This window comes from Oxyura jamaicensis, chromosome 2, assembly GCF_011077185.1.
Source record: "Oxyura jamaicensis isolate SHBP4307 breed ruddy duck chromosome 2, BPBGC_Ojam_1.0, whole genome shotgun sequence".
NCBI lineage: Eukaryota > Metazoa > Chordata > Aves > Anseriformes > Anatidae > Oxyura > Oxyura jamaicensis.
Window position 1 is genome coordinate 10991959 of NC_048894.1, and position 122996 is coordinate 11114954.

General features: G+C 43.0%; 1 protein-coding gene across 4 annotated transcripts; it reads right to left on the bottom strand.

Moving 5' to 3' along the window:
• Positions 1-49242: 49242 nt before the first annotated feature.
• LARP4B (La ribonucleoprotein 4B) lies at positions 49243-105922 on the bottom strand. 4 transcript variants are annotated; one of them, XM_035317147.1, is made up of 17 exons: positions 105900-105922; positions 87973-88107; positions 74104-74251; positions 73717-73878; positions 70919-71000; positions 69918-70054; positions 69239-69342; positions 67459-67569; positions 66826-66879; positions 66263-66472; positions 63110-63216; positions 62339-62593; positions 61283-61328; positions 57884-58048; positions 54756-54880; positions 53631-53742; positions 49243-53123 (listed from the first exon to the last, which is right to left on the bottom strand). In XM_035317147.1, exons 2-17 carry the CDS (start codon positions 88051-88053, stop codon positions 52842-52844), a joined length of 2181 nt encoding a protein of 726 aa, XP_035173038.1. In that variant the 5' UTR covers positions 88054-88107; positions 105900-105922; the 3' UTR covers positions 49243-52841. The 4 variants fall into 4 exon arrangements, with proteins under 4 accessions (XP_035173038.1, XP_035173037.1, XP_035173036.1 ...); XM_035317146.1 differs by lacking the exon at positions 105900-105922 and adding an exon at positions 105471-105547; XM_035317145.1 differs by lacking the exons at positions 87973-88107; positions 105900-105922 and adding an exon at positions 76120-79532 and having other exon boundaries at positions 62339-62476.
• Positions 105923-122996: the final 17074 nt, after the last annotated feature.

The window sequence follows — 122996 nt, forward strand, 5'->3', positions numbered from 1 at the left end:
GGAAAGGAAAGGAAAGGAAAGGAAAGGAAAGGAAAGGAAAGGAAAGGGAAAAAAGAAATTTCTATGCATTAAAATGCCTCCAGTAGTTCCTTGTATTTTCAAGAAGAATGTCCTTGAGATTTACACAATTGCCCTTTCAGCATAATTAAGAGAGAAAAAAATCACTTTCTGAGATTTAAACCTTAGCTTTCAGAGGGAGCAGGAGAGCCTTGTGTTCTCCAAGCAGTACTGCACCCCAATACTTGGTTATTTTTTTTCAATCACACGCTTTGGCCTTGCTTCGTTCTGTTTTCCTGCTGCTTTCTACCATTTCTTGGTCTGTTTTTTAGCTGATCTGTTTATTGGTCTTTGAAAACCTCTCCGCATATTCTGCAGTATCGTGAGAAGAGCACTTCAGGATAGCGCTTGCCTTGACTTGCCAAGTTATCAGATGTATGCGGAGTGCCAAACCATGAAGATTAACGGGGGTTTGCCTGTATGATAACGAGAGGTGAAATAACTAGTCTGGCTGAAATTCAGCTCGCTGGATATTTTTGGTGCAGGTCTGCATATGAACACCTTTATGTTGACAAGATGTCTCCAGGTCCTGCTGGAGTAACTAGAAGATTGCTTCTAAGCGGTTTGAGTCAAAACCTATCTAAACCACTTTTATTTCAAATTAAACTGCAGTTATATCAGTTAGGAACAGATCTAAAATGAGATGGAGTAAAAATACCCTTAATCCAAAATAAGAACAGTTACAGCAGTTTAATTACATCAGTGGCTGTCTGTAATAGAGAAGACTTATCATCATGCGCTCTTGAAATTGTATTATTCAGATGAAATTCTGCCCGGGGGCAAGGTTTGAAATAATTTATTCATTTCCCCCAACCTTCTTTGCACAGACAGTTTGTTAAATGACCTGAAGCTTTGTTATTTGTTGTGTTATTGGTAAGAAAATTCTCCTCCTACTGGAATTAAATTCTGTCCTCAGGTTTCTCAAAAAAAAAAAAAAAAGTTTGTCTTGCAGGAAAGAATTTGATTCACAGATTTTACAAGGTTTCATCTCTCACAGCTGCGATGTGGATTCAGGTCAGATGAGGTACCTCAAGACTAACGTTTTCTGGGATTCCATCTGAAAAATTTCCCAATGTGATAATTTTATACCTATAAGGGAAGAGGATAATATAGGTCTTTAGCCAGAATAGTCAGTCAATATCTTGCCTGAGTGCATTTGCAGGATGAAAATGCATAGGATACATTTGACATATTCTTCGTGAAATGCTTCTGTTTAACAAATAGCTGCATAAAGACTCTCACTTTCTGAACACACTGGAGACAAATTGCAGGTGTTTAGGGTCTCCCAAATCCCCACCTTCATTTTCCAATCACTTCTTTAGCCTGATGCCTTCCTCTTCAAGGATCCAGCGCCCGTGTGAGGCCCAGAGCACAGCACCCAGTGCCCGCAGGTGACAGCCACCCTCACCCATGCCAGCCCCTCCTGCTCCTTGCTGATGGCTGGCTTGGACAGGAAATCCTAGGCAAGGAGCAGAAGAGGGATGCAGGATTTTCATGGATCTTCCTACAATATCTGGGAGGCCTGCCCTTCCTCTGGAGGCAGGAGAAGGCCCTAGGGCTGGTGGCTTGGTGGGGCAGGGCTGGCACCGAGCTGCTGGTCGCTGGGGAGCCCTGCCCGGGGCTGGGGCTCTCAGGCTTGGACGAGGCAGAGGCTGGAAAATGCTTCTGCTCCTCAGCACTCCCATTACCCACCTTCACGGATGATGCTGATGGCAAGATCTTGTGGCATCTGTTGACACTTTGCTTATGACAGCTGAATGGCTTGCTACCTGCCTGGTTATCTGAGCTGTCACTTTCCAGCCCTGTGAAAGCACAGACCAAACTTTTATCCCTTCAGGCTCATTTTTGTTATGTGGGAGTAAAAAGACTTGTCTGTGTTGTCTTGTTTTTAATTACCGCAGGACAAGAGTGCTTTTTATGTAGCTTGAAAGCATAAAATAGATGTTGCAAAACAAATCATTGTTATTGTATGTAATGGATACTCTCCAGTGAAATAGCTTTTTTTTTTTTTTTTGGTACTTCACAGTGTGTTCACTCATGGACAGCTTTTATTTTTTATTTTTATTGGAAACTACTTCAGAAATGGTGTAATTTAGGGAAAGACACAGTATCTGGGACACAAATACCACGGACAATTCATGGAAATGCATACATTAGAAAAAAAAAAAAGGTCTGTGCATTGCAGATATGATTAATTATTACAAGGATATCCCACAAAGGGTAAATTACCAATTGAACAAAGTGGCATTTAAAAACTCTTGAATTATTCTGCTCTCAGTTCTATGATCAACTCAGAATTTCATATGTTTTCAGGATCATGTCTTGTTACATGGCTGTATCACGGAAATGACATATGGAGTTTCACCTTTCCTTCAAAAATCTAGATCGTTATTGTTAATAGGAGTGAGATTCTACAATGGTTTTGTTAATACAGACTTAAATGATGCTAGTAAACAAGGTGCTTATTTCGCTAGCATGTCAATAAACCTTTTAAACAATCCATACAAAAAGCTGACTGTAACTAGTAGTATATTAAGGGCCTGAGTTTTTCTCAGGGAGACAGAATAAATACTTACTGTTTTCAATTGGGCTTATATGTATTGTGGGAAGATGAACTAGATGACTACAGGGATTTTTGGTTTGCTTGGATTTATGTCCTTTTTCTTTCAATATAAGACAAAAATGCACAATGTTTTTCCCCTGGTTGTTGTTCATATGGTAAATATATATCAGAATTGTTATATTTGGCTTTCCCTGCTGGAGGGCTTGAGAGGTGATGCAGAGACAATTTTTCATGTCTTTCCTACCGTTGTAAAGGAGTGGGAGCTTCAAGTCTTTAACAAACCCTCAAGTTTCCTGAGTGTCCAGTCCCCATTGCAGGGGGAGGCTGGGGGAGCCAGGGCTCTCGGTAACCTTAGCATGCTCCCTAGCTGCTCTCTGTGTAATCTGGGCACTCACTTGGGTCCCTTCCCTCTCTATGCACTACCTATTTCCACGAAGTCTGCAAGACTCTAGTGTCTTCTGTTTTGTTCAGTCAATATTCTGCAGAGAAAAGGAAAAAAAAAAAGGGGGGGGGGGGGGCAGAAAAAAAGGGCAAAAAAGATATTTTTTTCCATTTTTCTGAGTCACGGTTAAAAAGCTAAAAGACTATATCCAATGCCAAAATGGTTGACACATGAATAAGTGCTATTGGTTTGTGGAAAAATCATCATCTCATCAGTTTAAATGCTCCCAAACTGCAGCCATCAAGTAGGCTTTCTAAATACACTGAATATTCAAACACATTGTAGTTAAGTCACATTTTAAAAGGCCACAGTGAAGAATATTTGATACTGCCCTTGTATCAGGTAGGTAAGTGCATTAATCAAGACTTACATTGAGTCAAAATGCCTTCAGAGAGAAAGAGCAAATGTAGGTCTTACAGCAGAACTATCCTTGAGATGTGCAATGAGATGGTTCCTGTCCTTAGTGACCGTGAATGAAATCAGCCCCAGTGCAGCTCATACTGGGAGGCAGCACGGGAGGTGCAGGGCTGGGAAATGGAGGTGAGATACCCGCAGCAATGAGAGCGTGAAATGGAGCTCATCACAAACCTCAGACAGAGATTAATATGTAGATTACCTTGGTACTCGTCCATGTCTCTTACAGAGGAGGTAGAATACTTAATTACTTAATATGGCTTTTGTCATATAAATTCAAGCCATGCCCAGCAGCATGCACAAAGTCAGGGAAGAAGTCCTGCAACCTGAGCATGCTTTGGCAGCTGGGGATGCCAGCACTGCAGGGCATTGCCAAACCCCCAGGGGCATCCAGCTAGGAAATTACGCATCCCTCTTTGGAGAACAACAATCGTTAGATCATCCAGTGAAAAGGTAAAGACAGCTGATGAGGCACCCAGTACTGCATTTGTGAGCTAACAGCCCTGGTATCAGTGCACCCTGGCTGTGATTATCCTGTCAGATAAGGCTTATGTGGCATCAGCTAGCTCCTGTCTCCATTGTTCTTGTGCCCTAATCACTTCACATAAGATGTGACTCATTCAGTGCAGACAGGGTAGGATTGCTTTTGGAAGATTGTCTCCTCTCACTGATAGGAAGATGCTGACTCAACATCTTAAGTAATTAGAAGAAAACAACCTTGAACAGATTTAAAGTCAATAGATTCAAGCAAGCTATTTTCCAGAAGTGCTGAGCTTTTCTGGATCCCATTAAATCCCGAGAAAGATGCTGTATTCAGCACCACTAGAGATCAAAGCAACCTTTAGAGACCTTTGGGGATCCGTGTCTCAAACACACAACTGAGCTACCAAGCAGCAGAGCCAGGCTCTCTGTTCTTTCACGAGGGTGTATGTCTTAACCTACCCGTGCTCTGATTCTGGTAGATATGTCTATGCTGTCTGTATGAAATCAGGATTCCAATTTATGTTCTCGATACATAGAATGACATCAACTTCTAAACACATTGTGATATGTGCCTAACAGGGTACATAGCTTCATGAACATCTGAAACAGTTCTCCAGCTTGCTTTCAGCAAGCAAGCTATATTTGCATCGGTACCATCTTGCATTAATCCTACCCACACAGCAGGAAGTTTCTGAGCATTATCAGTAAAACTGCACATAATTAACATGCAACGCCCACTGAAATCAGCACTGTGTTTCCTGGGCAGCGGGAAAACATCTCAACAACTATTATACTCCATCAGATTTCTTTCAAGCACTTCAAGCAATTAGCTCTGAGGACACTGGAACTACACTCAGATGACATGCATCTTTCCTTCTTGCTCCTGGCTACATGGATTATTTTTATATGGGATTCCTGAAGATTAAAGCAACTTTTCCACAGTCCTGTGTCTCTCTGGCATTCTGGGAGGTATACAAGAACCATAAATCCTTGTTTTCCCTTGTTATCCTCAATAGGGTCAATAATTAAGGAAAGCAGCCATTTGAGGACAGTGACCTTTGTAATTGTAGTTTCAACCTAACACAGGTGGAGAAAATAAATATCTGGGCAGAAAAAGGATGAAAAAAAAGAACTCAGGAAAAGCTCTGGAAGGAGGCTTGTGAATTTGTTTCCATATAAGGCTGGGGAAGATATTGTAACGGAGCCATTTATTTACTTAATTTGGCTTCCAGCACTCACTTCCCTGAGGTCAAGGCTTGGTACTTCTATCTGCCCCTAGAACAATATGAGATGCTGAGAAAGTGCTGTGAGTGCTAACTGTTAGAGATCAAACCACACAACTTGTGTTTTAAACCCAGTCTAGAATTTATACATAATGATAGAAGATTTATTAAAGTGTGTTAGAATTATGGTTCAGGTGTCTCTGTGGACTTAACCATAGTGGTGCTTGAGCTGTATGTCCAGCAGCATGCTCCAGCGGATGGCATGCCTTACTCATCAGTTACACTGACAATGTTTACCCATGAAGCAGGTCTGTCTGCACTACCAGTGTAAGCGCTTACCTCAGCACCTGAGTGCCAGTTTTGCTGTCTGACCATCAGATCTGGAAGTGCTCTCTCTGGTGGTGACTTTGTGCTCATGAGGGAGCCCTCAATAGTGATGTTCTTGCAGGCTGATAAAATCTGTTTGGTAGGGGTCAGTTCTTCACGAAATGAGGTCCCAGGCATGCTTAGCTCTTTTTCTTCTACTGGAATTTCACCTCTGTGAGAGGGTCAGCTCTATTCTCCTGGGCCAAGCTGACAGCAGAAGTGACCTCTATATGCATACCTGAGAGATCCCCAGCAAGAGATAAATGACTGTTATATATAAATATAGCCAGTCTATAGTAAGACCCATTTTAGTTCCCTTTTCTCCTGTCTAATTATGAACACTCTTCCACAGTCTCTCTGTCTCCTTCTCTATTGCTTTTCACTTCTCCATCTCTGCCCACTTTTCAATTACCTCTTCTGGAAAGGGACTCACCGCTGCTTTCTATCAGCAGTGGAAAATTTCAAGGTGATATTTTAGAAGGGAGTAACTAAACTGAGTATACAAGCCATTAATATCAATTATGGGTGTCAGATCAATACCAACAGCAGAGATGGTTTTTAGGAGCTTGAATTAATACTATTATGCTGCCCGGTCAACTATGGGCATTTTCAGAGACAATTCCCTATTCTCATTTGATTATAATATATGTTTTCTGAAAATTCCCATCATGGTGAGGACATGAGGGGACTAATACTGATGGCATAAGGCCGTCATTCTGAGAGGTGATAGCACTGGTCTGACAGGAGCACCTTTGGGATGTGGAGTGTCCTCAGGAAGGATCTGTCTCTTTGTCTCCCTCCTGCCAGGCTCACCACGTCCCTTCGTGCCCAGCCTCCTCCTCGCCCAGCTCCAGGTTCTCCTCACCGGTTTCCATTGCGGAGCGGAGAGTGTCAAGCACCAGGGTGGAGAAAAGGAATATGAGAAGAGCATTTGGGCTTGAAAATATATAAGTTACAAAAACGGTTATATAAGAAATAATAACTAACACTCCTTGCTTCCCTTTTTCTTTCCAGACTGTGTGTGGGCTGAGATGTCTGGGGACTTCAGCCTCACCGGGTCCCTTTCAGCGGTCAGAAGGGTTGGTGCTCCATCAGCCAGGTGCCCACAGGCCAATGTTAAACAGCCACGTCGCTCTGCATAGTTCTCATGGGCTTCCTATTCTCAGACCTGCCAGAATTAAGAAAAGAAAGACTCTCGGGAGTCTTTTCCCAACAAAAAAAGGAAAATATTATTGCTACGTACACAGTACAGCAGTGAGTCTTCTTAGGGAACACTGCGAAGTGAGGCCAGTGCCGAGGAGACTCGCAGAGCTTGTTTAGTCTGGCAAGAAGGCTGAGGGGGATATGATTACCATTAAATACAATGTGGAGTTAACATCAAGAAAGGAGAAGAGCTATTTACACTAAAGAGTGATACTGGCACACAGTCAAATGGGTATAAACTGGTCGTGAATACATTTGGCATTTGGTTTTAGGAGAAAGTGACTGCTTCCCTGGAGCAGTGAAGCCTTTAATCAGAATAGTGGGGGGCAAAAAATATAGCTAGATTTTAGAAAGAGTACTGTATATTTATGGGGGGTATTTTATGCTGCAGTGCTGCCATGGCAGGGGAGTGAATTCAGTGACCTAGAAGGACCGCTCAGTCCCATTTCCATGTTCCTCACAGTCTTTGTCAGAAAAGTAAATTGATAACAGCATTGACACTAAAATCACCCTTCAGAGACAATATTCTGAGTCCGCAGCCTACTGAGATGAAAGGTGGGAGACAGGGAGGGAGTTCATCTTTCATACTGCCATTGATTTAATATCTCGGCTCATAGCAGAGAATAGCACCAGTTTGCACTCAGCTCACACTTGAAAGGTGTTTTTTTGTTGTTGTTTGTTTTTTGTTCTTTCAAACACAGAGTCTAGAAATGATTTTGTTTAAAAATCAAAGCTCAGATTCCGCAGATGTTCAAGAATCTTTGATGGGAATAGGGGAGGGACTCCTGATTCATCAGTGATTGAACTAAAGTGTATTTGAGTAGGATATTATTTGGTCATTATAAAAGATAGTAGAAGCAGGAACACCAACAGTAGCTTTTCTCCTTCATTTCATAGTACTCAGAAAGCAATGATGTGTCCCATTCAGATGTTGGATTTGTCAAGTAGCGGTATCAGCTTTGCATAAAGTCTTTTTCTGAACCACTTTTGACGAGAATTGGTTATATAATTTTAGAGAGCCAGTCTAAGAGATTATTGTGTATCACACTTCATGCAATTTCTGGTTGGGAAATTGAGAAGATTGTTTTCCTGGCAGCCCAATTTTTCCTTTCCTCCTCCTATTTTTTTTTTCCTAAACTCTTTCATGCTTTAAGAATCAATTTAGGATAATAGAGTCTTTTCCTTTTTATTTTCTCCTTTCATGCTACTTTAAGGGAATCTGTCATTCAGTATTAAAAGGAAAATATTCTAGTAAAACTTGAGATTGCAGCTCCTTGATAATTATATTCAATGCGCAGAAATGTTGAAGTCTTTCATGGGATCTTCCCTATCAATTTGTTCCTTTTAATGTAACATCCCATGAGTCAAGCCTTTATGTAACCCTATTTACCAATGGCTGCAGAATCATTTATACAAAGAGGAATGTAGTAAGTACTTTCATTTGTCATCAAAGTATTGAATTCCACATGTGGCTAGTGTGGGAGCCTACACGGTTGAACTGAAGACACCTTTTGCAGTTGCACCATCACATACCAATTATTTCTTTTCCAATTTTCAAATAGAAGGCTAGATAAAATAATTTGTGTTGTGTTGTAATTCAAGGCAGATGATTATGAATTAGCTCACACGAGAAAGGCTGATTTTTCATTGAAGGAAAAGAGTATTGTTTGCCTCATCAGCTCATTTTTTGGAGACATTAATTATTAAATTTTGTGGGTCCTATTCATAATAGAACATCTGAATCTTCCCTCATACAGTTGCAAATGATGAGTTAGAAAAAACAGCTTTACTCCAGATCTGCTCATCTGGCTGAGCATTGGTAACTGTGCTGGCTAATTAGATATAAATGGCAATCAATTGATTGAAGTTACAGCAAAACCACGAATTCTTGTTTAGACAAATCCTGGTCAGCCTTGTTTGCTTCATACATCATGCAAATCCTCTCATCCCTGCAAAGGGATGTAAGACTCTCTGCACAGGTGAAATGCTTATAAAAGAGGTGAATGTGAGGAACGGGGCCCATGGCTAACCTGCTGTGGTCACAGCATCAGCTCATAGGAATGTGCATGTCTGCATCACAGCTGATAAAATATCATCCATGGGCCCTGTTTTTCCTCCCCGCAGGCGGCTGTCATGGGAATTTCTCCCTCCTTTCTCTGCTGCTGCTTGGTGGCGGCCTGCTCTCACTTGTGGCAGGGAAAGGTGTGGGGATACAACCTCGGGGACCTGCACGCTGCCGGGGTGTTACTCATGGACCCACGCAGATGATGTTTCTTGCAGAGTAACAGCCATTTGTGACAGGTTATTTAAATTAGGAAATGGGTAACGATACCATTGAATGTTGGCAAGATTTATGAGGCGAGGCACAATACGTGGGAAGGAGGTAAAGCCAGCGGCCATGGACAGTTTGCAAGGAGCACGCAGAATTCACTCTCAGAGCACATTCACTGGATCGAAGAAAACTGACAAATTATGAAATTAGTGGGACGTTTCCACAGTTACAGAAAGGAATTTAATATCACCTATATCCTGGGTAAATGCTCCATTCAGTGCATTACTGGCTATAATGAGAACTGCCTCCTCTTTGGGGAAAGAAAAACCTATTTAACAATCTTTTTTTTTTTTTTTTTTTTTCAGTGTTTAGTCCTCACTTTTTTCCTGGAGGGGACTCAGAACTAGAAAGCACAAAAATCTGAAGAAGGTACAAAAAAAAAAACCTTAAATTACACCTTTATCTCACCTTAGTGCTCATACCTCCTGCCGTAGGTAGCTGGGTGTCACCCAGCTCCCACCTGCAGGTAGGAAACATCTCCAGTCTGTTAGCTGGTAGAAGCCAGGCACAGCTGCAATCAGTATGATCACACCTCCTTTTTTAGATATAGACCTCAGATATTGTTGTGGTGAACACAAGAAGACTAATGAGGAAATTTCCTATCTAATAATCTTTGTCCTTAGAGCAGAATATAAACTCTTTGCAGTACATAACACATAGGACCGTTCTTGCAATGCAGATAATGAATCATGAAATTGCTGCATGCTATGTGAATGAGCTCCTCAGCAAGTCATCAGGACAAGTCTATCAGCTACTTGACCTGATAGGAATATCTCGTGATATCTAATGGGCCTTGGAACAAATATGTGCTCGTACTGCATCAGGTCTATGCAGACAAAGACCCTGCCATACAGATCATAGGTACAGGTTTGGCTCCCTCTTAGAGGCAATAAGTTCTTTAATGGACTTTGCAATGCCCCTGACAAGCAATTATGTCCAGGTCCATGACATTAAATGCAAAGACATGGCAGCACAGATCTTGGAGGCTGTCACAAACTGACACTAAATAAATTGTCCAGGACCCTGGGTTGGTACAGCAGTTGATTTCTTTGGAAATATCATGAAGTTTTTTTTCTGCTGCAGACTTGATTGGAACAGCAATGCAATTACTTCCTGTTAGGAGGATTAATTGACCCACACTGTTACTTTGAGCCAGTAAAACTTAAATGGAAACATAAAACCTGAGCACTAGTCAGTTATTTAGAGCCTAACCAAGGACTCTTTGTTTTTACCGCATCTCATTCTCTGTGTGACCCTGCTGGCAAAATGTAGCAGTACTTAAAATGACAACATGCGATTATGTGCTATGTATACAAACTACATTGAAATAAAGTCATTCAAGATTCCCAAAGATAGAAAAGATAGGAAGCAGCAGACGTGAAAGTTTAAATGCATTAAGGTTAAAGTCTGATCACTTTCTAGCTTAGTTGCTGGACCATTTTTTTTTTCATATAATAATAAATTGGAAGGGGACATACATGCTGGTACAACACTTAAATCTCATGGCTAGCAAAATGTGCCATGGAAAGAAGTACCATATTTTCAATGATTGAAACAAACCTTTAAAGAGGTTTTAATTTAGTTTCTTGTGACCTTAAAATCACAACAAGAAGCTCAGAGCTACAAGCTGTACCCCTCTTGGAAATTTCTTGAGGTCGTAAACTAAGATCAATATTAAACAGAGTGTTACCGACTTGTTTCTCAACACTATGGGTCCGTACACATCTCCTGTACTCCAAAAAAATAGATTTCTGTAGTCATTGTTTCGCTGTGCACAATGTCAGCCTTTCTTAGTCACAGCTATTTTCTTGCCTGGCTGTGAAGGAGAGATACTTATACAGTGTGCTGGAGGTGGATAGACAGCTCTACTTGGGTCACTGAATTCACTTCAGTTCCCTGCTCATATGGGTAGCATATCACATCTCTGAAACTTACCAAACACCACTTTAAATCCAGACATACATTTTTTCTTTTAATCTACAATGATGCTTCGTAGCTTCTTAAATCTCCAAAAACATCTTGAATGAGTTAGAACAATAATATTCATTATAAGCAATGTCTCTTCAAATGGCTAAAACCTACCGTACTCCTAAGGAAACGCCAGCCAAGTTAGTGACTGTTTCCCAAAGATGCAGTTACCCCTGTGTAAGCAGGAGCAGCTTCTAGAAAATGAAGGGGAAATGAGACTGATGCAGCTGGAATTAAAGACAGATAGACAGATGGATAGATACACAGATAGACAGTTATCTGAGAGATGGAAAAGCACATGAGAACAGCATGCTGGAAAAATAATTCCCATAGAAAAATCTCATTTAAATCAAGGACAGACTAATGTTTGCAGAAATGATAAGAAACACTACACTGGGAATTAGTCTTTCCTGAAACAAACAGGTTGCTTTTATGAAGCTGAAAGTTAGCCATAATTACTTTGCCCATTTTTAACCTTACAGTTATTCTAAGCTTCCCCACTTTCAGAATGCCCTAAGAAAATATTGTGTCCTTTCTTCAAACTAGAGTCAAGCTGCATAAATTGCACTTTGCATGGCACTTGAAAATGATAAGTGGCTATGGTTAAATCTATCTGGAAGCACAAATTTGGCCCAACAGCTCAACACATTCCCTTTTCCCAATGTCTGCAGCAGCAAGAGAGGATTATATCCTGGTGCTGAGCTCCTTGCCTGTGTTTCTACATGCCTCCAGCCTGTCTCAGGGAGAATCACTGGTAAGCGTGACTTTCTGGAAGTCCTCAGAGAAAACAAGGAAAGGGTAAAACCAAAATTAGAGCTAAATCTGCCTACTAATAACATGATTTAGAGGTCAAGCTCTTTTATTCATTCAGTGGACATAGAAGGACTCTCATAGCATGAGGAAACTTATTTGTATGAGTAAATGCTCATCTCTATGAGTAAAGCTCTCAAAACATCACAGGGCATTTTAATACATAATGACTTAGTGACTTAGCAATGACACAGTGGGAAGAGCGAAGCCTCCTGAATCTCACAGTTGAGGTAGACGTACCATGGCACACCCAGCAAGCACTCCTGTCAGCCACTCAGAAATTCAAACTTTAAAAATACGGGATATTAAAACTAGGGAGAAAATTAAGTGCTAAACCCACCTGGGATAATGTGCAGTGAGAGAAGAGTTGTAAGCTGTGGTGAAAAGAAACCCCTCCAGCAGCATGTGCCTGGGAAGTTCAGGGGAGTAGAAGTGCTTCCACACCTTCTGGGAAGCCATTGGGTACTGATGAGGTTGGATCTAATTTAGATAACACAGAAATGTCACCACATCCAGCCTTGAGGCAGGCCCAGGAGATGAAGAAGGCAGCCAAGCTGTGCTTCAGAGGCTATTTGACATTAAAAAAAAAAAAAAAAAAAAAAAAAAAAAAAACAATGCCTGTGGTTATAAAATTAAAACAAGCATCTTCTGCTTGTGCTGGCCAGAAAAATGAGGTGGTCTTCCCCATGCCTCAGGCAACCCCATAACCCATAACCAGCAACCGAGGTGCTCCATTATAAATTCCCATATGCCCTAGCCCCACAGGTTAGATTTGGCCCCTGGACGAGGGCAGAAATGCCCCTCAGTTGGTTTTGGAGGTGGAGCACTATCAGCCACAGGACCAGGGTGGGCATGAACGCATGCTCTGGGTTTCCAGCCCGGGTCTACACATTGCCCTGCAGTGGTCAGTGCAGGGCATTGTTGCAAAAGAGAAAAACACCACCTGGATTAGTTGTGTTGGGCAGGGATTTCTTTTACCTGTTGTAAGCAGCCCTGTAGCCCTGGAGAGGCTGTAGCACAAGCCACCCAGCCTCATGCTGAGGAAAGAAAGCTGGTGAAGAAACAGTGCAGAAAGATGTATCACAAGCCTTTTTTAAACAAATATGGTTTATTTTCAGCTTGTGGCTTTGCTAAGTCTGTCAGGGTACCTGTAATATTTTAGCATCTGCTTCACTGAAAACTAGTTTTTTTATATCACAGTTGTATCTTTTTTGGGTTGGAAACCTTCTAATTCCAACCCCCTGCCATGGGCAGGGACCCCTCCCAGCAGCCCAGGCTGCCCCCAGCCCCATCCAGCCTGGCCTTGGACACTGCCAGGGATGGGGCAGCCACAGCTCCTTCTCCTCAGGGCTGCTCTGTATCTGTGCTTGGGATTACCTCTGCCCAGATGCAGGACCCTGCACTTGGCCTTGTTGAACCTCCTGAGGTTCACACAGGGCCACCTCTCAAGCCTGTCAAGTCCCTCTGGATGGTGTCCCTTCCCTCCAGTGTGTCAGCCGCACCACATTTGTGACCAAACTGCCTAACATTCACTTGGTTGTGAAAAGGCAGTAACATAAAACATATGAGGGAGTTCAGCAGTGCCTCTGCTGCTGCTCTAGCATGGAGATGTATGCACATGTCCACAGAATCAAACACAGATAGCTGAAAGCTACTTCTTCCTGAGGCCTGAGTCAGCTGACATGGCGCTCAGGGCCCTACAGCTGTCCCAGCGGGAGCCATGTCACCGTGGGTCAGTCCTCCGTCTTGTTATGGTGTGAGCAGACGTTAGATCCTTACCTTAGGGTTGAGTCCCTGGTCCCATTGGGATGACCTGCCCAAAACCTGAACCAGCTTGTCACCAGCAATGGTAACTGTAAAGCTCTGTGCCTGGACCCAGCACATTTGCACCAGCCTTCTAACACGTTTGTCACAGGGGAGAAGCCATGGCCAGCACCTCACCCACGGGAGGCACAGCAGCTCCAGGAGTGTTCAATAAATTAAAGGGCTGAACCTCTTTTGCTGGCAAGCATCCCAGTCGCTTCAGCGAGCTTGTGGTGAGCTCCATGAGACACCCCTACCACCACAGAGATCTTCACAGCACAAAACAAGATGGATTTATTTATTTACTTATTTATTTATTTTTGAAAAGGGGGTCACTGAGCTGCTCGGTTTGCAAGGTGGTTGCGTGGGGGCTGCGAGCGATCTCAAGGCATCGTGCCGCATTTCACTTCCTTTCCTGGCTGCGTCACAAATCCCTCGCAGTAAATACAGGATTTTGTGGTGCACCAGGTGTCCTGAGGCATGCAGAAAACAAAAACACTGGATGAACAAGGCTTTCCAAGCATCAGGAAGGTTTCATTCAGAGTTCAGGCTAAGGGGAAGATGATCTTGTACCTAAAGTATTCTGAAAGATTCAGGCAAGCCCTGGCTGCTTCGCAGGGAGCGGCAGGGATGCATTTGTAATCTTGTGGGAGGCAGTGCTGAAGGCCATATATGTAGATAAAGAGAGGCTCAAGAGAGAAGATTTTTTTTTTTGATTTATCCCTACTGGCTTAGGCATACATCTTAACCCTTCTGGTGTAACCCTTGCCAGCACAGCGCCGTCTCTTTGCCCGAGCACCACAGCCCTGTGCTTCTTTCATCAGTTGTGCTTCCCTGCTGTTTACACAAATCGCAAAGCCAACGGCAGCACAAATCTGTGCAAACAAACAGAGGCTGCGTAAACGCATCCTGGGATGAAACAAAATCCCCAAGGCTTGCTGCTGTTTCCTGGAGAAAGCTGGGACAAAACACAGGGCTGCGGTTCCTGGAGGATGTTAGCTTTAATGGCAGGGAGGTTTCTGCTGCTCCAGGGGGTCGTTTGGGTGCTGCCCTGCCCTGGCTGCCAACTGTGTGCAGGAGGGCTCTAGTTGCTGATGTGATGCCTGTGTGGGCAGGGCTCATCAGGTCCTGCCGTGCAAGGAGAGGTTGGGGCTGGATACACATCAGGAGGAGGCAGCTCCTCAACTCAGCTGAGAAAAGCCTTTCTGCTGCCTCTGTGAGCTGGGAGCACAGGGTGGGTGCAAGTGATAGAAACAATAAGCTTCTTCTGTCCCCTCCAAAAATTGCAGGCGGGGGAACAGTGCCTATAGTTGCAGAAGGGAGAGCCAGGCTTTGTTGGCCCTACTCTCCTTGTCCTTGGCTGGAGGCTGCAGGCACCTTGACTGTGACAGGACCCCTGGGTTTGGAAACAAGCAAGAAAAGAACCAGAGTACTTCATTTCTGCTGAAGCTGCTCGGTCTCTTCCACCATTGGGTTTCTTCCCCAGTGAGGTCACAGCAGCTCTCAGCAGCTTCACAGCAGATCCTGGCCCCAAAAAGGCCTCAGTGAGGACACGCAGCACACCACAAAAGCCGCTATCCACAGGATTTTTGGCCCAGCTAGACCTTACAACAGCTTCCCAGAAACCCTTGTTTCATTTACCATTCAAGCCACCCAAAGGGGCCAGTTGCCTCCAGGTATGGACTGCAACTAGCTGAAGCACCTTCTTCTTCACCAGCGCCAACTTCCACCTCTGCTTCTCTGTGTGAACAGCTGCAGAGGTGTAAAATTAATGCACCATTACTTTTCCCGGAAAACAGGAAAAAACATCACTTTCCAGAAATGCAGAAAGCCTTCTGCATAAGGAAGGGTCCCCAGAATCACAGGGGTGGAGTAGAGGAAAGGTTGGCCAGCAGGAAGACCTTGTCCCAGTGCCATAATCTTTTAACTCATCTTTCAGTGAAGAAAATGAATGCAAATAAAATCCTGGACTGGCAAGTAATCAGGGAATAGAAAATACAGAAGGATGTTCCTATATTGCTCTAGTCATCCTTACACATGAATTAGGTCATAAGCATTTTTTTCCTTCTAAATACAGGAAAAATTAAAAGCGACAGCCTGATGCTCCATAAAATATAGGCATTATAGACAAAATCTGTGTATAAAAATCATCTTAATTTAAATAATAGTTGCACAAAATCATTCCACCATGTGTCAGTTTCCTGTGCTCTGTAGCTCTGTTTTGGGAATCTGGATTTGATTTCATCTCCACTGCCACTTTTTTTTTTTTTTTCCTGTGATGTTGAATAGATTCCCTAATTTCTCCATGCCTCAGTTTCCCATTCACAAATAACTGTATTTCCCTTCCAGCAGTTTTCTTTTTTTTTTCTTTTTGCTTTGTCTTATAAATTATGTTCAAAAAAAGATACACAGGGTACAAAAATGTGTATTACAAAGTTAGGAAATTAATGCTGCATTAAAATTGTCTCGATTCTGCCTCTTGAACTTCCATTTTGGACTCTCCTTGAGGCATGAATGGTTCGACAATTAAATTCTGTAACTTAATGCAGATAGGGGACAGAATTAAGGTTGCACACTAATCATGCCTTCCCTTCATCTCAAATGCTTGACTTTGAAGCCTAAATAGAATTCTCCCAATGTATCGCTAAATGTCACTTTCTGTATAATTTTAAATAAAGAAGTAAAAACTCAATCATTTTATGTCTAACTATAATGTCCTTTTTTGTGTGTGTGTGCATTCATTATGCCATATTACTTGAAAGAGCATGCTGGCTACTGAGCTCCACTACCACCTGTACTAACATCTAGCCAAACCACCTGGTGCTTGCGCATAGCTGTTGGGTAGGGTACGGCTGGCAGGGTGAGGGGACACCAGGGGGCAGAAGAAAAGGGGAGGACTGAAGAACCTCAGTCTTTATTTCCATTTCCACAGCACCCGATCTATCCAGAGCTGATTGTCAGACCAGTAAGGGCCTCATGTAGCAGCTAAGGTCACTCCATCTGCCTTTAGTATGCTCACTTGGAGGTGTCCTGGATGGAGCACTATGTCCATCATGGTAGGTCTGGAGCCATCCCCCAGTGCCCCCAGCCCTGCTGCGTAGATGAAGGCATGCTTTGGGGCAAAGGAGCAGTCATGACCAATCAGTTTGAGAGTCCACTAGTAAATTCTTCCAGGAGAAGCCTATAAGGATAGAAGAGAAACTTGTTTTCAAAGTTTGTAACAAAATCTGCATGACTTGTTATGGAAAAAGAAAACACATTTCCATAGCTCCAAGGGTTCCTTCTGCAACTTCTCAAAGGCCTGCTGTGAACACCAGCAATACTGAGCTTCTCAACAGCAGAAAGTATTAGATAATCAAAATAAATGGGCTATGATTGGCAGTTGTGGTAATATTACGGCCCTACACCAACCCCTTTGGATGTCTATAATCAATGCCCCAGCTAGCACCAGGCTGCTGTGGTTCATCGTGCTTTTGTGCCTTTATGTGCATGGTTCATTGCCTGCCCATGTGCTGGCATGTGTCCCCTGTGCAGGTCTAATGCCTCTCTCTAGGGAGTGCTGGCAGCTCTTGATGCAACGGGGAAGAAAATATTGATGACTCTACACAGGTCAGTGTAGGATTACATGGGTTGTTTCTTTTTTGTGTATGTGTGATTTGTTTTGTTTCCATTTGGTATTAAACAACGGTGTAAGGAAACCCTTGTACGGCAGATGCATACCCTGCCTGTGATGTTGGATTGCCTGGCAACAGGCAGAGAGGACATAGTGGTATCAGGAAGCGAGATGAGCAAGAGGACTGAAAAACCTGCTGGTGACTCTGACTGGTGAAGAGCACCACAGCCTGCCTGGCCTGCCCATGAGATGGCAGGAGTCATGCAGTGACCAAATTCCTGGCACTAAGAGAGCAACCACGTTGCTCTCTCGCTGCTGCATTTTGTAGAACCACAGAATCATTAGGTTGGAAAAGGCCTTCAAGATCATTAAGCCCAACTGTCAACCTGACCTACCAAGTCCCATCACTAAACCATGTCCCTTAAGTGCCACATCCACACATCTCTTAAATACCTCCAGGGATGGGGACTCCAACACTCCAACACTTCCCTGGGCAGCCTACTCCAGTGCTTGACCACCCTCTCCATGAAGAAATTCTTCACACTGTCCAATCTAAACCTCCCCAGCACAACTTGAGGCCATTCCCTCGCTTCCTATCCCTTGTCATCTGAGAAAAGAGGCTAACACCCTCCTCTCTGCAGCCTCCTTCAGGTAGCTGTAGAGAAATATAGTTTTGAGACAAACTGGCAAACAAAAACAGGTTTTAGAGTAGATGGTCAGAGTAAGAGTTAGTTAATTTGTGTACCAGGGGCCGAGATCTGAGAGTGCCTGGCTGCTGTTGATGGAGCAGCCAACAATAAGGGTACCAGTAACAGGACACACACCATGACGGACAGAACACACAGTGGAAAAAGGATCAGACAGACCCAGTCCAGGAAAGTCAATGGTCTGAGTAGGAACCTACAAGGAGGGTGGAGTGAGGATGGCTTTTGATTGTTCAAAATTAAAATGGAAGTGATAACTGTTTCTAAAGAGCTGATTACAGATAGGAAAGCAAGTAAAGAAATAAACAGAATGAGCAGAATGGGCCATTTAGCCTCCTTCAGATCCCAGGTTCAGGAAATGCAGAACTGTTTTCCATATTACACTAGTCAGCTCCAACAAACCCAAGCAATACAGGCATTTTTTGAGGCACCAATGCTCCTAATTCTTTTTTTTTTTTTTTTTTTTTTCCCAGATGTTTTCTGAAGATACCTGAAAATAAGGCATTTCAAGATTATTTTATTCCCTGATGTAACTTCTAGGATGACACTCATGTAAAAATGTGGCCTTCCATGTTTCACTGAGCTAGTAATATCCAAATTCCTGAGTCTATCAGTCCTCTGCTGATAAATGCCTCGTGAATACCTCAGATCCATTGGTGGTAAGAGATAGATAAATGGTGGCTGAGGCTCGGTGGTGGCCAGAGCTGGCTGCAGCTTGCCAGCAGGGCAGAAGGCAGAGCAGCCCCAAGGTTGGTGTGACTGATGCCTACAAGGGGTATAGGATGTTCTCCTTGTTCCTGTGCTCAGGCCAGTGATGGAGGTTTAGTTGTGACTGTAAAAACAATATGTATCAATCCCAAATCCCAAAAGGAGCATTTTTACACCAATATGCACCTAAGAGAGAAATAATAGAGTGCTTATTGGATTTCAGCTGGGGTAATCATTGCTCTGACTGGCAAGTTAAGAAGATGACCCTCTTAGCAGGGGTCTTCAGTCAAAACATGCCATACAAAAGATGCCGTACAGGAAGGGGAGAAATGGGGAGCAGGATCATTTGGGGAATCTCCTGTCTTCCCAGTTCTTCCAGTAAAGGCTCAGCGCCCCATCTTCCCCGCCTATCTAGGCAGGCTTCCTGTTTGGATCACACCTCACGCCATGGGGACACTGGCCTTGTGGCTGTGTCACGGGGAGCTGCCAGCCACATGGCAGGGCAGAGCACAAAGCCTGCCATACTTGAAACCACTACTAAGGAGTCCACGAGTTAGACAGAAGTCTGTTGCAGCAGTAAACACAGCAAATTCTGCACCAGGAATGGCCACTTCTATTTACCACCTGCCTCACCGTTCCCCAGGGTGAAGCACAGTCCAGGTACCCTGGAGGATGTTATGGTGTGCTGGAGGGAGCACAGATTGGTGGCTGATGGCTCAGGTCTGAAAGACCTGATCGTGTGAGAGGTGAAGGAGAAAAAAAGAAGGCAATCAAACTTCTTGATTTGGGAGCACATATATGCAGAGCTCTTTGCCAGCTGTCTCATTCCAGCAGCACGTGGAAACCTCCCCCCGTGCTGCACTTCTGAGCCCTGTCTCAGCTCGCCGTGCGGTGAGAGAGAAGGGGAGCTTGTCACAATTATCATGGACACCACACTTGCCTCCTTCAGAGCAGGATCTTGCTAGGGGTGAACGTGGCTGCAGTATTTTAGCTGTGCATTACTCAGGCTGAGTGCAACCACCACCAGTGCAAAGCCTCTGGCCACATGGGCACGTAGGGCTTGCACAGTAGGTGCCCTGGTCCCTGGCCATAGCAGGGCTGTGCATTGTGACAGCGCTGTGAAAACCAGCCCAGGATTAACCACAAACCTGCCAACGAGTTCCAGGTGAGTTGTGCTTCCCTTGACTCATGTGCCACACCGCAGATCCTGAACCCCACCAAAAAAGGCCTTGAAAGCTGGAGAAAAAGCCGCAAGGTCAGAGCAAGCTTTTCTCCCTGCCCCCTGAGTGAAGACACGACAAATTGTTGAAAAAAAAGAAATAGTTCGTGAAACTTTGTTTGTGTTTCACCAGTGAGTTCACTAGGACCCAGATCGACTCCAGTTATTCCTTCGTCAGGAAAGGTGAGCACACATCCATAATACCAGTGGATAAACACACTGCACCCAGGAATTTGTCCACCGTGGCCATAGCAAAAGATGTAGTGAACTCAGATATTGGATTATTTGCAAATTGCAGCGGTGAAGCTCATCTAACCTTTCAGCAGCTCTTTTAAGTGATATTATTATTAGCCCTTGTTCAGAGGATGGCAGGCAGGCAGCCAGTAAAGCACTTAGAGTTTACCATCATCCATCTGCTCCTCTATAGATTTGAAGACTGTAGAAATTTTCCTTTTTAGGACTTACTTTGAATATGATTAGTGGGCCACTTGCCATGTTGCTGTACAAGCATGTCTGTGTGCTTTAGTCTAGGTATGTGACAGGTATTTTATCAATGAGGATCCAATTGAACAGTGTTTCCATTCATCCCTCCACTTGTTTATTTGTGTAGTAAATCTGCCCCTGCTCTTCTCAAACACACATCCGGATAACAAACATCTTGCACTGCAGTGAGGGTGGTATACATATACACATAGCCTTCCAGCTGCAAAGGAAATTAAAGTTAAAATTAAAAGGCCTTATTGTTAAATATCTGAATGGCGTGTTTTTTCTTTTTTCTTCTTCTTCCTTTTTTTTTTTTTAATTATTTTTTATAATTCTAATTACTAAAACACTCAGTGGAGCAGTGCCTGGGGTCATGGGTAGACACTAGGCATCACAGCACTGGGGGTGCCGAGGCAGAACAAAGAGCTAGCCCCCAAGCAAAACCCACGTCATCTCAGGTGCCATTTGGTGCTGTTTTTCCTGATTCTTCAGAACGTAGCAGGGCCAGCTCCAACCGGGCAGGGCCCATCCCAGGGCTGAGGCACTAAACCCTGGGACAGGGAGCACTGAAGGCAAGCTCAGTCCTTCTGCCGAGGTGCTGGCGACTCCAAAAGGTGATTTACGACAGACCTCAGCCTCTGGAGAGGGTTCAGTAGAAAGTCAATTCTTCCTTGAATTCTCCCAGAGCTCCGCATTTGGTATTGAATAAATCTGGACAAGATCAAAGGCGTAATCACCTTAAATGATGCTAATGTGCCTGTACCAGGCAGGGCTGCAGCAGATAGACGCAGGGACCGCAGCTCCCGAGGAAGCCCTGCCTGTGTGGCGAAGGAGACCCAGCCGCCACTCCAAGGCAGGGGCTGCTGGCTGCTGTCGGCACGTCTGAGACTCCATCTGTGCCCGCTGCCCAAACAGCAGCTGAATCTCTTCAGAAAACCCAGTGCCGGGGACGGAGGTGCCCAGGGAGGGATGGTGGTGCAGGCACGGTGCCCAGGAGCCCCGAACTGATTTGCTTTCACCTACAAGCCCCTGCAATGCTCCTGTCCCTTATCTATGCAGCTCCCCAAAGACACGTTTCCAGAAGCTGTCATTTTTCATTTGCTCTCTGATAAGCTCAGGAAGGTCTCTGAGCCCAGTGTTCCCCTGTAAGCCCCTGGTGCTCCTAGTGATGGTTCTGAAATGCTCTCCATGCTAGAAAGCCAGAGCTGTGCCTTCCTGGGTACAGCCTGCACCCTGAGGAGGCGAGCATGGTAAATATGTCTCTTTCAAAGCAGCCCAGTTCTCCCATATCGGGCTCTGGCTGCTGTAGCACCTTTTGTGCTTCTTGCTTTCTAAACGCAACTGCTCTTGTCAGGGCAGTGGTCTCAACTAAGAGGCAAATTCTGCTCCAAACAGATACGCAGCTTTCTAACCTGGACTAGGGTTTATCCACCACATCCTCTGTCAAAGAGACCAAGCGGATGATTTCCAGGAAACCCAAATCACTAGGCTGTAGCTAAGCCGTTTCTACCATGAAATGAATAAATGGGATGGGGGGGAGAGAACAGTGCTGTTCTCAAAAATAAGCTGCTGCTTATTTCTGCCACGGACATGGGAACCATCTCACCGTGTGCCCTCATGTGAAGGGAAGGCAGGGGCAGCTGGCAAGGTCGGCGTTTGCACAGGGGACTCAGTCCCAGCACCCTTCTGCCTGCTTCTCCCAGGCTGGGACCTTGCCCAAACACATCGTGAGTGGGTGCCTGGTGACAAAATGCCCTGCCAGCCTTTGAAGACCTGTTCTGTGTGCGTTTCACAGGCCAAGCGCCTTGCACGGTGTTTCCTTGTGACCTCTTGTGAGGTTTGAGTTGGCACAGGGCACAGACAAGCAGGGAACGACAAGCTGACTTGTTGGTGCTGCTATGGTACACACAGCCTGCGAGGAACACAGGAACTGAAGTAAATAAATAAATAAATAAATGAAAGACTATGGCTTTGAAAGCACTGAAGCATGTGTTTAACTCCTATGGACTTCAATGGCTGTAAGAACCTACTGAATAGGGCTTCTGATGAGAGTAAATACTTAGATTAGACTTGGACAGAGAAATAATGAGCTCTTTCAGGTTCAAAAGCACATCTCGTGGCTCATTAAAAGCGCTTTTCCACGAGGCTCCTCTGAGCATCTGCAGTCTGCACTGTCCCTTTCTCCCACACAAACTCAACAAAGTCTGGCAGAAGAGTTTCCTCGACCATAAACGTGTGCTTATCTGAGAAGAAGGCTGCTCAGCCACTGAGGCTGCTCCTGGCACCCAACCTCACACTCCCGTGGTCCCAGCGAGCAGACCCTAACCCTGCTGCCAGTCTGAACAGCCTCCCACCTCCCTGAAGGATCCCAAAATCAGGCATCCCATCACTGATTCCCACAGGCCAGGCACCATTAGCACAGGCACATTGGGAGTTTGTGAGTATTCAAAGCAGCACTCATATATGTTTTTTAAATTTGTATCCTTTGTGTTTGGAGAAGACATAAGGAAAAGGGATAACAGCTTTCAGAAACACCACTGGTGATAAGTAGCTCACCTGAATTGCTCTAACAGAGGCATGTCTTCTGTTTTTTGATTTTTTTAAATTTATTTTTTTAGAAAATACCAAACAATCCGGTTTTAAATCAGGTTCCTCTGAAGACTTCTCAAATTGTCTGCCCATACGTACCAATCGGTTTTTGAGGATGGAGGATGTGAAGCTCAGCAGCCTGTTCCTTCTCTATATAGAACTGGAAGAACATGAGGAATAGGGAAAAAAAAAAAAAAAAAAAAAAAACTATTTTGCATAGAAAAATGGCAACTAGCAACTATGCTTAAGAAAATTGCAGAATATAACAAGAAATGCATACCCTATTTACGAAGAAAAGCACTTCCACCGTACCTGCTAAGACATCCAAATTGCTGCAGAGGCAATTAACAAAGACAAGGTTATTACAATGGCTGTAATTCTGTCTTTAATACTGGATAGATTTGGCATTATTAATGAATAGTGACTGAAGGTCAACAGATATGAACTCTGAAAACATGTGGGACTCAGACTACTTTAAGAAATCATTATTTTCAGACATTTTTATTTTCAAGAGGGCTTTGGGTGAGCCACGTCAGATACAGAAAGGGAGCACTGAACATATAAAGACTTTCTTTACTAAATAATTTAGTGCTCGTGAAAGGTGCCAGATGGAGAGCCTTGGGGACTCAAGTCTTCTTTTTATCTGCAAAACTGCAATGGAATAAAACCCAGCAAATTTACCAACCTCCTTCTCTGGGGGCTCCCCTGGCTGCCTGAGCTGTGACACGGAGCTGTTGTCCCCAGGGGGACAGGATGGCTTCCCCACCTCGCCCGTGCAGCCCTGGCTGTTCCTGGTGCCACGCACGATGAGGGCGATATGTGGTGTGGGTGGCAGGGGACACGCAGCTCTCCTACGGCAGCAGGGCTGATGTTTGCTCGTCCTTGTGTTCTGCCACCAGCTGGCTTATAGAATCGATGGTGGGTCACCATGGGGTTTGGGCCGGTTCAGCAAGGTGAAGTGGCCTGTGATGAGCACAAAAAGAGATAGCCCGCTGCCAGGGGCTGGGCTGGGTGATTTAGGAGGCTATTTATTGCCTATCTCCCGGCTTTAACGATCCCGTACGTAATGAACCATCTGAAGCCTGCTGAAACACTTTAGATTTATAAGGCCCAGTCAGTGTACATGGTGCTTTGCAAACAAATAAGCTGATAAAACTCTCTCCATATGGTCGAAGCCAAACCTAGAATAAGAAGTGATACAATAAACAAGAGAAGGGCTGAGGAGAGCCATGGCTACCATATGCCAAGATACAAAGAGGTAAAAATATGTGTTTTCCTTATACATTTTGTTTTACACAGGACCAAGGCAGAAAGCAAACTTGTTCCATTTGAGGTGAATTCCTCAACAAAGCCAAAAAGAAGGGCTTTTGTGTTGATGGCACTCACACTTCAATACCGCTGCTGAATTCAGCGATGCAAGTCACCTCCTGAAATCTCAAAGGCGACCTGGGCCCATCTAAAAAACCTTTGCTCTGTTCAGCCTGGAGTAGGATTGCACCTCCTGTGAAACAACTGACTGTGCACCTAGGAGAAGCAAGGACAAAAGGTAGAAGTGCTGACAAAGCTCTCATCATAGCCTCTGAGCGCATGAAAGGAATAAGAGATAAGGAACCTCCAGCCCACAAGAGGTGTGTCCATGACGGATATATGGAATTATGCCCCAAGGACTTGAGATGAACGTTTCCTTCTCCAGCAGAAGAAACCTAATTGCAGAAACAAACTTCAGGTCCTGAGAAGAGCCTGGTAGGAAACCATGTCAGCTGTCCAACAAGGTCTGACTGTAGACCTGTCAGATGGAGATAAAAGAATTGCCAGTTGCTCCAAGCCCACAAAAGAGGAGGAGAGCTGTGTGTGCCAGCAGGCCCCGTGCCAGGCTACAAGCAATAAAAAGAGTTTCTGCAGTCCCAGGAGATGGAATGTGTACAGGATCTGGCTCTGATGCTGTCCAGACCTTGTCTGTGCTCTTCCAGGAGGAGTGTCAGGACACCTGCAAAGGCGTTTTGCTCGACTGCAAATCCAGACCCCTCCTCTGGAGGCTAGTGTACTTCGGGCTGGCTTTTAACGCTGAATCAGTGCCAGAGCATGGGATGGATGTGACCAGATCCGTCCTTAAAAAAAAAAAAAAAAAAAAAAAAAAAGGCAGGGGAGAGTCAAGAGAACCAGATGTAAAGAAGTAGGAGGCAAGAGAGGTGGTAGGAGAGAGGGGAGCCATCTCCTAGGTGCCTGCATGCCTGATCTTGTGGAAACACCAGCCAGCTCTGAGGAGGCAAACCCCAGAGGGGTCTTTTCTCACATCAGCTCTGAATCAACAATCCCAAAGAGAGCTAGGCAGCTGAATACATTGTTTTGTGGATCCAAGCCATGGTATCCTACAGAACCAAATTACGGTCTAAGGCCTGGGAATTAAAAATGTCTCTCTGTCTTGGTAACTTTCCGCTCGTGTGCCAGTGTCTTGTGCTGGGAAGCTCCTCACTGGACACTGGTGCAGTCTCATAATTCCTCCACTCAGGACTTGTCAGAGCCACTTCCCTCGACCTGCTGGCTGCGCTCCCAGTAACACAACTCAACGTGCAATTCCTGCTGGGCTCTGGGTTCCCTAACTCTATCCCTACAGGCTTCAGCGGTGTTCCTGTATTCCTGCTGGGCAGCCTGTCCCTGTTCCCACCTTCTTTGCATTCCCTTTCTACTTTGGAGCTCCGTCTGGTTCTGTCTGAAGCAGAAGCCCCTCCTTCCATACAGCTGATGTAGTGTGGGGAGTGCCAGGAGTAGCACTAATTCATTACAGGGCAGGCGAGAAATAAAGTCTGTTCATTTACAGAAGAATTATATTTATAGCTACAGTAATACTGTGTTTTCTGAGGAGTGCCTAGAGTCAGAAAACCCCGGCATCCCTTAGAGATGAAGCTGTGCCAATCTGCACTGCAGCCTGAGAGGTTCCCGTCTCTGCCATGTGACGGCTTGTCTTGACCAATCTTGCCAGCAGAACTTCTGTACAAGGAACAAAAAGAGAAAGTCCAACCGAACCAGGATCACAAAGAGGTTTGGTGGTGTTGCATTTTTTATAAGAATGCTGCAGAAACGCAGACGCTGTTTTAGGAGTCTGGGAAGGTTTTCTCATGGGGAGCTAGAAGGCGTAAGAGCAAAAGCACCTCCAGTGTAGAAACAACCCAGTTCCAGCTCTCGCAGCCCAACGGTGCGGGCAGGCAATCTCATGTCACAGCGAGAGGCATGCTGCACGAGCACAGCTTTGGTGGAATATCAACATTTTCAGCACGAAGATTCCTAGCAAATACAATGAGATGGGGTAAGTAATCTCCTATCATAGCAACATCTAAGATTTGAATTAACCTCCCTAGGCCTTAAATTACATTGCTTCACATGGGGCTAGTGTGTCTCAGGTTAATTGTGTGGACCTATGGTAATTGGCCCAAATATAGCACAAGGGGATTTTCATGCTAAGCCAACATCAATACCGTGCATCAAAGGCTGCCCTGAATTCTCCCCCTCTGTTGCTCAGTCATCTTTGATCTAAAAAATGAAAGGAGTAAGGGATTTTGTTGTTATTTTTATTCCTTCTTCCCCACCTCAAGATTGAGGTTACTGAAAATACAAACAGAGGAAAGGTGGCAAAACAGAGAAAAAAAAAAAAAAAGATGTAAAGAGAAGCAGGGAGATGATGGAGTGAAGTAAACAGAAAGGAGTAGGCTTGGAAAAGGAAAAAGAGTTGCTGATGGGAGATAGAGAAACGCTGTAGGCATGGGATATGCCAGAGAATAGGGCGGTGAAGAAAAGCCTGGGGTTGGTGTTGTGAACGAGGGAGATCAGTTCGTGACTTTTGCAGGGTATAAGAATCAGGTCTGCTTCAGAAACCACTAAGACCACAGTAAACATGCAAAAAGGCCTTATACATTTGAGCCTCATCAGCAGTCACGGTTATATGGGAAACAAATGTTACTGTGTGACCCTTGTACCACTCACATAAAAAGCAAAGGGGGTCCATGCCACCCCCTGTTGCTGGCTGCGGAGGAGGGAAGGAGCTGCCCCATCCACTCCGAGCTTGAGAAAGGAAAAACAAGGTTCTCGGGGGCAAAAGAAGGAACCCACTGAAAGACACCTGGTTAAATGGAGCTCTGAGCGTGTTGAGCCAGGGAGAGGAACACAGAGGGAGATGGGAAGCAGAAAAGAGAAGACACATGGAATTCAGGGAATTTGGAGATTTGGGAATTGAGGGTTCAGCATCTTTGTTCTGACATTGCATCAGGTCTCCCAGCAGACCCGAGTGCTTCCTTTTGGCAGCCCCACAGAATGAACAACTTGCTCTTAGAGACACCAAGACTGAGGAGAGCTGAGCCCCAGGGCTATAAAAGTTTGGCTCCAGAGGAGGATGTTCACAAGCTTCCCATTCACACATGAGCGCCAGGCCCATTAATTACAGAAGGACAGATCCCCGGTGTGGAAATCTGGATGAACTCACAAAATGCAGGAGGACACTCAGACCTTAATCCTCCAGCCTGGCCTCGCTCCTAATTTACAGCCCCAGGCAATCTGTTCCCAAACTGTCCTGCCTTATCCTGCGCTGTTATCAGCTCTCCTCCCTGCACTCGCTCATTCACCTCCACAGAGGGCAGCTCGGGGGAATGAAGCCCAGCAAAGTGCTCCAGAGAACTAAAAGAGTCAGGAGAGGTGGATTCATGACCTTGCCAAGGGAAATGTTTCTTCATGTTTGATGTTGAGCTGATTTCTTAAAGGGGTTAAAAATTAGCTCCCAATGAAATATTTGGGTTCATCTCAGCTCCAAATGCATCTGGTTCTCAGTCCCTTAGTTTTTCAGCTTGACTACTAAAGTGCTGTTTGCACAGCTCTGATTGTGAAACATTTGGATGCATGGCTAAAAAATGATATACACATATATATATACACACACACATAAAAGAACAAAGAAAAAGAAGGAAAAAAAAAAAAAAAAAACCAAACACAACAAAACACAGGAACAAGCAATAACCAACCAGAGAGAGAGAAAGAGAGAGAGAGAGAATTAATTTCTGGAGCTGTCTGAGCTCGTTTGATAAAAATGTCTCCAGATTTTTTTTCTGTATTCAAATAAGACCTTATTAATATATATATATTTTTTTCTGTTTGGTAACCAAATCAAATACTGATCAAAAATACAACATTTCAAAAACCTGCCTATGTGAATCATGAGCAAAAAAAGGCCGTGTGGTTTTGTTAAAAATTAAAGTTATACAACAAAAGGACAAAATGGTGCTAGGAGTGAAAATGTATTTGTTCAGGATCTGACGTGAGAGTGCATCAGGCAGCTTCACCAAGGTAAACAGATGAAATTTTGAAGCCCCCTTATACACCCCTGCCGGAAAAGCCGTGGGTATGCTTGACATGCTAAAAATGCACCTACCGCTATGCTGACTTTTAATTGGAATCATTAGAAAAAATGGGCTTAGCAAACATGGCTTTACCTCCCCGCCTTTTGCTGATACATTTCCATCGGTGTGCTCCTGCACAGCTGCCTGGCTGTCGAGCCTTGCCCTGCTGCGTGTTCGGGCTCTCACCAGCGTGCCATCTGGAGCAGCACAGAAACCACCAGCAATCCCCCCGCAAAGGCAGCTAATGGCATTCACTTTCCCTTCTTCCCATTACAGCCTCCTAAGGGCCAAATCCTCCCTCTTGCAATCCAGAAAGCCCCTTCCACCCGCTGATGTTACACTAATGCAACTGAAGGCTATATTTGGCCCTGAGTTATTTGTGCAGTCGGAGATTAACTTAATGTAGGCTCGGTTCCTCCATGCTCCAACGTACATCAACTTACTGGAAGTGACAGTATCCTCCCTAGCCTCCTGTACCACAGATACACATTCTTGGACAGGGGCAGAGCTGTCGTTTTGCCACTTACAGCTGTGGTGGCAGTAGGATTAGGCTGCCTTGCACTCCCATCCATTACTGTGTTGCAAATTTTGTTGGGGGTGGGGGGGATATTTCATGTGATGGGTTTCTTTTGGGTTATTTGGAAATCAGGCCTTTGTAATTTAAGGTTCCTTGTCCTGGTTGAACTGCTCCCTTCCCGGTGGAGCTGCTTTGCATGCCGGTTGGGAACAGAGTGAAAACTCGGTGAGGTCCACGAGTCTGCTGCAGAGCTTTCTGGTGATGTATGGCCAAAGTCCCCTTTATTCCCAGCCCATTGTTGCCCTCAGCATCTGCTCAGCTGATTAGTTTTAATGAGCGGTAGCTCCACTGGTGCATGAGGGAATTCACAGCTCAGTAGGTAAGGGAAAAGAAGGCTAGCAGTGGAGAAGGGCTGTGTGCAGGTGGCTGTCTCCAGGATATGCACCTCTATAGGCGCATCAGGAACACCCCAGGAGAAAACATCCTGCTTGTACAGGGCAGCCGGTGAGAGACTGTCCTGCACTGAGTAGCACTTCTCACTGAGAGCAGCTCCTTGGGATCCAAAAACACAGACAGCAACTAAGGATACCCAGGGAAAAGTGAAATTACGACTTGGCACTGCTGTGCCTCTAAGTACCTCCAAGCTATGACTGATGATTTCCCTAAAAATGCCGTGGTTGCCTCATACATGATCGGATGAGGAAGTCTCCATCCCTGGGTTTTGACTTCTGCAATTCCTGCCGCCTTGCACGTTCATCCTGTGTTTTCCACTGGGACCAGGCTTCGAGCACACGAACATTTGAGCCAGAGCCACAGAACGGCACAATGCTGCCATGCCGTAACAGCACCCCGTGGCCAGAGTGCTTCCCTTCTAGCCAGGCTCGTGTCTTCCCTGTTACAGCAACCATTCATCAGCCTGCTTCATCCCAGTGTCTGCTCTGTTTTTCACACCTGGGACATGCGAAACACTCAAAGCATTGGGTGCCCAGCTGTAACAGGGCTCAGCAGCGCCTTTCCACAGAGCCACCGTCTGTCTGTCTAGCTGAGGTGCTGAAATGCCAAGGGAAAGCCAAGGCCAGACAGAAGCAAAGCTTCCCACTCCTGGCCTGGTGTCTGCCATCCCCCAGAAGAGTCTTCCATCCCTCCAGAAATCATTTCAGCAGAAGACTGCAGATGACAAAGGCTGTTGAAAAAAATGTCATGGAAATGATAACAATCAGTAGTCAGGTGGGAATAGTTTATCTTCTGTAACCAGACGGTAGTAGTGGTATCAGCCCTGCAACTAGAGCCACTTCAGCAAAAACACATGGAACGGATGGGGTTTTCTTTTCATTTCTGGATTTCCAGGCTGGGATGAGTTACTCAGCAATCCCCAAATGCTTGCCTCCCCACAGAGGAAGCCCTGCACATCCATCACATGGGGACAGAGTGGTTTGGGGTAAGAATCCCCCAAAATGGGTGAGGAAGGGGCTGTGACTGATGAAGTGACTGTGATCATATGTTAGGGTCCCATTCCCACCCATCATCCCCATACATCCCTTGGCTTTGGCTGTCCTTCCTCCTGGAGGAAGAAGAAGGTGGCCATGCTGTCATGTCACACTGGAGGCTATGGTGGCCTTAGGCATCGGGACCTGCTTCAGCATCCTCCCCTGCATCCATCCCAGCTGCTGTGGGAGGCCAACCATCCCTGTTTTCCCTTCCTGTGCACATCTCTCTGGACTGGTGAGAACAACTTGCAGCAACGGGTCAGATTTGTAAGTTGCAGTTGATAAATAAAGGGGTGTTTGTTGTTCTGACCTGCCTGAGAAGCCACCCAATGCACTCATGGTCAAGGCTGGTGGAGGAGTAAGCCCATCACTGGGACAACCACTTCCCATAGGCCTACTGCTGCCTGAAAAAAGGCTGAGAGGAAAGATCCAGGGTATGTATGGTCACACCGCACTGCGTACAGCCCATATGGAGTCTATCTTTAGCCTTCAAAAAAAAATAAACAAGAAAAAAAGAAAAAAATAAAATAAAAAGAAACAGTGATGGTTGCTCAGAGATACAGATTTTCCTCCCCTCGCAGTCTTGCACAGAAGGAGCCCCCGGCACCGAGTTACGTCTCGTGAAGGAAGGAGCCTGTTGGGCCAACCAGCACCCAGCTGCCCCACCAGCACCGGTCTCTGAAACACAAAGGTGATGAAGAAAGAAAGATTTCTTAGCATTTCTTAGCATTTCCTCATGCCCGTGTCTGTCTGCCCAGTGCCCAGATGTCTGTCCAGCATCTCCTCTCTGGGGAGCACCACTGCCAGGACTGCTGGCACGGCAGGTCCCCAGCTTCCCTTTTTCCCCAGCAAACATGCACTGTTCATCCAGGTTGCATTTCTGCAGCTGCCTGGAGCACTCTGTGGTACAACAAACCACGGTGATGCCTTTCCTGTGCTAGAGATGCTGCAGCGAGTTAGACCTAACCCTATGCCGGTGTGTTGGGCTGGACAAAACCCGGGTTAGTCTGGGCTAAGTTCATCCTGTGGCATGGCCCCACTGAAACATTTACACTATACTGCAAGGGGATTTGGGAAGCTACAGTTCTGTAGGAAGTACAAATCAAAGCAGCCTATGACATCCTCCTTCATGTTTTCACCTTATCAGAAGTCCCTTGAGTGGAAGATAAAAGAGCAGAAAGAATAAAGTCCTGTCCTAAAGAGCTCCCAGTTGAAGCAAAAAGATATGATGGAAAGGTGCAAAACATTCCATGGAGCAGTTTATGGTATTAACCAACCAAGTGTTGGTTAATTCTGACAGTCAGAAGACCTGGTGATTCCTGGGCTCCAGAAATGCTGGGAAGGGTGTGCGCTTGCTCCCGAGAGTGAGCTCAGGACAGGGTCACCCTACTAGTCGTTTCCCTGCAGTGCTGGCAGGTAGTAAAAAAATCCAAATTTCCCTAAAGGTGTGTGTTATTTACTGAATAACCCCTTTTATTTACTGAACAACAGGTAGATTTCAGCCTAGGGGTTATTTGGTCACCTGAAGATTCCTATATGAGTGTGTGGCAATGGTTAACCACTTCCTGAGGTTTTCTTTCAGAAAGACAGCAGTCTTTGCTACTTCACTGCAGAAGTGTTGTCTGTCCATGCGTAAAGAAGGCTCCAGGTGCAACAAACACCCCTCCCTTGCTGCTGTCCTCCCTTTTATCTCCCCTAGGGCCAAGACAGCATTGCACTGCTGCTAAATTAACCTCAGGATGCAAATATCAGCACACTGACATCAAATTACAGAATTCCTGGGAATCTAGGAATCACAGTGAGACATGTATGGGATGGCCGGTTCAGCCCCAGTCTGCTCTGCATTTGGTGCTCCTGCAGTGAGACATTCTCAGGGGGTTGACAGGCTTTTTCTCCAGTCAGGAAAGACTGAAGCATTTTGTTTGTTGTTGGAAAATAGGGTGCTTTTATTGAAAAGCTACATATAACAGCTGTAGAGAACAAACCCAGTCTCAGCTACTCCACAAAATGTGTCCTGTCCAGTATAACATTTTACTTGCACTTTTGGTGTCCTTTTTACTGTCAGTATATGAAAGATCTATTTTCCTCGATGGAAAATGGAGTAACATTTGTAATCTCAAAGTGTGCCAGACTGTGAAAACTCTTTTCAGTGCAGTTTCATCTGAATTTAAGTTATTCAGTTTCTCTCCACTACACACAACTGGCAGGCCAGCTCAGCCTAGTGGGGGGACACTGCAAAGGCGAACTGAATGACAAATACGAAGGAAGAATACTTTTAGGCTTTTTTGCCAATTAGTTGACTGCTTATGTATGTTAATTACAGACATTGCAAAGATCAGAAGAAAAATGAAACAGTCTAATTCAATAGAAGTGTAAAACAGTAAGCTGCTGTTCTGCAGCCATCCGTCCTTGGCCCAGCTCGGTGGGCTTCTTCCTCTCCTCGGCCCAGGACACGGCCGGCGTTGAAGCCTCAGCAGCTGTCCCTTGGTCACACCTCCTTATCTGCAGAAGGCAGCAAAGGTCCCTGCAGTGTCAGGGCTCCTGACCGAGCACGCGGTGCCGGCTCACATGCTCTTTTCTCCTTCCAACAAAGGCAGGTGGGGAGCTGGGAGATGGTGGCACGAGGCTTAATCCTCTGCGCTGCAGCCTGGGAGGTTCTTGGACAGTGTATGCTCTGGCACAGACGAGCAGCATGTGATGAGGTGTCCGGCTGAGTGCACCACAAAATGCCCAGATCGGCACTGATTTAAATGAGGGATCCCTCGAGCCTGTTACAAGCTGGTATTTCCTGACTCTTGACCTGGCTCTGCCACTGATGTGCCCCCCGCTTATGTCCCCCGTGCCATGGGGCTGCAAACCACCCATCTCACCTTGCAGACAGTCACCGTGAGAGAAAACCCATTTTCCATCACACAGGGCTGTTTCCCACTCTGCAGAAGCCACTGATGCCCACTTTACGCTCAGAGCAAACAGCGGTGCTGCATCGGCGCTGAAGATGAGCACGTAGAGTCGCTTTGTACTGTACTACCTCTGAAATGCAACATTTAACTATTAAACTTTAATAGTGCTAAAGAGGCTGGGACATGAAGCCCTTGAAACACGTCCGTAATGGGCAGAGGGAGAAGCCTTTCAAGCCAGATTTATTTCTGCACCCTCAGATAGCGGCTGAGAAGAGCCAGGCCTCGGCTGGGAGCTTCTGAGCTCCTTTCTTCTGCCCTCTAGTGCCAGGTAGAAACATTGAATGAAAAAGAAGGAGACCGCAATTACCAACACACAAGGCACTAAATAAAAAGAAGGGGAGGCAAAAAAAATCATTATTTGTGCCTGCATTCTTCTATACCAGTTGAAGGAAAACACGCCAGGAAACAAATATAACTGCCGCAAGGCCACTATCAGGCAGGGGCTGTGGTGCAATTTGGGTATCAGCTGTGCCAGCCCTTTTGGGGAAAAGGGCCGAGGGCACCCAGGAAGGTTGGATCCAAGCATGCCTGGAAGATGAGATGGCAGCGGTGGGGCTGGCGCTGGCAGGGGCCCAGGAGGTGAGGGATGAGCACCAGCTGAGCCAGAGCGTGGCTGCAAGCTGTGCTGGGGACAGGAGGGGACCTGTGGAGCTCCTGTGGTTGAACTAGACCCAAACCTGCTGAAAATGATTGAGATTCCCAAGCAAAGCAGGTACTTATACCTTTTCATACCATGGGATGGGACAGGTGTGTGCCTGGTCTGGTCTCACTGTTTTGTGTAGATTAAAACCATCACAAAGTTTGGTGCCAAAATATTTACGCTTGGGAAGTGCCTGCTGTTTAACACATCGAACCTCATTTAATTCACACTTTTTCCTTAATCTCTGCTTCTGAACACCACCTCGTCAGTCTGAGTCAGATCTGTTACTCTGGCTGCTGTCTTCCAAAAATGTGGTGGAAAAGGTCACTGCTCTGGGGAGGGCTGCTCTCGTCACCAGGTTTTGCTTTTTGTGTTCAGACAAGATTTTTTTTTTTGCTCAGAAAAGGTGTAAGGAAAAAAAAACACACAGTTATAATTACAGCAGCTACTGAAAAAAAAAAAAAAAAAAAAAAAAAAGACCTCTCATACAAGTTCTGCTGCCAAAAGTGGATGAGAGCTCCAGGATGTCCCAGGTGCAAATGTCAACAGGAAAAGCTGCAAAAGGGGGACTGGCTTAGTCTGAACAACACGGTTCAACTGATACAGCCCAAGGACCAGGCTGAAAACTTGTTAAATGCGTGCATGGGACTGGAAACCCATTGCCCTGAAGTGACCAATGCTAAACAGGCCTAATGAGAATGAAGGTGGATGAGCAGGGCTGTCCACCAAATGGACCAGTGGCTCTCATGGGACAGGAGTGTGCCCTGAGCTGTGAGGCAGGGTCTTGCTGGCCTTGGCTCCCTGCAGCCTGCTGTTTGGGAGATCTAACAACCCTGTGATGCATAAAGCTTGTACTGGGTTTACATGGTGAGGTTTTGGTAGCAGGGGGCTGCAGGGGTGGTGGCCTCTGTGAGAAGAGTCCAGCAGCTGCCATATGTCAGATAAAGGCCAGTTTCAGCCAGCTCCAAACGGGACCCACCACTGGTCAGAGCTGAGCCAGTAAGTGATGCTGCTTGGGCCTCTGGGAGAGCAGGTTTAAGGGAAAAAAATCTGCTTCACAACAGCAGCTGGGAGAGGAGTGAGAGCCAGCCCTGCAGCCCCCAAGGTCAGTGCAGCAGGAGGGCAGGAGGTGCTCCAGGCACCCAGCAGCAGTTCCCCTGCAGCCTGTGGAGAGGCCCCTGGTGGAGCAGGCTGTCCCCCTGCACCCATGGGTCCCACATGGAGCAGATCTCCACGCTGCAGCCCGTGGAGGAGCCCCTGGTGGAACAGGTGGATGTGGCCTGGAGGAGGCTGCGGCCCATGGAGAGCCCCCACAGGAGCAGGCCCCGGGCAGGAGCTGCAGCCCATGGAGAGGATTTCCCTTTCCTTTTGAGGGATGGGAGGGAAGTGAGACAGTGGCTGTGCTGGAGTTCAGCTGCCCAGCTGAGTACAACCACCACAAAGCTATGCTCTGGGAGGTTCCTGACCACCACTCGTCCCTCTGAAAGGGTGCTGGCCCAGGATGTGGCAACTCTCCTTTCTTGCATTTCTTCCACCCACCACCACTGTTTTTCTCCTGCTTTCCTCTCCTGCTGCTTTTCCTTGCACCTGGCCGGTGAGGTGAGCCTGTGACCCATCCCAGGAGGAGACAGATGTGAGACCCCAGTGCCTGTGGGATGCTGTGGTTGTCCAACCAGCCTAGGCTCTGCCCATCACCAGTGGCTTCCCTAGAGCTGCCGTGGGCACCAGCAACATCCCAAAAGTGCTGTGCCCTCAGCCACTTCCCATCCTCGCCCTTTTCCTCTGCACACCTCAAATAGTCACAGAGGAAGCAATTAGGAGTGACCAGAACAAAGCTTTCCCTCCTGTCTTCTTCACTTGACAAAACAAAAGCTTGAAGCCACATCCTCCCTTTGAAAAGCCAACTGAATTGTGATTACATTTTGCATAACTGCTCAATTTCAATTTCAAAATGCTTATTCTTGGTTTTGATCTATTTCTCCTGTGTATCCTCATCAGGATGTTTTGAAGTCTTGGTGTGAATTTGCTGGTGTGTTACTATGGGACTATTTAGGACAAAGTCTCTCAGCTCCCAGACACACAAGGCAATGAGCTGCTCAGCCTCACACGGTGCCAAGTTCAGATTTAGATTCCTGCTTCTTTCGGTCTGCTTGTTCCTTCAATTAATGCATCATACCCTCCAACAAGCAGGACACATACTGTACCAGGGGGAGATCTCCAGTGGTCATTGCCCATGGCCTTGCTAAAACAGGGTCCCCAGTCCTGTCCCACGCTACTGACCTTGCTATGGGTGTGTGATGTGGACACCGTAGCAAGTGCTCAGTAACTTCAGATGGGCCATGAAGCCAGGAGAGAGCACAACTTGTCAGACATGTAGGCTTGCTGTGCAGGGGCAATGGATTTAAATTGAAAGATGGCAGATGGGCACTGACACAGATTGCCCAGTCAAGCTGGATGACCCATCTCTGGAGGTGTTCAAGACCAGGCTGGATGGGGCTTTGAGCAACCTGGTCTGGTGGGAGGTGTCCCTGCCCATGGCAGGGGCGTTAGACCAGATGGTCTTCAAAGGTCCCTTCCATCCACAGAACCATCCTCTGGTTCTGTGGTTAACATTCTGATATCCCCCTGGGATCAAGAGTGGTATGCAGCTGAGGGGTGCAGCAGAGGACGCAGCAGTGCAGCTCCAGGTAAGATGCCAGCAGCTGGCCATGATGTTGCTACCAGGACTAAACCCCCATCTGCTTTAGTCAGAGGCCTGCAGATGCTTTTCCTCCAACACTGAGACTGAGGTTTTGGAAGGATGCTCTTTTTCTGTCCTTTTTCTTCTGCTCCCTACTGCTCTCAGTATATCACACAATCTGATGTACTCTCTGTGGGAGGAAACTATGAAATAAAGAAACTTCCTGTGGCAGCTGCTTCTGCAGACTGGTACAGAAGGACATTTCAGTCGAGTGATGCCTTCAAATACTAGCCGCACAAGCCATGTTGTAAGCCTAGCAAATGATAATTGCTTTTTCCAGCTAGTAGCAAGAAACCACAACCTTCTCTCATGGTATCAGATTTTGGAAATAGTCACAATTTCACTGCAAGATGCCGAGGCCTAAAGACATGGCACAAGAACCTTCCAGATGCAGTTTGGGTGACTTGCAGCTGCCTTCATCAGAAACAGTGCCAGTCACAGGAACCTAATGGGTGATGCTGAGAGGTAAGTCAGCATCCACGTAGATAATTAAGGAAGAGAGGTTCATTTCTCCTGCATCTGTCACTCATAACGCCAAAGGTAATGTGCTCCTTTATTGCATGTTAGCTGACTTGCGACATCCATCTCACCTGACACTGGTCACTAAGGGGAGGGCCCAGGGTCTTCAAAGCCAAAGAAACAACACCAGAAACAATCTGCCAAAATATACACATTTTTTTGAGTGCCAGCAGGTCAGATGCCAGCAGGAACTGGGGAGGGATGATGGAGCAGGACCACACAACCACACATTGGCTGGGGTGAGAGGGGCCTCTGGAGATCATCCAGTCCAACCCTTGGCTTAAGCAAGGTCACCTACAGCAGGTTGCTCAGGGCTGTGTACTCTTGGGTTTTGGATATCTCCAAGGACGGAGACTCCACAACATGTCTGGGCAACCTGCTCCAGTACTTGGCCATCATTCCCATAAATAAAGCTTTTAATTACAAAAAGATATGTTTAAGTGGAATTTCCTGCATTTCAGTTTGTGCCTATTGCCCCTTGTCTGCTCTCTGGATCACCTGAGAAGAGCCTGGCTCCATCTTCTTTCTGACCCCAGCAGGTATTCAGACACACAACTAAGATCTCCCTGGAGCTTCTCATCTTCAGGCTAAACAGACCCAGCTCAGGATAGGAGGAAAACTGGAAAACTGCTGAAACACAAGGAAAGCAAAGGAGATGATGGCATGTGTGTTTTTCTAACAGTGACATTGTCCTCCTGGGTTTTATTTTCTGTTTTGTCCTCTTTAACTTCTCATGTTTGTGTTTGCAGAAGCCAGACTGCCTCTATTGATTTCAGCAAGTTATTTGGCTCTCCGCTCCCTGAGCGTGCAATTTCTCAGGAAACAATAAAGGCACTGGAACTTCAAAGTGAAATTACAAATGAATAAATGTGTAGAATGACAATTCCTTAAAACAAATTACTTTTCAGCTAATTGGTACAGCCGAAGCAGCTGACCCTGACCTCCCTGTCCCCAGCCAGGGGTGTGCTTCCAGCTTGGCAGTCCCAGGCAGACAAACCAGCAGAGCTGTGCATCCAGCCCTGGCACCCGCACCCGGCATGGATTTGCTGACCTGTGCCAGATGTGTTGCACAACACCTTGTGGCTCACTGCCACCGGTGCCTGTTTGGGATCAGGCCCAATCCCTGCTGGCTTGGCACCCAGAGGAGCTGCTTGGCGTGGGCGCCCTAATCCCTGAAACTCCTGATGACAGCCCAACGACTCCCCGGTGTCCCCCGCCATGCGGAAACATCCGATTCCCCACAGCCTGGTTCCCGGTGACTCAGATGCTTCAGAGGCAGCATCAGCTGCTGCAGAGCAGCTCTGACAGACATGCCGCAGAGAGGAACAGCCGAGAAGAGCCGAGCCACAGCCAGCGGCTCCCAACGTGAGACAGCATTTATTTTTAGAGCAACGTAGCACGAAGGAGATGGCATGAGCCACGTTCCTCTCGTCATTCTGACGCCATCACCCACCGCCCCCGTGCCCCACTAAGTGGGTTATCACAGCCCATCAGGCTTCCAGGGAGAGGGGAAGAAAGTAGAAAGGTCATTTCTCCCCTCACGCCAATAAACAGCAGAATACTTTTAGTGCTGTGGTATTTATTAATGGACTCTGGTTTAAAGTGCTGATGGTGCCTTATGCAAGACATCATCTCCCCTGCTGCTCGGAGCCCTGGATCTGGCTGTAAGTCATCATCCTCCCAAGTCTGTGACAAACCCCAGTGCTGCAGCACTTAGGGCTTTCCTCTGTCTCAGCTGATAAAAAGCCTTTCTGCATCCTTGTTTTAACCCTGACCTGTTGGTATTCTTTTCTCTCTGCTAGACATCGCTAAAATCACTGTGATCCCAGCCACCATCCCTCTTCTCAGCTGCCTTCTCTGTCATTTCAATTTTCCCACCTGACGTAACAAAATTCACACTTGTCTGCAATGTTTACATGTCCTTTGTGCCACGGTATTTAAAAGGACTCCCAAGTGATGGTTTTATCCTCAGCTAACATATGGACGCGGTACCAACTCCCCGCCACCCACGTCAGTGAGGGATCAGCAACGTGCCCAGCATGGCAGGGACCGGCCCAGTCCTTCACACCTCAGGTCACACTTTCCCTTTCCTTTTTTTTCTTTGGTTAGAGTCAATTTACTGCTCTGCAGCCCTTGCTCCCACCCCGGTCACCATCCTGCACGTCCTTCCAGCACAGAGCTCCTTGCTGGGAAGTTTCAGCCTGTTCTGCTGCACTTTTCCTGCACATTTTCCTTCCTTCAACTCGAGTTTTGAAATTTCTGGCACCAGCAAGGCGCTCACTGAAGTAGCACATCACAGCTCTTCATCTGCCTAGCCATCTGCTTGAGAGAGTGCAGGGCAGGGGGTGTTTCTGCAGAGATTTGTAGACTGAAGGCCAGAAGGAACCAGCGGGATCTAGATCAGCTGCATAATAAATACCATAGCTGACCAGGCAGCAGTTCCCACAGCGAGTCCTTCATCACTCATTGCATTATCCCTAACCAGTGAAGACTGAGCTTTCTGGCTTTTATTTATTTATTTATTTATTTATTTATTTATTTATTTATTTATTTATTTTTCCAGTGGCACTTATTAAAATTGTACTGTGAAAATACGTACAGAGAGGAAACAGCGAAGGTTTGGAAATCTTAATGATCAGATTTGGGGAGACTGTAAAACCTCAGGATTCATTATTGAGGTACAAGTACACATAGGCATAGAATTCCAAACTTGCAGAGTTTAATTAGAAGATTATTTTATCGAACATGACATGTGGGAAGTCCTAAATGTTTCATTCCCACAAGTACTGGTGCCCACCATCTCAGGGAGAGCCACAATGGCCAGGAGCTGGAGCTTTGCTGAAGCTCAGCCCTTGCATAAACCCAAGCTGGTGTACCAGGAACTCATTTGTACGCCCACCCAAATGCTGTAGTGGGAAGCCCAAACAATTTCTGTTCCTAGAAGAATGCCACCTTGCAATCCAACCCCAGGTTAACAAGCCCTCAATGCCCATGGCTAAGCCTGCCCCAGACTGCTCTTAGCTATATGTGCTTAAGCACAGAGCCAGGCCTACCCCAGCCACCAAAATGCCATCATTTCACCTCACCTCACCTAACCTGGAAACACAATTGCCATCCCTCAGCCTTAGGAGGCTGATGAACCCCCCAGACCCTAACCTAGATGGAAACCTGCTGTGCTCTATTCCCAGGCAGGTGGCACACTACAACACAGGGACATTTGCCCGATCCTAGCTGTCCTAGGTGTCCTGCATTTAAGTCCTGCCCTCCAGTAACACCACCCTGACACAGGGAAGACCAATGTCCCCTCACTCTGCAGCCATAGTCACAGACTTATTTTGTGGCAGCACTAGCTCAGCCTGGGAGCTCCTTCGAGGAGCTCAGATCTTGCTGAGGAGGGGGAGTGAGAGCAGCTGGGTGGGCACGTGGCAGCCAGCCAAGACCAACCCACCACATCTCCTTCGGAGTAAAGGGCATGAGATGTGACTCACTAAAAACACATCACAGAATGCCTGAGTTTGGAAGGGACCTCTGGAGATCATCTGGTCCAACCCCCCTGCCAAGCGGGGTCACCCAGAGCACAGTGCACAGGATCATATCCATCAGGGCTTGAATATCTCCAGAGAAGGAGACTCCACAACCTCTCTGGGCAACCTGTTCCAGTGCTCTGTCATCCTTATAGTAAAGAAATATTTTCTCAACACAGCTCATGCAAGCATTAATTTTCTTTGTATTTGTGCAAACAATCTTTTGTAAAGAATGATTCTTCTTAAAATATGGTTAAAGCCTTGGCAACACAGACTCGGTCTCTTCCACAATAGGCGAGGTGGAACACGGTGTACATTAAGATATCTGCGCGTGAGAACATACCGCAGGTTTCTCTCTAAAGTGCCTTTAAATGACTTTTTGCATTGTGAACTACAAATGGCTTTGGCATCTCTCTGAGTGGAAGCTGACATCTTGTGGATAGTTCACTTCAGGCCTCCCGCGGTGAAGTACACTGAGAAGCAACACTGGGAGCGGGTGGGAGCTGGCGGGGTTGCCAGGCTGCCACAAGATTTATGTCCAAGAAAATCTGTGTAATTGGAAATCTCTTAAATATTGTAACAGATAAAAAAGAATGCTATGAATATTTTTCTATAGATCTCTCGCTGAGGAAAAAACAGACTGCTCATGGTCAGAATCGACAGTGACAATTTAATATTTAATCAGTATGCTCCAAAGAGCAGGAAAATTTGCCAGCTCTGGCCAGTCCAACTTATTTTATTTTATTTTTAAATGGATGGACTTCAAAGTGGAGTGGTTGAGAGGCAGTTAATTTAGCAACACTGGTGGCTATTTCTTTTGAGAGACACTCTCCTAAAAGAGTGATGCTTTCTCTCCAGATCTCCGGGCTTAGAGTTGCCACCAGGGACGAGGCAAGGCGCAGTAATTGACCCCATGCGCGCTCTTTGTCTCTGTCAACGAGGAGCTCACCCCAGTTAGCTCAGCCCTCCTTCGTGCAGTCCCAGACCACTGCTGAGAGCAAGAAGCAGCCGAGGCGTCCAGATGATTTCCTTTGAACAGCACCTGAGCCACATCCAAATGACTAAGTTCAGATAAATTGAGTCATCAGATGCCCACTTAAGACAAATTAGTTTAGAATGGCTAAGCTGCATTTGTCAATGGTTTAATGCACTGGAAGTGTATTTATACGACAGGGCTAATTTTCTAGTCCTTGAAGAAGAACACTTCAAGAAAGCAACTTCATCTAGCAAAATATTCTCAGATGCAGTCAAAAAGGCATTAGTAGCATTAGTTTACTATGATACATCCTTGGCTAAAAGTCACTCCTAAGGCTGAAGAGATACGGTCTTTGGTTTCTACAATACACACTGCTGAAATAAGTGTCAAAACACTGAAGACATCATAAGTCATGTTGCACAAGCTCTGTTTCTTCTCTTCTACTGGATTAAATAGCAGTTGAAATGGAAACCATCAGTATTTCCATGTTATTTTTTATAAACCAGATTTTAAAGTTCCAGCAGGGAATGACACTCTTTCCTCCACGTCAGAGAAGCATCTCACAGCAGCCAGCTCTGGCTGGGATGGACGTTCACCGAAATGCACCCCCTTCTGCCAAGGGCAGGGCCAGCAGGTCAGCATGAGCAGCCAGCCCATCCGACCACCCTCTGCTGCTGGCCGCGCTCACTGCCAACACACAGGGGTGTACAGTGCCTCAAAGCCCTCGTAGAGAAAAAAAAGAAAAAAAAAAAAAAAGAAAAAAAAAAGAAAAAAAAAAGGCTAATTCTTCAGGACTTCCTTCAGCTTTTCACTGTCTGTCCTTCACTAGATTGCTTGGGAAGGTAGTTTCCATCACAGAAACAAACATCCTAAATATCCTGTTTGGTGTCGATGGAGCAAGAACAAGGCAATAGACCAGTCATTTCCTGAAGTTCCTTCTAAACTTGTTGTTTTCCTATGACACTGAGATGGCAATTCATGCTTTCAGATGTTTAAGCCACCAGGCACAAGAAAATCAATAAGCCCTCATCAGCTGTGCAAAGAGGTGAGCAGGGCTGTAAGCAGTCACCACGCCTCACTCGTGACACTGTACACCATTACATGATCTCTCAAAAAGAGTGGGCCTAAAGACTTTAAATCTGCAGTTATGCAAAGACAAAGGACATCTAGAATCACCGTCCGCATGGAAAAGGGCTTTGCATGGAAAGTAGACTGCAACAAGAGTACTGGCTCCAGGTTTGGGCCCCCAGTGAACGAAAAACATCTACCAATGAACCAGTTCAGAAGAGGTCGATGAGGAGGTTGGGGCTGGAGCGCTTGCTTTGTGTGGAGATCGGTGGACTTGGTACAGCAGTGCTGAGGGTGGATGAGAGGGAACAGGCACAAGGAATTTTTTCCTAAACTCTTTCCCCACGAGGGCAATCAAATACTGGAGCGGGATGCCCAAAGAGTTTGTGCAGTCTCTATCCTCAGATGGTTTTCAAGAGCCAACTGGTTAAAACCATGAGAAACCTCATCCAATCCTGCTTTGAGCAAGGTGTTGGACCAAAGACCTCACGAGATCCCTTGAGACCAGAATTATTCTATGATTCTAGAGCTTTTACTTAATCTGAACCTGGGAAGAGATTTCACAGCAAATAAAAAAGCACATTATGATTTGCAGCCACTTCCAAACAAAGACTGTCAATTAACTGTCATTCAGGCCAACAAAAAGTTTGCCGTGTATTTTAATATTAATAAAGTATATCAGCTGCTTTTGTGCATGCAATTGAATTCATGGATGAAGATGTCCAGACACAGGTGTCTATACAAGCTCTGTATCAGAGTCTTCATGTTTCAGTGGAGCCTGAAGATCTACTCGGGCTGTTCAAGATGCAGGATCAAACTTCAGCTGATCAAGATGCAGATCTCTCCAGTCTGCATTGCCTATTGATCCAATCTCCACGGACTAAGTAGACAATTAAATTTATGGACATCTGCAATCTGAGTCCCAACCATTGCCTAGTAGTTTATAACCTAATTTCTGCATATTATATGCACATTCCTTGCCCTTTTATGCTGTATTAGCAGACAACAGCCTAACACACTCTCCCATTTAACTGCTTACAAGGCAAATCTAGTGTCATTTGCTTGGGAGTTTTTCCCATGCTGAGCCAAGGCCAACTTGGCAGCTGTGTATAAGGGATGGAAGGCCACTAATGAGCAGAGGAAACCAACAGAACTATTCACACATCTCACAGAGAAATGCTGCAGCCACACGTGTCCACAGAGCATGTGACTCACCTTGATAAGCTTGCCATTCCCTTCCTGGTGCAAAACTCATGATTTCTCCTACACTCTTTGTTTCTGTTTATTAGACAATACTTTGAATTTATCTTTGAACCATTGTTTTGGCTATAGCAGCTGTCACTGGATGCAGCTGGACAAAACAAAGTTTCAGGTACCAGCCAGGTTCGGTTCTGACCTCCCCATCCTCACTTTGAGCCTTTGGCCACTCCAGCCCTCAGTACCTGGGTTTCCCATGCACAACACCGCTACCCAGGAGCATGAGGGCAGCAAAAAGGCTCACGGTGCACTTCATTGCCATGGAGCAAGGTCCTGACACGCTATGAGAAAAGCGGAAGCCCAGGTGCCACGGCAATGGTGATGGGCAAGCAGCAGAATGGACCTGCAAGATGCCTGCACCTTCTCCCAGAGCAAAGGGACACTGATGTATTATTATTAGTTATTTTGAATTTAAACTGCTTGTACAGTTTCTCATACTATCAATCTATCCAATCTCCTTCAAGAAGAGTTCTTACAGTTATGGGATAATGTCAGAAAACATTGAGATATCCCTGGCAATGCTGCCAAGCAGCGGAAAGTGGCTTCACACCAGTGCGTAGCTCAGCACGGCACACCCACAGTCTTGCTCCTCGTCCTTGGAAGGGCAGGGGGTAGAAACAATGAAAAAACCTCATGGGTTAGGTAAGGACAGGGGTTAGGTAAACACACACCTGTTATCGTCACATGGAAAACAGACTCAGAATAAAGGAGAGCAACGTAATGTATTGCCTATCACTAGCAGACCAGAGTAGTGAGAATTAAAAGCAAAATACATCTGCCCCCAACCCCTCACCCCCACCCTCTTCTCTCTCCTCCCCCTGAGCAGTACAGGGGACTGGGGGCTGTGGTCAGTCCCTGACACTTCCTCCCCGCTGCTCCCTCACGGTCCCTCTCTGCCCCTGCTCCACGCGGGGTCCCTCCCACGGGATGCCATCCTTCTGAACTGAGCCCACGGGGGCTGCCCACAGGCAGCAGCTCTTCAAGAACTGCTCCCACATGGCTCCGTCCCACGGGGTCCATCCCCCAGGAGCAAACTGCTCCAGCACGGGTCCCCCACGGGCAGCAGCTCCCCCCAGACCCCTGCTCCTGCGTGGGCTCCTCTCCACGGGCTGCAGCTCTGGCCCGGGGCCTGCTCCTGTGGGGGCTCTCCATGGGCCGCAGCCTCCTCCAGGCCACATCCACCTGCTCCACCGGGGGCTCCTCCACGGGCTGCAGCATGGAGATCTGCTCCGTGTGGAATCCATGAAATGCAGGGGGACAGCCTGCTCCACCAGGGGCCTCTCCACAGGCCGCAGGGGAACTGCTGCTGGGTGCCTGGAGCACCTCCTGCCCTCCTGCTGCACTGACCTTGGGGGCTGCAGGGCTGGCTCTCACTCCTCTCTCCCAGCTGCTGTGGTACAGTTGTTTTTTGTTTGTTTGTTTTTTCTTAATTCTGCTTTCATAGAGATACAAACAAGATTCATTATTGTCTCAGCTCCAGCCAGCAGCAGGTCACTTTGGAGCTGTTTGGAGCTGGCTCTGATCTGACATGGGGCAGCTGCTCACAGAGGCTGCCCCTGCAGCCTCCTGCCACCAAGGCTTTTCCACTTAAACAAGAGCTAATTCAAACAAAAAGTAAAATACAAGAGTTTATTTGAAACAAGATTTGCTGCCAAGGAGGCAGCTGATTGCCAGTCCAAGCAATCAGATCACTTGAGCAAACTGGTCACTTCAGTGCCTACTCTCTGTCTCAACAAGTAACCCCAGTACTTCTCCCTTGCCATAGCTTCACGGAAGGAAGCTGCTCAGCACCACCATGAGTCACATTAGACAGGATGAAGCAAGTGTTTACCAATATATAGGAAGTAAGGGTTCTGGCAGAAATGAAAAACTTAGATACAAGACAAGCACCATAAAACCAGAAACAGGTATAAATATTCAAGGACCGAGCATACTTTTTTGTATTTATTATATACATTAGTCTGGGAATTTAGAGCCTAAGAACTGAAACATATCAAGGTAATCCTCTTCTGAGTGGATTTGCTTTAACACAAGGGGGGAAAAAAATCCAGCTAACTTACATGTTTCAAGATGCTGAACCTACTGCATTTTTGAATATAGGTTTAATTCTTAGGAGTAGGGATCAACAGTTGTCTTCTTCCACAAGTGATGCAACTCTCAAGAGTGACAACACTGACTCTCTAGAAAGGAGAATATACTAAGAGGGTGGGAAATGACTAAAAACCCTACACATCCTGTTTCTAAAGGGAAACGATGGAAATCACATTCCAGAGGTGTCAGAGGCTGTGTAGGCAAGGCTAGCCACAGCCAAGGCAGACCCCCAAGAAGCACCATTTTGGAAACAGGCCTTCCCCACAGACCATTCATCGGCCATCTCCAACCCCGTTCCCAGCACCCGGCGAGTCCCGCTGCCTTCCCGGCTCTCCCATCCCGGCACAGCCCGCAGCTCCCTCCCGTACTGAGGCTGGCTGGTGGGGGCTGCGAGCCTCTGCAGGGCACTGAGCCCACTCTGCACTTGAGCCACGTGCTCACGGTTTAAGGAATTGAAGTCAGAATCAAAAAGCAATTACAAGAACAGTTTCTCATGTGTGCTACACACCTGCAGTTACTGGAAAATACTCCCAGCCTTGGGAGCGATATGAGAAGGTAAGCTAGGCCTGGGGAACCTGATGCACCCGTTGTGCCTGGGCTGACATCTCACTGCATGCAGCTCCAGTTTTGGAAGACATCTGGGAGACATTTTATTAGGTACCTGTAATTCTGCCTTGGGATGGGGATTTCAGAGGTCTTTCCAGCTTCAGCGTATTTTACAACATTAAATTCAGCCATGCATCCCTCCTTCCTCAGAGCACCCTTAGCCAGGGTAGATTTACTGCTCTGCAGACAAGCACCTGCCTACAGCTAGCGGGATGTAAAGCTATCAAACTGCAGAATGGCTTCCACACTGTACGTGCCTAACACAAGCACACAAAACAATTTGCTCTTCAAACTGATGAGAATTTACGAGGGATTAGGGGGGTGATTTTGTCTGAGCCTCTCTTGCCCCAGCACACACCCCGCTGTTTTGTGCAAAGTGAACTTCTCCCAGCTGTTATGGCAAGACAACACAGACTTCTGATAAGGCTGCCACCATGAAACAGATTTAAGATTTGACACATTTACAGTGTATATATAAGAATAGCCATTAAGGCTAAGGCAAGAACTAGACCCTTTCGTCTCTCTTCTCCCCATTGTGAAAACAAGGCTCAAAAATGATCAAACTAACAAGTCGAGCCACATTCACCTAAGGTAAGGTGACAAACAAGTAAGGCTATGTTTATGCCAAAGCCTTTATGCTTGTCATAAGCTAATTGTACTAATTTCCAGTTTGTTTCAGCTGATGTAAGACACCAACACGGCCAGAAACACCACACCTTTCTCACCAGGGTGCTGACTGCGCCCCCCTGCCCCTTCCTCCATTCTGCCGACTGCATGACAACCTGACATGTTCTGGAAAAGTTTTCTCTGGTACTTTTCAGACAGGCCAGCGTGCTGATGACACGAAGGGAGCCAACAAGAGGAGGACATTGCTAGGCACAGGTAAGCCAGCCTTTCGACAGCAGTAGCATTTCTTGTGCTTATTTAGCATAATAGTTTGGTATTAGCATTCTACCCAGAATCGCTGTTTGATCAACTTACACTGATCAGTGACTTACGTGAAAGATGTATAGCCATGCTTTAAGTTTTATGATGCAACAAGTCAGCCGACGTGGCCGGCTGGCATCAGGGCTCTACCCCACTGTACAGCTCCTTCTTCCAAACACAGAGGTAAGCGGGTAACATTATTTCCACCAGCTAACTTTTGGTTGAAATCGCTTCCCTGACTCAAGCCATTACACCCAGAAAGCCAGGCCATAAAAGCAGGCAGAACAGGAGGTTTCCAGGATTTCGTGAAGTACATTAGAAAGTGTAGAAAAAACATTTTATGACATTTTAAAGCCGTCCCAGGTTCAAAATGCAGCAAGTTTCTGTGATAGTAAATACTGTCTGGATACTCGATTGCATTTAATCTTCCCCATTTGCTATCTCTCCTCATGCCCAGTAGGAAAATAAACAGTTTCTTCAGTGTGAACATTGGGGCAGCCATCATCTGTCACTTCATAATGGGGAAAACTTGCACAAAGGGGACACTGCCCAATTCTGTAGTGTGAGCACATCGACCCCTCATTTTGCCCAAGCAGGGGTGGCCCTGAGGAGCTACATCAGTATCGTGGCCACAACGCCGGTGAGTTTCCGTGCATTTCTGTGTGTTAGGTAATAGGGACTAAGTTCCAATGGTAGAAAAGCACACCCTATTCTGACGTTAAAATTGGTTGACTTCAACTACCTGTAGTCCTCATGAGGACCAAATCTAATGTTTAACTGACATGCCAAGGTTTTCTGTCATGCAGAAGCCTGCAGTGCCCAGTATGCCAGGGATGGGCATAATGACAGGTGTATGACAGTTTGGCACTGCCCCACTCTGTTGGGCATACACCTGGGGGAGAACAAAAGCATCACGCAGCCTCGTCTGTACAAAAGCTTACAGAAAATAATGTAAAATAATACTGCAATACTTCCCGAGATGAACACTCAGACATGGAAGTCTTAAGAATTATGTCCATCATTAAGCCTGGTCAAATACAGATGAATGTTACACAAACCTAGAAAAGAAAAACTGTTACAAGCATTTCCAGAATAGATCTGCTTAGAGGGGGAAGCCCTTCTTTCCTAAAGAAGGCACAACCAATGTAGCCTAAAAATAATGCCAGAGACACCCCCAGATTCAGGTAACCTGAGATTCAAGTAACCAAAAGTTTAAAATGGACGTTTTGAATAAAGTTCTGACTTGATCATGGACTGAGGAAAGCACTAATAAAGACAATAACCCCTTGTCAACAAAGCATTGTATCAGCTCTTACCCCCCCCCCCCCCCTTTTTATTCCCACCCTCAAGTCAATCATAGTTAACTAAAAGAGATGTTGCTGCCTCCACCAGTGATGTTATTTGCTCCTGCTGCTACACTGCCCTAGGTGATGGTTACAACAGCTGTGCTGCTGAACAGGAAAGATTTTTTTTCCCAAAATTAGAAATAAAGAATTTCCAAAAATGGGAGCAAAAGACAAAAGGTAATAAAATACTGCTGAAGAAAGGTTTAATTAAAAAAATCAGGAATTCAACAGTGCCTAAATCTTTATTTTTCATAACCTACATATTTTTTTTTTCAAATTAGACAGTTTTACATTTTATGACACAAAAGGAAACTTAAATTACTGATAGTTTACATGTAAGCTTGATTCCAGTCTTAATGGAAGAAGAACAAAAACAAAAACCCTCAAGAAGGCTTCCATATTACACTTCTATTTCATGAATTGGCAGCTGTTAGGTCTCCTTAGAAATCTTCGATTGTCTGCTGCTATTAGTGTAATAGGTTACAAAGCACATAAAAATCCCTAACTGTAGCTAGCTGAAGGAGATACAGAGATAGGTATGCACCATTACAGTCAGCTGTTGCTTGTGATACACTGCACCACGCTCAAACAAGGGCCTTTCTGTGCCAACTGCTGAAGTCTTTAAGAGGATAAAGCAGCAACCAAAGAAAATTGCCACCGTTCATAGGTTTCCACGTGGCAAGTGACAAATGTCGTGGTGGGGGACTGATCCGAAACAAGATTACACTAAGTTTTAAAAGCAACCCTTGTTTTTTTGTTTGTTTTTTTAAATTCCTGGAAGAAGAGTCTCAGATCCCGTTTTAGCTTGTTTGCAAAATGAAGAGCATCACCACACAATCCCACGAGGTAAAATGCCAATTTTAATTACTGTATCCCTGAACCTTGAACTCAGCTACTGCTTTGGGGAGGTTTTCCATTTTAAAAGCCACATTTTATTATCTCTATGTATCGTAGCAACAGTCTGCATGCAACTTCACAACTCTACTCCGAAAACTCCATTTTGTCATCGAGTGGAAAAAAAATCTCCGAGTAAAATGCAGTAAGGATAAGTTGTACATTACACAGCTATTTGGCGTGTCACCTTTTTTTTTTTTCTCTTTAAAAAAAAGCTATAAAAACCACATCAGAGGAAGATTTAAACTTTCGATGCAACAGACTGTTGCTGGGTAAGCAGTAATTACAGTGTATTGACCTAGCACAAATGGCAGCAGAATACATTAGAACAGCACAACACATCCTGCTGGTCTCAATATATTACCTTATGTACCAGTTGAGTATTATGACTAGCTGTACACAGTCGCTGTAAGTAACCACTTGTGATTGTTTGCAGCTGGTAAGCCTTTCACTTTCAGCAGACAAACAAAATGAACCATACAGCTGGCCTAAACCATACACAAATCTAGCTACCACTTTCACTGCCACCGGGGAAAGGATAAGCATGTTAAAATCCAATGACAGAACTAGTTGAGCGGTTTGGGTGATGTTGTCAGAGTCCTATCTCCTCCCACAGCATTCACAAAGTGCGCTTTTTAAACGAGAAAAATCAACGGATTCCAGCATGCCCTATTTTAACCAATTCTGCAGCACACAACAGGCTGGATTTAGAAGGTCAACTAGTTACTGATTTATGCTTTTAATAGGAAATTTATCAGGAGTTAACTTCTACAGTTACTTTACAGTTCTACGAATCATACTTAGGAAAGCACTGATATTCTTGAAAGCAGACAAATAAGCTTCAGCAGTCTGAAGTTTCTTAGCAGTCTGAAGATTTTTCCAATTAAATTTGATTTTATTAATGACTTAAAATTACAGTTTGACTGCTAAAATTCAGTATTTACATTGCAAAAAACTTTGGAATTGGTTAAATCACTTGTTTTTAGAGGGATTTCAGAAAACATTTGAGGGCTTTCAAATAAGACTTTCGTTCCATTTCCCTTTTGCAGTGAAGAGGCAGAGTCAGTTCAGCACACCAGAATAAAATAAGAAAAAGAAAAAACAACAAATTAAAGTAATATTCAAACCACAACATTTAGTTTATCTACATCCAGCTCAACAGCAACATTTATAATATCAATAATTTTTATCAGATTTTTTTCTTTAGGGTACCTTTTTATATGTTCTGATTATTTACAACTGTACAAGCAAAGCACACACTTCCAAGTGCACATATTTAATACAGTATTGACTATTTGCATTTACAGATTTTTCAACAATCTGAAAAAGATCAACTGTTTAAGATCTTTAAGGTATATTACAAAAACTGCTGCTAGTTCCTGTACTACAGTATGTTTACCCAGTAAGACCAGTGACAATAGATACATACTGTAACTGAGTAATTCTGTATTCCACTCTTGCTAACCCTCAACGGGGTCAGACCTCATTAACTCTAAGCTGTCTTGTACAAAAGTTAAGGCAAAGTCATTTTCAAGTTTAAATAAAATTCAAGTCTTTAAATATTGGATGGAAATAATTCTTTAAAAAAATCAGTTGTTTAAATAAACATTTTTGTGGAATAAACTGTACTGTCATAGTCAGCAGGAATGAGTTTAGTCTGAACTTCCTGCAGTTTAAACACTTAAAGAAAAGCTTTAGGCATTTTAAAACAAAAATAATTTATATTCAACTTTATTAGAAACTTGCTAATTTAGTGCATCCTTGTCCTTCAGAAAGCGCATCACTTCTAAAGTAAGTGTGAGAAACCTCATCCCAGAGGTAAGTATTAGGGATCTCTTCCTCCACCACACAAAACAAACACCATTATCTCACGTCTCGAAAAATTTAAATCCGTATGCCAATGCTTGTAGTTACAGGAAGACGTCAACACAAGGCTGACTAAGATATGAACTCTTTCAAAGAGCACTTGGGGTAGAGTTTAAAAAAAAGTCTAAACAGAGCACAGGGGTAACCAGAACATACAGCGCTGACTCAGTTAACTCCCTTACAAGCACAGGGAAGCTAAGGTTATCACAAGAAGGCTACAGTGCTTTCTCCTGATAACATCCACTAATAAGCTTCACCACCATAGAAGCTCACAGACTTAATTCTTTCTATTCACAATGTGCTTTGTATTTGCAAATTATAATATCAGTTTTATTCTGGAGTGAGAAGATGGTTACTTGCTTGCAGTAAGTCAAAAAAGGAAACGTTTTAGAAAGACTGCTATGGTGCTCCGTAGGATTCATTCTCTGTGTGCAAAACATCAAAAAAAGATTCGATTTTTAAAAACGCTAGAAACAACTACTCGTTTAACCTAAAAGTGCAAGTTCGTTTGCTGACATTTAGTACAGCAGCCCAATAAAAAAATCTTCAAGGTCACATACTAACTCGTAAAATATATCTACTTCCTTGCACTCTACACACTAGCTGCCGTTATCAGTCTTTTGGACACTTTAGATATGTACTTGCAGACCAGTTTATTAAAAATATTGCAGCAGCACATTTCTGCTTAACAGTTTAGAAAAAAACTCACTATACAGAGCTTGCACTCACACAGCCACAGAGAGGCTTAATAAAAAGTTGATTTTTTTAAGACAAATATTTTACATCTTGAAAAAAATAATCACACTAAGCTTCACCTCCAATTAAGCACCAACCTAAAGGTAAGGTTTAGAACAACTATCCAGAAATATCCAGAAAAAATAGAATGTTTGTTCAAGAGGGGAAAAAGTATTTCACAGAAAAATAACTTGCAGGCATTGTTATATGCCTAGTATCACTGCAAGCTCCTAACCAGCAACTCATTCTCAGGTATCTTAGTGGGAACATGGGTTTAATTTGTGGGAAGCAGACCTCTTTTTGAATCCCTCCCAGTTGTTAGTTTCATCACTGAGGAGATTTGGGAGGGGTGTTCTGTTCTTTATTTAAGCGTTTGCCAACAGCTGGAGGGGACGATCTGCGTCCTGACTGTCTCCTCTGGTCTTTGGGTTGCCCAGGATGTGACTTCGCAGGAGGAGGTTCTCTGTTTTTCTCTATTGTTTCTGTGGGCTTTCTTTCTTCTTTCCCACATGCTACAGTGTTTGGCTTCTGTTCTTTCTGGGGTTGCAATGTAGGAGGATCCTTAGTTGTTCTCTGGCAAATTTCTGCATAACTAGGTTTTCGCAGTTCCTGTGAAACCAACAGCAAACAGGACAGCAGAGTTAAAGCATCCTCAGCAAAAATCATTTACTTTAATGAACAAAAAAGGTAAAACCTTTTGTGACAAGAGACTTCCATGCTTAAATATGCATATAAGAGTTTGAATATGAAGTTTACAGAAGTGGCACAGAAAACAAGGTGCAAGACAAGGTAAAATACAGAACACTATTCCAGAACAATGGAATACTGTGACAGAGAAAATACTTCTAATTCTGGTAAACACTAAAACAGCTGAAAGAGCACAAATACTGTGGTTTAGGTATCAACATACAGATTAATACTTCTACCTCAAGGCAACCACCAAGGAAGACAACAATTCAGGTAGTGCTATCATTCACTGGAAGTTATCTTGAACGTTTTTGAACTGTTAATTGCGTATCTTATGACCAAGCAGCAAAGGAGAGCAACAGAAGCAATGTTCTGTTAAATACACCACAGTAAATCATTAAGAGCAAGTGAAGTAGTGAGGTCACTTACTGTGGCAGCCCCGTTGACTTGTACCGATTTACATGCAGTACTGAGTGTGGAAGAAGAAAGCCTTTCTGTACTCTGTGTCTCTCTCTGCTGTTTATCCACAACCTTGGAGTCCCTGTAAAGCATCCAGCAAGAAAAAAGTCTCAGGAAAACTGAAACATCAGGATAAGTGATTGATCTAATAATGGCTCTGAAACTGTGTTTGAGTATGACTGTGAAGTTATAGCTATAATTTGCCTGGCACACTATGACTAGCGTTGCATTTAAAAAACACTATCAAACAAATATTAGTGTGGAATTTGACATGACCCTCTATTTGTGACATTCAGATAGCATTTGGTAGTCAGTTATCTTACTCCTGTTACTTGAACACCTCTATGTGATTTGCAGGCTCCAAATGGTCTTACTGAAAGCTTTCTTTCTCCTACAGTGGCAAACTGAGGGAGTTCGGGTTGTTCAGGGAGACCTTACAGCTGCCTTCCACTACCCAAAGTGGCATACAGGAAAGCTGGGGAGGGACTCATTTTCAGAGGGTATAGTGACAAGATATGGGATAATGGCTTTAAACTAAAAGGGGAGATTTAAATTAGATATTGGTAAGAAATTCTTCACTCAGAGGGTGGTGAGGCACTGGCACATGCTGCCCAGAGAAGCTGTGGATGCCCCATCCCTGGAGGTGTTCAAGGCCAGGCTGGAGGGCGCTCTGGGCAGCCTGGTCTAGCAGTAGGAGTCCCTGCCCTTGACAGGGGGGTTGGAATTAGATGATGTTTAAGGTCACTTCCAACCCAAACTGTTCAATGATTCTTTATTGTATGGACAATGATACTGCCCACAGGATCATGAATTTACTCCCTGTGCTTCAAAGCTATCTAAATACAAGACAGTACAGTACTCAGGATTTTTTTTTAATCCTTTCTAAGGCTAAAATACAACACTAAACTTTTGTCTGTTGAATGACCGTCCGGGTCACTATTATGATACCGTTCAGCAATTAAGTCTTATTGCCTTTACTACAAGTACAATCATCAATGTTTTAAACGCTATTTACAGTGCTCCATCTTGCATTCTGATGACAGCAAATGCAAACATGACAGTAGAATAATTACAGATGTGTAATTAAGTACTTACTCAGCAGACTGGGTTGGCGAAGGAGACCTTTCAAACGTCCTGGGCAATGTAGAAGAGACTGGCAACAATGGCTCTCGGGGAATTCCAGATGGAATAGTGTTTGTACTTGCATCCACATTAAGGTTCTGAAGGAGAAAAAAGGCACAGAAGGGCAATCATAGTATCCAATTAAGGTGGTTTGCCTGAAAATTAATGCAATCAGGAAACAGCTTATATGTTGATTTTAAATTGTGAATTAGCTACAGGAAGCTACAGAATTAGCTACATATGTTGGAAGGGTCCGATATATGGATTGGAACAAGTTTTTTCCTTTTCATTTACTTAGAATCACTGACAAATAAATCACACCGAGGCTCTTTTGCAAGGAGTCTGAAGCTTTTTTCCCCGTGGGATATATCTGGATGACAAAATCACTTCTTTCGACCTCAGAATTTTGGTGGTGACATCCAGTGGTGACAAAGGCAGCTTGGTGTCTCCCTATATACCCATAGTTAGCTTATTAAGACAAGTCTCCCACAGTTATACACTAAGAATTAGCTTCTGCAAAGCTCTAGCTTCTAACTCAGCACCATCCTGATAGCTGGTGATAAAACCAAAACAACTCTAAAAAATGAAGTTTTTCCAAACTAGGTTATGACCATCAAAGTCCCTTTTCTATGCTTACAGTGTGATTTGCTTTTTTTGAGAGGCTTTTTCTGTAGCCCTGACATTATTCTAATGTTAAGTGACATTGTGCTTCCAGATAAAGGCCAGATAGATTCAAGATGCACACATGAATTTAAGTTGTCACAAAATAAGAAGGAAAGTGAAACAAGACTTTCCCTAATTTTAAAAATGTATTTGTAGTATTTTTGCCATTTCACGTGTTTTAAAAAGGTGTTCTTTTTCATACTTCTTCTGACCTGACTGATTCTAGAACCAGAACTGGAAAGAAAGGAGAGCAATGGTGGAACCCCAGCACAGAAGGAACAAAATAGCCTTCCTTTTACCCCTAAGGCCAGCAGTCATTCAAGGGTCATAAAACACAAGACTCCTGTGGTCACTACTAAAAAAGAAAATGGTATTTGATGACACGTAATCAGGCAGCATAGGTTACTATGCTGGATTTAAGCCTAGTTTTATTTGAAATAAAAGTAGAACCATAGGAGGCGAATGTTTAAAAATAAAGGAACAGATTTTACAGTCGTACTCACTGTAGCAGCACATGCCTAGTCTTGAAATTGCAAGTTGCTGAGCATTCTGGTCCAAGTTCATTGAAATTTGTAGGTACATGGTTAATTGAGATTAACTTCAAGTGAAGCAGACATGCAAGTGCTGTTGCTAGGCCAAAACTCTCAGCCTCTCATCTGACAGAGCTGCAGCTTCCCAGTTAGAAAACAAAATGACTAGCTCCTGCCATTCCCCAGAGCTACATCTAAAGAGCAGAAAGATATGATGCCTCCGTAACAATTGCTGGAAATCATAAAACCTAAGTCCACTTAGCTTCTTTACACAGGTCTTGCTGATCTATAAAACAAGAGCAGCACTGCATAAATCTAGTTCAGCACTGCGTAACTATGTCATGCAACAAAAATTGCTGAGATTACAATGAAAAGTAGCCTGTATAAACTGGCAAGATCCCAATGTTAACCTTACTAGTAGAACACACTTGCTCTTCGAAGCCAGTTACTGCTATCTTATTCATTATTCACGCCAACATGGAAAGAGTGCAATTCCTCTCTTGCACACAGTGGTACAGACATTAACTCATGGAACCCAGAAAAATAAAAATAGGAAATCAAAGGAAACTTAAATGTGACAGTGCATTGTACCTGCAAGGTATCACAAACCTTCAGTGCCCCTACAGGGGAGGAGTGCAGATTCATTACGTTAGGTACAGCGCAAAGCAAGTACTGAATTTGTAACAGGAGGAGCAACGTGTTTTAAACTGTAGCAGTGATAGTGACTGCTGAAATTACATTTAAAACATGAAATACGATAGCTAAAACCACTCTAGAAATAATACAGGTAAAATACAAATACACGGATTGTCAAGAACAGATCACCATCTAGACTACTGGCACACATTAAATTGACGACTGCTCTTATCATGGCACTATTCTCCACGTTCCTCCTAAACACAGCCCTGGAACACAGCTGTCTCGTCTCACATGCAGGAGACAAAATAAACACCGTGTCTGCGTAATTTATCTTGGACAGGGACTGCCCTGCTACTACTTCTTTCCTTTACCAACCTATATCATAACAACCTCTGATACCTGGGCAACAAGAGAACACACCTGCAACAGTCCAGGTTCTAGAGGAAAATTCCAAAGGCCTTGGTGTTCATTGGGTTGCTTTGTACTGCTATATTCCGCAGTTAGCTTCTTCATTTAGAAGTCTGCCCCTGGATATAGCAGTGCAAAGCTAGAAAGACACAAATTAACATTAGAGCTAGCAAAATAAATGATATAAACTCCTATAGCCTGGACTGTTCAACAGGGTTTTATCACTCTTGATAGAAAACATACTGTCACTCACACATGGCACAGCAAACATTTCTAAGGATAAAATCTATGAACAGCTACTGAACATCAATTCTCACCTGTATCTCTACTGTATCTAGAGAGCAAACTTTGGTTGCCACATCATAGTTATATTTTATCTTTGTGCAATATGACAACTCTTGGATCCATCTGGTTTTGATAGCATTTCTTGTTCCGGCTGTGATGCTTTGTGTATTAAGATTACATAGGCAGCTTCTTTATGTTTCAGCACTTAAAGGTTTGTCACTTGAAAGTGTTTTATATACAGTTCAGAAGTCTTGACTTTCAAATAGGACGAAAATTAATCATTTTTCACATGGGTCCATCAAAAACACTGAGGCAATCAGGAACAGTAAAAAGTACATTTTCTAATCTCTGATAATCTACTTGTGCGGGTGAACATATTCCAAAGCATTTCAAAGAGAATACCCAACAAATTCTAAGATATAAATGCGGAAGGCATTCGCACAACACCTGACAGCTGTTTTTTTTAAAAAGCATTTCTCACAACCCATGTCTTTTCTACATATAAGACACCAAATCTGAAAACAAGAGAGATGCAATTCTTTGTTTTCCCAATGAAAACAAACACTGACTACTCACTCTTTCTTTTGACGTTCCTATTACCACACTGGACAGTCTGTTTTCAAAAAGGTCTTCGGTCTTTAAATTGCCAGCAGCCCCAGGTAATGGAGGAAAGCTAGATAAACCCAATTCAAAGCTAGGAGATGGAGGTTTTGGGGGTGGTGGAGACTGTGTTTGGCCTCTCTGGAACAGAAATAACATGCCAAGGTTACCAGACTGGATGACAGAAAGGAAAGTCATGTCTCTAAATGATATTTTGCATTTGATTTATACTTGCAAAGCCTTAGAGGCCTCCCCCACCTCACTTCCCAAGAAAATCACAGTGCCCAGAAATTAATTTCCATTGGTGCCCTTAAAATATTTAATTATAATTTAAATGGGATGGCATAAATATCTTTAAAAACATCACGCGCATAAGCTTTAGCGCTATTAGTATAGTTAAGTCTTCTCCCTGACCCCTCTTTCAGGATGTACAATACATTGACACGGAAAAGAAAAAGACCATTTTAGATATCACGATATAGTGAAAATTCAGATATAAAGCCCATTTTTGCACTGATGTTAACATTTTATGTGAAAGACGAGAGTTAACAAGGATCTTATATCATTCAAGTTCAGATATGTTAAAAATTGGCAAGACAGCATGCCTTGCGTGTAATGCAGACGATGGCAATTTTCATCCAATTTACTAAGTGACCATATGAATTCTCATTAAAAATGCAAGTAATCAAAGTTATTATTGAAACATGAAGAATTTTTCTAAGTCTAAGAAAAGCAAAGTTCCAGGCAAAAACATTATTGGGTTAAAATCTGTACCATGTACAGCACATCAAGAATTAAATGAGTACTTCAGGCAAAGATTACTCATGAAGACTGCTTGTAAGCATTTGTAAAACTCATTTTGTAAAACTGTTCTATTTCCATTGAAAAAATACCATTCCTTTTGTTATGCACTAACTTAAGTTACCCATTAACTTTGTCTACATCACGTAAACAAAGATGTAACTGTCTCATGACTGTGCTAATATGATCTCTGCTTCAAAATAGTAAATGCAAAGTTGTCTTTGAGATTATTCCTATTTTTGACAAGGGAAACAGTTACTGGTATATCGCTAAGATGGTCTGAATGTGAGAATGATGCTTATGGACAGACAATAGGAAAAGTGTTGCATTACTTACTGTTTTATCCCCTTCTTTTTCATGAAGGGCAATAGACATACAAAAACTACCCGTGAGGGTAGACACAGAAGAATAGACAGAGAAGCAAGAACAACTCCAACCCTCAGGACTGCTACTCAATCAGCATTATGCCCCTCCAAAGACAGAATTGAAGAGTGTTACAGCAATGAACGGTGCAAACCTCCCAAAACAAAAGCTCGATGACCCATCAAAGGGTTGTGGAAAGAAACTACACTTATCCAGCTCAAACTGTAAGAGGAACAACCTTTTCCTTTTTAAGACAGTATTTCAAATCACAGAACTTTGTTTTCTTAAACAGGACTAAAGTCCTGTATTAGGTACTGCTTTAGATATTCCTAAAAAATAGAACCCCCTAAAAATATGTAAGAGAGGAGTAGCGTGGGTATATTAACGTTCTGAATTAGAGGGACTAGGAAAGACTTAAACATAACTTAAGTTGCCAACTGCATAAAATTTGTCAAGTCAACTTAATACAAGTTCAGTAATTGGCTTATGCCCCTATATAGCCTCAGATATAAACTCATCAATTTCAGGTTTCGTTTGCCTTCTCAAGCGAAGATGCATTCTTCCTACAAGTGCTCCTTTTAAAAATTAAAATAAGTTATCACTCCTCTCAAATACAGCCGGCTGTACTGATGTCCTACATACAATATACAACCACTGCACATGAAATAGGATCCTGGATTCTACAGTCTGAAGGTGTCAAACGTCAATCTTTCACTTCAGGATATGTTACTCAGTGTACGCACTGAGGGTGTGCAGCTGCTCCCACCTTTGTTGAAGCTGCAGTATGGGACAGTAGAGACTACAGATTCATGGGCCAGAAGAGACTGTAAGGAACCCGACTACACAGGTTGCAGTTAAAGCCTGCTGCTGAGAAAAGGGAACTGGTAGACCTGACTTCCAAAGAAGTCAGATTTACCAGTTTTACATTTAAAGTTAAAACAACCTTTAAAGTCAGCCAAGTCTGAAGAGCCTCTTTGTTCAGAGAGAGTGCCCCAGGTAATCCTTGCTCTTGCCACTCATTTATACATCATGCCTAACCTGTACCACTTCCTTGTTCTTTCAAAGGAAGGAAAAAAAAATCATTGATGGAAAAAAACATCAAGCAGCTCTTAAAGAGCAGAAGAAATAAGTACTGAGAACCCTACATGTAATCTGATCTGAGTTTTGAGAAGTTTGACAAGAACCAAAAGGAACCACTTGCCCTGTTATACTTCCTAAAGCCTTGACGTTCTTTTTTATCCACGTCCCATTAAACTACTCAACAGCAGGAGGCACCAGTATGCAAATGCAATTATTTCAGACTTCTGAGAATGTGTTACGGCTCAAGCAGTGGCATTTCTCTGCAACTGTAATGTGAATCGTGAAATACAATGTGAATCATGAAATAATCCAGTGAGACTTCATGAACTTGCCATGTGAAGCAGAAATGAATTGCAGAGAAGTGTCTGGTTTTAGCAAACCAAACTCTAAGTACTATAAAAATATAGCTAGTGGGTAGAAGAAAGAAGTAAGACCAGCCTTTTCAAGTATTTGTTTGGGTATCCACCTTGAATTTAAGTTCACAAAAGTCACAGTATTTCAAGTGTTAGTATATCCACTCTTATCAAGTGGTCCTGAACACCTCAGTGCCTCTTGCATAAGCAGAATCTCTCATACACTCCCTATAAATGAAGAATGACATGGTTCCTGAAAAAACAGCTTTGTCCTTCTTCCAAGGAGAACTAGAACTGTTTGTGTTGTTGTTTTTTTTAAACTCTCCTGAGAATTGGAAGTAGAAAGGGAGAAACAGGGAGAGGTATTAGATTTAAGAAATATAACTTATCTCTTCATAACTAACATTCTAGCTATACATTATGTGACACATTGATCTATAAAATACTCAATGTCTACATGAATGATAATCAAATCTCAAGCTAAGCTAAAGTTGGCCCTCCATGAATGCGAACAGTCAATCATACTGACAAAATAACACTAAGGTAGAAGTCATTTGCCATGATAAAAGAGTAATTTTAACTTTTTGCTGACTTTTGAATTAATGGACAATCTTCTCTGATACCCAAATGCAGTAAATTCAAGTGAATTTAATCAGCTATCTTCAGTCAAACAACTTCTTATGCAATAGCTCATCTCACTGGCTATTACATATAATACCAATACTATTGCCTTACTACCCCACTTTAATTATAATTGAATACGATCATGAAAACTCACCGTAAACTTGTCCTCCCTCTTCTTTCGGTAGCCGTACGAGTTTTTCCTAAGGGAAAGAAAACAGTTATCAGAACCTTGCCTCTACATGAATACAGAAATTAGTTTGAATCACTGTTTCATTCATCTTCAGCTTTTAATAACCTGCCTAGAATGTTTTAGGGAAAGGTTAGCAAACTCATTAAAATAAAGGTACAGACTTTATACAAGTCAGCATAACACTATTTGCAAGTAATTCCTGAATTTTAGAAGTTCATCTCAGTGCCAAATGTGTATAATGTTTAAACAAAACCTTTGAATAGCCAGGGGAAAAAAATTGTTTTGTTTTTTAAACACACAAATTTAATTCAGGATCATCTGCAAAAGACTCAAGTTATCTTCCAATTTTGTAAGCAACTCAAAATTATTTAATTGGAGACAAAAGCACAACCATCATTAAATAAACTACTTTTATAAAGCACTTGTTTGAACTGCACTGTACTTCAAAAATTCCAAGATAAACCTGCTAAATTCTCAAATTAAAATTGTTGCCATCAGTTTTCAGCCTCCCCCCCTCAGACTGCACAACAACAGGTTTTCTCAGTTGCACGTAATCCTTCTTCTTCCCTCCATACAAAGCCATCATCTTGGACATTGTAAACATCTAATATGGGTAGAATTCTGGTCTTTTGACTGGACGTATTAACAATAAGCTCTGCTGGTATACAGATTCAGGAGCACAATCTACGCTGTGACAATGGAATGGCAGAACTGCTTCATTAAAGCCAAACATGCAAAAAGCTCTCCTACAACACCTAAAGAAAGCATAGAGGATTAGATCTATATAAATTGTTCATCAGGTGCCATTAATGGCTTTCATTTGGTAGCAAAGTATGTAATTCCACTTTATGTTATTTATCTCTATTTAGGACTTCCTCTGAAGTACTTTCCAAGATTTTAGGTTTGAGGAGAGTCTCAGATTAAAATAGTAATGAGAACAGTACTTACAGCATTCCTTTTACAAAAAGCAGCAGCACTGACATTGTATTCTTCAGCAGACACCTACAGAAGCACACTCACCTTCCTCTACCTAATCCAGGAGATGAGTCCACGCTGGTCTGTTCCATTCGTCCAGTTCCTACTTCCCTCTTGGTGTAACTCGTAGTAGCATTCTGCATCCGTGTCCTGTTTTGTCCCGGCTGCCGCGTCTGTGGACTCCTGACGCCATTGATTAAACGATCAGCAGAAAAGTTGAATATTGTAGGACTGTCTAGAAGCCCAGGTCCCCTTTCTGCACTGGGTATTGTATGTCGTATATGAGACTTGCTAGGATTCCTACAAATTCAAAAGTCATTTCAACATATGTACTATGATAGATCTTCTGAGGCCTAAGTCTATACACAGAATTCAGAAGAAACAAAATCTTTGGTCCTCTATTGCGTGTTTCATTTACAGGAATGTTAAGTATTCATTTGAACAGGCCATGTGAACTATCAAGTTAAGCTTTCCATTGTATTTTCAACTCTGTCTTAACTAAAAACTACTTGAAACTGAAAATGCTAGGTCAATAATCCTGCTGGTCACTTGCCATCATTCAGAATATTTTATCTGAACGTATTAAATCATGGAACAGACAAGTTCTCAGCTTTCAGACAGTCCATTTGCAATTAGAAGCAGCATGTTCACTAACAATAGCAACACCATCTGGCCTTTGGTGTCACTTAACCTTGCACCAAGTTCAGTTTCACAAGTATCTTCAAGTTCGGTGGTGTTTCTAAGATGAGTAGATTCAAACCCCACATACCGGGTAACACAGTAGTGTGTATATGGCTAAAAGATAGTTGAACTTGCCTGTTCCTGGGAGGGTATTGTCTGAGTGTAGTCAGTGGAGAAGCAGCAGGCTTGAAGGTTGGAGATGTGAACCCATTGATAAATCCAGTATTTGGAAATGGTGTTACCTAAAATATATATACATATATATATATATATATATAATTGCATGCTCATAATTTTAAGCAAACTGCGTACTATTTTCTCTTAGCCTTTTATTTTACATCCTTCTACACAGGTCAGTGCTTAAAAGAATGCCTCAAACAGAAATAGAGCATTTGCCCAGTGCCTTGTAACCACCTTACAAAATGCTGTGTTGTTTTTCTTTTTTTGAGAACACAGCCACTATACACATATATTCAAGCTCTGACTTGTTGAAAGTATTGAGAAATATTGAGCCAAAATTCTCAACTGTAAGCAACACTCCTCCTATTTCAGACCACACTATGAAGCATCTCTAACCCTGAAGCCACACATTGTTAGTCTCCAATGTACACAACATGTAAATGTTCCTTATTTATATGCAAATCACTCCTTAAAATAAACCTTCTCCATTAGTTCCTCATTCTAGTTAGTTATCTTCCACATGACACCTATATAAAGCCAAGAGAGCTAGATGTTAAACAGCTCTGATTCTTTTTGCATCTTACTAACTTAAAGGAAGTATTTTTAGGAAGTATTATTAGCAAAAGCAAATGCTTATCGTCTTCTCTCCCTGAAAATAACTAAAATGCAGAAGAATAAGATTATATTTTCTATTAACACTTACATCATACTCAGGATGAAACTTCAATATAGCACTTTCTGTACATAATTAAATGATGAAAAAGACTATCTTCTAAAACAGCTGGGATTAACATTTCCTATAAATGGATCTGTAGGCTTGTCTAAAAAAGCTTGTCTTTGTTCTTGCGAAACTTAGAGCAAATCACTAATCAATGAAAACTTAAACACCAAAGCTGTTATCCCAAACTACTGTTTGCCTAACCTTGTACACGTTAGCAAATGCTACCTCTGACTCCCAAACCAGACCCTTAAGTTTGATGAAGGAAGAAAGTTTCATCAAAACACTGCTTTGAAGTGCTTTGTGCTTTGATATTTATAACTTGAACACTGTAAATTCAACCAAAGCTAGCAAACAGCTGCTGAACTTGAATAATGAAAAAACACTGAACGCAGAAAAGGAAAATCCATTTAATTCGTTGCTTAAATGGACACTACCAATATTCACCTCTTCTTTCTTTAGGATGATCCTTTTAGAGATAAGAATGTATTTCCATTTTCCAGTAGTGGCAAAAGCATTAATTTGCTTTCTCCACAGAATTAATTTGATTCCTCAAAAGTACACCTATTTTTACAAATAGTACTAGATCTTTTTTCAAATACTGTTATGTACTTGAAGAAATAGTAGGTAATTTTAAAATTTGGAGGCCATGCTGCCAAATTCTAGTTTCAGAATTAAAGCTTTAAGTTCAAACTATTGGGTGTATTTCATCACAAGCCAGAGATGAGAAAGTACAGTTAGCATTTATGGTGAAGCAGAAGAGGAGAGGAACTTCTGGCATACGTGCACACCAGTCTCCACACGCAAACTGCAAACTTGTCTCATGAAAATTATTGCAGTATCATTGTTCCTCTTGGTCCCCGTTCTCCTCACAGATAATTTCTATTCAAATACAGCTTTTTCTATTGTGTGAAACCACCACAAAGGTTCAATAAACATCATACTACATTCATGTACACAAACTGCAGCCAAATGCTGTAAAGAAATGCAGCCAACCAATGGCAACATGCCTCAACACAGTGGGAGGCAATGCTCTGCCAGTTAATTTTCAGATTTTTACTAAGAAAGGTATGAGAACTTTAATGCTGACAAACTTTTAAAGTCCCCCCCCAAAAGCCAGGACTAGTAAGCTTTCAGGAGTACGAAGCTCCACAATAACTTAAGGCAGATACAGACAATGTTGTGCTTGAACCTGTGGCCAATCAATCTACATGCACATCGGAGCTACCAAATGACTCCACTATTCCACAGCAAGACTTGTGCAATAGCTGGGTTTCATTTTTCTAGAGTAAGAACCACATTCATTTTAGCTGCTGCTTAATAACATGTCTGCCTCTTAGAATAACATCGTTCACTATGCTCGTTACCTTGTCTCCTCCGCATTCTTCATCCCCCTTAAAAAGCCTTCCCCTGCAAGGGCGCTGGCTGCCTTCCCTGTGTGTGAAGTGTTTAGCACACCAACTTTTTAATTAGCTTGCTGTTTGGTACACAGGAAGTTTGCTCAAGTTTGTTCAAGGACACTTTCATCCTCTGCCAAAAAAACTAAAAAGCTTCTGATTTTGAAGCATTACTACCCTAGTTTTTTAGCTGCAAGCAAAGAAGCATTTATAGAGGGGACAAAGCGGCTCCAACAGAGGACAACATTAGTCCCTGACTCATTAACAGAAAACTATATTCATATTAATTTCCATAGGATGACAATGGAAGACTAAAACGAGCCAAGAATGTCATAATGGAGGAAAAGATGGAACACTCACTGCAGGACAGATGTCCCAGTGGAGTATAAAAGGAGTTACTGCTACCACTCTAGCTCTAAAGCTTACCCTTTTTTAAAGAATTTAAAAAATAAGTGTTTTTAAAGTTTTTAATTAACATTAATTTTATTTTTTATTGCCAAAAAGATGCACAGAAAATATTTTACCCTGTTTGTCATGTCCTTAAGGGAATTTAGCAGGTTAAGCTAGAACTTCCCTGCTGGAAGACCAAGATGCTAAATCATCCTCATTTATGTGATATGGTAACATTAAAGTTATTCATTACCAATTTTTTTCTAGTATTCATATACGTAATTCTGAAGATCTAGTTTCTACAGAGGGTTTTTGACCATTGATGAAAGAAGTCTTTACTTGGCCATTACCAAGAGAAAAGAACTGGAAAGAACTACTGTCTCAACAACTAAAAGGTTAAGAAGAGAATCTTGCTCCAGTTTAAGAAGAGATGCTATTCTCAATCTTGTACACCGTGGAGAATTTTGAAGAACTGTTTTTCAAGAAGAATCAGCATCTTTAAACTACCCTTTTTAGGATACATATGCTTCCTGTACCTCAAGACTCCATACCAAAAATACCAACTTGGAGCAGAGTTAACCGCTTCTTAAGCAAGAGACTTACCAAAGCCGGGTCAAGGTAGCTGTGTGTGGTTGACCAGGTCTGTGGGGCAATTAAACTGTACAACGGAAACTGCTGTTGGGGGCTGTATACTGGAGGTAAGTAAAAGGATGTTGTGTAACGCTGCTGCGTGTAGAGGTTCATATCCAGAGGTCTATATCCATTCTTTGGCAAAAATGTGTTTATAGCTATTGCCTTTGCTTTTATCCTTGCCTGCAAAGGAGATCAGATTATTTATTACAGCAGCCTTTCAAATGTAATCAGGATGGTTCAAACTAGCAGATCTCAAACTGTACACTTGTCAGTCATTGCTCTCTCCTTCAAGGAAGGCAGGAACTGCTGAATGCTTCCCTGCTGGCCTGATGCTGGGTTGGACATACTGCTGCCAGAAGGGAGGAAAAGGAAAAGTATAACAGCATCTGCTACATTTCAAAACCAATCGCCAGGTCAAATGGCTGCTGAGATTGGACCACTTTTATATATATCAGAAAACACAAGTGGGCCCCCACAATAAAACAGAACATATGCACACATCTACACAGAAATAAAACTGAAAGCTCACTTACCTTAATGGGTTTTCCTTGGAAAGTTTTCACTTCTTCTCTAAGGTATCTGTAAGCCTTTAAAAAGTCATTGTAAAATTTGTCAAATATAGTTTAAACAAAGGCAAGTTAAGTTTTGACAGGCTAAGCCTAACAATAATTCTTGAAGTGTCCGTTAATGTTAGACTAAAGAAAACCCTCATATTTAATCTGTATTTGGCCAGATTTAAGTTATCACTGCAGAAGTGCTTCAGTAGCATTAAAACAAGATTTTAAGTCTTACAAATGAAGTGTTTCAATGCGTCATTTAAAATATCAATGCTCTTAGCACACAGTATTATAGCTTTGGCCAGGAAGCCAGGATATGCAAACAAGATAAAACTTAAAGGATTATGTTTAATAGTACTGATAACTGAGTATTAGCTAATGGGAAGCACTACTGATTTTTGAAGGATTTTTTTCTTAAGTTCTTACACATTTGTAATACAGCTTATAACACCTCTTCCAGGAGGGCCCATGTCAGGGGGGTTGGAATTTGATGATATTTAAGGTCCCATCCAACCTAAGCCATTCTATGATTCTATAACCCAGTCAATCTTTCCTCATTTCATCCTTGTTTCCTGTTATAATATCAAACGCTTCAAAAAAAAGTGTTACCTGCTGTGCATCGGCTTCTGATTCAAATGTGATGAACCAGTTGTCATTATAGGCAAACTCACAGTTGATAAACTTAGGCAAATTATCTCCTTTGAAAAGTGCTTCAACCTCCTAAGGAAAGCAGTTTTTGACAAGAAGGAAAAGTGTGGGAGAGAAGAAGTGGACAGAGAAAAGAAAACAACATTAAACAGGACTCTAGAACTCCTGGTAAGAAAAATTAAAAGCACTTTTCAGCTTACAGAACAGGAACCGAGAACTTGAGAACTACTTAACTCTCTGAGCTCCCTGGTAGTATGAAGACTGAAGAAATACAGGGAAGCACTTTCTATGCCATATCAAAAGCAGCTCCTGCTTGCTCCCTTCAGCTAGGGGAGATAAGCTATTTAGGCCATACAGAGACAAGTAAATTTGGCATCAAGTGCAGAATTCTTCTGAAAAGCGGTTGCACCTTATCACTCCTGCATAAAACCACTTCTTCCTCCCTCCTTTTGTGAGGCACCACTGTCCACAAGAGATCAGGAAGCTGATCCAGAACAACACATGTCCCTTGTTCCCAGATCCATGGTGCCACACAAACTTGTCCATACTGCATGGGATAGGAGATCCCTGACCTTCTGGCAGAAATTTGGAGATACACTTTAACACAAGCAGCTACAGATTATACAGACTAATACATTTGAGAGCAGGGTTTATGTTACCTGAAAAAAAAAAAAAAAAAACTATTTTTTATAGAGAAATACACCTTGGACTTTTATTATTTTGCATACTATTCAATTTTGTCACTGAATGGAGTCAACCAGCATCAAAAAGCAATGCAAAGCAATGCAACTTGGGAGGCCTTACAGCATGTCAGAACATTGCTGCTTCAACAAAGCCTGACCATGCTCAGCCAGAAAATGTATCCCGTTAAGACTGGCTGGTTAAGTCTAGGTTTTCCAGTCTCACAAGTTTAAGCACAATGTATAACACACTTCACTTCAGACTTCTCAGAACTTTGTTTTTGGTTTTAAGCATTTAAGACAGACCACCCAGCGCTAATATATCCAACCTGACAAACCGATGACAGTAAGAAAAACAATACATTATATTAAAAGCCAGGCAAGTCTTTGAAAGGCTACATTTCATTTTGAAAGTTAAAAGCAGCTGATATTTTTAAGCAGTGTACATAACACATCTAACTTCTTCCCTCTGATTCCTTTGAGTATTTTGTTTTGTGCTTCAGTCTCTCTAGGCCACTTATTTCTTTACTCTAAGTTTTTAATCTAGCAGTACTACTTACACATTCAAAGAATCAAGCTCACCACTCTTATACCTATTCCACTAGCCAGCAAGATGCTTAGTGACTTGACACCTTTACCTTCAGCATTGTGAAAAGGTTTGCAGAACTTTACAAACTTTACCCTGAAAAGGTGCACCAATGCCATTTTCCATTCCAAGATTTATCTCCTCTCATCTTTGTTTGGTACTTACCCAAATAGCTAAGAGCTAAGCGTGTATGGATAGGCCAGAGTCCAATAAAATGATTGTATCTCTATTGAACACAACATCAGTTATTCAGCCCTCTTTAGAGCTACAGATTTTACTGCAGTCTTTCCATGAGTGATATGCTTCTATCAAATATATTTATTATCCAAACAAACACTATAAACTAAGGCTTACAAATGCAGACAGTAATAAGAAACATAGTAAGAAATATGATGCTTTTATTAAAACCTGGGAAAAAAAATCTAACTTCCAAATATTAAGTAAGAAATATTCTTCTTACTAAACAGTTACTTACTTCAATGGGGGTAGATTCAGGTACTTCACGTAAAATCACAATACAGCGATTCTGATTTGGCCTAACTTTTTCTCCCTTCTCATCCACCTGGACTAAAGGCAACGCTAAGAGAAGAAAAAAAGTATTTTAGCTGTCAGCAATCATAATGGCTTTGCACACCAGAAGATGCTATTGACAAATTTTTACAACAAAATTTTGTGTGTTAAACTTTAAATATTTTCAAATATTAAGAAATAGCAGAAGATTGCTGATAATTTCAAACACGTGAAACTGAACAGACACGTTCCTCAAACTCTCCACTCTTTTCCTATGCTTCCAGACTAGGAAATCTCAGTTCACTTGTTATCCCTTTTAAGTCGCACATTGAGTCTTGCTCTTTCTTAATTCTTACTTTAGAGGTAATGTCCAGTAGTCTGTTCTGAGAACCTAAACTCACATTACTCTCATTTACATAGATCATTACTCAATACCTCAAATGTGAAGTAGCTTTTACAGGGCTACTGTTCCAAAAGCGTGATGGTCTAAACTGGAAGATGCCTGCTCTTTAAGCTTTACAGTAAAAAGGACGACATTTGATTGTAATACTTGACAAGCAAAATGAAAAGTTATTGAAAATCCTGATTAATAGTCCTACAGCAGTTACCAAAATGCATTCAAGCATTGAGCTATTTTTACTTACATCTCAGCACTTCAACAATCAAATCCATATCAGTACTGAGTTTCTTGACATGATCAAGGTTTGCTACTGTCATTATTGGCACATACTGATCACTGTCCATCTGTGATATAAGGTACATGTCACTGGCAAGATTTTCTCTGTTGGGAGAGAAAAAATGGGGACGTATCATAGACATAGCTTTTTATGATCTTTAATAAATTTGAGACCAAAACTCATTATCACAGGCTAGAAGACACATTCTTGCAGTAAGCTGTATTTTCAGTGTTTTCAGTTCCCCAGCCCATTCACTTTCCTTCATGCAACAGTATTGGCATCTTCCTGTTAAGGCAGCACATTACCCCCACAAACATGTAATACTGGTACACACTTATTACTTCAAATGACCACTGTTTGCAACAAGCAATGCAGGAACATATGGATTAGGAGTTTTTCTAGGTTACTAAAACAGGTGCTGAGGATTTTTTTTTTTTAATTTAGACACAAACACTGAGAACAAACGGCTTTGATAAGCTTGCATCAGTCTTTACTGGAATGTGTACGTTTCAAAGCTCTTAATTTTTTAAGCTGATCATTAAAAGATAAAGGAATCTACAGATGCAGGTACAAAAATCCCAGTCTGTTTCAAGCCAAATTAAAAAAAAATAGTTTACTCAAAGCTTATCAAATGGGTTAAACTACCCAGTTTTAATTTGCAAAAGAAACCCAGTAACAATACAAGTTGTTACACATTAGGTATATTTTAACAACTCTTACTTTAAAGCAATATATCTACTAGCTTAAATTTTACCCTCAGAAGTTTCATGGGAGCTTTAGGAGGTACATCAATATGATACTTTATCATACTGAAAGGACCATCAATATGATTTTTGTGCTACCTTCCCCAAATTCTCATCCTTTCCAATCAGTTTTAAGTGGTAGTTGTGAAATATATTAACATACATGCCAAACTTAGTACAAGATCTTGTTGGTAATTCACCAATTTGCTACATTTATACACATACCTAGATAAGCAGAATTCCAGTGTTTTTTTCAGTAATTCTCGTAGATCTTCCTGCCCCTCTGGCTGCAACTGTTCGTTTCCACCTAGAATTAAAAAAAAAGATTAAAATTTAGTTCTGCTATATTAAACAATAGATACTTTAATCAAGTCATCATATTTACTACTGGCTGTCTATCCAGTAAACAATTAAGTTCAGTAAACATTTGAGTATTGTAGTTCACTACCCAATAAAACTGCCAAGGTAACACTTAAATTAAGACAAAAGAAAACCATATATGTAGAAATTTGAAACAGCTTTAGAACAGCAGCTACAAACACATCCCAGTAAGTACTGAACTGATGTATCTCATCTACGTGTCTTCCAGCCTCAAGAAACTAGCCAATTTCTAGCTGACTAAACCCAAGAACACAGCAAGAACGCAATGCAAGAGGCATATCCATTCTTTCTTCTGTTCTTGCTCTAAATTCTTGATCTACTAATTCAGGAAAGGTTTTAAAAATGTAGTTATGAAATATCAACAGATGTGATCAATTAACAACAGAAATGTAATCATTAGCCACCTCTCAGCAAAGGAAAAGTAGTTTTTTTCTTACATCCAGAGCCTTCCAAGTTATTGCATGGAAAACAATTTTTGTTCATTTTAGTTTGGATCCAGTATGCTATAGTCAGTCAAGTGAAAGCTAAAAGTGTCAGTGGGAGAACACTTTAAAGACCAGAACTTTTATAAATTTCTAAAAGCCACACTAAGGCATTCAGTAATATGTTACACTATCAGGAGTAGTGTGGCCAGCAGGACCAGGGAGGTGACGTACCCTGTACTCAGCTCTGGTGAGGCCGTACCTCAAGTGCTGTGTTCAGCTTTGGGCCCCTCACTACCAGAAGGGCATCGAGGCCATGGAGCGTGTCCAGACAAGGGCTATGAAGCTGGTGAAGGGCCTGGAGCACAAGTCCTGTGAGGAGCGGCTGAGGGAACTGAGGTTGTTTAGTCTGGGGAAGAGGAGGCTCAGGGGAGACCTCATTGCTCTCTATAGCTACCTGAAAGGAAGGTGTGGGGAGCTGGGGGTCAGCCTCTTCTCACAGATAACCAGTGATAGGACCAGAGGGAATGGCCTCAAGTTCTACCGGAGGGGGTTCAGGTTAGAAACTAGAAGACCTTTCTTCTCAGAAAGAGCAGTCAGGAACTGGGACGGGTTGCCCAGGGAGGTGATGGAGTCACTGTCCCTTGGGGAGTTCAAGGAAAGGGTGGATGTGGTGCTTAGGGACAGGGTTTAGTAGGTGACATTGGCAGTAGGGTGATGGTTGGACCGGATGATCTTGGAGGTCTTTTCAACGTTAATAATTCTATGATTCTAAATGTAAGTTAGCTAAAGCTATTGCATACAAACTATTACCCTCTATACCCTTCCCTTCTTCAGTAACCTTCAACCTTTTCTTCAGCTCTCCTTAACCTTCCTTCTTCCTAATACAACTTTTAAATTTCCTGCCAGTATTGTCCTTCACATGTTCTATTTTGAGGTAGATAATGCCAACATCTGAAAAATATGTATGTCGCATACTAACCAGTGTTCCCTTTCCCCCATCTCCTCTTTCTTGCTTGGACAAAACCTAGCAAACATTATTTGATAAGACCAAAATTACATGCATTTTTAAATATAATAACGAAGAACAGACAATAGTTGGAAACACCTATATGACTATTTATTGAATAGAATAGATACAGCCTGCTGTTCAGCTGCTTAACACTATTCAACTCTTGTAAAAAATTAACTACCTCAGACAGGTAAAGCATATGCTGATTAAGTTCTAACATAAGTTGAGGAAAACTGTTCCCTTCTAGAATGCTAGGCATCATTAATGTAATTTCCATTTGCCAGTTATTATTTAATATTCCACAATAGCACCTTTAAGTAGAAGTGCCAAGAGAACTTTGTTTTCAACACAAGTAAGAATGATGCCAGCAACTGCGTCTACTTTCAGGTGTCTTTATTCCAAATATTATGGATGCTATTCTGGTTATTTAAAATACATGTTATCATCGGCTAGCCACAATAAATAAGGGGCAGACCTCTCAGGAATCTCAAAACAGAAACACCCACAGCACATTTTCCTCTTCATCCCTTATCTCAGTTGAACTAGTAATCCTACACAAATCTAGCAGACCTTCTGTCCATTTCAGTGAAATATAAGCATGGCTTAATCTCTACACTAGTTTCCAGAAGTTTCGTAAAACATGCCATCTGGTATAGACTACAATTGCTAACGGCTGTACTGAAAAAAAAAACACATGAAAGTCAAAGAAATTACATTAAGTTGTTGCTTATTTTAGCATCTTAAGTACAAGGCTCATCTTTAAACACACTAAATTTATCACATTAATACTTGTGAAAGACAAACAGTATGTGAATTTCATCTCAGCGCCTGACCCAATTAGAAGCACGCAGCTTGGACAGGTGGGTATCTAAATACAAATATCAGCACTAGGGACTTGCGTTCAAAATAATATTTCAGCAGACGATATTCGGTTACATACAGAACCAATTGTAACTTTTGATGTGAGGCCTATTAACTTGTGAGGCCTATTCTCTTAAGAGGAAGACTGTTTGCCAAACATGCCTGAGAGCAAAAAGGAGAGGTTTTTTTTTTTCCCACTAGGATGTGCCTACAGAATGCATATACTGAACAATTATATATATATATATATATATATATATAATCTTTTAACGGATGTTCATTGTTCATTCAACTCTTTTTTTTCCCCCTTTTAAATCAAGCCCAAACAACTATCAGCTTTCTGTTACCTGTCTGAGCGGTTTCATGCATAGACTCATACTCAGAATGATCGAGAGCCAAAGGGTTCATATCTGTCTGGTCTGACACCGGAACAGCTGGCGACGGCTCCTGCAGTTCTGTCAGCACTGCATTCTGATGCTTTTTGTCGCTGTCTCCATTGGCGTCCAGTCCTGCCGTGGAGATCACAGATGTAACATATTCAAAAATCTTCCTTCCAAGCACAGTAACATCATAGCTGAAACTAAATCTCAAGGGTCAGAGTTGCTTATATACTTGCATTTGTTTTTTAAATACAAAATAAAAGTTGAAAAGGTTCTGCACTGATTTTTAACTTTTGCTTGAGCAACAGCCTAAAGAGTATGTTATTCATACCTTCTTGCCTATGTTATTCGTACCTTCTTTACAGGAATCTGGAGGCTGGTCAGGTATTTCTTCCCACGTTTTGCTCACACTACCATCAGTGGCACCACTTGCTTCCAAATGTAACATATGATTTCCCCAAACCTTTGCATTAGGATTTAGCTCAGAAACCTTGGCTGATTCCTACAAAAGAAATTTTTATTTTGATTGAGCACTTTGTGGATACACAGCACACATCTGCGTGCATGCATATACATTTCAAAGAATAGCACCCGATACACATCTTAATACGGTAATGCCATGTGTTTTCACACCTGAACATATTGACTGAATTGACATCCAATAGTGGTTTTAAGTACAAAAACACCTGAATTGTGTAGCACAGAATTCATTTTCCTGATTAAGAACCACCAGAAAATACTAGCCAAGGGGCGCAAACTACAACAGACATTTCACTCTTTGCTTTTGACAGACCGATGCAACCTGAACTTGCTGTAGACTTTAGGCAAGTCTCCACCACACGTTAACAATAACAACAACTTTATTTCATCTGCTTCTGTGACAGAACAAAATAAGAAAAACACAAAACCATGCTTGGTTTGCCTTTGGACTCTCATTAGCACAGAAATAGTTTTAAAAAAAGCATTACAGAAAACTGCGTGCATGTGTGTGACAACTACCTTTACTTCCAGAGAAGAAAACAGCATTAACAAAAAATTAGGGTAGTTTTTTTCCTTGGGCAAGACAAAAAGGAACAAGTTATCAGTTCCAGTTAAGCCATCACAATCTACCTCCTTTAACCTGGACTGGAAATTGTTACATTTAACGGTAAAATAGAGAGATATATAACTATTATATGAAGAGTTATATTTGCACTTCAGAGACAGCTCTCTGCAGTGCCAACATCTACAATATTTTTTTGTAATAGTTTTCTCTTATTTTGCTACTGTTCAAGCAAAATGAATTATTTTATTCCATGTCCGTATCTCTGGTGTGTGTTAACATGATAAACATATTGTGAAACAGTACTACTCATGCTATCACATACTACTTAAACTTATTAAAATTTATTTTGTGAATGAAGGGATGCTAGGAACATCACATAGTTCAGTACCAGCACTTCAAATCTCCACAGAGCTTTGATAATTATGAACATTTGCACCCAGATAAGTTATTATTGTGCATGGAAAGCAAACCAAGAAGGTAGGAAAATAAAAGGAAATTCAACTTAAATGTGTGCATTGAATAACAGAAAAAGAGCTGTTAAAAAGTAGAAAAGATTTTGGACATGACTACTTTAATAGTAAGGATTCAAAGATGACAGCAAGTTCCACCAGTTTCCATTTTTTAATGTAAAAAGCTCCCCTAACAGATAAACTCAGCTGCTAGAGTGATCCACTGCTGGCACTGCAATAGCTGGGCAAGGTCAGAGCAGCTGCTGTAATGGTGCGGAGAACAATGCTAAGCGCTGGATCTGCTCAGAAGCAGAGGAAGAAGGGCAGGAGCTGCCACAGGTCATGTTTGTTGCTTTCTTACCCCAGCTAGCCAAGATGCATAGCTCATTCCCCATGCTTCTCCTGCAGCCATTCATTTCTACAGCACTTCAGAAGATGACCTCCAGAAGCGAGCAAAAGGTTTCATAACTGCTATCAAGCAACAACTTTAAGATTTCAGGAAATCCACAAACATTTCTTCCTATACAAAGGTAAAGAGCACTACTAACAGCCCTCCACATACTGAACTGGTCGTCTCAAATTCATCAAGAATTGAGAATTGGCAATCAAGATACTTTACCCTAGGTTTAAGCTTTCAGACATGGTAAACAATCAAAAAGGAAAGGAAATATCAATATTCAGTAACATTCTGTACTATTCTGTACATTCTGTTTAACATTACATTCTGCAAAGGAAAGAGATTGATCAGTTTCAGGACAAAAGAAACTCATATGAAACTGTTAACTACTTAAAGAAACCAAGGTTTGACTTAGTTTATTTCAATTACAGCTTCAGCTTCAAGCTTTAACATCAAAATCACTTCTGCAGAATACTTACAAGTTCATCTTCATCTTGCCATCCCCAAATACCAACATTTTCTGATGCTAGCAGTTGATAAGGGTATCTTCCCATGGCATATGATGCACCTGTTAAATCTTCAGTTTTGTTCTGGAAGTTTTTGCTACCTTTATGTCGTCTGGCATTCTTTACAGTTCTGTCAGAAATTTTATTGTTCCATAAAAAACCCATCAGATATTGACCATTATCTGCACTGACACAGTCAGAAAACAGCTGATGTGTCAAATCAGCACTGCCACCCTGCAGACTTATGAAGTGTGACCATATTTCAACTTGGGGATTTTGTCTGTCCGGTTGATAGGAACACTCTTGGTTACTCAATACGTCTTCCATCAGATCTAATACACACCTCTCACTGCCTCCCTGAAATCCTCCGGCAGCAGAAGAGGTGCAGTGTATTTCATATGAAGGAGTAGCAGCATATTTGTCTACCTGCTCTGGGTCAACAAAAGCTCCAAGCTCCATGTTTGAGGAAACCTTGTGATCTGACTGTTCACAACTTGTGGTCAAGTCATTCGTTTGAGTATTTAATACGTAACTGGTATTTCTCAGTTCAGTAGACTTGGCTTCTAACTGCTTTAAATTCCCAACAGTAAAGGCTTCTACTGTGCCAGCTGACAGACTAGCAGCAGTGAGGTTTTCCTCCGTTGAGTGGATACTGACACACTGTTTTATTTCATTCTGAAGATTGCGTTCATTTACATCACACACACTTTTTTCATGAGTTTCTGACTGTACTTCAGTAACAGGCCCAGAAGAAACTTGGGTATTCCTGAATTCTGGCTCTGGGCTGGCCCGGTTACATAACTGACTCTCTTCCATTGGTTTATGATGCACATGAGAATATGAATTTTGACACAATGAAGGTAAACAATCAAGGTCTGTATGAAAAAGATTAGTATCTTCAGAAGTTTTAGAGTCGCTTATTAATTTTACACTCTTGTACAAACAACTGTCCAAAACTGCAGGCGCAGCAAACCTAGAGCAAGTATTTTGTTCACAAGTCAAGTCTTTATGGAAATTTAAGGTGTTGCTGTCATGATCAGTAACATTTGCATCAGAATTCTGTTTTACATTTTCTGTCTTATTAATTGTTTCATTTGGATGAACTTCAAATGTTGTCTGTTTTGCAGATTCTATTCTATCCCCAGCTACTGCGTCCAGGTCAGTTCCTGCATTCCACTGATCTTCCACTGCATGGAAGGAACATGCAGCCTGTTGTTTGTTTTGTCTACAGTTCGAGTCCACTTTATTCATATCCTCACATTCCACAGAAACAGAAGAGACACTGTTTTTGTTAGCTGAATTTGAATAGTTGCATAATTTACCTTTATTCCCTAGTGACAGTTGTGAAATCTGAAATTCTAGGCTGTTTTCCTTTCGGAATATTTCATCTGTGCTTGTGTTATGAAGTTCACGAGATGCTAAAGCGCCACTTACCCATGATCGAGTTCTGCTCAGTCTACAAGCTTCCTCAAGCATGTCATCTTTTAGCTCAATGTTACTCATACAGACATCTTCTTGCATGACCCTTTGGCATGTGCCTTCAGCTGATGTCTTGGTTTCAGTGCAACCCTTAATTTGAGTTTGAAAATCAGAATTTTCTTCCAAGCTTTCATGCATATCAGTCATATTCAAAGTTTCACAGCTATGCAGAACTGTACCTGTGCATTTCTCTTTATCTTTCAAAAATTCTTCCAAAGCGCTGTGATGTTCACATGAGTCAGGAGCAAGCTTTTGGTTATTGCAGCACCTCCTTTGAAATATTCCCTTTTCCACAGGTGAGTTTTCTTCACTTACTGGCTTTAGGCAGCATTTCTCAGCAAAGTTTTCTACATGTTGACTCACCAAAAAAGAATCACGGCCCATTTCATGCAACTGTAATGATAGTTTAAAGTTATCCTTCATATTCTCTACCACTTGCTTAGTATTTACTTCCTTTGCAACACTTGAGGGATGAATGCTTACAATCTCAGAATCATTATTTCCCTCAATTTCCCCTGAATTGCCTACTCCAGTGTTTAACAATACACTAGAAGTATAATCACCAACACCTTTCATGTTTTCTGAATTAGGGCTGTTTTGGTCCTCTTTCGCAAGATCCAGAGTTTTTACAGAATCACAACTTCTATTAAGTGATTCATTCCAACTGACAGCATTAGCTATGTCATATTCCTCCTCTTGTTGATTCTCAGCAACAACTTCATTGTATACTTTTGCTCTTAAGCCAACTGTTCCTATACTGCCAGTGTTTAACGTATCCATCTGACACCTGTCAGCCAGTAAGTTACTGTAAGAAGATTGGGTGTCCATGCTACAATATTCCTTTGTTTCATTTTTCTGCATATTTGACCTGTCCTCTTTTGTACACACAATCAATTCTTTCTGTGAATTAAGCTTAGCTTCCACTTGTGCTGATTGCTGCACTGGAAATTCCTTCCCAGTGTCTAGAGGCTGTGCCATGCTGCACATTCCTTCGTCAGTAACAGCTGAGTTATCTATGTCTGCTGCAATCTCTTCATGCACAGTAGCTGGCACATCTTCATCCCCTCGCAGATCTTCAGCATCTACAACACAAAGGCTGTAAAACTCCCTATCTTTTGAATGTTGTCTGTTGTCTACATCAAGATAGGAAAAGGTTGGCGACGTCTGCCTATGTGAACTTGAAATATTTTGTGAGCTGTCACTCCTGTCGTCTTCAACATTTACTATAATTTCGTGCCGTCTTGAATGGCTGCATGTAACTGCATAATCATCCGGAGAATTTCTATTTAAGGAAATTTCATCCTGTAGGTCTTTGTCTATGACGGCCGGTACACATGAAGTAGAAATACGATATAGTGAACAATGCTCTTCTGCAGCTACATTTTCATTATTACTATTATTTTCTACATTGTTCATGTGCTGACCACTATTAATAGATTGTTTAGGTGCTCGTTTTTTAATAACCCCATCTTTCTTTTCTTCACTTTTCTGCAGACTTCTGTACCCACCAGAGACCTTCAAGAGGTGACTAAAGGAACTAAAGAAGCTTAAAGGTCTGTCATATGATCTCCTAGAGCTCTCACAGTGACTGTTCTCCATGCTTTTGTATGACCGATACTTTGCTTTTCTATCCCAGAGCCCAGATTTAGAATTTGACACTGCGCAATCACCAGTACAAACGCATTCAGTGCCAGCTATCCCAGCCGCCCCGTTAACCGTCCTTCCCACTGTATGCAGATCCTTGCTGTCTACAGTTCCTAAAATTGAAGATAAAGTTTTACTTATCCGCGAGTCTGGTGCTTCCTCTTCCACAGATTTTTGTAACAAGCCAGTCTTCTCCTCATTTGTGCTGTTACTCAACTCCTTACTGAAGCAGCAGCCCATGTTCAATTACTGTCAAAGGAGCCTTCTCATTGCAAATCACCTTCCTCTATACGCTAAGCTAGCTTTCTACTGCTACTGAGGAGACAAGCCAACACCCAGCTGCCAAAAATAGCACTTTAAAACCATGCAGGGGTTCATATGTCAGTGCCACTCAAAGTCCAAATCCCAGTTGCTGAGCAATGTTTTAGTATTTCATCATATGCGCTGCAATATTCAAGCCAAATAATTTTCCTAATGAGATTACAGTCTGTTTACAAGTATTACTAAGTCTTACGAACTTCCATTGTTTAATTTCCTGAAGGTTCCTTCATCCAAATCATTAAAATATTTAAATGACATCTTTCACAATGTCTGTGTGCCAAAAAAGCTGCCTGCCTTCAAGCTTAATGTGATTCCCACTTTCTATACTAGGAAAAATGCAGTCTGGCTTCACATGTTTAAACCTGATTTGAAGACTAAATTAGTGGAAGCTATTAGATCAAACAAGTTTTGTGCCATTTTCTCCTTCTCTTCCCTCCCCCTAGAGCTGAATCTACACCGAGATGACTTCTTTAGGAAAAACAGGCTAAAGATAGATAAGACCTCATGTATTCCATTGAACACTCATTGTATGTTATCAGAAGCTAGTTCTGTTCCAGGATTTTTTTTTATCGTTATCTGTGTGAAGAAAAAAAAATCCCTCAGTGAATTACAGCACTGGAAGAGGCCTCACAATCATCTAGCCATCTTGTGGAACGGTGGCAGGATTAATTATATTTAATCTTCCCCCCAGAACTGTGTATTTTTACAAAAAAAAACTCTGAAGATTTTAGTAGTTTGACCAGATGCTGCTTCTTCCAGAAGTCTGTCAACAGTAAGTTTTGTTTATTGTGCGTAAACTGACTTCTATCCTGACAGCACAGACCATCTCTATGAATACTTTTAAATACTGGAGGGCTTCTGCTACTTTAAGTCCCTTCATATGTTAAAAAAGTGATTCTCCTTCAAAAATAAAAGCCCAATAAAAAACTGAAAATGCCCGAACTTTTCTGTTCTAAACAGAGTTGCTCGTATTTGCTCTTATTTGGCTTTACACCATTTATATCTCCTCTCAAATCCAGCAGTATCATTTTGAATTTGGAGCCCCTCCATCAGAGAGCTTGCAGACTCTAAGGCCACTCTACCCCACCCCTTAAAATGTACTGAAAACACTGATGGAGGCAGGACAAGACAGACCCTTGGAGTACCTATTTCAGATGTTCTTTCAGCCAGACATCGAACTGAGTGCTATTTTTAATTGGTCATGCACCTTATGGCAAGTTCAATCAAGATGTATTTGAACTAGACTTTTGATTTAGCCTGGTAGTTTGCCTTCACTGTATTCATACGGCTGCGTATATGGGTACTAGTACTAATTAGTACCCATATACTAACTGGAACTAGATCTAGTTTAATTAATTTTCACTGTAAACTATACTCGCAGGGTAACTGTTGCTTAACACATCTAGATCCATGCTTTGGTTTTCCATTTTATTTTTTTTTTAAACATGATTGTCATTGTAACCTACTTTACAGCTGCTTTCATGGCAAGTCATGGCAAGTCATTATAATAAGGCTTCGGACATGATTCGGTCTTATTTAAGTGATCGTTATGGTCCCAGTCACTGCCATATTGTAATCTTACAGTATTTTGTGAACTGTAGTAAAATTTTGTACATTACAGTGTTGCAAACTTCCAAGACTTCAGGATTTTTTTGTAAACCAGAGAAGCCCATAGTCACTTCTTTCAACCTTCCTTACTTCCTTTACTCCAACAGAAAAACCTACTACTGTCAAGATAGCAGTATATGTAGCTGTTGCTTGATTGTAATTAAATTAAGCATTAGCTCTTTTTACTCATTCATGTCTAGCAAGTAAATAAGGTTTACATCTGTTTAATGAACCAAAAAGGAAGCAAGCTTTCTTTGTTCCGTATTGAAGAGTGAGGGGAAAAAGATGATGCTGCGCTGAACCACAGTAAGCAGAAGTAAGCTTAGAAGAAGAAGAATTAAAATCAGGTAGAAAGCAGAAAAAAAAAGGTATCGCTATCCCAAACTGTTTGCAATCTTTTGACAATAACTTGCAAGTACAAGGTAGCACTGTGCAAATGCAGAAGCACTCTTGAAATTCCAATGTTTCACTTCAGACAGCCTCCGCTGCCGTCACCATGAGGTACTCCTGTAGCAACAACAGTGGAGTTTACAAATTTAGTAGCATAAACCAGACTAGAGGCCCGTTGTCCCATAAACCTGACAGGTAATGCTTAAGGGATAATGCACTCTCCAAAGCAGGGTGAGAATCCACACCCATTCACCTTTTTTCCTAATACAGCATGAAATGTTATTCTCTGGAGCTTTCATGAGATATTCAAATATTTATTTCAAGCAGCTTCTTATCCTCCTCCTCCTATATCCTGTACACAAATGCTCTGTGTAACACACGAAAGTGTAAAGCTGTAATAATGAAGCTGCCAGCATAGCTTTTTCTCCCCAGACAAGCGTTCGGGTTGCAGGACAAAGGAATCAAAGAAAATGATGTTTCAGATTGTGAAGCACAGGTTATATATTTAAATGCCATGTACATTTCAGTGCCTTTGGCAGACTCAGATTAGTACCTACAAACGAACCATACTGGCTAAATTTCAGGGGAAAACTCCTACTCACCACTAATCCTCTCTGACCATTAAAAAGATTACTGAATTGGCTAGGAAATAAATACATTCCTGCCTAGCAAGTCCACTTTGAAATCACAGAGTAACAAGAGAAAGGCTACCCTGCCCCCCAGGTTGTCTAACACACCAAGCCTTCCAAGCACCTGCAGCTATATTACTCTTAAGGATAGGAAGTCTGATGCATCATTGCTGCCATCTGCTGCATTTTTTTTTAATTCTCCCCTGGGACAAAGTTATTCAAGCTGCATCCAGCTTGATTCAGACTTAAAGCTACGCCAAGGCACTCCCCTCTTTAGCATTCCCTGGAACGAAGTGCAGGGAAAGGGGGAGGGGGTTGTTAGTAAGAGCTTTTGTTGTTGTTTTGTTTGAAGAAATGCCATGGACAAACAATTCAGCTGTTTTTAATGTCTGCATAAATCCACATCAGTACTTGCAAAGTTTCTAACTTCTCAGAAAACTCTCTTGTCAGGTAAAGAAGTAGCATGATTTTCCCCTCTGTGATACAGCCATTACTAAGTACATGCTTTCTGGAGAGGAACTGAGAGCCTTTAAAAGACAGACCTGGGCAAAGTCCACTCCTCTTGTGCCTTAACAAGCAATTCTGCTATCAGCTAATGGAGAGAAAATGGCAGAAGCAGTTCAGGCAAGCAGAAGGTTCTTCTGGTTTTCCCATACCCTTCTCCTTATGCACAGAGGTGCATTCTGTACACGTTCCTTTGGATTTTATCTAAGCACCCATAGCAAACACGAATCCACATTTCTCATTAACTTCCAAGACTCACCAAGTCTTAAAAGTCTTCTAAGCTAACACCTCCACCTGGCTTGAAAAGCACTACCAAAGCTAACAGAATTTGTGCTTTAACGCTTCAGAGTCTGATTCAGTGGAGTGAGGCATTTGTATCTGCCTTTTTTTTCTTTTTCTTGCAATTGTGGTTCTTGTGTATGTATTTTTCATATACTCAAGGTTTCCCCTTCCCATGAAACAGAACTGCTCTGAAGCAGCACTTTCACAGCTTGATTTTTTTAATTAGTATTTCAGTCATATATGCTGCATATATCTACGTAGGACACCATCGGTCAACGTACTTATTAACAGGAGTCTACCTCCAACCTACTTTCATTTCTACATGCATCTGTTAACGCTCTCAAGGAATAAGGGTTTGTATCTATACAGAGACTGTATTTTAAAACTAATGCCTACAAGGCTATCTGTGAAGTTACAATAGCACATGTTAAAACAGTCCTTACAACCTTCTGACATTTAACTTCATTTATCCTTTTCCAACAGTAAAGCCATGCAACTGTAATCGGTCCTTAAACAGTTACCCTACACTTCCAGGCAACTGCCTGGTGTCATGCCCACCACCAGTGACAGGAAAAGGGCAGAGCAGCATCATGACAGACATCGCAATGACATTACTGCGGGTTGCAGGAAGACAGCTGATCAGACTGCTTAACTTTCCCTCAGTACATCAAGGTTAAGTGGACCGTTTAAATATGCACATTTTACACATCAAGGCAATTTTAAAATAGCATTATTAGAAGTCACCTAAACATGCAGTGCTATTAAATACTTTTCTTATATCCTAAATGTCTGACTGTGCAACAGAAAAAAGAACACTAAGCAACAGCGATGCTCCAAGATGCGATACTGCACATGTTTGGTTTAAGGTCTGATCCTCCCATCTCTTGTTTAAAGCTATTCATGACCTCTTGAATTATTAAATATCACCTACATGTTATACAAACCGTTACTTAACTCTTAATTGGCACATACTGTCATACTGTATGGAGTCAAATGGTCTCAGAATTATATGCTATTCTGAATTTTTGCTCAGGGCCTTGTCTTGAATCTAATTTCCTCAGTCCCCTGTAAATTCTATCAGGCTTATTCTTGAAATTCTTGAATGGGCTGAAAAAGAATTTTTGAACATAACATAGTAGCTTGTACACCCAAGACTTCATTTCATATTAACTGCTGTGAAAAAATTCTTACCAAGTTACAATCAAGTCCCATCTTAAGTTTTCAAACTTGGTAGCTATTTTTCTTGGGCTTAGAAACAACAATTTGACTGAACTTGTATTTACAGTAATTATGAACACTGGCAAAAGCCGGCAAACCACAGCAGTTTGATTTTCCACTAATAGAAAGCCATGACAGCACCTGATAGTTACTGAGTTAGACAGTATGGGTGATGTGCACTTCACAATCAGACAGCACGGTTTAGAAGACCCCCCTGCACCCCCACCCTTAACCTTCTCCACTGGAATAAACATTTGCAGAAGCAGCTGCTGCTTTCTGAAATTAAGCTTTAGAAAGGATTCTTGTCAATGTCCAGATTAGGTCTCTGATTCAGCTGATCAATTAAAGAAAATTCTCTGGTCCTCGGAAAGTGCTCTAGAGGCCACATTCAAATGACAGCATGGCAGGAGAAGAGTTTCGGGTCAATGTACTAGGTAAGACTAACACTAAAGGTTAGGTAAGTCCTGTCTGGCAGAGAGAGGTCATACAAGGTACCTCCATCATGGGATTTGGATCTCTAGTAGCAAAGGGTTACTGATCAAAAGTCAAAGGAGTGAGCGAAAAGAGGAACATTTCTCAAACACAGACTTTCCTGGGTCCAGTTTGACAAGGGTTTTCTCAAACAGAATTATCAGGATACAAAAAAAAAAAAAGAAACTCTAGAGAAACTGTTTAAAATGAAACACCTAGTGTACTGTGTTATTTTAAGACAAAAGAAAAGACTGCCTCCCTCACCATCAGGTTAAGACTCCGAAAATTATTAGTAAGTGACCTCTGTATCACTAACATAAGCAACCCTGGCAAAAGACTTCTGGAGGGCTCCGTCATGAGTCACAACGCCAAAACTTGAGTCTGAAATCAGTTACTACTATCTGTTCAACGTTACTAACAGTAGAGCACGTGTTATGTTTAGGTTCTGCCAAAGAAAACAGACCAAATGTAGTGATAATTAGACTAATTTAATATTTAAAGGTATAATAAATACATTATATATGCACTCTGGGGAAATATTTTTCCAGAATTTAAAGAGCTGCATGAAAATTCCCAGTTCTGCAGCTTTCCTCCTGAAGTGCCAGAAAAACACTCAGACTAAGTATCACCTGATCCTAGCAGCACAGCATAGCCAAGTTAGCTAGGGAACATAATTCAGCAAATTTCTTTTAAAGGTATTTAAAAAGACTCCTAGAAGTCTTGCCAGATACCATGGAAGTATGGCTTCACATCAAATACACACTGGAGGACGGATCACCAAAGACATGATGTATCGGCCCCGTGGAAAGTGATCTGGGAGTTTTGGTCGATGGCGAGATCAGTGTGAGCCAGCAGTGTGCCCTGGCAGCCAAAAGGGCCTGATGTACCCTGGGTGCATCGGGCACAGCATGGCCAGCTGCTCGAGGGAAGGGATTCCCACTCTGCTCTGCGCTAGTGCGGCCTCACCTTGAGCACTGGACATAAAACTATGAGAGAGTGTCCAAGGGAGGGCTATGAAGATGATGAAGGTGTCTAGAGGGCAAGATGTAAGAGGAGCGTCTGAGGTCCCTTGGTTTGTTGAGCCCCGAGCAGAGCAGGCTGAGGGGAGGCCTCATGGTGGCCTGCAGCTCCCTCACAGGGAGCGGAGGGGCAGGCGCTGAGCTCTGCTCTCTGGGGACAGCGACAGGACCCGAGGGAACGGCATGGAGCTGGGACAGGGGAGGGTCAGGCTGGGGGTTAGGGAAAGGTTCTGCACCCAGAGGTTGTCAGGCACTGGGACAGGCTCCCCAGGTCACAGCACTGAGCTGCTGGAGTTCAATAAGCATTCAGCCAATGCTCTCAGTCACCTTGTCTGGTTTTTGGGTGGTCCTGTGTGGAGCCAGGAGTTGGATTCCATGATCCTTGTGAGCCCCTTCCAACCCTGGATATTCTATGATAAAACTATACCTCTTTGCAGGCTAAGACAAAGCCTTGCCCTCTGATCTCAAATAAGAAGGAACAGCAGGCAACTTCAGTTAACCTGTAGTATGCACTTGCTAAATGTAATAGAATCACAACTTCAGAAGGTTTTCTCCTTCTTACCTACCACACTCTTGGAGAGATACAACTGTCTTCAGAAATTTTACTCAAACTATAACATTGTTATAGTTTGCAAAACTTGCAAACGAAGTTCTGAAACACTGGTAAAATACACTCATGCATGAAAGAGACCTCCTTTAAAAGAGGGTGACAGCATGTATTGACAAGAATTCTGATATAACAAAATAACCTTGTGATACTATGCATATGGAAGTATAAAACTAGCACAATTTAAAAAAGAAAAATTTGAAAACCTACAGAACCCATCTTTTGGGAATAAAATATTCCAAAAAATATTCAGAAAAGCAAAAGCATTCCTCTCAAAACAGTAAGTTATTTGAAATGCATTATAGCACTACAGCTAGATTCCAGGATATCCATATTGACATTAAAATAATGGATTCATCTTCTGCTAAGAAACTGAGCAGTTTTCCTTAAACTACAAGAAACGGTTAGTCTTTCTCCAAGTATGAAAGAACTGAAATTGAGATTTAGATCCAAGTTTACACGTACCTTTATAAACTTAAGAATACTAAATTATAAGAACTACCATCAATGCAAATACTAATCAAACCACCTCTAATACCAATGCACTTGTTAAAAGTGCACTGAAAGTTGCAAGTCTGTGGCAAATAGCCTCTTAATTAGGCTTACACATTGGTTGAAGCATGTGGCAAAATAACTTTCAGAACTTCAAGGGCTTCTTGGAATTAAGAACCTGAATAATCAAAAAAAGGTTCAGTGGTTTTTTTTTTGGCACAAAAGTGGGCTCAACTTACTCCTCTACTGTCAAATGGAAGAAATTCACATCTGAGAAAGGTAAGAAAATACAGGAGAGATCACAGAAGAGCCAACATTTTTTTTTGAGGGAAAGGGGGTGCAGCATACAGAACACCAGCTCAGTTAGTTAAGCAAAACATAAGTCTGAAGTGTATTTGAAAACATTTCTTAGTGCTTGCTGCAAAGTAAGTTTAAGCAGCAAGTATCCACTAATGCACAGTAAAGATTAAGTGCCTAGCAGAATATGCAGTGAAATCAAACCCTCCAAGACGTTCCAAGAGGAAACATTCCTCCCAATATACAATTAACTATCAAAGATGAAAACATAACATTATGAGTAAAGCTTATACAAAAATCAAGCATTCAATCTACTTGAAAACATCTGTAACATTTACTGCAACATATATTCACAGAGTACTATCCACTGTATTATCTGCCAAAAAGCATCCCATAAAGCAGCTTACCGGATCCTGCACAGCAGCACCGCAGCAGCAGCACATGCCATTTGGCAGAACTGACTGAGCAATTCCTATTGCAGGAGACCATTTCTTATTTTTAAGGGTTTATATTTTTTCAGTTATAGATGCATGACAAGTGCATTTGCTACACGTTAATCTGTGAGCCAGACCCCAAGTCAAGACTGGCAGTACAATTCCTGTATAGCTACAAAGCCCTGTACCTCACTGAGTGAAAAACTGAGTTTATTTATATCCTCTGTAGGGTTGATAAAAAGTTAAGGCTCCTACCAGGTACGGATATGTAGCCACCTTCAATAACTCTGTCCTAGGATTTTATGTTGCAATACTATCATAGCCCACTGTCTTCTTCTAAAACATTCTAAGATGTAATTTTGATTAAGAAATACTAAAAACCTGCTTCATGCAACACTTACGTGATGGGAATGTGTAATTATAATACTTACTAGATGAGAACCGTCTTTAACTTCTTGTACTTGCTGCACCTGCGGTTCAGCCACAACTTTAGTGTCCTGATCAGAAGTCATGAGCTGTCTGCTTTTTGGCTGCTCAGAGAGAACTTTACTGGTCACCCTTGGAAGCTGTGGAAATACAAAGACAAAAGATTCTCTAAGCAGTGGTTGAAATTGCTGCAATTTCATACCCATTCCTGACGTGCCATGCTGATTCAGACCAAAAGCCCAAAGAACTTCCCCACGACGCAGTCATTACGGGTTCAGGGAAAATGTTAGGGCAGCAGGCATGGATAAAGCAACCCTGTGAATACGCCCAGCTTCCAGTACAGCCCTGGGAGCACAGGTGAACAGCACGCAGAACACTTGCCATCGCACTGGGCAGGGAAATTCCATGGGGAAGTTTCATTTCATTCTCACCTTAATTATTCAGAGTGCTTTTCAAACTATGACTTCTTTACACCAGTTGCTAGACTTATTAGGAAGCACTCTAGTCACAAACCAACCTTTGTCTTCTCCAGCTACTCTGACAGTCACTTAATCTTCACCAACTGCAAGAAGCATGTTACAACACTTCTGCTCTATTAGTAACGCTCAACAAGTTGTTCTGCTCCATCATCCTAAAATGTTATTTTATTTGATTAGACAAGTGGAAAACTGATGAGAGTCTGAGTGGCTTAGCTTTGAAATTTGAGACTATTATTAATATTGTTATTTTAAACAACACCTGGTCAATAAGGAAAGAAAAGGTTCATTTAAATGAAGTTCCAAAAAGTAAATACTGGGAACTAAATCAGGGTAATGGGTTTTTATTTGTTTGTATAAGGACTACAAACAAGTTCTAATATGCTTTTTGGTTTACATATTCACCCAGAAATTACAATTTTGCAGCACAGGGAAGATAACAGTATGATTCCACTCCTTAGCTGCATAAGCTCCTGTTATAGTATCTCGACACCCTAAAGATTGGAGTTAAAGAATATTCTTGTCAATCTATGGCTTTATGGCCTTCCATGGAATTCCTTTTCTTCCATTATATTCTGAAAGGAGCAAGTCTTTCATACAATTTAGTACATTCCAAACTTTTCGAGTGCAATCATAATATTCAGCTATGTATGTGACAAACTGATCCACGTGTCTGTAGGAGAGTCATTCAGAAGAAAAGTTGTTTTGCCAACGCTGTTGAAGAAAAACTGACATCCTGGACAGGAGCTAATACTCAGCTTAGATGGACACTTGAACATCATTTCATGCGGTTGGTGTGAAGTCAGCATTAAAAAAGCAGATGTTTTCAACAGAAACACATGCACTATGTCACTGTTCAAACACCCAGAAGTTTGTTTGTTTTTTTTTAAACACTCTGCCTCTCATCTTCGACTAAAAGCTATTCAAGTACAGGAGAAATGAATTTGACACGAAAAGCAAACAAAGAGGAAATAAAAAACTATACTGTCCCACACATACAAACATACACAGAGCCAACACAGGAGAAAGTCTGGAATTAATTTGAGATGCTTGTCTTTTATAAAATAAACAAAAATCATCCTCAGGATGAAAACCATTCCTCAAAAGCTAGTAAGTAGCACGATCCTACATCGTCCAAACCCCAGCACGGGAAGCTGTATGCACACTAACACTACAGGTGTCCAAGCTTCTTGCTGAAAGCTCCTGTTAACTTTAAGGAGGCTAAAACTATTTTCTTTATAATTACGGATTTTTTTTTTTTAATGTAAGAACAGCACAAGACTTACTACGCATTTCATGCTCACTCTACGTAATCCACATTGCTGTTCATCCTAACCTCAAGCATGCACTTTAGTCCTCAGCCACAAGCTAAGCCCTACAGAAACACTACTGTGTTTTAGTCAGTAATGTTATTGTCTCCTTTGCACGGCGATTCCCAAATCAATGCCACGGCACTCTTTGCATCCATTTATGTCACCTGCTCATCTCAGATTCCCATTTCCCTTCCAGGCTCAGCACGTCCCCAGTCACACCACAATCTCTTCCATCCTCCAGTATGTCGTGTAAGCGCCAGCACTTTGTAAATCCATGGATTGTGGAAGGAAAACAGCGAGGAACATGTGATTCAAACAAACAAGAGTAAAGTTCCACTACACATATGCTCTTTAAAGCATTTGCTGACTGGCCATCGAGCACAAAATATTCAGCTAAATCATTAATTTAGGCTGAGGGCAGACTAGTTGTTAGCCAGCTTGATAGATAACAGATGCCTGCAACGTTCACATTACTGGTGGCTTGCCCAAGCAATCTGAAGTTGCAAGAAGAACAGTACAGCATTCCATTGCTTTTCAGAAGCCCTTCAGATGAGGTTACACAAGACCCTTATCGCAGACTAGGCCTAGATTGAAGCTCCAGGTAACTTTGTTTGGATTGCTCAGACTAATTATTATTCTCATTAGTGGCACATATTTGTTGTGATAGATATCACAACAAATCCACTGACCTCATGAGAAGTTATATTAATAAATGTATGGGTTTTGCATTATTGGTAAGTCGCATTTCCATCATTAAGGATCAAAATGTTTCTCAGAACAAACTATTATAATCTGTTTTAAAGGATGTTCTACCTGCCTTTTAAGTCATATGCTTTTAACAATGCCCAGCTATGGCCTTTCTACAAATGGGTAAACCATACTGAAACATCCTGCAGCCTTCTTCATTTAGTAGTCCACACTGCTTGAAGTCTACAGGATATCAAATGCTCTGATGCAAAATCCCATCTGCTGCGCTACACTTCAATACAACTTCACGTGCTGGGCTGTTCTGGAAAGTTAGTTGCATGCACTTTTCCACCGCCGTTTCCACTTGCCAGTCTCTTAAAGCATAAAAGCAGTATGACAGCAGCTTCCATGACTGTCCTGTCAGAGAACAAAGTGCTCGTGGAAAAAAGCAGTGCTATTTCATAGAGAAGGAAGAACAGATGAATTAAAAAGAAAAAAAACATCACCAGATGTTAAAGGCTACTGGCAGCATGTTTTTAGCATGCTATTCATTAATATTGATATTGTTATAAATACCTTTAGACACAAGCTTATTTACAGAACCAGCCAGTATTTGACAGTATTTAATGGTCAAATGCACAAGCTCAACATGGCATTTCAATACAGCAATCAAGTTTTTAATTCCATTAGGCAGTTAACTTGCCCACCACTTTAGCAGATACACTGGCTAGCTGTTTGCTAAACTGTATCTTTGCATAAAATACATACTGCCACAGCAAGGAGGAGACAAGAAAAATGCAGGTCAGCAGAGCGCTTTGGGACAGGGAGAGCGTTCCCCATGGCACAACACTGAGCTGTCAGAGGTATTTTTTCACTCAAATTATTTAAAACACAAGAAAAGCCTTCACAGGCATGCAATCTTTTAAATAATATTCTTAGTCTATAGGAAGCAGATTCACAAAAAAAATCTGTGTCTTCTATGAATTGTCTTGTCATGTAGCCTACAGAATGGTTGGATTTATGATTTGATTTGGAAGTACCCCGTTATGATTTTGTTATTACATATCATTTCAGTTCTGTAAATATGTATAGGACATCATTACTTTTCCTTCTGCCTTGCCATTTGATTACCACAGTGAGCCAAGTTGAACAACGTCAGGTATATTATGTGAAGAGCAAACGAACTCTTGAGACATGCAAATACTCATTTTCAGAATTGCCTAATCCGAGAGAAGCTGAATGGCTTTTACCTCAGCTTCCCCAAAGCAGTTTGGACTTGGTTTGTAAGCAGGCAAGATGCTTAACCCCAAAATACTAAAATACAGGTGAAAACGTATTTCTTTACAAACAACACCAAAATTCCCAGAACATTGAGCCCTGAAGTCCTTATTACTCCCCAAACTGTAACACTACCTGGTCTGCTAGACCGGTAATTGCAACAGGAAGGGGAAACTGCATTAATGTGGCTGTTTTCTCATTAGAGCAAAGACACAACGAGTACAGTAACTCTTTACAGGTATGCGTAGAGAAGCTGTCCCTGTAGGCACCTGGTAGCAGTGCCTGATCTGAGGAGCTACAAGAATATTCTCAGCAGGGACTGAGCCACACTGACAGCAGGCATTTCAGCCTCCATTGAACTGGTCTTCCTCCGAAACATCACAGTCATCTTCACTAAGTCTTCTGAAAAGCCGTCCGTGTGATTCTCTACCAAGTTGCATGCACCTCATTGTAAGAAGCATCGTTTCTGAAGATCCCCCAGTGCCCATGAGACACCTACAGAGGCAGCACACACAACCACGCGATCGCTCTCGTCTGGGTGCCAAGACAACCGCAGCTGGGGCTGCGCTCATACACCAGCCACACGTGCGTGTCATTAGAGTGCCAACATCAGGCTAACCTTTACACCGCATATTAGCTCAGGCTGAGGTATCTTATAGCACTGGCAGAGTTAATGTTCAACCCTCTGAAGGTATTTATACACAAACACACCACATCCACATACACCACAACCTTGCCAACATCTCCCAAGACATCTACTGAGTCGTTACACAGCCACTGCTGCACCCCCTCAAATCCCCCAAAACCTCCCTGGAGTGCAGCTCCCGATCCCCCACACCTCTGCTTCCATTAGTCGCCTCTAATTTCTGTAATTCATATTCAAAGCACGCTGTTATGTAGGCTGTTTTGCTGCCTAGAGTTACAAAGGTATGAGTAGCAGCATGCATTCCCTCCATCAGACCAGTCAGATAGATCTGTTATTTAAAAACATGCAAAACCCAAAACAATGCTCTAGGGCTGAGATCTTGCCTGCCAACTTTCAGCCCAGTGTAATCAGCCCTTAAAAAGAGATTTACAAATGCAAGTGCTGACAACTAACTTTCACACTGCAAACAGCAACACCATAAAACAAAAAAGCTCGCTAGAATAAAAGATCTTTTCACTGCTCTTCCAGCAGGCAAAAAAACAAAACCAGATTTGAGCCCGGCTGTGCACACAACTCTTCCTCACAAACATTTTTGAAACTTTAAACACAGATTGAGATAAACTTTTCACAAGGCTGATAATGCAGAAATACACTTCCAGTAACATGAGAAAGCATTAAATGTTTTCAAAACAGAGGTGCACTTCTCAACTTACGCCTCATAACAACCTGCCAGTTGCCAGCCAGAAGCCCTCCTTCCCCTGGCACACAGCATACTTTCTCACCATCCTTCTCGCCCTCCTGAGAGCATCCATGAGGACCAGGAGAAGTAATCACAACTACCACTGACTTCAGCTTTGAAAAGAGCTCTGGCACCTGCCAAGTATATCACATAGCTGATTTCCTGCAGCAAGAAACACCTGAAACATGGGTTAGCTACATAGTAGCATGAATTCTATTACAGGCTTGGACGCAGAAGCAGGTATTTAATAGAGAATGGAAAAACAGTATTTAACCTCCGAAATCACTTTCCTAATTTGCCACAACACTGTCTTATATTCCTACGAGCTAGGAGAGCCTGAACAGCACTTAGTTTTAGAAAATTACTTAAGACTTCATAGCTGATAGGAGAAACAACTCATGCCTCTTCCAAAAGTATGTCACCAGTTTAATACCTTACCTCCTGTTTAAGTTTACTTTTGTTTTGTTTGCTTGTTTGTTTCACGAGTGTTTTGAATACCCAAGAAATATGTGGTCAACTCCTGGCATACCACATTCTCACTCCAAGTAAAGCTGCTTATAGAGCACCAAGAAAACCCGGTGAATCCAACTCGTTAATGGCTGCAGGTTTCCCTCCATCTCAGCATTGAAAAGCGTTACAAATCGGAGCCTGCCATTTTTCATCAGAGGGCTGTTTTAAAAGACTTCCGAAGAAAGATTCCAGCTGTTAATGCCGGAGCAGCACCATCATCCCCCTGCATGAGACCAACGGTACTGAGATAAATAACCACACTAAGCTCCGTCGTCGTGATGGTCCTCACGGAAAGCCCGTGACACTACTCTTATGTAGATGTCAGGTTCCCATCTTCCCTTTCCAAACGGGAAATCAATCTCCGAGCAGTAGATGGGAAAAGCAATTCATCATTCAAAGGGCAGTATTATTTAAAAGAAGATGCACTATGAGGTGGTTACGTTACCACAGCGGACATTAAAAAGGCCATTTGTCAGCAGCGATCAGTGCAATCACCATCACATCTACCTAAGTTGTAAACTCCGTGTTACCCAACAGCAATTAAAAAGCTGACATGACATAAATAGTCACAGCATGTGTCCACAGAAGTTAAATATTGAGTACACTACTACTTTAAAAATCAGCACACAGCTCCCGATTTAACTGCTAATTAACTCCACAGTAGGGGGAAAAGTTGAAAGTTTCACCTAGTTTGACCACATGTGCAGACGTTATCAGAGCCTGCCAGATGAAGGCTTCGGAACACGCATGCAGCCAGGGCAAGTGCCAGCACGATTACAGGGAGGTTAGGTTTCAAAAAAAAACTGAGAAGTACCAGCAGATTCTCTTCATTTTTCCTTCCTGACAAGGAAATTGCCCATGCCCAGCCACTCCCCGGGAAGCACCCAGAACAACGCAGAAATTGGGGTTTTGACGAGGAACACGTACATACGCACGGCAGGTGAGCCCACACCTGGATACTCACTTGACAGATGCAAGGCATTTTAAAACCCATGTGGCACCACGTCTTAACGAGACACTGCACCAGAAGGCCATTTTAATGCTGTACTCTTTTTAAAAACATTCTGCAACAGCAAACACTTGCTCTGAGGGTTTAGGGCTGCTGCCTCCACTTCTCAAGTTTTTTCTGTTTCTGTTCCTTAAGCAGTTGATAGTTTCCAAAACTATTCCGCAATCCCAGTAACGATCTCTTCAGGTGTAGCTGCTCCTCTGAGAATGGTTCAAATTTCAAGAGCACGAGTTAACTTTGCTGTGCGAAGGGAACACCGAGTCTCCTTATTTCAAGACCTGCCAGACATTTCTGTGCTGGGCTTCGTGAGCAATTTGCAATCTCATCCCCTGCTAAGCTTCCTGATCCCGACTCGCACACAAACACAGGCAATGGTGCTGCGCGCAGAACTGATTACTCTGCAGGTCTAGAAATTCAGATCGTTAACAGTAATTAGCTGTCCAAGAGATACCGAGCAATAAGTTACTGAACAAAGGTGACAGATTACCAAAGAAACCTGATGCTAGTGAATAAGTGCTCTATGCAGAGGTATATGGAACGGTCTGGCAGTCACAAGCAAGAGAAATGGGGGAAGGGCAGAAAGTTGGAGCCTTTCGCACCCACTCGATACCAGGCAGTAAGAAGGAAGTGTGACAGCCCACAGAAGGTGAGGGAATGACCCTTACCAGCCAACAATCCCGGTTATCATTTTCAAGTCTAGCCTTCCGAGCGTTGCATTTCCAACACACACACTTAAAAGGAAATCCCTTTACTCTACCAAATGGGATCACAATTTCTGCTGTCCTCTTGCACACCAAGAAAAGGTCTAGGTGCAGGTACTATCCCATACACACCGGAACATCACTCCAGGAAGAATAACAGACCTGTGGAACACGTCCTCCTCCTAACACAACAAACCGCGGACTTCATGGCACGTAAGCTAAAGAGTCCTGCCATTTAAGAACGCTTCAGAGCGCTCACCAAATCAGGAATAACCTACTGGGATGAAGCTTTCGTGCCTGATAAGAGCACCACGTGCCCCGAAGACAGGTGACATTGTGTCAGGAGCAGTTTCAGTTTGCTTACAGCTTGTTCTCAATTTTCAGATCTGAAGCAGCACTTTCCTGCCTGCAGACTGAAGCACATAACATAATAAACCCCAAAGTATTAATTAACTGGAGTTGCTGCATGCAGCACATCCATCACGAAGCCACAAGCTTGTTTTCTTCACCTTAAGTGGACTAACAGCACACACCCTGCAGGTTATCCATACAGACACATATTTTATTTCCATTATAACGACTGCATGTCAGGTAGGGTATTTTTTTTTTATCAGATGACAATTTCAAAAACATTCCAGACCTAATTAAAATAAACTCTTCACTCTCCTATTGTGCATTATTTCAGCAACCCTCAAACAGCAGAGGTAAATCTGTCAGTAGCTCAGCCACACCACGACAATTTTGCAGAGAAAGGTGGAATGCCACCTTGGCATAAAGCAGCTACATCACAATGCTCCACAAAGACATTCTCTGAAGTAACCAGATAAAAATTACCAGCTGATGCTTTCAGCTGGAGAATCACCAACACTACGCTCATCACCAAGGCCTACCAAAAGCAGAAGACATCTCACACTCAAGGAGAGAGTCTTAATTCTTTCTTGGGAAGGAGATCACAAATGTGACACTCAAGCACTTCGGGTAAGTACCTGAAGGTAGGATTTTCCATTCAAACACTCCCTCGCTTGCCCTTGGTTAGGTTCACAAGCATTTGACCTCTATCCTATCTCCCAGCCCTGGTCTCTCTTCTTGTTTTTCCAGGATAGTGATCAGCAGCAAGAACAGAGTTGTAACAGATTTGAGCGAGCTCCTTCCCACAAGGAGCTGACCAGAGACCTGCACAGTGAGTGCACACACACACTGCTACTTCTGGCACCACCAGCACAGTACTAGAGGAGACAGAAGCCAACCTGTACAACCGATGCCATTAATGTTCCTTTCTTCCTGCTCCCCAAGAAACCATCTCCATCCATGCTCCCATCCATCCGCGTTCACCTGTTACATTCAGCTACACCAGGAGGCATCAGCCCGTGTCTGCATGGTGCCCTAAGTGCTGGGATTCTCATCTGCAAATACTGGTGAAAGCTGAGTTAATACAAAGAAAATGCGCTGGTACTTTTCCTAACAGAAATACTTCTAACTGCTAAAATTGTTTCCCTACTACAGAAATACTGTAGATGCTTTGGTGGGATCTCTTGTAGGTTAAATGCATCCTTCTCTGAAAGTTAAAGCTTCTCAACAACTTTAGATACGTTTACGCCTACCAACTCCAGGCTTTTCATTTTGTACCACTGTTTGCTGATGCAGAAGTTATTGTTTCATTTAATGCAAACATTAAGAAAGCATCACAAAAATACATTTCTGAAGTTCAGCACCATCAAATGCGAAACCTCATCTAATTCCTCATCAGCTTCTACCATCCACTTTGCTCATCCGCACTGCGGTCACATGAATTAACAGTTGCTCAACGCCTCTGTGCACACAGAAAGCAGAAGACCACGACAACTGACTGGCAGCCAGGAACCGAACTGGGAAGAAAATTACAGCCTGACCTGGAGTAGATGGGGCAGGAGCTGCTATCTGCTAGTGGCTAGGGATTTCATAAAACACTGCTTTTCATTTCTGTGCTATTTCTAAGTAGGCATTTGCAGAACACCAGATGGTAACTTCAACTCCCATTTACTTAGCAGAGAAACTTTCCAAAAACTTGCACTCACCTTTAGCCCAAGTTACTCCTTCCCACTGCCAACACCCTGATGAGGAGATCAATGTGACTATCCAAATAAGCCACGTGAAAGGCTTCGCAGGTATTTTCCCTATAACCTCCAGTTCTTCACTTTGACACACCTTATTTCCAGCAGGTGAATTTACCGTGGCACTCGGTCTGTCTCGTTCGATCGTATCTTCTCAGGCACAGCTGAAAAATGACTATGCAAAGATACTATCATGCATAATAATGTATTTTCCTAGCTAACCTTCCCTCCAAACATAGCTGCCTTACTCTCATTTAATTGAGGGTTATTTTTTTTTCTTTTAAACTATCTGCTGAAGGGAAGTGAGAGAGATTAATCTTCCACAGCCAATTCCACAGCCAAAGGCAGCAACAACGAGCTATGCTGAGAGCTCACGTGCAGCAGGGAAGTTTACAGAAACCGTTGCACTTTTGTCAGGAGAGGCAATTTTCAGTTTAGCATTGAGGCTGATTCCCAATGTGGACTGGAAAATGTAAGATTCTGAACTTCGCTCACTACCAACCTCCCCGGCACCTCGGCAGGGCAGCCTCACCATAAACGGACCCGCGGTTTTATAAATTGTTTATTTCACAAAACAACTGCAGAGCCTGTAGTACCTTGCTAGCAGCTGCACCCGTTTAAAGCTAGGATGCAGCAGCTACTTGGCCTTTTTGAATTCTTCAGAGCAGCCAAACCTTCAGGAGATGACACATGACAGAGGACCAACTGCTTCAGCACTTACTTAGAGGAAACAAGCTAAGTGCTGTGCACGAAGAGAGGCAGTTTAGCAATGCTGGGAACAACGAACTTCCTTGTTTCAACTACAGGATGTTCCTCCTCCTGATTTACCAACATGATCCTTTAGTTTTCCGCATACTTCTCTGTGCTGCTAACCAGAAAGTCGCCAACAGACACACACAGTGCTAAAAATCTGTCGGTGACTCTAGGCAGCACAGTTCCCCAAGGTAAAGGAAATGACTATTCCTTACAGATCTGCTGATTTCTAGAAAAGCCCAGAAATTTGCAGAGGAAGACACAGTTTGTCATGATGAAAGTGCAAAAACATCGCTCGAAGCACTGAGGTTAATATTTCGGGTAGTTCCAAGGGTGAGGTTAGAAGTCTGTCGTTCTTTTACACGTCTTAAAAGGCTTATCATCCCCGCATAACCATATTGCCTTTATTTGGATTTCACGTTGCAAGTCTGCAATCAGCGCCGTGCTTAAGGAAGTGGAGGTCAAACACTGCACTAAGAGCTTCTAGGGCACTTAAAGAGTAATTCAAAGCACACCAAAAAAAAATAAGACAGCAAATAGGCTTTGAAGCTGTGCTTAAGTTCTTTATCATCTCTTTCTTGAAACACACAATTAACGCCTAATTCAGGGAAGGTGAAATCTTAAAGTAAGGAGCTGGGATTCAAATGCAAGCAGATCTAGGACTCCCAAACAGATCTGGTGTGCTGACGGGACAGCTGCTGCGGTGCTCTCACAGTACAGCTTTGGTCAGAACAGTCTGGGAAAAATTGCAGACAGAAAAGGGTCTATACCTACTTAAAAGTCCAGGTGGGAGGCGTATGTGGAACCAAATAAACCATCGACAATTACAGTACTAAAAGGTGCAATACAAGTTTTCTTCCAACAGGAATGTATACAACAATCCTCGAGTATGTACGGGTTATTTTAATAAACAGCTGTTCTGCAAAAACATACAACCTACCACGAGCTTCCCTCTGGCTTTGGGGTTTGTTTGTTTGTTTTCAGGTGACTTGAAAGGCATTCATCTACTTAAAATATGTTAGTTTAAGTTTTGAGACATGCTCGGGACCAAACCTAAAGCCAAGTGAAGCTACCTGCAGCAGAAGCGTCATTTAACTTTAAGGCTTTGTAATACAAAGAGGAAGCTGATGTTTTTGCCAATTATTTCATTAACCTCTTTGCCAGAAATAGAATTTAACCCAAATAATCCAGTCATTTTAGCATTACTTCCTCTTTTGAAAGAAGCTACCATCCTCCATTACAAGCCTTACTGAAATCAGCAGCAACTTTTGCTTACTTTTAAAACACTGCATGAAAGACTATCACCTGCTGGGTTCAAAGTTAGAGCACCCCACCTTTTCAGAGTATCACTGTAATCAAAACTACTGGTAATTCAGGTTTTGACTCACTGTTAAAGGATGGACTGTTCCAGTACTGGAGCTTGGGTTTAAGGACAATAACACTTTCACGCAAATTAAAATACCTGAGCAAAGACCCTCCTAAAAATTCCACTGACATCTTGAATTCAAGCAGTTAAAATACATGGCATTAAGTAAGTATAACCATAACAAAGTGCATTGTAAACTAAACTGCAACAGGTTGATAAAGAGAATCCCTGCTGCCCAAGTCTTACAGAGATGTATTAGGGAAAAAATGGGCAAGCTTTAAGCAGGAACAGGAGTACAGACCTAAGATCTTGGAGACGCTCCAACAAAGGCAGCGCTATTTTGCCCGAATTGTTTGCCTTGCTGCTTTAAACAGCAACATGTTGATCGTTTTCTGTCCCTATCTAGCAGGCAGCAACAACACCAAATGGGAATGAAACTCTGAGCTCAGACTGTGAGTTCTGCACATACAAGTAGCTGTTTCCTAAGCTCTGATACTCAGCGCTCCAAGTAACTGTGCCCTGATACTCTACGCAGTTTTGCTCTGGTTTTTCTGACTCCTGGAACACGAGTCAGAAGCCAGATGAACACATCAAAAGATCTGAGCAGAAACCTCCAGAGTCAGGGTATGAAAAAGCACGCTGCTTTGGACATTGGCCTGTTGATTCACCAGTTCCTTGTTTGAACAACAGTCAGAGGAAGGCTCTGTTGTGGGGCAACCTGTGACAGCATCACAACCCGTAAAAATATGCCTGTGCATACCAGCACTGACAGCAAACAAACCCGTAAGGCTGGCACCAGGCTGCACTGTAAGGCTGCTCAAGCATTTCACCAAGTTTCCGACACGCAAGTTTTATCAAATGGTTAAATATTTTTTTTCCTCGACACAATTACTATTTGGGTAACATTTTGTTTCTCCAGACTCCCTGTCAGATCGCTGACACCCTGTGACAATAAAATACTTGAAAAGAGAGGCAGAATGTCAGGTCTGGGGAGAAATACCAAGAAACATTTTCAGGGAATAACAGCAGGCTACAATTCTGTCAAGTTAGCCTGTAACCCCCTTACTGGGGGTGGGATCTATCTTAGGAATTCCTTCGATAAAGCATCAACACTTCCCCATTGTCACTTATCCACAGAGGCTAGTAGGGAGGAGCCAGTATGAAACCAAAGGAGAATTAATCTAAGCAAAGAGAAGATAACTGATACTTGTGCAAGAAAGTGTGGGAAATCTCAAAAGCCAAATTTAGAGATACAGTACTTAAACTGACTTGCAACAAGCCCAGCACACCCTGAAGAGCGAGCCTCAGATAAAATAACTACGCTCTGCAGCTACGCTCCAAACACACGCCGTTCCCGAAGTTCTGTGTGAACTACTGACAGCAGCTGTAGGTGTCTCTCTGAAGCTGCTATGCTGCTGTCTGGGTGCAGTTTTAGTGACTTTCGGGAAGATGTCCCTAAGAGATAACACAATTTGGGGTCCCCTTCACCACAGGCCACCATGCCGGATGGATGCACCGATGTCTGTGTGTGCCAGGCCAGAACTGAACCTCGTGCACATCTCCTGCAACCTCAAGCACGTGTGTATGGAATCGGAGATGCCTGTGAGCACATAAAAGCAATCCAGAATAAACCTCCACTGCAGGATACAGTCTTGGGGCCACCAGCTCCTTACATGCCAACAGCCTGATGCGAGCACCAGGAGAGCTGCTGGGAGCGCAGAGGCGGCAATCCATTGAGCTTATGAACGAGTGATTCCTTTGGTGTTACATCACTCAGCTACCCATTAAGGAGCTGGACTGACAGGATCCAGAATATGCATAGCCCAGCCCTCCACGGTAAATGAGTGTTAGAAAAGATTAAGGCTCAAAGAAATTGGTGATTCATCAGGGCGTCAAAACAGCGTTTCCCCAATTCTCTGCAATGTTCTAGGCTAAGTAGCTGTCCACATATTAGCAACCCCGTCAGACTTCCAATTTTGGAGTTAATTGCTGTTCCTGAAACACATAGCCAGACATAAAATACCTGCAGCAGCAGCACACAACGCTGTCACGGCTATCCTAATCGCAAAATTACCCCGCGTTACAGTCACGCCTCATGGAAGTGCTCCAAAGCACCCCGCTCTCGGCAGGCACTGCCCCGCAGCACCGCCTTCCTGACCGAGGGGAAGCCGCTCTCCCCGGGACAGGGCACGCACCAGCAACCTGCAGGGAGCACACAAACGTGGGAGACCGATGAAAACAGGCAAAGTATTCTTGGCTCCATCACCAAAACTTCTGATATATCAGCTATGAACCAACTATCTGAACCTGCTTCTCTCTTACACTGCTTTGTGGAACTGGGCTAAACTTAAATGAATGGGTGCTACAGAAACCAGCTGCTAGTCTCCATGTCCAACAAGTTCTTCAAACTCAATATTTTAAAGATAATTTTCGTTTATCGTGAGCCAGACAAAACCAGTATATTCTTTAAAAAAAAAAAACAGGTTGTTGTAATAGAAATGAGTCTGCTTCAATTATCCAGCTTGTGTAGCATCCAATGACTTATTGACCAGCTGAAATACCACTGAGCTTTATATTCAGATTTATATTTTTATTTATTTATATTCATGAAGTGCTTCAGAAGCTCTATTTTCACGTTTGACTTATGACATACTCACTTGCCTCAAATTTAACACATATAAGAACGGCAGTCGTAAGCTAAAGCTTTGGAGAAGTTCTGCTTCACAGCATTTTCAGTGGGTATTTTTGACACAGTATTTTTTTTTTTTATGGTATCACCTAAAACAAGAATTACTTCAAAATGTATATTTTACATCATCTTCCCCTCCCTAATTTGCTGACGCTACGAAAATCTATCCAACTGGCTAGTTCTCGTTTTGTCTGAACTGTAGTGATTAAGTTAGATAGATCTCATAAAAAGTTAGATTCAGCGTAGGTATGAATTGCTCAGGGAACAGCATTACTCAAATGCCTTTCCTGGGCCTTTTACTACATGAGTGGCTTTTACTCATCTTCTACACATCTCTCCACATGCTATTGCCTATTACAAAACTGCCAGGGGAGGGGTTAATTTTCTTCCTTACAACGTCCTATGTTGTAACATCCTTCCTTTCCCACTGGTACCTGTGTGCCCATTCTGAATGCAAACTACAAGAGTGGTAAGACTGAAGTCAGTGTAGTATCACCGATGCCATACAAACAGTTATTTCTAAGTTACACATTTTTTTCCTCTAAAAATGTCGTATTGCTAGTAAATGCTTAAAGGAACAAAACGCTAGGCAGACCACATTTTTGACAGAACGAGTATCTTCCATCATAAAGCAGTCCCTTTCATATCAATGTGTACACACAAAAATCGCACTTCCAAAGCCTGAAACCACGTTTCTTTGCCTCCTTCACCTGGTCTCTTCTGCCTTTTTCTCTGTGCCAGGGACAGCCTTCTTGACACTGCATTCGTTAGCTACCTCCACAGCCACCTCTGTGCCTTTCACAGAAGATCTCCAAGACAAGAAGGCTCCTCTTCAAGAAGGTCAGTAAGGCTGGGGCCCTTGAACACACCTACCCTTCCAACAGACACAAAAAAACATCAATCAAGTGCTCTAGGCGCTCATTTGTATGGCTTAGCCATTACCTTACAAGACTGTGAAAGTCTGAAATATATCTAAGCACCGTGGAATTAAATATTGTTAGCACTGAGGGGCCAGAAAGCCACCTGGTTTAAAAATATAAGCTAATGAAAGACATTTACTCCCTATTACTTCGCTCTTTATAACTTCTTTCCTACTGCCTTTCCGCTGTCACTTTAGATTTGCCAAGCACCATGGCTAAGAGTATGCCTTTTCTGTGTTTAGCATGTGCATTTGGGTAGGTAACACACTAAATATTTAAAGAAAGTTTGCATTACCCTGCCCGTGAAGCTCACTACCAACTTAAAGCCAAGGCCACCACCAGATCCGAGACTTAATATGAAATGCAGCGAGAGATCTCCACGGCGCATGTAGATTACAGGAAGGTAAGCTGCATTTCTTTTGCATTTCAATGAAACAAGCCAGGTAGTTAATTTCACTTAGAGCTAAACATCAAAGCAGGAGATTGCCCATATGGTTTACCACACGTCTGAAAAAAAAAAATCAAAATCCTAAAGTCCCCACGATTGCCTTCAGTTACAGATCCTCCATCTTGCCCTGTACCAAACCAGATTTACGTTCCAGCCGCAGATCTGAACGCATTTATCATCTGTAAGTCAGCCATACCTTTCTGTGCATGTATTTGCATCACAGCAAGCCAAAAAAGCACCCAAGGTAGAACACACTCGTGCTGACCCTCTCATTCCTTTAGGGCATCCGCGTGTAAACACTTAAGAAAAACAAAGAATTACACGGGAAAAACTCAGCCTAATCCCAAACATTACGTGCAATTAAGGACCCAATTATATATGAGGAAAACATGCAATCACTTGTCTAGGAACACTCGAGAGGTCAAATGTTTCCTACCAACTCATTTATCCAAACCTTGTACTTCAGTGTCAACAAGGAATATTACTTTTTTTTCTGAATATAACATCAAATAAACACAACAGTAATTTGGGCTTCTTGTACAAACAGCACATCCATATAAATGGCAACATAAGGAAAATAAATCACTTAGAGACATTATGGATAACATACCTGCCATTTCCTACACTCGCCTTATCAGGACATAGCGTTGTCATCTCCCCCCCTTGCCACAACACAGAATATCTAATAGAAAATATCAATATCGTCCTAATTGCTGGGGTGAATAAGCTGATTAGTTTCATATCTCGAGAATTAACTTGAAGAACTGCTTCCAAGTCAGCAGGAAACAAGTGAAAGTTCAACTGATAAAAAGTTCCCAGATCGGAATCAAAACCCTGGAGTTGTGAAATCCCAGCAAGTTGAAAGAAAAAGCACAAAACACGCTCCGACCTTTTTAAAAATGATCCAGTCCTTTAAAACCCCATCAGATTTGCATAAAAATTAAGCCACATGAAAGATTACAGCTTTTCGATCGCGATCCTGGGGCAGCCCTTAAGGAAGCTCCCTATTGCTATTTTACTGAGGGTTCAGACGGGGGCCAACAAAACTAGGCCAGAGACGAGGCACAGCACTGCCAGCCAGAATTCCCATGGTTTTACCCCAACTGTGACTCAAGTTTAAACAGCGGTTTTGAAACCAACTCTCCCTGCGTGGCCACGGGCAAAGCGTTAACCACTCTGCCTCAATTCCCTCACCTACAGAACACAAATAATTATACTTATCTGCCGCAGAGGAACCTTGGACAACATTGTTTGGCAGGCGCGCATCTGTTTAAGCTGCGGACAGAGCTATGTAGTAATTTCGAGCATCTGCACAAACTGAAACCGAGAGTGAGAACAACTCGGCTGAGGCAGCCAGCGACGCGACCCGAGGGGGGCAAAGCACCGTTCGTGCGCCGGCTGCTGCCGCGAGCACTGCTCTGCGACCTGCACCCCCCGTTCACCTCCTCGGGACGCGGCTCTCCAAAAAGTCCGCGGGGCCGCCGGGGTGCCTGCTGCTGAAGCGCTCCCGGTGTGCTCCTGGAGGAGCGGTCACGGCTCCGCGTCCCGGAGGTTTGCGGCCGAAGCCCGCGAGCCCATGCCCCCCCCCCCCCCCCCCCGCGCCCCCCCCCCCCCCCCCCCCCCCACCCCCGAACCCTCCGCTCCCTTTCTCCCCCGAGGGACCCCGGGTGGAGCGAAGCCGGGGCGGCGCCTGGCCCTACCCCGGCCGCAGCACGGCCCGGAGCCGGCCTCCCTCCTCCTCCTCCTCCTCCCGCTCCCCCGGGAGCCGCCTCGGGTGGGAAGATGGCGGCTTCCCCAGCAGGCGGGGGGGGGGGGGGGGGGTGCCGGCGGCCCCGCCGCTCCCCGCAGAGGCCTCCCGGGGAGGAGCCGCGCGCTCACCTGTCACAGCCGCCGCCGCCCCGCGGCCGGGCCTGGCCGGGCTACGATGAGGAGAGCAGCAGGGGCCGGGCTCGGCGGGGCTGGGGAAGGGAACGGGGGGGACGGGACGGGACGGGACGGGACGGGACGGGACACAGCCGGCCGGCCGCCGCCGCCGCCGGGGCCCTGTCGCTGAGCGGGGCCGGGCCGGGGCCTGTCCGTGCGTGGCTGCCGCTGCGCCGCCGCCGCCGCCAGGAGGAGGAGGAGGAGGAGAAGCGGAGCGCGGGGCGGGGCCGGCGGCGGGCGGCGGCGGGCGGGGGGCGCGGAGGAGGAGGAGGAGGAGGGGGAGGAGAGGAAGGAGCGGAGGAGGAGGAGGAGGAGGAGGAGGAGGAGGAAGGACGCGGCGGCGGCGGCGGGGCCCGCGACGTCTCCGAGCCGAGCCTCAAGCACCCGCTCGCATGAGAGACCCGCTTCCGGCTCCCGGCGGAAGTCCCGCCCTCCGCCGGCGGAAGGGATTGGGCGGCGGCGGCGGCGGAGTCCGCGGCGGGCGCGCGGGGCCGGCGGCGGCGCGGCCGGATTGGCGGAGGGGGAGCTGCCCCCTCCCCCGCCCCCTCCCCTCCGAGGGACGCCCCGCGCGGCACCCGCCCCGCCCCGCCCCGCCCCGCCGCGCGCGCCGAGGAGGTTTGGCGCCGCGAGGCCGCCGTAGCCGCGGGCGGCGTTGCTAGGGGCTGGGGCGGCCCGGCCTCCGCTGCGGCCCCCGAGGCCAGGCCCCTCTGCGGGGGGCAGCGGTCGGCCCTTGAGGGCTCCTGGCACAAAGCCGGGGGGTCCAAGTGCTTGCCCGCGGTTGTAGGGGCTGCCCTCAGAGTGTTACACAATCACAGAACCATAAAATGATAAAGTTTAGTAAAAACCTCCAGCATCACCTGGTCCAACCGTCCCCCTACCACCAATGTCACCACTAAGCCATGTCCCTAAGCACCACGTCCAGCCTTTCCTCAAACTCCCCCGGGGACGGTGACTCCACCACCTCCCTGGGCAACCCGTCCCAGTTCCTGACTGCTTTTTCGAGAAGAAATGTCTCCTCATTTCCAACCTGAACACCCCCCCACACACACACACTCCCCCGGCGCGACTTCAGGCTGTTCCCTCTGGTCCTATCACCAGTTACCTGTGAGAAGAGGCCGACCTCCAGCTCCCCACACCTTCCTTTCAGGGAGTTGTAGCGAGCAATAATAAGGTGTCCCTTTTAGCCTGTTCTTCCCAAATGCGGTCCTTCATATGCCTTTGGTTGTGTACAGCTGAGGTGAATTCCAAGAGCACACTTCTTTGCCCGAAGAACAAACCTTGCCAAACAGTTCTGGCTATTCAGTGCAGATCATAAGTTGTTTTTAACTACAGTTACCTAGGGAAATGGAAAATGAGGTGTATTCTCCATCAGCACTTCAAAAAACTGGTGGAAAGAAGCATGCCCCGTAACTGTTCCTACCCCTCCGCTTCCTGTCCACCTCAGGTGACACACTTGGAGCACCTCACATCCATCCAGTGACAAGTCTCTGCACCATGCGCTGCTGCCTGTATTTTTATCTCATGAATGTATCTAGATAAGGCCTCCTGGATCCTGTTTTTAATCCTTACTGATAAGAGTCATTTTCCTGCCTTCAGGGTATCTGACAGAAAGTCCTGTAGAAACAATGCTTCGATTAACCTAGAACACCTCTTCTTATGACCCACAGGTACCCTTTGGAACTGTTTTTGAGACTGCTGTGTTCTGCCACAGCCCTATCAAGCAGAGGCAATAAAGTACCTCATAGTGCTGGAGAGGAGGTCAGGTCTTACCAGAGGGGAGGTTTTACTGTTCTTCCCAGGGAAACGTGTCTGAGCGTTCATTCTTGGGCAAACCAGTATTTCTGCTAGCTTAGGTGTTGTTTTCCTTAGTAAGTTGTTCCAGTTTTCCAGAATTACGGTGATGAAGAAAACCTGAGCAAAGGCAGATGGCTAGGATAGAGACAGTTTGGGAAAAGGAATAAAACTTAATTTTTAGCATAGGTATTTAGAAGATGCCACAGGTGGTGCAGGAACTATGACTGATCCATTAGCTGGTGACCATGCAACTTGCCTAAAGAATTAATTATTTAAAAGTCTAAAACAGTGAAACAATCGCTATTCCTAATTCTTTATATATATATATATATATATAAATCTAATTCTTTTTCTTTAAAGGCAGTCTATTTCTCAGCAGATTACTGTTCTCATCCAGAAAAGGAAAAGAAAAAAAAAAAAAAAAAAAGTTTAATATTAAACTCTCAAATGTGATGAATCCCATTACATCCTTGCTCTAGAGGGGCCTCAAAATTCCTGATACTTACCCCTTTAGACATACAGACTTTTTGTCTCCCCCAAGCCTTATCCTCATGCAATATTGGGGCAGGAAAGCAAACACAGGAGACTAACAAGGAGACTGCACTGCATCATTCCTTCTGCTAACTCAAAGTTTATGATTTCAGGGCTCGTGTCCCTTTCTGTAACTGAAGTGATGGCTGACAGAAGGGGGAAAGAGAGATACAGCAATTGATTCCTGTAAAGCACCAACACTTAGAGGCATGTAGGTAGGTAGATTTCACTGTAGGTAGGAGTTTCTTTAACGCTTTGTAATGGATAAAGTTTGTACTGTTTGTTTGGGATTTTCTTCCCAAAGTAACTGAACTGTGTTATTAAGAAGAAAAATACTCTTGAGACTTATTTTTTTTTAAAAGGTCAATCTTATAAAAATGTTAGATATTGACAGACAGGCCAATATGTAGGTGTTGGGTTTATGATTTTTATTTCCTTATTGTTACGTTTTATTGTAGTTCACTAACAGTCAAACTAGTGCACTTTTTCCATACAATAATGTGAGCTTTCTACTTGCCTGGGTCAGTTCTAATACCCTTCTCAGTGTGGGGGATGTAGAGCTTAATGACTGAATGCTTCTATTTTTAATGGCATACAGCTAAGATCAAAGAGATTTGACATATTTTCTTTTGTATGCTAGTAGCTGAGGAATGTGTGCACAGGTATGAGTAAAATATTACAAATAACACTGGATGCTGTGCGATTATAGAAACTACTCCAGTTCCAACTCAACAGCCTGGGGGAAGAATGCATCTCTAAAAGAACAATGTGGACATTATTAGGACATTATTAGCCCACAAAAGTAAAACAACATTAGACAAAGTAGTTCTTTCATTCCTGATCCGTGGTCAAAGAGATATAGAAGGGACTATGTGAGTTACTTATCAATACATCAGTTACATATTGTGAAAATTATACTTCATAAGGATTTTTAAATCAAGATTCCTAGTTCAGTGAAAAAGAATGAGGTGAATTTGATGTATTTAGGAAGATAATGCCTAATGAAGGTGAGCTGCAAAAAGTACAGCATTCCTAGAAACTAAGCATAGAATTGAGCAGTCAGAAACTTGAACCCTTAAAAATCACTAAATTTACTGCAATGCTTGTGCTTTACAGTCTATAATTTTCTAGTGTAATACAAAGGATAATACGTCCTTCCTCACAAGAGCAGTGAGGATTAACTCATTAAAGTTTGTGAAGCACTCTGTTGGCGTGATAAAAAAACTTCCACTGAAACAGGACAAGATTTCTGCTCTGTAAGGTTGTTCCTGGTTTAGGCTACCTTTTTTTTTTTTTTTTTTTTTTTTTTTTTTCCTTCTTCTTTTCTTCCATTTTACTCCTTTGCAATACACACTAGCAGTTGCATTCTCGAAATATTTTATCCTGCAATTCAGTGGAATAAGTCTCCATGAATCACCTGTATTTAAGAACTGCTGACCCGGAACACTTGCCTAAACTCACAAACCACTCAATGCTTTGCAGTTTGTGAGCCCTCATAAGGCAAGTAATAATACTTTACAGTTCCTGATGCTGTTGTGCAAGAAGAGAGAGATCTTTTCAAACATAAGATACAAAATGATTGCATGCAATGGGCTATCCCTGTCATAAAACTGCAATTTAAATGAAATCCAGTAATCATTCTGCATTGCATTGATTTGGTGAGTAGTATTTTAAATATACATTATTTCTATGTCAGTATCTTTCATAGCTCACAAGTGAATAGTTGACTGTCTGTGTAAAAGACGGCCCCTATTCCAAGTAAACTACCATCTAAACAGTCAAAGCAGACCAAGATGAGAAGATAAATGTTGATTTGAAAGGGAGAGAAAAGTAAGGCAGATAATTGACCCGCCCAAAGATTACTTAAGATATCTACATTTGAGTCACAGCTCTACATGGTATCCTATAGTTTAGTGAAAGATTCAGTCTTCCTTTACAGCTAAATGAAGATTCGTTATCAAGTAAACTGTTGAAAGTCCATTACTGCTCACACAGATCTATGATCTCTATTACTTACACATCTCTAACTGTAGGAATTATCCAGTTTCAGATCAGATAGCCAGAGAGATGTTCCAATATGATTTTTATTTGCTTTTTTAATAACATATCCTTTATTTTCGATTAAGTGCTGATGCGTAAATATGGAGTATTGGATCTGTTTCTTTTCTAATTGGAGAATAATTTACAGCAAAGTGGCTAGGCTATCATGAGACAATTTCTTCATTATATTTATTGCCAAAATTCAATTTGAGTGCAATGGTATTCCAATGCAGAGATAGCAGCACTGAGCTATGCGATTGACTCATGTGATTGACAACATGAACATGTGCACTTTCTGACTTTCTTGGATCAGCTGCTCTGTTTGGTAACAAACCTTGTGAAGTGCTGCTGTAGAACTCGTTCAAACAAACCCTTACTTAACAGATTTTTCCCTCTAGCCTTGTCCCTTTGGCAGGTTAGTTATATTTCTTTAACACGCAGAGACAACTTTAAAATAAGGTTGTGGTGTAGGTACCGGCTATTGTTAAACACTGACTTTCATTAACGCAGTGTAAAAAAGCCTAAGCTGTAATAGGTAATGATAAATATTAAAACTGTTGTTAACAGCAGCTGATTACAAACTTTCAAAAGATGGTTTAGCAGTAATAATTACCGTTAATTGGGCATAATCACAGGTCTGAAAATTGCCATCCTATTTCATGGAGTTTACGCTATCATCTAACAAACCAGTACATAGGCCTTATTCTATATATAGCAGGTTTGCAGCAAAGCCAGGACTTGAAACCAGATCTCTCACGTTCCAGGTTTGAGCAGTTGATACTGGCTTCCATCAGTCATTGTTCATCTGGGAGGATGTTTGGTTCTTTAGCTGCTGAGCCCATTTTTAAGACCTAATTAAACCTTAATAAGGAATCATATAATTTACATAGATTTTGTGGTTGAGTAAGAATTTTCTGAAGGGATCTGAAAATCAACTCCAATTTTCTTAGCAATACCCATGTTGGCAATTTTCTTCCTTTGTATTTTTTTTTGTTATTCTATCACTCTTGTCTCTGAGCGTTTCACATCATTCTTTAAATATCATTGCAGCCACTGTGTGAAGTATGTCAGAACATTTATCCTCAATCAACAGGTGGCAAACTAAAGCATGAAGATGTTTGAGCTCAGTCTTGTAACTGATCCTGTGCAAAAGCTGTGTCTCCTCTGAGAAGTGGTTATAATTTTGTATTTCTGTCTTCTTCAGCCTTATGCTGAGACCCAATGATGACCACATATACATACATTTTTATTTCACAAACTTCCTATTTCAAACATTAGTGTCTTGAATCATATTTCCTGATATTGTTCTTATTTGATGCAATTTTAATTCTTCCCTTCTCACTTATGTTGGAGATCTGTGAAGAAAATTGCATGAAAAAAAAAAAAATCAGTCCACTGGTTTAATGTTTTGCAAAACTATGGATATCATACAAGACATATTCTGTAATAGTGAGCTGGGATAAAATGTCAGAAGTTGATAACTTAAATTTGAAGACTTGAGAAATGAGCAAGTGCCCTCCATAGAAGCAGATTTGTGGCACCTTTGTTTCCAGTTATTCAGGAAAAATGTACTCCTTAACTGAAATTAACATTTTGTTTGACCATTAGTCAATTTATTATCAGATAGACTTTTTAGTATGCCCCACGCATCATAGCAGAGTATTTGAATGTGTAGGAATAGACCAAACTTAGAACTCAGGAACCGTTTCTTTTTTGAAGTTTATTCAGACCAAATAAAATGCTAATTACAAAAAGAAAATGTGGTTCTAAAGCAAGATTTCCCTGAATCTAGCAATAGTCCTATCATTAAATATTATGGTATGTGTTATTAACATAGAACATAATTTACATCACAGAGCTCTCCTAAAAAATTCAATTTACTTGCAGAAATGTGTTTTTCAACTTTAACTCAGCATCAGACATCCCTCTGCGACACAGAAGTGCAGAACAGTTTTTTATGGCAGTTCACCAGAAGTGTACCAGTTCAATTATAGTGATAATGACAATCCTTTAGGTCTTATTCATAGGCATGTATTCCTTTGTGGATAAAAGAGCACACCTGAAAAATGGTAAAACTTTCTGATGAAGTGTTAGCAGGTTCTCTGCTCACCTAGAATGTTCATTTGAACTTGGAATTGTAGCACTAATTGGTCATAAAGATATTCCCTTCTCATTGCCATTGTGTAAATGACTGGACAGTGTTGAAGGACAAGGAAATTGGAGTTGCCACCTTGTCTTTTACAGAAACGGATGTTTTCAGGTGATCAGTGCATAGTTAAATCTGTGCTGGGTGCGCATCGTGCATACAGTGGTATTACACACAGGTCTCCGAATTGCTGTAGGGAATAAGATTTTTTTTTCCCTGTCAAATTGGGCTATGGATAGACTGTGAAGCTGGCCTACTGTGGTTTTTATAGTAGAGCTCTAAGCGTTGACTTGCATATTTCTAAGAGGTCATTTTTGCAGCTTGGTAACAGCCTGCAGCATGGTCAGGCACGTTAGCAGATAGTCTGGGCTCGGATTATCAGGTACGTACTGACTGAGGAAGGGAAAAGGTATGCAGTCCTTCACTCTTCAGAGTCAGCATTACATGCATATTCTGCATGTCTGAGTGGTGTTGCTTCAACTGGGCAGCTTCAGGCTTCCCCTTCGTCTTCCCCATCAAATGCATAGAACAGCAGGACGCTGAGGGTGTAATTTACCCTAACACCACAGAAGAAAACTGCTGCAGACTGTTATTTCATTTGGGTGTTAGATACAGGACAGGTTATCTGTAAAGTGGAAAAGCTTCATATTTATAATAAAGAGCACTTGTTGGAGTCTGCAGTAAATGCCCAAGAATTTCAGATCCAATTTAGTGTTTCAAATGCCATAAAACAGTGAGTATCAGTAGGAGTTTAAAAATACTTTGAAATACTCTGGGCTAGTTGTAGGCTCTGAGACATGCTTTGATGTCAACGTGCTGGGCAATGCTTTTTGTCCAGAGATCCTAAGGTCACAGTGAGTTGCACTAATCTCTTTCACACTACTTCTTTTCAGGGTCATTGCAGCTCAGGCTACCAAGGAGTGTACCCGAAACACCCTTTCAGTGCTAGCAATTCCCAGCTGCTGTCATAGTCCTTTGAGACCAGAGGCTGCTGATGTGATTGGGAAGGGACTGCCCAGCCCATACCAACAACAGTGGAACTGCAAAACTGGGTCGAGGCAACTGTGCTACACTCTTCTTCAGATGCACCCAAACTGCTCCATCTGAATAAGGAGACCTGTGTCCTTTTTCAAAGTACTGGACGTACAATGCCTGGCACTTCATTTCAGCATCCCCTAAGCTGACAGTTCCTGGCTTTGCTGTTCTTTTTACAGCTTCAAGAACTGATTCACCCTGCTGCTTATAATTAAACATATCCAGCAAATGGGGTTGTTTTGAGAGTTTTACACCCTATGGCTTGATTATGAGGTAATATCTTTCTTAATGATATTAAAAATATTTTTTGCTGGAAGAGGTGATTAGGGACAATAGCACCAAAAGTGGCAGGAAAACCCCAGCTGTATTCATCAGTCAGGACAGGAGGACTTTTTGGTTTTTCTTTTCACATATCCTTTTGAATTATAGGCTTACTGCTCCTGAAGCTGTAGAGCTCAAGGTGATCATTAGATAAGTCAAAAAGTGTCATTCTTCACATGCTGAAATGTCTAAAAGCTAATTCCATGGTAGATCACCTGTACTCTGCTATATAAATAAAAACAGTGTCAGCTTATGAGTCACAAACATGAATCACATGAAAGCGGGGTCTGTAATCAAGGGGAGTCTGTTACATCCAGTCCTGAAAATCTACAGATCATTCCTGGATAGATTAAATTAATGATTTATTATTATTATTACTATTTGTGAATTGTACTTTCAGTTGCTCATGTATTACAAGATATATTCCTTTATTTATTTGTGTCCGGAAAAGCCTGGTAGCCTCTGCCTGCTCTCTGATAAACCAAGCCCAAGTTCCCTGCCATTCTAAGGAGAGAAGTGAGAGAGCAGAGCTGGTTATTTCTTAGCTCCGTTTACAAAAGCATCCCCAACTTTGTCACCTGGTGCAGAGGGGCAGAGCCACCATCAGTGGCTTCACGTTCACATATTCCACTTAGCTAGTGTTGCTTGTAAATACTTCTGAATTGCCATACATCAGAGTTGCCTAGGTTTTATCTACCTTAAAGAAATCGCCACTGCCCTGTCTTCAGGTATTTTATGCCCATAACTTACAGTTACACTGTAACATGTACACTCTGACTGGTTCTCTGGCGTGTCTCTCGTGATCTGCAAAAGCAGGCAGGCCCTCCGAGAATGAAGCGATGCTTTCACAATGGAAGACCGTTAGCAGTTAATAATCTGTCAAGTCATGTCTGACTGTTCTTTACACCTCTTCCACCTCAGTCAGAGAGCACAGCTACTCTCCTGAGGCTGGTGGAAGGATCTCTTCACGCGCTGAATGCTAGAAATTGTCAAGATGAGCTGTTCGATACAGCCTTGTGACCCCTTTTCGCTGAGCCCTGTTCCATGACATGGGGATTCGCTCCTGGTTTTCAGGCAGCAGGAAGATTCCAGTTAATTTCAAGAGGGAGGGTTCCTACACCCTTTAGTTTCTAACACTCAGAAAGAGATGCAGCAAAACCTTGTTTGAGAAGCTACTATGCTTTCATCTCAGTTTAAGCTTCAGATAGCAGTCTTGGCATCTCCATCATGTTTCTAACCAGAAGGCCTTGATCCTCAGGACATTTTTCAGAGGAAGCATTTTCCTGTACAAATTGCTATTGCTCATAAAAAATTCTGACGGAACTGTTCCCTCAGCTACAACAGAGCCTCCTGCTCATGCTGCTGCTTGCTTCAAAACTCTCTAAGAGGGGGCTTGCTAACGTATCTATCTATCTCTAAGGAGGAGTGAGGTCAGTTTGTTCCTCTCTTCCTAGTGCTTCCCTGACTCAGCCGTGATGTTGGCCTCAACGCACCCTCTGTCCTCTTCCAAGCTGGGATGGTGACACTTAACGGCAGCTGGTTTACTTAAAAACTTGCTTTCTTTCTTCCAGTCTATAAGTTTCCCCCTTCCTAGGATCTCACCTTTTGTTTTTCCACTTACAGATGGGTCTTTTCTTTAATCCAGCACTTCTCTCTGCTGTGTCTGCCATGCTTTATCACAGTACCCAGGTCCAAGCATGTTGGAGGGAATGCTCCCTGTCTGACTGGTGTTTGTAGCACCTCTCTGGTTAAAGGAAACACCCAAGCTGAGAAATGGAGCTTGTAAATCATCCATGGTGCAGGGCCCTGCACTTGTGGTGATGGGTTTACACTGGGGCTAAAGCTGTGCTGATCCCCAGACTGCCCTAAAAATTGTTGCTGCCCGTGCAACAGGGATGTCTGATCTGCTTATAAAAGAATGAGTTTCTGTGTCACCATGGTTTTCAGTCCAGTGCATCAAGATAAACCTAAACTGAAGTAAAATAAATCAGAAGAGAGAGACGGAGATGCAAGTGCACCTGTCTCAGTGTACCAGGCTGGAAGAAAATTGGCCATCAGAGAGTGGCTCACGTGTGCCAGACTGTGGGCCTGGAGCTATCTGTGAAAGGAAATCCCAGCAGATGGTGACTGCTGCAGACGTCTCCTTGTAACCTACTGACACAGCTGTTACACACCTAAGCTGTGCACTTAGTTCTGTGTGGAAACCGCAGTGCACTGCAAGACACGTGTAAAAACAGTACAGTTTATACAGAGTTTTTGTGCAATCTTAATTCTAACTTCTGCTTCAGCAAAAGGAAGGAGATAGAAATCTGATTTAAAAGCAAAAGCAAAACCAGTTTATACTATAGGATACACAAATAGCAAGCCCCAGCTGGCCATTTCCTAAGTTAAATCCAACACAGAAATCTCCATGCGTCAGAGAAATAAGGTAGCTTTTCCTCGCGCAGTGGCACTCAGCCATGATTGTTGTTTTGGACATGGTCAACTAACGCTGACTTTGGATGCGAATTTACTATTATTCATCCTTTTGCTGTTGCTCTAGAGAAATAATAAGATCAACATGAGAACTACCCAGTAGAGAAAAGCAACAACAATATGTTTATACTGTCTTTTTTTTTTCTTTCTCTCCTCAGAATGCTGTTTCAGTCCTGAGTTAGGTCTGTTGGGCTGGGAGCTTCTCTGACAGATTCTGTGCAAATATCCTGACTTAACAACAGGCTCTGTGGCAAAAGCCAACGCCTCATAGGGAAAGAGGTGAGTCCAAGTGAGACAGAAATGATTTAAGACTTGTGCATCTAAGAGACACTTTCTTCACAACATGCTCCCTGTTCATTGTTTCACTTTAACCCTCTGTGCCTCCTCTGTGTTTGGACAAAGAGCAGAGCTCTGCTAGTACAGCTATGAAGTTGGAATAGGATGTGAACTGTGCAAATACATGTTGTGTACACTTAAACCCTGATTTTCAATACACAGTGATTTTGGAAAAAGCCTTGAACTGTGATATTATCTTTTGCATTTCCAGCACCTCTTTTCCAATGTGTCGGCACAGTAGTAGCACGTTTTTATGTCTGCTGTGGATAGTATTTGTAGCCATATGTTTCAGATTTTTCACCAAATTGAGTAAGACGTGAGGGGTATCCCACAGAGAGAACACGAGCTGTCTTTTTAAATTAACTGTGAAAGTGATGCTGTCTGTAGGGAGGCAGGGTGCCCGGCAGATAGAGGGGAGCTGGAATTCAGTGGTGTGGAGCGGGTGGGACAATGGTGGCTGATGGCCCGGGATGGCACAACAGGACTGGTGGTCCCAGGAAATCCAGGGGAGGTCTTGCTGAGAGGCCAGCAGGAGGCTGGGTCACAGGCACGCAAATAAACCAAGAGGAGCTAGGGGGAAATGGAGGAACATGACCCGCCTTGCTTCAAAGACCACAGGGAGAGAAAGGCCTTGTATGTTCCTGCTGATAGTCCAGGCCCATGCTTGTGAGAGACAGAAGTGGACCAGTAAGTAGATGGGAGTTATGAACACAAAAAAATCTTAAATAGGATTAAATGGAAACCTACAAATATTATTTAAAGTGCAATCTTTACTATAAAGATATAAATATAAATCACATTAAATCACCGGGAAGGGGGAAAGGAGAAATGAAAAGAAGGATACAGTTGGTGTTGTGGTTTTTGTTGTTGTTTTTGAATTGAAAAGCATATAATTAAAAAAAAATAAAGAGCAGGAGAAAAAAATATTTTGACTGACTTAGTGACTAGTACTGTTACCTCTTTTGCCCATCAACTTTCTCTCCGCTTTTAAACTCTTGGCATCCTGTTTTTTTAATTAAATTGGAAGCTCTTCAGGGCAGAAGCTATATTCAGATATGGAGCAGTAAACACCCTGCAGCAATAAATACTTACCCTGATTGGCACCGCTGAGCAATATAAACACTATGTAAATAATGAGAAAGCCTGAGAGATGCTGAATCCTGGATAAACACTGTTTCTTTCCAGCTGCTTATGTTATAGTGAAATTAATTCTAACAGTATACAAAGCCATGTCAGTACATGGGCTAAATGCAGCCTGGGTATTCCTTGGAGCTATGGAAACTCAAGAGCTGAAAGACCCCAGTGAAATCCTCTGGGAGTGAAAATGCTCTGGGGAGAAGCTGATTTGGAACTTGAAGCCAAAATTTCCCACCCTTTGGGAAGGAAAAAATGTCAGAGAGTCCTCTTCTTAATGTGACATTCAGGATGGCATTTAGCTCATGGATTCAATGTCTGTGTGTGAGATGTAGCCTGGCTTCCATTACTTAGTGAAACCTGGAGAGCCATCCCGCTGACTAGTATTCAGTTGCCCACGTATGTTTCTCTAATGCAATTTGTGATGCCCACATATATTTTGTGGTGCCACAATAGACCATAGCCTCTGACTGCCGCTTTCAGAAGGGGAAAGGTCATGTTTAATGTTTAGCAATTCCACATAAACATTTTGGGTACCATAGGCAAAGCTGGCACTAGACATGTACCTGTGTGTCCTGAGAGGTCTACTTTAGGATGAGGTGGGCAGAGCTCTGGATTCCACTGACTGCAGTGAAAGCTTGGACATCCAACTCACATGTAGATACCTGCCAGGTGTCTTCACCTGCAAGGTGAATCTTAGTGTCCTTTGAGGTGTGCCATAAGACTTATCTTAGTGTCCTTCAGGATAATACTTCTAAAATAATTAATGCTAATAGTGTAAACGTTCTTCAAGCTCCAATTTAAAATCAGGAGCCAGTTGCATTTGAGTTGGCTTCAGATCTGCTCTAAGTGTGCCCCCTCTAAACAGAGGAATGAAGTTTGCTCATGCTGTGTAGAGACACCTGAGCTGGCTCTGGACCATGAACAGTCTGCTCATGGTAGTGTGATACCAGCTAGACTAACCAGCGTGGAGAACCCCTGCCCTCGCATTGTGCAGAAGGCTGTGCAGAGAATACATGTTCTCAGATGTTACAGAAAATGCATTATACATCTCCACATCTTTTCTTTTTTTCCTTTCCTTCTCCTTAGTTTTCCTTTTTCCTCAGAAAGTGTTTCCTTCTGAGTATGTGAACTTACTGCAGCAAGAAGTAACTTTTGTTTATGTATTTATACAACACAAACACAAGGAGCACCTACTCGCTGAGAAGGATACTGTGGCAAAACAAATTAAAAATGTGGGTAGAAATCAAAGGTGCACACAAGCACACTGAGACAAGGCTGAGGCCTTCTGAGTTTTGACTCAATACTTTGAATATAAAAATACCCACACTGATTTCCATGCATTCTCTTATGTACTGAAAAAAATGGCGTTTGGGTAGTGCCCAAAGGTTGCTGTTTGTCCCAGATGTAGGCAAATGGAGAAAAGAAACAGTCCTTGACCACAAGGAATTACAGCATAAGGTCAAACAAAGGAAATGAGAAGGGCATTTAACCTCCCAGGTATGCTGCCCACGTGTAGCAGCAGGGCAGATGGACTGATTGCCTCTGCATTCCCAGATGTTCTCAAATGAGCAGAAACTGAACACCACTAAGAGTTTTTATCTGAAAGTCAGTACCAGTATGTTTTTTCACCTCCTATAAACAAAGAAAAAGAAGGGTTTGTTCTGCTTCACTGGAGCAAAAAAAATAACACAATAGACTTCCATTCAGGCACACAAATAGCAACTGTCCTGTGACTTCTCTATTTAAATGGGTATCCATGGTGAGATGTGCATCGCTTTCGTTAGATGGCTGCAGAACTGTGCTGTGGTTTACACTGCAGACAGGAAGGAAAAGAGGGCTGAAAAATTCCCCTTACAATGACTGACTGAAAGAATGAATGAATAAATGCAGTAAGATATCAAGTCTGTGTTGCATCACACTACAAAAAAAATGATGCCTGTGTTGTCCATCTCTGCATTACTATTCCTACACTCTGCTTCTCCAGGCCCACTCAAAGGAAATGCCAACCTGTCCTTGGAGGCACAGCTCTGTCCAGCAGATGGTACGTAAATAGGTGTGAAAACCGCAACATCACTAAGAGCTTCCTTCTAAGGCTGCATTCCTTGCTTCTTTCTGCTTTCTTTGTTGGCAGATGGGATTAGCAGTTTGCCCTGTGCTATAAGTAAACTGCCCTGCATCTTGCCTGGTTCAGGGTGCCCAGGGATGATCTGGCACTGCAGGGGTCTGCTGAGCAGCTGGCCTGGGGTGGCAAAAAATGAGAGACTGGATGGATTGTCAGGCTTCCTGAACTGCCTGTTTTCTGGGGAGAATGGCAGACCTGCTGAAAATTTAGGATGCCACTGGTTATGTCATCAAGGCTGCTTGTATCAGGAATCAGTGAAATAAAACTGAAAATCAACTGAAGAAGTCTAAACTGATGAGCGATGACTGCCTGGTGTTGGAGCAGAGGTTCGACTTGTTCACAACAAAGATTAACTGTTCTGTCAAATATGTTTTTTTTTTTTTTTAAAAAAAAAAAAAAAGGTACGTGGAACCCCCAAATAGGCCAAGAATGGCTTAAAGAGTGAAATATGAAAATATTACCTTAGAGTTGTTATTTATATTTCGCATTAAAATACTGAGGGCTCACACTTTTGAGATTTTATCTCTATCTAAATCAGCTGGAAACATTTTTAAATGTCATATTCTGGTGATAAGTTGAATGTAAATCTCGTTTTATAGATCGTAGCATTCACCATAAAATTATTACCCTTGCCAGTGTGGGAAGCAAGTTGGAAGATACTGATACACCAGTGATAATGCATCAAACTTTATGTTCATCAAAACTAGTAGAAAAGCTTCTCCTGGCTTCGAGTGAGAACCAGCTCTGACCTACATATTTCTTTAAATGTTATGTTGAGGTGATAAAAATTGAAAATATTAATAAAAATGGATTCTGTCATTCTTGTCATCAAGGTACAGTCCCAAAAGCTTTTGTATATATACCTTGTACCATTCATTATTGTATTTTGCTTGCAAGTGAAGGCTGAAAGCAGACTGATCAGTAAGCGTCCTGCTTATTCAAACCAAGTCAGGAGCTAGGTGCTAAGCCCAGCTGTTAACAGTACAGCAGCTATTGAATTGTGAGAGCACAGTTAAAAAAGAGCTAACTTTAAAAGTGTTTTCCTGGGGAATCCAGCCAGCTTTTGAAATCAGACTATCACTGTCTTCAGTAAGCCGTCCAAACGTTACAAAATCTGGAAACAGTGCTCGGGAAGCCTGCCAGTCCCCTGGCGCAGAATGATCATCTCACGTAGCTTCGCTGCTTGGCTGTCAGGGCATGCCAGGGTAGATGCTCGTGTGTGCTTTTCTTGGGGAGCATCTGAAGAGATGTCCCTGCGTGTGTGCCTCTAGGTCTGTGATGTCCTCGGTGCAGCCCGCATCCACAGGCTGCCCTGCAAGGCCATGAGAAGGCAGAATTCAGCAGCGCTGGCAGCAAGGACAAGATAGGAGGAACGAAATCGTCTGTCTGGGATTCTGTGAGGAAATGGAGAGGAAGAAGCGTGGGCAACATCTATCAGGAGGTGGAGGCAAAGCAAACCAGGCATAGGTAGATGTTTGTGCAGTCCTGAGGGAGGACGTGGGCGTTGGCGCACACGAAGGCACAACCAAGCATGAAGAAGGAGCAGAATCACTTCGCGCTCAGGAGGCACAATCAACGGCCCGGGTGTTTTTGATCTGTGCTTGGGAAGCAGATGCCTGTGGAGTTAGAAGCAAAGCCCTGTGGTTTCCAAGTGCTCATATTTAGCATTCTAGCAAGTTGGAGCAGATGGCAGGTCTGACTACCCTGGGCCCCATTTCTGGGCAGCAGCTAGAAATCCTTCAGGCCTCTCTGAACACTGGTGCGGATATGCCTGCTTAAGGAATGGCATCCTGGGATTCCCCACTCCCTTCGCCGCCTCCCCCTAGGTTTTGTACGGCTCTCAGCACGCAGGAACGTGTCCCCAGACACAGTGCTGCAGGCTGGGGACACCCCGCTGGGCCGCCTGGGGCCAGCTTGCGTACCCCAGGCCGTCCAAGCCGGGTGGCGCGGGTCTGGCTCCACGCCAGCCTTGCTGCGCTGCCTCTCAGGTGGAGACGTGGGAGAGCAGACGTATCTGGGCTGCCTGAATGCCTTCCAGAAACCAAGTCATCCGTGAGCACCGCTGAAGTGAAGTCAGCATGCTCAAAAAAGTAGGGCATGGCTGGTTTCCCGTCACCGTTTGCCCCTAGTAGCAGAGTGCAGGAAGCTTCAGAGCAGCCTTGGCCACAGGCCGCTAGGATGTCCCAGCCATGGCTCGCCACCACATGCACCCACCTTCCCAGTGACACTGTGGGGCACGCTGGTGGGCAACACCAGCTTTATGCCACCTATTACCCCACGCCAGCCAAAATAAATTATTTTTTTCCTTCACAGTTTGAGAGGACCCGCACAAAGGAGGTAGAACGAAGGGTGGGTTTTCACCTTATGCATGTAGCTTACACAGAAACCTGCAGCCTTTCAAATGGATTTCTGAACTTTGCTCACTAGCTTTAGCAAATTTCAGTGTGCAACAAAGCAGCTGTTCTTCCCAAAGTATTATTGGTAGAGAATCCATGTGATGAGTGCCACATTTATATCCTTCGCTGTCTGTTATATATGTGCTTTTGGAGAGGACCAATGTAGAAACTGCCCAGCTGTGTGGCAAATAAGCCATGTGCTTGGTTTTTGTACAGGTTTAAGGTTCATTGTGGACAAAGAGAGAAAGGGGGGGAAAGGCAAGAACCTGCCAGCGAGATTGAGGAAGGGACTGGAACTGGTCCCAGACAGTCCCTGGTTTACCAGGCTCCACGTGGGGGACGTGAGGCGGTAAGTGTGGGTGCTCAGTCACCGTGGAGCTTAACCACACTGTGGGGATTAGGCTCTTTACTACATGTTCACTGGTAAAACTAATTCTGGAAGAAGAAAGAGATGGAAAGCAACTCAGAAGGAGAAGGCTGTCATCGGTACTAGATTTGACACAGCAAATGAAGTAGTGGGAAAATAAAATGATGATAAGTGGAAATGACCTGTCGAAAGCTGATACATGGAAAATTAATTTCAGATTGAAACCACCACTTTACCAGGATGAAGTCAGAGAAGTTCTCTCAGGAAAGAAGCAAAACGCTCAGAAATTCAAGTTTCAACAGTGAGGTTCTACATGAGCTGACAATGCCTCAGGGAAATGGCAGGCAGATCAGCAAATAACAAATTACCAAAGTGAAATTAGCATGTAATAAAAGTCTCAGAACCCCTTTGAGATAACACTTGCTTTTACCTGTAGAGGTTCCTGAGAGGGTTGTGGGAGCTTGAAAGAAAGCAGTAGCTCCAAAATCTCAAACCTCAGAAACAGGAGGAAAAGAATTGATTCCCAACAAAATGTGGGTAAGAAGATGCCTCCGCTGGGAGAGGTCACGTTAGAACAGCCATGTCTTTAGTCATCACTGAAGTCCTGAAATCAGAAAGGCAGTCATGCATGACAAAAGGAATTGCTCTAAGGGCTTTCTTTTTCTTTTTCTTTCTTTCTTTCTTTCTTTCTTTCTTTCTTTCTTTCTTTCTTTCTTTCTTTCTTTCTTTCTTTCTTTCTTTCTTTCTTTCTTTCTTTCTTTCTTTCTTTCTATCTTTCTTT

Coding starts and splice junctions, on each gene's coding strand:
- LARP4B (XM_035317144.1), bottom strand. CDS start 79,509: ATGGGCTGCTGCTTCAGTAAGGAGTTGAGTAACAGCACAAATGAGGAG. Junction 67,570..69,238: donor CTGAATCTACCCCCATTGAA/GTAAGTAACTGT, acceptor TGCTTTCCTTAG/GAGGTTGAAGCACTTTTCAA. Junction 62,594..63,109: donor CAATACCCTCCCAGGAACAG/GCAAGTTCAACT, acceptor TTGAATTTGTAG/GAATCCTAGCAAGTCTCATA.